This window comes from Fundulus heteroclitus, chromosome 7 (genome assembly GCF_011125445.2).
Source record: "Fundulus heteroclitus isolate FHET01 chromosome 7, MU-UCD_Fhet_4.1, whole genome shotgun sequence".
NCBI classification, from domain to species: Eukaryota; Metazoa; Chordata; class Actinopteri; order Cyprinodontiformes; family Fundulidae; genus Fundulus; species Fundulus heteroclitus.
The window spans coordinates 11,587,726-11,724,044 of record NC_046367.1 but is presented as its reverse complement, the minus strand read 5'-3'; the positions used below and the strand labels follow the sequence as shown (position 1 = coordinate 11,724,044).

The following is a 136,319-nucleotide window of genomic DNA, read 5'->3' as shown; positions in this document are numbered from 1 at the left end:
GCCTAAGCCTATAGCAGCATATTTATAGAGGTGGCTCAGGGTAACATCAGCCACTCTAACTATAAGCTTTGTCAAAACAGAAAGTTTTAAGATTATTCTTAAAAGTAGACAGGGTGTCTGCCTCACGGACCAAAACTGTGAGTTGATTCCACAGGAGAGGAGCCTGATAGCTAAAGGATCTGCCTCCCATTCTACTTTTAGGGACTCTAGGAACCACCAGTAGACCTGCAGTCTGAGAGCGAAGTGCTCTGTTAGGAATATATGGGGTAATCAGAGCTCTGATATATGATGGAGCTTGATTATTAAGGGCTTTATACGTTAGAAGAATAATTTTAAATTCTATTCTTTATTTAACAGGAAGCCAGTGAAGGGAAGCTAAAATAGGAGAAATATGATCCCTCTTGTTGATTTTCATCAGAACTTATGCTGCAGCATTTTGGATCAGCTGAAGACTTTGAACTGCATTTTGTGGACTTCCTGATAGTAAAGAATTACAATAGTCCAGCCTTGAAGTAACAAATGCATGGACTAGTTTTTCAGCGTCACCCCTGGACAGAATGTTTCTAATTTTGGCGATATTCCTGAGGTGAAAAAAGGAAACTCTGGAAACCTGTTTAATATGGGATTTAAATGACATGTCTTTGTAATATTCTGAGTTCTGTTCTGGTTTATGTTAGTTTTAGTTTTCCTTCTCTCACCTGTCTTTTATTATCTGGCTGTTTTTGAGTTCTGTCTTGTCTGGATTCTTGTTTACTGTTTTAGTTATGTCTTCAGAAGCTTCTTAGTTTAGGTGTGAATTTTTGATCTGTTCTTGTTTTGAGCCTCAGCACTGATGTCTGGTCTAATTACTTACTCTGCACACCTGCCTAACTCCACCCCTGCTGCAATCACCTCTCACCGGCTTCACCTGATTCCACCTCCATATAAACTGCTGAGACCAGACATCAGTGCCAGGTTGTCTTGTTGAGTGTAGGTGAGTCTCCTCCTGCAAATTTTCTGTATGTTGGTTTTGCTTTTTGACCCCCTGTTTCTCCTGAAACCTGTGCCATTCAGTCCTGCCTGTTCCTGCCTTGTCTGCCCTGCTCGCCTGTCTATTTTTATACCGTCTTTTGGTTCGACGGTCTCTTTTGGATTTTTTCCTGTTTGTTTTATGATTTTGTTATTAAAGAGCCTTTCCTTTGAACAAACCTCTGCTGGTCTGGCTGAATTCTGGGTCCGCTGTCTCTGTTCATTACAGTCTTGGTCGAAAATAACACCAAGATTTTTTATTTTATTACCAGAGGCCAAGTTAATGCCATCCAGAATAAGTTATTGATTAAGAAGTTTATTTATTTTTTGTGCCTCGTAAAAAGAAGAAATCAGTCAAGAAAAGCAAAGCTAGAAGGAGGAAGGAATTAAAATCAATCATGGCTCTTTTACATCAGAAATCATCAGAATGCACGCTTGCAGAATTCGACTTATTCTCAGTCCCCATGACTCAACTATATATTGAAGATAAGGTCTACACTGAAATATTACCCGTGTCAGCTATTACAGACACCGGTCCGATCAAGTTATTTATTCCCAGAGATGGAGAAAAATACCTGGATTTTAACGACACCTTACTGCATGTCCGTCTAAAGATCACCAACGCAGATGGAAGCAACCTGGAAAATGATGCAGCCGTTAGACTCATAAATTACCCGCTGAATACAATGTTCAGTCAATGCAACGTTATTCTGGGAGACAGGTTGAAACTTTGCTTAACTATTCAGAAGACACGTTAAAGAGTCAATTTAGCAAATGTCTCTTTTAAAAAGACACAGTGGGAGCTATTGACTCGATTGTTATGACCCATGGTCCAAATTCCGGGATGAAAGAGAGAGCCTCTTTCACCGCTAATTCGAGAGAGTTACACCTGATTGGCCCGCTTCACGCAGATATTTTCTTCTGCGAAAGACTCCTCTTGAATTCTGTCGACATGAGGGTTAAACTAACCAGAGCCAGCGACACATTCTCTCTCATGGGACCTGATGATTCAACCTTCTGAGTGAAAATTCAGGGGGCTTCTCTTTTTGTGAAAAAAGTTTCAGTCTCCCCGGCTATCCGACTTGGGCATGCCTCAGCATTAATAAAAGGAAATGCCCTCTATACTCTTTTTTATATATTTTATTTAATTTTCTCTTTTAGGACACAACAAATTTACAAGCAACATATTGTAAGGCAGTTTAAGCTGTTATGAGCATAAAAGAATGTTTTTGTATTTTGTTTGATTTCTCCGAGCCTAGTGTTAAGTCAGTAAATGCAGCACAGTCATCTAGATAACCTGAGGTTATCGCGAGAGTGTTGTTATCTTTTGTTAAGTTGTAAAGGCACTCAATGCTCGCTGTATGGACACTGCTAAAACGCTGTCTGTGCCAGAGCGAGAGGCCAAAACAACGCAGTGTATCGACCGCCAGCTGTGTCTGTAACTCACCTGTTGCCGGAGCAAGTAAAGTTCAGTTAAAGAAGATTCCTTGTCGTGTTCTTCATCAGAACATCCACGTACCTCCATGCCACCGCAAGGTAAAACACGACAATATTAACTAACTTAACATTGTAGACATGTGCTTACATTCACTCACGCACTCACCATTCAAACCTGCATTTGTTCTAAGAAAGAAAAAATATACAAAACTCTTTAGATTAAGACAGAGAAAAATAACAATACAGTTTAAAAGTAGAAACTGTAGTCAAGACATCCATCCAAGACACTCATTAATAAGCTCCGCTTTCAGTCTCTATGATCCTCATATATGGCTCCCAGAGGTTCTCAAAGTCTTGCTGTTTACATTTGGCGATGTATGTTAGTTTTTCCAGTCCGAGCGAATTTGCAATTTCTTTTTATCCAGAGTCCCAGGGAAGGGGGTTCCATACTCCTCCAGCTTAATGCAATAGCCCTTTTGGCTTGAAGAAGTCCGTAATCTATCAATTTAGTTTTAGTCTGTGATTGTTTAAATTCCACTGGGTATATTCCTAGAACACAGTTTTTAACCTCCAATGGGACTTTAACCTTAAACAATTCAGATAGGCATCTAATAACATCCGCCCTCTATCCTCTTTCGCGCATGAATGTGAAAACATATTCTATCCCTGAAAATTCCAGGATATGTACTCAGGAAAATCTGTTTTTGGCAACCATGCCGAAATATGTTGTTTTAGGTAATTTAGGTAGTTTAGGTAATTTTGGAAATGGAATCAAAAAGGCAGGTGTTGGTTGATTTTTATTAAAACATGAATAACCACGAGCTTGAGAGTCTGATGCATCACCTGTTGGGGGACTTATTTTACAGCGTTTGGGCATCCAATCAGCTCTCACTACTCAAACGCACGTACAGGGGACCTGCCTATATTATCGTCAACACTCATCCCTCTCACATGCCAGGAGAACACTGGCTAGCTTTGAGTTTGGACGAGAATGATCAAGCTTTTTTTCGACTCTTACGAATTCAGTGCATATTTAGAATTTTATCCATCAAGCATAGTGACATTTTTGAAAGATAGATCCTCGAAAATATTGTATCATAATCATCAACTTCAAAACACTCTATCCATCGTGTGCGGTCACCATTGTGTTTATTATTTGTGTCATAAAGCCTGCTGGCTATCGATGCATGAAATATTGGCTACCTATGACGATGATGTTTATAAAAATGATGTCATGGTATTTGATTATGTGAAAAAATATCTGCAATGTTGCACTGCAACAGCAGGTGAGACAAGAGGGACCAAAAGCCAGGGCAAAAACCACAGAGCCAATGGACCCAATGTTGCTGAAGGCAGGAGGGTGACAGAGGAAGAAGGTCCACTGGTGGAGAACGAGTCCCCACGTGAGCATGAAGACCCAGTCCTCACCACACCAGACAGAATAGAGCCAATCACAGAGACCAAAAAACCGGCCAGAAGGAAAAAGATCAAGTGGCCAAACTCTAGTGAAGCAGAGGCATGGTGTGCACTGGACACAGACCTGATCAAGACCCTACAGGAGTCACTGCAAGGAAGGGCAGAGGCCAAGCTGAATCGTATGGGGGACATCATATACCAGACCTGCAAGGACAGGTTTGGAGAGATCGTTTCCAGACAGAGGTCCATCCAAAGAGAGAAGGGAAGGGAATCCTCCAGCTGGTACAAAAGCGTCGCCAACTCCGGAAAAGCTGGAGAAAGGCCACTCTTGCGGAGAAAGAAGGGCTGAAAGCCTTATGGGAAGAGGTCATGCTTCGCAGAGCTGAACGCATCCGAAAACGCAACAAGCGGAAACAGAAAGAGCGAGCCAGCTTCTTCAAGGATCCCTTCAAGCATGCCAGTCTGCTGCTGGAGGAAAAGAAGACTGGCAAGCTCGAAGCTATCAGGGAACAATTGGAACAGCATGTCATAAAGCAGTACAGCGATCAACAAAGGATTGTCCCCTTAGGAACACCAGGATACGTACCGCGGCCTGCACAACCAACTGCTGAGTTTAACACCATGCCTCCCAAGCTCAGTGAGGTTAGGCAAGTTGTGAAAAAGGCGAGGTCTTCTTCTGCACCAGGCCCCAATGGAGTCCCCTACAAGCTCTATAAGAACTGCCCTAAGGTACTAGAGTTGCTATTGTACCTAATGAGAACTGTCTGGAAAAAACAACTCATTCCAGCCGAGTGGCAAAGAGCGGTAGCGGTTTTCATTCCCAAGGAAACAAACTCCAAGGATATTAGGCAGTTCCGTTACATCGCCCTTCTAAATGTAGAGGGAAAGATCTTTTTCTCAGTACTAGCCAGTAGGATGACGACCTACCTGCTCCAGAACAAATACATCAACACCAACTGCCAGGGGTGCCAGGGTTCCCAGGATGTGTGGAGCACTCCACAATGATCTGGGACCAGATCCAGAGGGCTAAGCAGGACCAGACTGACCTGCACGTCATCTGGCTTGACCTGGCAAATGCATATGGATCTGTCCCACACCAGCTGATCATCTACACCATGGAGTTCTTCCACATGCCCACTTGCAGTAGAAGCATGGTAGAAAGCTACTTTAACAACCTGCAGATGTGCTTCTCTGCCCTGGACTTCACAACTGGATGGTAGCGGCTTGAAGTCGGAATAGCGATGGGGTGTGCCATTTCGCCTACACTGTTTGTAGCAGTAATCCTCATCGGTGCAAGGCAAATGGCAGGAGGAATAAAACTGCCAACTGGCCAGAGGCTTCCCACGCTAAGGAGCTACATGGACGACGTTACCACTCTTCTTCAGACAGCACCATGCACAGCAAGACTGTTGAGGAGGATTGATGAGCTGATGTCGTGGGCAAGGATGAAACTAAAGGCCTCCAACTCCCATGGCCTGTCACTCAGGAGAGGAGTCCGGAACGACAACACCACCTTCGTCGTCGGGGGAGAAAAGATCACACTCCCTGCAGAGCAGCCCATCAAAAGCCTTGGAATGCAGTACACTGGCGAGCTTTCTGACAAGCAAATGGGGAAAACCGTTATGAAGCAGCTCTCTGATGGCCTGAAGAGAATTGACCAAAGCTAACTCCCGGGCAAATACAAGGTCTGGTGTTACCAATTTACACTCTACCAGAGGCTGCTGTGGCCCCTGAAAATGAGTGAGATCCCCTCATCAACCGTGAGTAGGATGGATGGGAAAGCCAATTCATTCATCTGAAAGTGGTTGGGGCTGCCATGGTGCCTCTCTGAAGCCGGCCTATTTGGGAGGAACATGCTCCAGCTACCTCTAAGATCGCTACAGCTGGGCTGCAGGCAAGAAAAGACCAGGTTGGTGCTCGAGCTTTGGGAGTCCGCAGATGAGTCGGTTAGGAATGCTAATGCCAGGGTCCTGACTGCACACTGCAATGCTCCCAACGCAAGCCTCCAGCACATCTTGTCAAGCTGCAAAGCGGCCCTCTCACAGGGCCGATATTGATGGCGCCATGACCAGGTTTTGAGAAAGGTAGCCAAAGTGCTGGAGGAGCGCAGACAGGGTAGCAGAACACCGCCGCCGGCAGAGGACCCCACCATCTTTGTCGCGGAAGGAGGAATCAGAAGCTTCAAGCAAAGAGAAACAACAAGGCCCTTCACTGCTGGCCAGGAGTGGAGCATGAAGGTTGACCTGGTCAGGAAGCTTCAGTTTCCCACAGAAATTACCACCACATCTCTCCAACCAGACATTGTGGCGTGGTCCGTAAAGGCAAGAGCGGTAGCCTTCATTGAGCTCACGGTGCCAATGGAGGAAGGGATCGAAGCTGCCTTTGAGCGAATAAAGGCCAAGTACTCAGAGCTGGCTGCTGAGTGCCGGGAGGCAGGTTGGAAGACTACCATCTACCTAGTGGAGGTCGGATGCCGAGGCTTCATGGGGTTGTCGACCATACGCCTCCTGAAAGACATGGGAGTCACGGGAGGTAGGCTGAGAAAGACAACAAAGGAACTGGCTGAGGAGGCGGAGAAAGGGAGCTTTTGGCTCTGGCTGCGGAGGAAGGACAGAACCTGGGGGAATTACACCTAACTCCCAGACAACAGTTGCAGGGAATAACATCTTTCAGCTGCAGGGGGTGACAGGGAGACGTCCATGTCACTGCCCCGCCACCAGGAGACGTTCCAGGATTAAATGGGCGAAACGTTGGTGAATGGTGGTTCCTGGCTGACGACCCTGCAGCTGACCCATGGGCACCGGAGGAGGTGCGACAGGCAGCAATGCCAAGCAGGATTTAACATCTTCCTGTATTATCCGGAGGTTGAGAATTTCAACCATCCAGGGTTTTTTTACTGTTTTGCTTCCTCAAAGTCTTATCCTGGGAAATTAGGTGACAACGCAATTTTCCCTTTTCGTTTTACGCAAGGTTTATCTCCGTTCTTCTCCTCCTCCAATACACCTGTTTCTGTCAAGCGTCTGTATTGCTCCCGGGCTTGGGGTTGCAGACTGATGAAACCGGGATATTTAGCTCCTTCAAGGCAGTCAGGAAAGGGTTCCAACCTACAGGTTCTTGGGTCTGCGTCTCCCTTATAAACAGTAGGAGAAGATTTTTCAGCAAATCGAGCAGATGAGACCCTCCCATCACACGTTCCCAATAAACAAATTCACCTTTGGATGTCCAACTCCCGCCGCTTTCGGATAACTTTTTCAGTATGTATTTTGCGTTTTTGCAATCCCTGTTAGACAGGGCTTTTAGAACTTTGTTTGCGGTTTTGTCAAATTCAGCAGGAGAGGGTGTAGAACCCATAGAAGCAGAGTCTGCCTCACGTCTGCCTAACGTTTAACAAACACATTTCTTACATCTTATATCTGAAGTGTTGATAACAGCTTCTCCTTACCTACATCCTTTCAGACAACTAATTATTTCCCTAACAATATTGAGTTGTCAATAATGATTAAATGCACAGTAAATCTTAATACATAAGCAGCATGGAGGACCCAATACTGTACTTTGAGTAAGATTGATGACACCAAGACTGAATTGTTACATGAGTGGTTGTCCATTTCATCATTCAAATAAGAACATATTAATATACTAATATACTTGCCCTGCGACAGACTGGCGACCTGTCCAGGGTGTACCCTGCCTCTCACCCAGTGAGTGCTGGAGATAGGCACCAGCAACCCCCGTGACCCCATGAGAGATTAAGCGGGTCAGAAAATGGATGGATGGATGGATGGATGGATGGATAGACTAATACACTAATTAGTATGCTAATATACTACGACTAAGAGTACGACTATTGAAAAACAGCAGATTAAACTTTAAAATATGTAAACGTATTTTTTTGGTGTACCAAATTACCCTCGTAATGATGAAATGTGTTGCGGGCTAAGCCCCTGATGATGAGAATGTCTACCTCCGCCCCTGCTTTGGACAGTGTGGAAACCTTTGTACAATAAAACCAATGTAAATAGTGTTCCTCTGTTTTATTTGTCTTTATCCTATTTTTAGAAGTAGACATAGTGAAATAAATAGCACTATTATTATGTGGAACCCTAATTATGCTATTATAACTAAGCAAAAGTCTAAACAAAAATAGCAGTTGTTTAGGCAGCATCTAGTGTTGTTATACTGTATATCATGTAAAAGAAATAACACCTGCTATTTATACCTGAACTGCCTCAAAAGGTTGCCTGAAAATGAAAGCAATAATAGCAGAGAAATATTAGTAAAAGGGAAAACCTTACCTTTTCTTTTTTAGACAGCTGTGGCTAATAATTTTTAAAAGCCCACAGTCTTTGTTTTTCCTTCTTTCCAGCAGTCTTCAGAACTCCTGCCCAACAGAGATTGAGTTTTATAAAAGAGAATAGGTTTTTGTTGTTTAATGTAATAAACTTCAGAATTAAATGCTATTTTGAGATGCTAACGTTGCTTACTTACATTTCTCAAGTTCCACAAATCAAAACACTCTCTCCTGCTTCTGTACAGAACTGTACTCAGCAGATTTCACCTATTTTAGTGCATATAATATTTCGTTTTTTAACTGGGACTAGTTTGGTAGCCTGGTATTAATCGTAGTAACCGAAGAATCCAAGTACGAATGAAACCTAAATTATGCGCTCCAAGCACATATGCACGTGCATGCACTCGAAAACAGCCAATCAGGAAGATTGAAGGAGTAACTTAAGGCAGACCAACCAACGAGAGTGGAGTTGAACAGCACACAGCACGGTCACGTGCGCTGCTGATATAAAGGGACAGGACAGCCAACGCAGGCAGTGAGCCGGATTGGCAGCAGAAATCAGGTGTTTTGCACCTGACCCATTTAGAGAGAAACCATCTCTGTTGAACAAATGTCTCCTCTCCAAAAATATGTTAAAGTTGTCTATAAAGGTTACAGGTGTTTGTTTTCACGATTTTTCAGCCATTTGTTTAGCATCAGAATTCTTGAAAAAAGTTCATCTCCACAATTAGTGGGAACAGTGGGCTGCTGAGAAACACCTTTATATTAAGGCCATCAACTAAATTTAGCAGACAAATGTAATCCTCTTTCAGTACTTCTGATTTTCTTATCCAGACGGCGTCATTCAAGGCTTCAGCTTTTACTATGAGTTTCTCCAAGGTCAGGCATTATTTCATGTCTGATACATTAGACACAAGACCATTATTCAAAGAGTTATAAATCAACACCTCTGGTCTTTTCTTGTTACAGAAGTGTTTAATAGCTCTTACTGATCCATTGCACAATGTTAGGGTTTTTGGCGCTGTGGCTTGTGTTGGATTTATTAATCCTTCACCATTTTATATAGTTATAGTCTTGTTGCTCTCTGCTTGTGGACATGTTTGGGTGGAGATTAAAGGTGCTCATTTGACCCTTGGGGGGAGGAAGTAACTCATGACTGCTGCATCCACAAAGGAGCATCATGTGCCAGCCAGAACCGGTTTTATTGATTATGAGTAGAAGACAGTGGAAAGGAAGCTCAGATAAGGAGTTGATTGTCTCTCATCTCAAATGCAATGTCTTGTAACAATGCAATGTCTTGTGACAATCTAACTACATCCTGCTTGCATGAAATACCTTTGGAATAGAACAGAGACTCCTCGGTGTCCTCTTAGATTTCTAACAGCTCTCTCTACTTTTTTCAAAAAGCTTTTGAAACTTATACTTTGTCTGTTTGGTCTTTCTCTTTAATGGTTAGGAGATTAAAATAAACTTATCAGCTTGGTGCCGTGACCCGTATCCCAACATATCCGATCGCTGATGGAGGGAGGGCGACGCACTGAAAACTACCGGTAGTCAGAGTCCAAGTGACCTGTCCCAAAGACCCAGGAGGTAACTTCCTCGCCAGGCCAGCGTTTTAGGTCAACTCCCTCTGAAAACAACGGATTGACGGGATCTGGACAAACTCAGAAGACCAGCAGACCAAGTGGGAGTAAAGTTTCTTAAAGGCTTTAAGTCCCTAAGTGTTGAAGAGCTCATATAAATTTTAAGAAATCGAATAAGAGTCCCTAAGGAATGTATAAGGGGTGAAGAAAATAGAAAAAGAGGGTCATAGTCCCTAAAAATTAAAAGAACAAGGTTAGAGTCCCTAATAAAACGTAGAGCGCTAAAAGAAAAAAATGGCACTTTACAAAGCAAACAAAATGATTCCAAAGGTGATGAAAAATGTATGTGTCAAATAGATCCGCAAGTAACTTAAAATACTTACAAAAATGGAAAGAAAAATATAAATAGATGGTATGTTGAAAGTAGATCAACGGAAAAATTTAGTATGTAGGTTGGAAACAAGTGCTAGTACTAACACAGGAAACAAAAAGCAAGAGAAAATTAAAGAATGGGAGATTGCAAGATGTTGGTTAACTCAGTCACAAAATAGAAGAGAAGGGATAGCAAAGAATAAACTACAAATGAGTAACATAATGTTCATCAAACCATGGTCCAAAGGCTTCCCCTCCTAAGAGCTGTAGTCCAGCTCAAAGTGGTGAGTAGTGTCTGTTCTGCATGTCATGGCTCAAAGATCTAAACTCTTAATAGCTGTTTTGCTTTGCTTTATATTTTAGTGAGGTTGTTGACATACCTTTGATTGTTGTTATGATCCTCCTAGGTCTCATGTTGGAACAGAGTGAATATGTTTTGTAACGTAATTCCAACATTTCCAGCAGGTTTACTCCTAACATTTGTTGTGAGAACAGCCCGTTGTCTCACTTTTCTTGGGACACTTCTCTGTAATATCTGCCAGTTTTCTTTGTCTAGGTGTGGGGTTCCTTGATCTTTTGGTCTCGTGCCCAGAGTGGTCCAGGGAGGGCTGCCGTTGGGTTTGTTCGCTGAGTCGCTGGGCTTGTAATCACAGTTCAGAATCAAAGGCAGGGTAGTTTCATTTCCATATGCACTGTTTACATCAAAATTTACTTGAGTCAGCGAATTTTCAGCTCCTTAACAACTATTTTCTGTAGAAGCGTGTCAAAGTTCTCTGTGGTGAAGGCAGGCATCTTTTGCTGATTAGCTGGAATCGGTCGGTTCTTCTCCATATCCATTTCATGTTGAATTCTTTCTATTACCATGTTTTTTTTCTGAGAAGTCTCTGCACTATCTGAACTCCTCTGGGGTGTAAAGAGGCATCTTGTGTGGATTAGCTGAAAACTAAAATGGTCCACGCCGGAAGAAAATAACTATATCCAACTTTCTGTAGTTTTGGCTAAGAAATATAAAAGTAGATAAAAAATTAAAGGCAAGAAAATCCAAGCAAGCAGGGAACAGAGGAGAAAGTGTCTGAGCGGGCAGAGAGGCAGAGGCAAAAAGGTTTTTCTCCTCAACAGTTGCATAAATTGTGATTTGCACAAACTAGTCCTTGTCAGGCCTTTACATTCCTACCTTAATAATAATAATAATAATAATAATAATAAATGTCATGGTTTGTGGAGTTGAACCCAAATTCAGCCACACACAGAGCCACATTAAGAGTCTTTATTGAAAGGTTTGAATAGTGGAATGCAGAACCAGGAGACTGTACCAGGCTGCAGCAGAGGAGTTGTGGAGATGGCTGGAGCTGGATAGTGGAGCTGAACGGCAGAGCTGAGGCTGGCAGACGAAGGGGGCAGAGGCTTCGCAGGTGCAGGGAGCAGGCAGGCAGACGAGAGACAAAGGTAAGGACTTGGTGAGGTCACTGTCAGGGAACAACTGCAGACGATCTGGCGGGGAAGGACTGGCTGAGATGAGCCTTTATAGAGAGGTTGGCAGGTGGAATGAGTTCAGGGGTCCGTTCTTCGTATGTTGCTTAAAACATCCGAGATTAAATGAAACATCCAATATGATTTCATCGTGTTAACCATAATTCGGCTAATTGGGTTCTTCGAACACACCTGTTGTTTATGATTAGTATGGCTGGAGTAAGTTATCTGAGGTAACTGCTCAATCATGCGTTGCTTTAAACGGGGAAATGTATCGATAGTAGAAACAATGATCAGCAACGCTGCTATTGGCTGTTCAGCATGGCCAAAGAACGCGCACAGTTTTTCTCCCAAGCAGAACAAGAGCTTTTAATGGAAGGTTATGCCGGAATTTGAGTCATTAATTAAAGTGACAGTGGATTTACACAGTGGTCACAAAAAGGTCTAACAAGTTACTGGAATATTACAAGCAATACTGAATTAAAGAGTTTTAAACAACTTCAAGATAACTATAACCTGGAAAAATGTGATTTCTTTAGATACCTTAAGCTAAGATACCGTTACAATAAAAATATATATTTTTTTGGAGCAGGATGAGACAGGTATACTTAAAATCTTATTAGATTCCAGCAACTGAAGACCTCCCAAAAAAATTAAAAAAACTATATCCAAACCATACTCATGTCTACAAACAGAGAGAAAATGTAATACATATCAAGCTAAAATAACAATAACTGATGATGTTTGGTTATGTATTTGTAATTCTGTGATCCACACGTTAGGTTCTGACCTATGGAGGGAATTTTTCTGGACATGTATGGTGCGTTTTTTTGGTTATACCTTACATTAAAAGTAAACATTGTAATGACACTGAGAAGGCAAAATGTTGGAGGAACTGTGGGAATGTGTCTGCAGGACATTTTCATGTCTTCTGGGAATGCACTAAGATTGCACCCTACTGGTCAGGAGTGATAAAAGATTCGTCGGAACTTGACACCAACTGTATAAGTAATGTAATAACTTTTTTCCTTGTTTTAATTATTAATCAACTGCTCCTGTCAATCCAGTTGCTCTTTGGAGGGGGGTCCAATTGTTCAATGTATGTATGTGTATTTCTAAGACTACTAAAATGACAAAAATAAAGTATTAAAAAGAAAAATGATAGGGAACACCTCAAAGTCTGCTAAAGCCTGGAGAGAGGGCTGCGAAAAGTAGCAGACAAATTAAATGCGTAAATACTGTCCATGGTAGACGTTTCTATCACTTTCTACAGTATGTATTTTTGCATTTTAATAACTTCATATTTACTTTGTTCTTTTATGTCAGAGCCTCCACGGGACCCACTAGAACATGGGGACAAGTAAAAATGAAGTACAAGAATATTCTACAAAATGGTAGCCTTTAATTATTATACTGTATTTTAAAAAGGCACTTTTTCCTCTTTTTAAAAAAACACTGTGAAATTATGTTTGTCTGTTTAAACAGCCACCAAGAAAAATCTCTCTACAATTACACTGTTGCGCTACACTAAAGGATCCTGTCTGTCTCGCAATACGCGATTAATTAAAAAAGCTCTGCAAATTATTCTTGACTTTCCGCAACAGGTTGCTGTCATAAAAACGGACAAGACATGGCTACGGCAGACTTCCCATCTCCTCCGATTTTAAAGCCGCGATCTAATCCTGTTTACATGACATAAGCCTGCTCGCAAGCAGACTTATGTCATAGCAACATGTTGTCATGACAACATAGCAACATGTTGTCATAGCAACTTGCACACATGTTGCTATGACAGCAAGTCCAGGATGACTTTTGAAGAACCAAACGACCCAAGATCATGCCAAATCGTCAACAATCAAATCTAGCTAACTGAGATAGCGACGTACGAAGAACAGGCCCCAGGTGTACTGAAGCAGAGACAAATCTAAAACATGTAGGATAGTAGGTATTGAGGACTGGAATTAAAAACCACAGTCCTAGGGGAAAACACCCCGAGACTCCATAAAGGCTGGGTAATCAGAACTACTGTTCAGTATATAATGGCAGACAACGTTTAGAATCTTACCTTTTGCTGCTTGAGGCTACATAGAGTTTCCCCTTTTGCTTACTGTTAGATATATACCTGCTGTCTATTTGGCCTAAGGGAATATCAATTATCCATCGTCTATACCTGCTTATCCATTCAGGGTCATGGAGAAGCTGGTCATTATTGGGCAAAAGATGGGGTACACCCTAGCCAGGTAGCCAGTCCACTACAGGGCAACACACAGTACCAACAACCATGCACAGGACTAAACATGCTAAGAGCAATTTGGAGTGACTAATTTATCTACCAGTCATGTTTTTTTGTGGGAGGGAGCTATAGTTCCCACACAAAACCCACACATGCACAGAACATGCAAATTCCTTGCAGAAAGACGCCTGGCTGGGATTTGAATCCAGGACCTTCTTGGTGCAAGGGAATAGTGCTACCAACTGTATCAAATGTGCAGCTAAGGACATTCCTCAGTGTCAAATTTAGACCTGAGGGTCTATTTCTCTCACTCTGCGTTCTCCTACTGTTCTCCAATATGCATTGGTTGTTGTCATTTCAGCTTTTAACTTTTTGTTCGATGTCATTTTTTTCATAGTAGGTACACCTGGTCTGGCGTTCTGTTAGCTGTGACATCATCCAGGGAAGACAGATCGCCCGCTATTACCATATAATGTAGAAAAGATTCCTGGATCAATGTGTGCTTCTGTGCTCTTATTGTGTCTCTGCTCTGTCTTCTCTAACCCCCAGTCAGTCAAGGCAGATGACCGTTCACACTGAGCCTGGTTCTACTGGAGGTTTTTCCTTCCCGTCAGTGGCGGCTGGCCCATAGGGGTCGCTCGGGCGCTACCCTCCCTAGATGTGTAGGGGAAAAGTCAAAATATATATAGATTTTAAAAGTATTAACCAATCGTATACTGTTGCTAGGGAAAATTTATAAATATTTGGCCAATCAGCATCGCCAGAATGAATGGCTTTGGGGCTCCTGGACTCTTTGCCCCTGCTACACAGTGATAGGTGTATAGACCATTTCACGTGTGACGTCACAAGCTACATCCGCGCTACATCCGGGTCACAGTGGTAAGCAAAAACAGTACTGTTTTCGCTTGCCACCTGTGACAAAATGGGTAAATAAGAGCGTACTTTTAGTTTATTTTTGGAATCTAAACAATGCCTACGACTTGTTGTGCTTCCGGTTGCACACAGAGGTATTCCAAGTCGTCGGATGTACGTTTCTTTCATTTACCAAAGGACGAAGAAAGAAATGAATAATTTCAATGAAAAGGATGCAGGCAGACAATCACAATCGACTGTGGGAGCCATCATACCATGACAGAATTTGCAGTCTACACTTCATCTCCGGTAAATACAACTTAATTTTACACTAGTCATTGTTCTACTTAAATCATTATATAAATAAAAAATTAGGATATATATACTTAAGTCAAGACGTAAACGTGCCTTTTGTAATAATATACGTACATTTATACAATGTATGCAAACCCTCTGGCATGAGTCTGTGAAAAGGATTAATAAAACAAAAACACCAAAATAAAACTTTTGAACAATGTTTTTTTTATTAATTAAATGCTTATTGTGGAATCGTAGTAATTTTCCGACTTTTAATTTAAATGCATGTACTGGGTTAGGCAGGAAAATCTATTGGCCAGCCCCACCAAGATTTTTTTTCACCAGCCGCCACTGCTTCCCTTTGAAGGGGAATTTTCCTTTCCACTGTCGCTTCATGCTTGCTCAGTATGAGGGATTAATGCAAAGCCTTGGACAATGCAGACGACTGTCCCTGTGGCTCTACGCTCCTTCAGGAGGAGTGAATGCTGCTTGTCAAGACTTGATGCAATCTACTGGGTTTCCTTTGACAGGAAATGTTTTGACCAATCTGTAAAATCTGATCAAGAGCAGCGCGCTTGCCGTCAGAGAAGGTTGCAAGTACCCGGCTCAATCCCCGGCCCCGGCACTCTGGGTCCCTGAGCAAGACCCTTAACCCCAGGCGCCGCACATGGCAGCCCACTGCTCCCCAAGGGTGATGGGTTGAAAGCAGAAAACAAATTTCGTTGTAATGTATGTTTCAATGTATGTTTCAATGACAATAAAGATGATATTACTATTACTATAATACACCATAAAACCTTAGTACATACCTTTTTATTGTTTACCCCAGGCCAGGAACCAGACATATATTTAAATAAAGGACTTCTATTACTCCGGCTTCCTCCCACAGTCCAAAAACATGACTGTTAGGTTAATTAGCTTCTCTAAATTGTCCCTAGGTGTGAGTGTGTGCATGAATGGTCGTTTGTCCTGTTTGTCTCTGTGTTGCCCTGCGACAGACTGGCGACCTGTCAGGGTGTACCCTGCCTCTCGCCCAGTGAACGCTGAAGATAGGCACCAGCAACCCCCGCGACCCCATGAGGGATTAAGCGGGTCAGAACATGGATGGATGGATGGACTTCTATTTTAAAGCTGAAGACGTTTTGCTTTCAATCCAGGAAGCTTTCTCAAAATATCTGGAGTAGTGTGGAGTTCCAAGTTTAATAGAACCTGCTGGTGAGGCCTTGTTAGAGTTTAGATTTGCATGTAGATTCACCTGAAAATGATCACCCCTCACGATGGAGAGGCGTTAGGCTCATTGTTTGCCTGGGTCACAGGAGGAATGTTGTGGTCACATGCCTGGAGGTGTGAATTGGGGAGAAACTTAACAGTAATCAAATCTATAGTTGTGGTGTAATTTTTTGAAAGTTGAAACCTGAGCCCACCTTCTATGTTTATGGTTTAAGTATATGAACTTAATAAAATAAATAAATGCTCATCCAGGGGACCTTGTCAGGTCCTCCTTTATGCTCCCTTTGTTTTCCAGTTCTGTATTCATCAGTCTTGCCTTTAGGTTTTGTTTATTTATTCTCAATAAATTGTCATTATTCATTTTACCATGCGGCTCCTTAGCTCTTGGATGCACTTTGGTCCATCTCCAAAACACAACTCCATGAAAAACATGCATTGCCTTGCCTTGTTGGCTTTGTCTCCAATTTACAATTATACCCTCACCAAGGAAAATACTCCCAGAGCCAAAAAAAGTGTATGGAAAATACCCACTGGCTTCAGCTTTTGCAATGTACACCAACTTGATTGTGGAGTTTTCTGTTTCTTCCTCTGCATGCACGGATGTTCCAGCTGGGAAGCCGAGGGAGAAATATTGCATGTTTTAGACAAAACAACCCCACACTGATTGTCTTCATACACATGCAATTTAGTCTGAAAAACATCAATTTTACAGTCAGCTAGTGCAAATCAGAAGGGCCTATATGGGAAGTATTTTGTTTGATTTCTGTCTCGGGAGAAAATGGCTTTCTGTGCATACAGTGTTTAGAAAGTCCAGAACTTGCCACAGGTTTGATAGTAGTTATTTATTCTTAATGTTTTTAAAATCAGACAATAACATTTAAGCTTTTGAAAAAAACCTGAAATTTCCTAGCAAGCTAGAGTGTACCCTGAATTTGGCCTGTTTTATTTATTTATTTATGTTTGTTTTTTTGTTTTGTCACTTAAAGATACACAATTATGTATGTTTTTGTGCACAAAGAATTCACAGATGACTCCTGACTTTACATTCACAATCTAAAATCCACATCTAATTTATTTAGGAATCACGGACATGTAACTTTTTTTTAATCTGCCTCATCTTGGTTGGTATGCTTTAATGCAGTTTACTTTTTTGAGTTAGAATTATTTACATTTTGCAGTGCAACACGTGTTACCTTAAGAACATAAACAGAACACAAGGCCTCAAGAGGTGCAATCCTTGTAGGATAAAGCGAACCTATAAAAACCTTTGTTCAAACTTGGATTATACAGTTTGTAAATTGTGTGGGAACACACAAATCTATACTTTTTAACAATTCACCTTAATGAATGGACATTGGGGAGCATTTATGGATGAGGTAAATGTTACCTATTTAACGTTGGATGGTTATGTAGAAATGAACAAATACAGGTATTTGTATTTTACTATTATCCTGATAGTGTATATTCTAATAATATGCAGTAATGCCACTATTGTGTATCTTATCTGGATTCACAAAAACCTCCATGAGCCGATGTACATCTTCATTGCAGCTTTGTTATTCAACTGTGTTCTTTACAGCACAACTGTTTATCCAAAGCTTCTGATTGACTTTTTATCTGAAAAACAGATCATAAAATATTCATCCTGCATTTTTCAGTTATTTTTGTTTTATTCTGTAGGTGGTACAGAATTCTTATTGATAGCAACCATGGCCTTTGATAGATATGTGTCAATATGTAAACCTCTGAGGTATCCAATTATTATGAGAAAAACTACTGTGAAACTTCTTCTGGTTGTAGCTTGGTTTTTACCTGCTTGTTACATTGGAGGAGAAGCAATACTGATCGCTGAAGCTAAAATATGTAACTTAAATCTGAATGGCATATTCTGTAACAATGCAATTTTTACTCTTCAATGTGTGAGATCCACACCACTTACAATATTTGGCATTGTTACATTAATAAATGTTGGACTAGTTCCTATGCTCTTCACTGTATTTACATATGCAAATATATTAGTAATTTCTTATAAAAGCTCAAAAACATTTAGAAAAAAGGCTGCTGAGACCTGTGTGCCACATCTGCTGGTTTTAATCAGCTTCTCCTATTTGTCTACATATGATGTAGTTATAGCTAGAATACAATCAGATTTACCAAAAACTGCACGCTTTATAATGACTTTGCAAATATTTCTGTATCATCCTTTATTCAATCCATTTATATATGGATTAAAAATGAAGGAAATTTCTAAACACTTAAAAAGAATGTTCTCAATGAAAAAACTAGGTTAAGTTGAGTATCTTTATTTATTTATTTTATTTCCAAGCCTAATTTTAGGAATGACTATTGTTTGGGAACTATACACAGATCCATCTATCATTTTGAGCAGGTTATGAATATTTAACATTGTGAATGAGATTGTGTTTGTGTTGCAGCTTTTTTCATTGCTGCTAATTGCTTCCTTTTCATCTCTACTTTTCTTTTCATCAAGATTGTGTTTCATCTAATATCTGTGTTTTAAGCTTTTAAAATTGGGTATGCATGTTGGTCTTTTTCCCACCATATGGAGTCCAAACTTGCACTTTCATACAATGTGCTACAGGTGTTCCAAATGTAAAATGATGTGAAGGAAGACTTTTCAGACATCAGATGAAGGTTTAGGGTATTCACTGAATGTGTTTTATATATATATATATATATATATATATATATATATATAAATAAAACTATAATTGCTCTCTCTACCCAATGTTATAAATCGCTGTAAATATATTCATTGTAGATTTTTTGTTTGTTTTTGTTTATTTTCTAAATCAAAGCATCTTCAAATAGCAATATATGTGAAGGGTTGTAGTATTTTATTACACGGCTTAGGTAAAACACAAATCTATTTATCAGCAACAATTAATGTCACTTCTGAAATTGTTATCACATTTTGTAAGAACTTATTACTATAAACAGAGGTTTACAGAATAACTTTGAATAAACTTTCAAGCTGTGGACAAACTACACAACATTCAAAGATTTTCAAAAAGCAAGGAGTTCACTCCAATAGACTTCTTTTTATTTCATGGCTGAAAGGCTAAGGATCACACAACTAAGCCTACTCAGGGATCACACACTACAGGATTTTTCAAACCCACTAAAGACAGTTCAGCTCATTAAACTCTCAGAATCTATCATGAAGACAACAGTTTGAAGGAACAAACATCAGTGGGTAGTGGTAATAGAAAATATTCTCAGAATTTTGACAGGTTTCTTTGACACTCTCTAAAGAGAAGAAATTTAAAATATATTATGCCTAACTCACAAGTGAATGCAATTTTCATAGTGTTGATACTATTCTTTGTAATACTCATATTGAGAGTTTGGAACATGTATTTGAGGTTTGTAATATCAATGTTGGCTGTGATTTAAAAATGTTATTTCTATCTTAAAAGACAACAGTGTAATATTTGAGCTAGATCACACAAATATTACGGATGCATAATGAATAGATCTATTCTATGTGTAAAATATTTAATTCAGAAATCCAATTCTTCTGAGTCAAAAAGTCAAATCAATTATCTAATGGCTTGATTCTCAGCAGAGGGCAATTATTGTTACAGCTTTGGGAAATAAGGTTTTTCTAAGAATCTGTGTATGGTTCGGTTTTTGGTTTTTGCGTTTCAAAATAAAATTGGAAAAAGAAAATAACTGGTTTTACTTCTTTCCGTTTTTAAAACCTATACATAAAAACAGAATTTTAAAAATAATCCTAACCCTTATTTTCATTAGCTGTCCAGATCAAAATATAGGGCTGTTCTTTGTACCAACACCACAAATTTGAAGAAAAGTGGCTGGAAGACACTGGCATTCAGCATTTAGGAAAAACTGGCTTGTTATGGAAATATATGATTAGTTGTTGTATTAATCAGGTATTTTTTATGAAAATAATAAGAGTTACCTTTTAATTCCTAAACTGTGTCTTGGAGTTTACAGAAGGTTTTTTTTTTTTTTTGCTGACCCACTTGAAAACAGTAGATCTGTTCAAGCAGAGGCCAGGCACAAAGTCAGGATGTTTAATGGTTGTTAATGTTATCTTGGTTAAACTCCTAAAACCAGTCCTGAGCTAAAAATTCCGATGTTTTTGTAGCTAGCAGGCAAGAACAGATTTCCTTTGTTTTTGGGGAGATGGGCACCTGGAGACTGTGCGGGGTTCCCCCCTCCCTTGACATTTTGTAGGGGCTGGTCAGTCTATTAAAGATGTGTTGGGTAGCGTTAAGCAGACAAATCGCTTGCAGCACCGTGGGGTAGGATGTCGGGTAAACATACAAAATCAGATGTTATGAAGCTTGTAAGTGTTTTTGTCTCCAATTGGAAGCAATTCCAATTGTAATAAATATGCATATTTTAAATGTTTGTCTCTGATAATTTGTTTCTCCTTTTCTACCAAATCTCCGAACCGGGGAGAGTTGGGCCTTCAATGAATGAGATAGAAAGCAGCAACAGGCCGAGTTTGTCAGATGGTGCCTGGTGACCTGGATTTGGTAGTAAGTGGAGGAACCGTTTGAATTTGGGCACGAAGGAGTAATCATCTGCAGCACCACATGGTCGACCCGAAAAAAGGTAAGGAGATTTTGATTATCTTATTGGCTGAAAATTAGACGTAGGCTAAATCAAGTGGTGCTGTGGATGAAAAACTCTCTTCTCAAAACAATAGATTAAACAAAGCAACTAGTATGAGAGGGTTGAATGGAATTTATGTTGAAACCAAGGAATGATTGAATGGGATCTATGTTTAAGTCTATGTCAAAAACTTAAAATAAGATAAAAACTATAAAAGATAAATAAAGAATGATAAAAAAGACAAAATATAAATAAAGACAAAAAAAACTTCTGAGGTTTGGTCACCTCAACTCGGGGCTGACAAGTGCCGGTGACTTTAGGGCTGGGGTTTAACGCTACCCGTGAGATGTGAGACTCTCAAAACGAAGCAGGAGATAGAGATTGATGTTTGTTCTCAGATTTGGCCATCTCAACTGCGGGCCGACAGGAAGCCAGTGTAAAGTAGGGCCAGGGTAATGCGTTTCCCCTGAATTTGGGACTTTCTAAAGAAGCAGGGTATAGGTACTGTCGAGATACCTTAACATCCTTAAAGTTGAGACTAAGACAGCCAAGACGCTTAAAGGATTAGGCTGTGAAGAAAAGAGATTTAAAAGGGATCCCAGAGAAACAATTTGGGTTGTTTCTAAGGGATTAATGCAAAGCCTTGGACAATGCAGACGACTGTCCCTGTGGCTCTACGCTCCTTCAGGAGGAGTGAATGCTGCTTGTCAAGACTTGATGCAATCTACTGGGTTTCCTTTGACAGGAAATGTTTTGACCAATCTGTAAAATCTGATCAAATCTGTATAATTTGATTGAATTTGATTTTGGAAAGTGCCTTGAGATGACATTTTTCTAGAATTGGGACTGTATAAATAAAGTTTAATTGAAATTTGACCAGTAAGCACTATGAATAATCAACTAATCGTAAAGGCCTAGCGGCTGACACCAATTTATCCTACTCTTCAAATTTAACATACGCTAGGTGGGCATTAATCCCAATCAAGCTTACTAGAGGCTTACAAAAGGCTACTCTAAGGCCTATACTATTGGGAAAAAAGGATACATGAAAAATTAGGCTCTATTAGATCAGAGCCATTATTGCCAAAACAGCAGTATGGAGACCACTGTGCCTGTTTGGTTTAGGAGAGACAGCTAATCCCTGAATTGCCAGACTGTCTCAAAATCCACTCTAATATCCTTTTGAGACAGTCTCCTTTGGATACCTGCGGTGTGACTCCTATAGTTGTGGTGTAATTTTTTGAAAGTTGAAACCTGAGCCCACCTCCTCTGTTTATGGTTGCATTTTCTCGCTTTACAAGTATATGAACTTATTAAAAGAAATAAATGCTCACACTGCATGAAAAGTGTGATTTTCGTCACTATGCGGCACTGTAGATTGCCGTGGAAGTTCAGGTTAACGGCTGTTCGTGGTAATTTGCAGGCAACACCGAAAACTGCCATGAATTGTCAGAAATTGACGAGGGCCTTGCTTCGCAGTTGTCCCCCCATGACCCCCCTCCTCCTAATTCTAGGGGAGGCTTTAACATGTAAATGAAAATGCTGTGAGCTATACAAATGCAAATCGGGGTTGCAGGGGGAGTTTACCCCACGTCTCCCGTTCAACTCCCCTTCAACTCTTGGACGTGATCCACAACTTCCAGTCAGTCCGTAGACTGACGAGAAGAAACTGCTGATTGCTATCAGTGGACGGACTTATATGAGTCAGTCGCGATTGAAGCAATGCCAAGAGCGTGGAAATGTTCAAGTCAGAAGTTTTGGTTGGGTCATTTATGATAAAGTAAATGAAATGGGGTTTAATGAACTAAAAATAAGTCCCACTGTACCTATCCCAGATACTCCACCATGGGTTTTTAGGGAAGTGGCCACTGATTTGGGATTATTAGAAGAAAAACAAAATAATGACATGGACAAATACAGGGTGCAGAGTTATTTAATGGAGAGGTATAGTGAGGATTTAACTATATATACAGATCTATCTAAAATAACTGATAAAAGAATGGGTGTTGCTTATGTCATTCCAAAATTAAACATTAAAGTTGGAAAAAGAATCAGTGATGATTTAGCAGTTTACACAGCGGAATTGATTGCTGTGTGGCTAGCTTTGCTTTGGGTGGCCAAGGAAGGCAGTAATTGCTTCAGATTCCAGCTCAGCTTTAATCAGTATTAAAACATTTCAGTCAAAATCAAGGCAAGAGATTGTGTATGATATACTGCAAGCTGCAAATAGTCTAATAAAGTCAGGAATTAATATAACTCTGGTATGGGTACCAGCTCATATTGGAGTAATAGGAAATGAGTTAGCAGATAAAAGTGCTAAGTAAGCAGCTAGACATTCTAATATAGATGTTGAAGTGAACTACAGCAAAGCAGAAATTAAAAGTATGGTCAAAAACATAGTCAAGGGAAAATCATGGCAAACATTATGGGACGGTGGGCAGACTGGAAGACAGTTCTGTAATATTCAGAATAAAGTGGGAAAGAGCGAAAATACAAACAGAAGCATGGAGGAGGAGGATGTATTTTCTAGAATGAGGTATGAACACACACGTCTAAATAAAACTTTGTTAATAATGAAGAAGCATGCTGATGGCAACTGAATTCTGTGGTAGTCCAGAGATTATAGGGCATGTTATTGTACACTGTAATAAATATCAGGAAGAAAGACAAAGACTAGTCTTATAATTACAAGGAGAACAGATGAGGCTAAACTTAGAAGAAATTCTGCAAAGAAACACAGGGGAAATGAGTTTAAACTATGTAATTGGCTTCCTGAGGAATACAGGACTAATTAAAAATAATTTAATATGATCTTTTTGTTTGTTTTGTTTAGATTGGTTTGTTTCGTTATGTTTGTTTGTTTGTTAGTTTTATTTGTTTGCAACCTATTAGGAAAGGTTAGACTCCAGTACCACACCCCAGTCCAGTTGGTGGCGGTAATGCACCATTAAAGTTAGTTGCCAATCGCCATAAAAACCGAAAGAAGAAGAAGAAGAAGTGGACTGTCTCGTCAGCTTAATCAACATAATGCCGATATGAATGAGCCGTCGACATCATGGAAAGGTCTAAGGGTAGTCCTTCTGTGTCTGCGCCAGCTGTCTGTCTTAAAAGTATGTTTATGTCTTGTCTAACAATTTTGTCTCGGTAATATGGGATCCATGGTTTGAGAGAAGGAGAGATTGGTTGGGCCCTTCGGCTCTGCATAGTGTGAGTGTATGCGTGTGTATATCTGGGTGTGTGTGTGTCTTCATGAGGGTGTGAATTTCTCCACGTGCGTGGGCCTCAAGATAAGAGCATTGACTGTGGAGCAGATTTAATTTTGTTAAGTGAAAAGTGATGGGTAAAAATATGGGTAAAAAACTAAAGGGGAATTTGGAAATCATTGGAAAAAAGGTTGATGCAATTATGACGTTTGTTGAAGTGCAGGAGAACTTTCAATGCAGTAAAGCATTTGAGGTATTGGCTGCAAGCTGATTGGGTGAGTTGCATTGGAGAGAGACCACGTCCTGCATTTTGGTGAGTTTTGGAGAAAAATTTTATTTTGAACTGTAGCCTAAAAGTTAGAAAGAGGTTAGACGTTTGGTAAAGTTGTTGAAAATTTGGGAGAACATTAAACATCTGTTTGAGGCATTATAAATTGGGAAAAAACAAAAAAGGGAAGATGCCTTATGTTAGAGTTGTGATGAATGGCCTCTTTGTCCTGGAGGGAAAACCAACACGGACACGGGGCTGCCTCTGTCCCCTTGTCTTTATTGTCACACATCACATGAGGTCAGGAGGATTTAATCACAGTCTTGAGTTTACAACATGGGGGTAAACAAAGAAGGGAGCAAGTTTCATTGTGGGTGATGATCAAATCACCAGTTTCAAGCGCAGTTGCATGAAGGAGACATTCCTTATCTGGGGAAACCATTTTATCTAAGGTTAGGGACAATGGTACCTTCCTGAGGGCAAACTCTTAAAACAAACCAAGTGCCTGTAGCTTGATAAAATAACATGATGACATTTCTATTTTTCTTGCACCTTCTGTTAGAGTGTAATCTTAACTAGCGTTATCTATTGCAAAATAGCATTTTAAAATGCCTAATGAATGTATATACTTTCAGACATAAAATATAATTTGCGATTAAATAGTGATTAAAAGGTTTTCATTGTTTGATAGCCCTAGTTATAATACATAAATAAATAGGTATAATTCGTCAGACTTAAATCTAGCTGATTATCAGAGAGCAGGCAATAGCACATTATAAGCTCATTGCAGGGTTAGAAAAACACGAATAAGCAAAACTAAAAAAGTTAAAAGTTAAACTCAGTTTTGAAGTCATCCTCAAATGAAGCAGCTAAAATTGAGGAATCTATGACAAATATTACAGATCGGCAGCAACTAGTAGATACAGGAAATATTACGGGATCATCGCAGGACGGTCCCCAAATAATTAATTATATGTAATCTCATTTTCATAGTCCCACAAAATGCAGATGCCCTTGTTACACAGTAATTTAGAGGCCGAGGAATCTTTTTTCTTTGTTCATTTGGTAATGTGCAAATTCTGGTGAATAAACTTTTCAACATCAGTTGCTGGTGATTGTTCGTGGCCGGCAGAATTTGACTTAAAAATGTACTAAACAAAGGCACATAACTGATTTTAGAGCTGTTTTAAAATGTACCTTTGGTGTTTTTTATACTTACTTCCTTGATAGATGTAGTTATACAGCATTTTCTTTATACACTTTAGCAGAAGGTTCCTGAGTTTGACTGGGACTCTCGATATCTTCTGAAAAAGTCAGTAGGATGGATCAAACACACAGGTGTGGATCCTAAAAAATCAGTCCAATTTAGGGGAATTATTTAGAGTAATAGTGTTACAAAAAAAAGCGTGTCCTCTTCAATATCTCAGCTGATGACTTTAAATCTTGATACGCTCGCTGAGACAATATTTGATACACCATTTGCCTGTGACTCAAAGGAAGGGTGAAACACAACGCTTGAGTTTGTTAATTACTAAAAGTTGGTAAAACTACAGTTATTGGAAAACAACATAGGAAGGGAGTGAGAGGAAGCAGCTGATTCCATCGAGAACTGTCTCTATTTTAATTTAAGGTGGGGGAGCTCCCTCCCCCCTGTTTTTCTTTTTCTATCTTTATTTTGTTACAGGTCTGTTCGTTCTGGAGTATGGACACGGATGACATAAGGCGCAGATCGGTGCCGATTTGGGGTTGGAAGAATAAAACTGAGCATTTACAGCCGATATGTGTGTCCATGGGGCACCCTTCACATCTGGGACAGTTGCTTACGCTGGACACAGGGCCAGGGACTGTTTCACATCACTAATTCCTGGCATGAAGTCCCAATACCACCTCACCTCCAGAAGGTCAGTGCCCCATCTAAGGGATAACGCTCCCATGAACAATGTTTCCTCACCCTGGAACAATGGCCAACGCCTATGAACAGCACAGATCCTAAGCTGTCAAGGGAAAATGACTGTCTGCATACACTGGAGTTGCATGCCTCATCCAGTTTCTGAGTCGTGGACCAGAACTTTGTCACCGAGGTGCGTCGACAGCGAATCACTGCAACACGTGGGGGACGAAATGTGGAGTTCCACACATGGAAGCTGTGAGTGCGACGTCTAAACTCCAATCTCTTTTCTGCCTGATCTGCTGAAAATGTCAGTCCGAGTCCATCTCAAGGACCACAGACTGATAACAGACTTCTTTAAGGTAATTCAGACTGTTATTTCTACCAATATACTTCTGACCAAATTTAATGGAATGTGATTTCTCATATTTTTTCTGTGTCTCCAACTCTTGAGCTTCTAGGCAAATGGATTGGTGCAGGTAATAACTTCTTGAGGCAGCCGATTCAGCAGATACCAGCAGTACAGGTTTGCGGTTTTGAAAAATATACTGCTGTCTCTTAAATTTTTTTACTATGTACCCGATATGTTCCTTTTAAACATGAGTTTTAATTCTATTATGTCCAAGACCGTATGGCTCATAATTAACAGCAGCTGCTGTATTTTACCATATCTTCTATGGGCAGACAATCCACAGGGGCGGGAATACTTTCACGTGCTACACTTCTACTTCGGTTTCTGCGAGTTCTGGTTAACAACTGCATGTCATAAATTTCTGCAAGGGGGTTGCAACGTCCTGAGGGGACAGGTTTATTACATGGGCCTCTCGGTAAGCACAGATGTGTCCTGCTTGGGACATTCTGTTTTTAAACAACATAGGTTAAACAGATCTGTTAGGTTATTTCTTAATAGCTCACAAGTATTGAGATTTTTCTATTTTACAATATAACTGTTGCCTGCTAAAACATATCAGATTTTCACCAGAATTTGCCATTACCAGGTGTTTTGTTCAGGTAAAACCCAATATTTTATCAGTATGTAAGTACCTTCGAACATTCAGCATTCTCATACCATCAACTTGCTGTGAGCAAATTAGTTTACAATCATCATTTCAATGCGTACACTGATCTTACGCAACTTTTGAAGGACTTCTTGCAGATTTGTGGTATTGTGAAATTGCATTGTTTTGATCTGAATCCAGGATATAGGGCAGTGTTTTTCATACTTCAATTCAGATAATTATTTGCAGTTAATTGATTCCCTGTGATGGATAATGCTATTCTTTGTTAATGTTTTGTAACAAAATTAATTTTGTTCCAAGCAGAGGGATATGACATAAACATTTATATGATAACACTGTATCTTAAAGTTATATAGATCTTAAACTTTATATCAACCCTTGGCACAAGTAATTTTGAGGAAGGGTTCTTGTGCAGGACCCCACGGAGGTATGTAACTGCGTTGTAAATCAGATAACGGTTGTTTAAACAAAAAGAACCCCCCCTCCCCCCCCCCACAAAAGACCTTACCCGTGGCTCTCTGGAATGTTGGTTTAAGTGACTCCCAAAACAGCCTAGGACCGTAAATTACATTCAAGGTGTCGGAAAAGCCTGCTGCTCTGCTGGAGGAAGATGCTAGAGACAGATTCTATGAGGGGGTTCTTGGAAAAAGGCTTAAACAGTTTAAGTAGGACAATAAAGCGAATGTTAAATTAAACAGAAAAACTATATAAACTACAAAAAACTGGATAAAACAGAGATAAACAGAGGGTAACTTAATGCATATTTAGTTTAGTTTAAATCATTGGTGTGTCAGGTAGGTTAGTTAAGGATTCAAAGCCACATATATCTGCTGCAGTAAACTGGATCAGGATTTGTAACAACTGGATAAAACGATAGGTGAACAAAATGGGGGTTTGCTTTTTCTCTCAGATTAAAAGTAGGATTTTTTTGCAGCATAGACATCTGAGTATGGAGTAAAGGGTACAGAAGTACATAGTGTGGTGACGTGCTGAAAGGTTTTGTGTGGAGTGGTGTGATGGATGGTAATCTTTAATTTTTAATCCAGAGAACATTCTGACATTCTTACAGGATAACAGTGTTATGGAAATATAATCACTTACATATAATAATGTAGTTTAAAGTAATACAGATGTTAACTTTAACCCAGTAACCTGAATAGATAGGATGTATGTAGAACAAAGGTTGGATTCACACTTCACTGGGCATGTGTCAGGCACAGGATGCAACAAGAAGGTATGACAGTCTTGTGAGCAGATAACTCTTTTAAAAAGTGCATGTCACAAGGTTTTACGATTGTTCCAGTTAACCCCAGGAACCGAGCTAAGAGAAGACATTAAATTTAACGGTCAAAGGTCAGGCAGCAGACTCACTGTCTCAAGGAAACTTAGACAAAAGGTTGATCCAACACGAACGGGCCCCACGAGTCTCGTTAACAGACAGGGGGATCTTCACCAGAGATTAACGTATTTGTGTGGTCGTTGCATTTTCTTACAGGACAGCGTAAGGACGGAGAAAGTGAAATTGCGATAAAATGTCTCATTAACTATTACATTTATAAAATAGGTTTCCCATAGGCTGGAGATGGAACAATGGACAGGTGGTAAGGCTTTATGGGGAGAATTCTAAACACAATTGGCTAAAATTCACAGACTAAATTGAAAATGGGGTGAAAAAGCTATGAAGTGTGTTTCTTGTGGGAGTGTTCAGTTAATTTCATTACAGGATATGATTCCATATGACTGAAAGGAGCTTTTCAGGACCAAAGTCAACCTCCGGAATTACAGGTAGCAAACGACATTTGATATCTAAAAGATTGTCGTGTAAGTTTCAGGTTGTATTGGAGACATAAAATTAGGGGAGTCCGGGAATGTGAAGGGAGTCCACCAACCCCCGACCTCGAAGGATGCGTGATAAGGTCATCAACAGACAGATGTGGTGGGCCAGAGGTCAGGGGCCCATCTGATTCCAGAGCCGTGTGTACCAGCAGCAGAGGGTCAAAGGGAACAACACAAGCCAGCCTTCGGGTCAGACTGGCTGAGTGGAAAGGTTTTCAACTGCCACCCACCCGTGCCATCCGGCAACGGGGCAGCTCGATGCGCCGAGCCGCTCACGGAGAGCCAGCTGAATTTTTATTTTGTTTCTGTTTTTTATTTTTAATAAAATGATTCACATACTGCTGTATGGAGATCGCGGTTGGAACACTAACTCTTGAACCCATCTTCCTTAAGGGCGAGCAAAAGACATCTCTGAGACGCAAGACATTATGACAACAATTGAATGCATTGTGTAAAAAAAAGAAAAAAAAAGAAAAAAGAAGTTTGTAATCACTGCATATGTCTTATAAGTTCCATATTCATAAGGTGTTCAATATTAGTATCATTAGAATCTTGGTTTTGCATTGCATGAAAATCTGTTTTTTATTCTGTGGTTTGATCTGAATTTAGTGCTTTCACGGGTTATCCTAATTTCTAAAAAGACATTTTGTTAATCTAGGTTAGGACTCTTAAAGTCATATTTAGATCATATAATAGTTTCTGGTAGTTGCACACTTATCTTAACCTTGCAACTCTCGGATAAAGGTGCTTACTTTTCTCAATTCTAGTAGGTTAGAGATTCAGATAGGTTTAGTAGCTTTTTAGCTTATACTTGGGTTACTTTACATTTAAGGGGTACATTTGAACTTAATTTGATTTTATAAGTCGCCAACAGAGGGCACAGTAGGTTACAATATTACATCTTATCATTAACATTTTGTCTAAGGGTTTCAAGACATAACCTTAGTTTAGCCTAGTTATTGGTTTGATCTAGTTATGATCAAAACAGAGGGAGTTGTTAAGAATTAAAAATATATCTTAGTAGGGGTGTCTCCCTTCTCTGTTGCTGGGTAGAATAACAGGGCGGTTTTATTGCCCCGAGGGGGTGGTCAGAAGGAGAGGGGGTCAGTCATCCTTCCTCTGAGCCATGCAGGAGGAGTTAAAGTTGATAAAAGGAATGTTTCTGCAAAACTTAATTCAGACAGACTTATCCACCGCGCGAGAAAACATCTTGTAATGGTATGTACTCTGTCTCCATATTTAATTTCTATGAATTAAATATGTATTTAAACTGTTCTATCTCTGATCAATGTTTCCTCATTTATTGTCAAATCTTAAACCAGGGTAAAAATGGGCCTTTAGTAGCGAAGCAGGATTAGGCCAATACTACAGAATTAACACTGTCCATAGAGGACAAGTTGGCGGCTCTGCAGTCGAACAAATGTGCAGTAGACACTAATTCGAAGAAGAGAAGACGAGTGCACAATCCCAAGCGTGCGGTAAGAATATGTTCGGTGACTGCTAGCTAAGCTAAAAGTAGCCTAGCCTAAAGCCAAAGCTAAGAGTAGCCTAGTAGCCTTGCAAAAGACTTGTTTTTACTGTTTCTCCTTCCTTGTTTAATGTTACTGTGACTTGCGTTTGATTTTTATTCATACCACTCTCATTTAATTGTTTTCCAGCCGCCTGTAAGACCTATTATGAGATGGTGCGCAGGAGCATATACCCAGCCAGAAAACTCATTTCGGGCGGAAGCTGCGAAAAGTTCAGCTCGGAGTCGAGCGAGAACAACGAGGGTAAGAGTTTATTTGGTGACTATTTTTCAGGTGCATTGATAGTGTTGTGTCCATACGCAGTGCATCCCATCGCACAGTACTGATTCATTGTTTTTTTACAGCTGCTAGAATCGAGACAGAGTGTGCTAGCGGATCACGAGGTGGAACTCTGGAAGTCCGCCACCGTAGACCTCATGTCTGACGAAGAAGATGGGGTTGTTGGCGTGGTCTCTGGATGGATTGTACGGCCGCCGTCATTTCGTAGGCCGGATCTCTCTGAACTCTGTGTGAAGCTGCAGTCCCGGTTAAAGGCGACGCCGAAGTACAGAGCCACGCACAGTAGGCGTCTGCACAACGGACCTGCCTCGGAAAGAATGCCGCCAGTTACCTACAACCCCGAGGAGGCAAACGGACAGTTCACGGAGTTGTAGTTTTTGGATACCCATGTGTGGGCAGATCCTTGCGTTGTATATAGTTGTGTTTGTTTTAATAAAGCTCTTTCTTTGCATAAACATCTTCCTGGCAAATGTTAATTTCCTCTATAAATTCATTCATGTCCTTGATGGTAGCCTAATAATAATGTAGTAGCCTACATAGGATTACATGAATATACAGCATAATATGAATATATATATATATATATATATATATATATATATATATATATATATATATATATATATATATATATATATATAAATAATTTATTCGGGATCTGCCAACCAATCAGGAGTGATTTTACTTGTTTGAAAGTAGGGGTTTCATCCAATACTGAGTAAGGTTATTCAAGCCAGGCCTGGCCAGCCGCGCAGTTTCGCTGCATTCATATGCTAATTAGGGCCATTAGTACAGCTGAAAGCTCTCCATATACGTCATTGTCCGGTTCTGACAATTTGTGGCACTGACAAACGGCGACAAGCGCGGGTTGCAAATTGTCGTCAACTGTCGAAATGAGGGAGGGACGAGAATCTCACTTTTCATGCAGTGTCATCCAGGGGACCTTGTCAGGTCCTTCTTTATGCTCCCTTTGTTTTCCAGTTCTGTCTTCATCAGTCTTGTTTTGTTTATTTATTCTCAATAAATTGTCATTATTCATTTTACCATGCGGGTCCCAAGCTCTTGGCTGCACTTTGGTCCATCTCCAAAACACAACTTCATGAAAAACATGCATTGCTTTGCCTTGTTGCCTTTGTCTCCAATTTACAATTATACCCTCACCAAGGAAAATACTCCCAAAGCCAAAAAAAATTTATGGAAAATACCCACTGGCTAAAATTGTTTAGAAAGTGGTTAGAAAGTCCAGAACTTGCCACAGGTTTGATAGTAGTTTTTTATTCTTAATGTTTTTAAAATCAGACAATAAGATTTAGGCTTTTGATTGTAAATTAGTTCATAGTATAAACAAAAACCTGAAATTTCCTAGCAAGCTAAAGTGTACCCTGAATTTGGCCTGTTTATTTATTTATTTTTTTATGTCTTTTTTTTGTTTTGTCACTTAAAGATACGCAATTATGTATGTTTTTTGTGCACAAAGAATTCACAGATGACTCCTGACTTTACATTCACAATCTAAAATCCACATCTAATTTATTTAGGAATCACGGACATGTAACTTTTTTTTAATCTGCCTCATCTTGGTTGGTATGCTTTAATGCAGGTAACTTTGTTAGAATTATTTACATTTTGCAGTGCAACACGTGTTACCTTAAGAACATAAACAGAACACAAGGCCTCAAGAGGTGCAATCCTTGTAGGATAAAGCGAACCTACAAAAACCTTTGTTCAAACTTGGATTATACAGTTTGTAAATTGTGTGGGAACACACAAATCTATACTTTTTAACAATTCACCTTAATGAATGGACATTGGGGAGCATTTATGGATGAGGTAAATGTTACCTATTTAACATTGGATGGTTATGTAGAAATGAACAAATACAGGTATTTGTATTTTACTATTATCCTGATAGTGTATATTCTAATAATCTGCAGTAATGCCACTATTGTGTATCTTATCTGGATTCACAAAAACCTCCATGAGCCGATGTACATCTTCATTGCAGCTTTGTTATTCAACTGTGTTCTTTACAGCACAACTGTTTATCCAAAGCTTCTGATTGACTTTTTATCTGAAAAACAGATCATAAAATATTCATCCTGCATTTTTCAGTTATTTTTGTTTTATTCTGTAGGTGGTACAGAATTCTTATTGTTAGCAACCATGGCCTTTGATAGATATGTGTCAATATGTAAACCTCTGAGGTATCCAATTATTATGAGAAAAACTACTGTGAAACTTCTTCTGGTTGTAGCTTGGTTTTTACCTGCTTGTTACATTGGAGCAGAAGCAATACTGGTTGCTGAAGCTAAAATATGTAACTTAAACCTGAATGGCATATTCTGTAACAATGCAATTTTGACTCTTCAATGTGTGAGATCCACACCACTTACAATATTTGGCATTGTTACATTAATAAATGTTGGACTAGTTCCTATGCTCTTCACTGTATTTACATATGCAAATATATTAGTAATTTCTTATAAAAGCTCAAAAACATTTAGAAAAAAGGCTGCTGAGACCTGTGTGCCACATCTGCTGGTTTTAATCAGCTTCTCCTATTTGTCTACATATGATGTAGTTATAGCTAGAATACAATCAGATTTACCAAAAACTGCACGCTTTATAATGACTTTGCAAATATTTCTGTATCATCCTTTATTCAATCCATTTATATATGGATTAAAAATGAAGGAAATTTCTAAACACTTAAAAAGAATGTTTTCAATGAAAAAACTAGGTTAAGTTGTGTATCTTTATTTATTCATTTTTATTTCCAAGGCTAATTTTAGGAATGACTATTATTTGGGAACTATACACTAATCCATCTATCATTTTAAGTACGTTTTGAATATTTAACATTGTGAATGAGATTGTGTTACTGTTGCAGCTTTTTTCATTGCTGCTAATTGCTTCCTTTTCATCTCTACTTTTCTTTTCATCAAGATTGTGTTTCATCTAATATCTGTGTTCTAAGCTTTTAAAATTGGGTATGCGTGTTGGTCTTTTTCCCACCATATGGAGTCCAAACTTGCACTTTCATACAATGTGCTACAGGAGTCCCAAATGTAAAACGATGTGAAGCAAGACTTTTCAGACATCCGATGAAGGTTTAGGATTTTCACTGAATGTGTTATTTAAATAAAACAAAAATATAATTGCTCTCTCTACCCAATGTTATAAATCGCTGTATATATATTCATTGTAGATTTTTTGTTTGTTTTTGTTTATTTTCAAAATCATTAATGTTAGAAAGCATCTTCAAATAGCAATATATGTGAATGGTTGTAGTATTTTATTACACAGCTTAGGTAAAACACAAATCTATTTATCAGCAACAATGTCACTTCTGAAATTGTTATTACATTTTGCAAGACCTTATTACTATAAACAGAGGTTTACAGAATAACTTTGAATAAACCTTCAAGCTGTGGACAAACTACACAACATTCTAAGTTGTCAGAGATTTCCAAAAGGCGAGGAGTTCACTCCAATAGACTTATTTTTATTTCATGGCTGAAAGACTAAGGATCACATAACTAAGCCTGATTAGGGATCACACACTACAGGATTTTTCAAACCCACTAAAGAAAGTTCCGCTCATCAAACTCTCAGAATCTATCATGAAGAGAGCAGTTTGAAGGAACAAACATCAGTGGGTCGTGGTAATAGAAAATATTCTCAGAATTTTGACAGGTTTCTTTGACACTCTCTAAAGAGAAGAAATTTAAAATATATTATGCCTAACTCACAAGTGAATGCAATTTTCATAGTGTTGATACTATTCTTTGTAATACTCATATTGAGAGTTTAGAACATGTGTTTGAGGTTTGTAACATCAATGTTGGCTGTGATTTAAAAATGTTTTTTCTATCTTAAAAGACAGCAGTGTAATATTTGGGCTAGATCACACAAATATTAAGGATGCATAATGAATAGATCTATTCTATGTGTAAAATATTTTATTCAGAAATGTAAATTTGTAAAATCAAATCCAATTCTCCTGAGTCAAAAAGTCAGATCATTTATCTAATGGCTTGATTCTCAGCAGAGGGCAATTATTGTTACAGCTTTGGGAAATAAGGTTTTTCTAAGAATCTGTGTATGGTTAATTTTTTGGTTTTTGCGTTTCAAAATAAAATTGCAAAAAGAAAATAACTGGTTTTACTTCTTTCCGTTTTTAAAACCTATACATAAAAACAGAATTTTAAAAATAATCCTAACCCTTATTTTCATTAGCTGTCCAGATCAAAATATAGGGCTTTTCTTTGTACCAATACCACAAATTCGAAGAAAAGTGGCTGGAAGACACTGGCATTCAGCAGTTAGAAAAAACTGGCGATGGCTGTGCTCGACACGTATTCGACATTGATCAATGAACTTTTTGAGAATGGAAAACCCCACTCTGAAATAAACAATGCTTTTCGCAGTTATGGAGCTTGTTATGGAAATATATGATTAGTTGTTGTATTAATCAGGTATTTTTTATGAAAATAATAAGAGTTACCTAATTCCTAAACTGTGTCTTGGAGTTTACAGAAGGTGTTTTTTTTTTTTTTTGCTGACCCACTTGAAAATAGTAGATCTGTTCAAGCAGAGGCCAGGCACAAAGTCAGGATGTTTAATGGTTGTTAATGTTATCTTGGTTAAACTCCTAAAACCAGACCTGAGCTAAAAAATACGATATTTTTGTAGCTGGCCTGGTGACCTGGATTTGGTAGTAAGTGGAGGAACCGTTTGAATTTGGGCACGAAGGAGTAATCATCTGCAGCACCACATGGTCAACCCGAAAAAAGGTAAGGAGATTTTGATTCTCTTATTGGCTGAAAATTAGACGTAGGCTAAATCAAGTGGTGCTGTGGATGAAAAACTCTCTTCTCAAAACAATAGAGATTAAACAAAGCAACTAGTATGAGAGGGTTGAATGGAATTTATGTTGAAACCAAGGAATGATTGAATGGGATCTATGTTTAAGTCTATGTCAAAAACTTAAAAGGCTGAGGTTTGGCCACCTCAACTCGGGGCTGACTACTGCCGGTGACTTTAGGGCTGGGGTTTAACGCTACCCTTGAGATTTGAGACTCTCAAAAAGAAGCAGGAGATAGAGGTCGATATTTGTTCTCAGGTTTGGCCATCTCAACTCCGAGCCGATGGGAAGCCAGTGTAAAGTAGGGCCAGGGTTTTGCGTTTCCCCTGAATTTGGGACTTTCTAAAGAAGCAGGGTATAGGTACTGTTGGGATACAGTAACATCCTTAATGTAGAGACTAAGACTGCCAAGACGCTTAAAAGATTAGGCTGTGAAGAAAAGAGATTTAAAAGGGATCCCAGAGAAACAATTTGGGTTGTTTCTCAGCTCCAGAACAGGGTTCTGGAAGCACTACGGTTAGATCAGAAGGTATTAAAAAGACGGTTCCGTCAAATGGAAGGGTCGCAGATGACTCTCCTTGCACGCAAGCTGTCTGTCTTATATGCTGTTTGTCATGTCTTGTCCAACGTATTGTCTTGGTTAAAATGGGATCCATTCTGGTTGCAGGAGTGAAGGAGAGCCTGCTTTGAGTCCACGGCGCTTAAGAGTATGTGGGTGTGTGGGTGAGAATATGGGATGTATTGTGGAAAGTTACTGTGTGGAGTTGATTTTATTTTTGAGGATTAAGTAAGAAAGTGTTCATCGGGGCGGGAGCATTTGATCAGGATATTGGTCAAAATGAAGGGGACCGTGTGCCCTGGAACTCAGAACAGGTCGATGTATTAATGGCTTTTGTTGAAACGTAGGAGAAGTTGGACAGAGGAACGCGGTCTGAGAGGAAACAAAATTCGGTCGAGGCAGTTACATTGGAGGAAAAACAGATGGAGCACGGTGAGCCGTTGGGTACATTTTTAGTAAAACACTATGTTAAAAGTAAGAGAGAGGTTAGAAGTTGGGAAAAGTTGTATGTTATTTGGCAGAGAATTAAACATTTGTTTGAGACGACAGAAAAAGAAAAAACAGAACATTCCCCGCACCGCAGGACAGATCTCCAACCCCACACATCTTAAACACGCCCCCTTCCAGACTATATCCAGTCCTGGACCTGTTGGGCAGAGAGTTAAGAGTTCCTAGATACACCCCCAGAAACAACGCATTTCTAGACGACACCCACAAACCAAATGCATCATCTATTACTCCTCCCACAGCCCCAACCTCGTTGATGCCAGGCAGGGATTGGTCTCTGGCAGTTGATACGTCCCGCCCACTGCTAAGTGTTCACCCCGCCCCTCAGATGACCAAAGCTGATGCTGAGGACCACATGGTGAAGTATTGAGGGGAAGAAGAAGATTTTTCGCTTTTAAAAAGATTCTGGGATCATGATGAGGATTTGAAGGAAATATATTAGGATCCAATAGATGGCAGTATTGCAACAACAATAGATGCAAGCTGCCATTAAAACCTAAAGAATAAGAAGACGACCACATGACTGTAAGAAAAGGAGAATAATGAGTCAAAGGCAGGAACCAGGAACGTGTCAGAATCGTGCGCTGCTTACCATTAGTTGAAGAGACCTAACCGGGGAAGAGTAAGTGCCGAGGGAACTAGTGTGCCTACTCCAGTAGGTGGGTGGTGGCTGGAGTGCGGCAGATGGAGCTGGCGAGAGATCCGAGACAACCTCAGCAGGCAGGAGAGACAGACGGTTTGACCAGAGAACAGGAAGCTTGAGGGTGCCAGTGGAATCCGAGAGGGGAAACCTCAAGCCCGACTTGGTAACGCCAAGGGAGTATGAGGGGGAACGCCAGAGCAAAATCTGAGCAGAGAACTCCACTGGTACACAATCCTCTTCGGCTCTGGCATCTTCCGTCTGTCTGTGCACTGCTTAAGAAGCCAGAGGAATCTACCTCTGATGATTATATATATATATATATATATATATATATATATATATATATCTATATATATATATATATTATCATCAGTCTTTGTGAGCCCGAGGCCTCCGTGGGTGCTACTTTGCCTCAGCCCGAGGCCTCCGTGGGTGCTGCTCTGCCTCAGCCCGAGGCCTCCGTGGGTGCTGCTCTGCCTCAGCCCGAGGCCTCCGTGGGTGATGCTCTGCCTCAGCCCGAGGCCTCCGTGGGTGATGCTCTGCATCTGCTCCTTCACGGAGCAGATGCAGTTTTGGAGGGACTAAGTCACAAAGACTGGGACGTGTCGATCTGAATCTCTCTACCTAATATTAGAAAAATCACATTTTTTTTAATTTTTTTTTATAGGTTTATTGTGATTCCTGCAGGGAGAATTTCAATTTATATGGACACTACAATGGGAGAGTAAAGGAAGAACAAGAAGAGAAAAAAAAGAGAAGAGGTGAAAGAAAGAAGAGATAAAAGGGAGAGAATGATAAAACGTTCTCCGTCTGCTCCATCACCTGGAAAGAGAGATGCAAAAAGAACAGCACAACCAACAGACATAAAGCAACAGATACAGTGGAGTAACACCTAGATGCCATTGCTAAATCATATGTACTATTATTTAAGCTGAAATGTATAAAGTAAAACCTGAAAAAAGAAAGTGAAAGAAAATAAATAAATTACAGGTTTCTGTATATAAGTGAACACTTAATACCTGGAACCCTGCACCTGTGGGAGTTTGTGAGAGTGCACTAGTTTAGGTGAAAATGATCCAGAAGGAAATAGCTCGATAGCGGTTGTGGAGAACCAAAGGCCCGCCTTCCCCGAGCACAGAGGCAAGGGTCAGGGGACCCATAGCCCCGGACTCCCAACGGGGCCCCCAAAGCAGGGCGCCTAGGAGGTGCCGACACAGTATATCTGCAACCGCCCCCCCCCCCCCCAAGGAAAGAGGAGAGACGACCCCAAGGAAATCCCCCAGCCATCGCAATGCCGACGCCCCCAAGAGCCGCGGGGACGAGCCCGTGGTAGTCCCGCTGAAGTGGTCCTTCAGCGGGGCTAGCTGCCGGCTAAAGAAAAAAAAAATCACATTTTAATCAAAAATATAAACAATATCTTTTCATCTTGTGAAAAGTTATCTCTCGAGCCCTGACGTAGATAGTCCCTTGATTTAAACAAAAAATAGCCGCACAGTGCTGAGGCATCATTAGTGTGTTCAGCTTGAATCAGCAGGATTGGGTAGCAAGTCGACCGCCCCAAGATGGCGGCCGTAATTCCTGCACAGCGACAGTCAATGCGAAGTCTACCCTTATATTATGTCTATGATGAGGACCCCTCTAGGGGCAGTTCAGATTTTTGTATGTTCAGATATAATACACTAGACAGCAGACATAAAGCAGGTTGATCAAAGGAAAGTAGGAATTAGCCTACTAACAACTTCTGCTAATTGTAGGTCTAGGAACCACCAGTCAGCAGAACCAAAAGTTAAAGTTAAAATGGAGTTTAAGGGTGTTTGGCGAAAAGAACCCTGCTGATTTGACAGATTTTATCAGGATACATCTAGTCATAGATCAGTTTTGGAGTTATCCTCAGATGGAGTACATTGTAAAAAGCAATACCCTCAATTAGCTATCATGACATATTTCCTTAATTTACTTACGCTTAACATTTTCAGTTCTAAAATTTCAACTTCATTTCATGAGTTACTGCCATTTCAACTGAAGTTTGTAAGCCAGTTTAATAACATGTAAATCTGGACATGTTAACATAACTTAACATTTTGAGTTTTAAAATACAAACCGGATCTCTTACAGACTTATCACTACCACGGGTGTGGAAGCAATATTATTGCGAGGTACAAATAGTACTGAAATTCGGTTTAGATTTGATAAGGGATTAAAAATTATGATACGATTTTAGTCCCCCTTGAGGAGGTGATTCCCTCACTTGCAGTTATTATCAACTGAAGAAGCTAACCACCTAAGGACGTGAAAAGTGAACTGGCGGATGGATACTTTTTGTCAGCAGGTTAAGGACTTTAGCTAACTGGCATTGTGGCATTGGCTTTTTTGACAGAGGAACGAGAGAAAAGGGAGTGAAACAAGGTAAATTTAATTTAACAAAAATTTCTTAAATAAATGTTTGTCTGTAGCATTTTTACAGTAGGTTTTCTCTTGGGTATGTAGTATTTTCTTAACTATTTATAATTATATAAATCCTAGCTCAATTGATGGCAACTTATTACAAGAAAGCTAAAATGCAGTCATATCTTCTTCTGAAATTACTGTTTTAAAATAGAAGAATTTTTTTCATCTATAGGCCGCTTGTCTAGATACAAGTGGCCGAAATGAGTTTTCTCTGTAGTAATATAGTTATAATAATATCATCTTTATTGTCATTGAAACATACATTGAAACATACATTACAAGGAAATTTGTTCTCTGCTTTTAACCCATCACCCTAGGGGAGCAGCGGGCTGCCATGTGAGGCGCCCGGGGAGCAATCGGGGGTTAAGGGTCTTACTTGGGGACCCAGAGTGCAGGCGCTGGGGATCGAACCGGGTACTTGCATCCTTCTCTGAGTGCAAGCGCGCTGCTCTAACCACAAGGCCAACACTCCCTCAATTTCTTTGCATTTAACCCATCCCCATTGGGGAGCAGTGAGCTGCCACTTTAGGGCGTCCGGGGAGCAATTGGGGGTTGAGGGTCTTGCTCAGGGACCCAGAGTGCAGGCAGTTGGGATCGAACCGGGTACTTGCATCCTTCTCAGAGCGCAAGCGCTCTGCTCTAACCGGTAGACTGGGCTCTCCCTTAGAGATAGGGTGAGGAGCTCAGTCATCCGGGGAGGACTCAGAGTAGAGCCGCTGCTCCTCCACGTCGAGAGGAGCCAGTTGAGGTGGCTCGGGCATCTGGTTAGGATGCCTCTGGGACGCCTCCCTGGTGAGTTGTTCTGGGCACGTCCCACCAGGAGGAGGCCCAGGACACGCTGGAGGGACTATGTCTCTCGGCTGGCCTGGGAACGCCTTGGGATTCCTCCTGAGGAGCTGGCCCAAGTGGCTGGGGAGAGGGACGTCTGGGCCTCCCTACTGAAGCTGCTACCCCCGTGACCTGACCCTGGATAAGCAGAAGAAAACGGACCGACCGACCGACCGACGGACTTTTTGTCAGCCACTGGTGGATATGGTTATACCAGTAAGCAGTCATTTAGAATACGTACTATGTTTACACTCCTTTTTTCCCAATCTGAACTACTTTTAATGTTTGTCATGCTTGCAGTTAATGACAAATGCTTTTGTATCATATTCTAAAAGTTTATGATCTGTGTTTTTAAGGTGCTGGTGGTCCAGTTGTTAAAGACTACTATGGATGAAGTGGAGCTGTAAGTTTTGTAATTTTGCCTCCCACAATGAAAGAACAATAGTAAGTCATTACAAAGACACTCATGGACGTGGAAGACGGCGTTGGACATGCATTTACCCAAATTGTCTAACTGTGCTCCAATCTTATGTAGATTTTGCAAAACATATCAAGGAACTTAAAAAAGGACCATATCCAGTTGCTAAACTACGCTGTAAACTCTGTACTTTTTCAGCACAAATGGACTACTGTTAGTAGTCCATTTGTGGAGTGCTTTTTCAGGTCTAGCGTAATCTCAACTTTACTGCACATCAGAGTCAATATCATATTTATGCTACTACGTTTGTTGATTTTAATCCTGACCTTGTTGTAAAATGTCACAGTCAAACCTTTGTAAATGATGTGGAGGAACACTTGGATGATTTAGTGTCATCAGATATATTATTGCCTCATTCTGAAATTCAGCCTGTGCATAATTCTATTCAGTGGCGGATTGCATCCCTTTTACTTCGCCTGCAAGCAGCCCTTCATGTGTCTAAGTCAACAATTCAAGAAATTGTTGATGACTTGTGTGATGTGGGTAAATATGCTAGACAAATAACTAGGCAGACGATTGAAAATATTTTGAAGGAGCTGTTATGGGAGTTTTGGGTGGAATACTAAACACTAGTAACTGAGTTCCCATCTTTACTAAATGACGAGACGGTGGTAATAACGTTCCAGCACTTTTATTGAGAAACAGAGCAGAGATTCACATAGATGGAAAGTAATCACACCCCACGGTTCCGCTGCAGTCTCTGTCTGCCCTGTCTCTGCCTGCCTCGCTTTTCGGGCTTCCCCTAATACTGCACCGTGGCCTTCCCATGAGACAAAACAAAGACAGTCTATCGTAAACAATCAGTATCCCTCAGCAGCTGCAGCATTTGGCCTTGCAATCAGAAAACAGTGGATCTTATACACAGACATCAGGTCTCCAGGCCTCCTCTGTCCGAGTGGTGTGAGGCCATAGTGACTTCAGAATAATAATTCTTATAACATTCCTCTCTTTTTTTTTTTTTTCTGATGATGGCATCGTCAGCATCAAGACAAAACAAGATGACCCATCACTTGAAAATGTGAACAAAGCACAGAGGAACCATTTCTGTAAACTCGTAAAGTGGGACCCAAAGGGTTCCCGTGTTGGAACCGGGTAGTGCTGGAACTTTTAGTACTGATCAACATGAATGCTTCATAGAGCTCTAACACACAAGATCAAAGGTTTAGCTTTTGTCTACAATTTAGGGTTCATCTATTTAAGTAAGGCCTGTTTAAGGTACCTATGCGCACATTATTTTAAAATCACATTAGACTATGGTAAGCTAAACCTGTTCAGTAACCAAGGTCGAATCCGTCTACTCTGACCCACCCTGAATACCCTCCTACTCCTTTCTCCACTCACTCCTACGATGGACAATAATCCACCACTCCAAATTTACAACACCAGGAGCAAAGGCAGGAGAGGTTCAGTGTGGGCAGGGGAACCCCAGAAAAAGCTACCCCTAGGGGGCAGTAAAAACTGGCAAGGCCCCCCTCCCAGGGAGATCTGCTCTCGGCCAATCTGAGCCTGAAAACCCTGTATTGAATCTATGTGTTATCATTACCAGCTAATATTAAAGGATCTTTAGAGCCAATCCGATCCTGGTTCTTCCTATATCAAATCAAAAGGTGCATAAACCATAGATCCTTGTGTGTCTGAAGCAAACAGTTTCCATTTTTTACCATAAAACCATATTGATCAACATGATGTAACATTAAAGTGTAGATGTCTTAACACAAAAAAATCAAACATGCGAGTCAGTGGAACAGAGCAGTTAAACAAACAGCAACACAATTGAGAAGAGTCTGAAACGTCAAGAACGCAAAGTTAAGAAAACATTCAGGCCTTTCAGGCACAAGGCAGAAAATAATCTAATCGCGCTTAGGGTCTCTTCAGGCAACTCCTCCCGTTGAATAATAAGGAATCAGAGTTCTCTGGCTTCTTCATCCTCAGTCCTCTTCTTGGTTCCTCCTCTCAGGCTGGATGATTGAGCTGGATGGTAATAAGTGTTCAGTTCTGGATGGGCACTGAGCATTTTATTTTGCATTTCTCTCTAATAAAACACTTTGTGAAGATGGTCTGCAGACACGAGTCCTTGTTTCCACTGGAGAACAGAAACAAGGTGTAATTAGTGTTCTTATCAAAACCCCTTTCATGTGTCATTTAATAAAACATCCTCCAAGCACTTTCACATTCAAGATATTTCTGTCCACAATTATTTAGCTTTCAGAATTCTGCAATTTAATTATTAGTTAAAAAGAGTAATCTTTAAGTACAAATGTATCTGCAGTAAATTCATAGTAATTCTTAACAGAATGCTTTTAATGTGTGTCTTAACTGTTGTTGTCTGACAGTTGAAGTTCTCTGCAACATAATTTCATCAACATATTCGTTTCATGACATTTCCCGTTTTATTTTGAAAACCCAACTTTTAGCCAGTAACCTTTTCTTTGCATTTTATTGATGCCTGCCAGAGTAGCAGAAATCAGTTTACTCTAAGATGTTTATTAAATGAAATGCTATTTAAAAGTTCAGATTACTCTACCTATATAGTGAAAACTAATTAATTCATTTACTTATTTAACTGTTGATATAATACCCACTTTATTAGGTTGCTCTATGATTCCCATCAAGTTACTTCTTTAAAAGTTTTCACCTTTACATAATCCTAATGTGTTTCGTAATGTGTGTTTTGCTTTAATTGTGTACAACAAAATCTGAAGTGAAATGCAAGAAGTCGTGTCTGCAGAACTCATCTGTGTTTGCTGTCGAAGGTTGTCCGATGCCTCAGTCATAGTCCTTCAATGTCCTTTTTCTGTCCAATGTCTAAATTCAGCAGCCCAACATTCTCCTTCTCATCAAGAGTCCATCCTCCAGTCCTCACGCCTGCAAACAGAATGAATTCTGCCAGCATTTTTTGCCAAAGAAAATGCTCCATAGGTTGAAAAGAAATTACAGCAAAACTGTCACAAACATTTTAACTACAGTGTTCCCTCTAACATGACAAACATAAAAGAAACAAAATGATAGAAAAAAAGAAATCAAACTTTGTCTCTGACAAAATAAAACTCAAAACTGGATCAGGCTGAAGTTAATGACATCACCTTTAGTCCTTGTCCCAAGGATCAGCCCCCATGGCACTGCGGCACTGTTTCTGCATTCTCTCGCATCTGAGAATGTCTAAAATGAGACTAAATCTCTATGTTAGCACATTCCTATCATATTGACCAGGTTTCTTTGCAAATAAAAAGAAGCAGAAAGATAGAGCTGTTAATAGCAGAAAGCAACAAACATCTTTAAGACACCACCTTTCCTGCTGGAAGATCTGGCATAACTTGGTTAAAACTAAGTATAATTTAGTGGCCAAATCTGATTATGACTCCTTACCGCACTGCTAGCACTGTCTTCTGAGAAATTAACAGCATCTTTAACTGAAGCAATACAGTGTGCAAATTCACTCAGTTTATTTTCAAGAGAGGCGTCTTTAGGCACAGCATTTAAAAGGCAGACAAAGCTTTACTGTCATTCAACCTGTTGAATATGTTTTAAATAGACACAGTAGGTTTCATACTGTTGTTTATGTCCCAATTCTAACAGTAATTTCTGAACTTCTCAAAAGAAATGAGGTACTGCATGAGTAAAGGGTTAACAGGTCAGGTGAACACTTAGGGCAGTTCAAATCATGTCTGGATGGTGAGTGCTTTAAAAATAATCAAATTCTCTTACATGAAGATGTTAGTTTATGCATAAATTTGTACATTGACGATTTCAAAATTTGTAATTCTTCAGGGGCATCTAGAAAAAAACACAAAGTCTGCGGGGTCTATTGGGTTCTTTCCAATTTATCAAGAAAATATAAGTCGTCATTGTCATCAGTATATCTAGCTTTACTGTGTAAGACTGAACATGTAAAGATTTATGGTTATAATAGTGTTTTGGAGCCATTGATAAAGGACATTCAGTACCTAGAAACAGTTGGTGCGTTTGTTAAGGAACTTGGCTGTAATATAAAAGGGACCATTTTATTTGTGGCTGCAGACCACTTGGCTGCACACTCCTTAGGTGGATTCCAAGAGTCCTTAAATGTGGACAAATTTTGTCGGTTTTGCCTGTGTAACCGTGAAGTAATACAGACTTGTGATGTTAGGAGTGGTAAGTTTGTTTTACGAACACCAGCGTTGTATGATGTAGCTGTAAATTTGTTGAAGCAGAGTGAACTTTTGTCTGTTGATGGTGGGAAACGAGAAGACCCTCTTAACACATTGACAGGTTTTCATGCATGCCAAGGTTTTCCACCGGATTTTTTTTCACATGATGTGCTGGAAGGCATTGTACCCATAGAGCTAAGTCTGTACCTTGCAGATTTTATTTCCAAGAACTATTTCACATTGGATGAACATTTCAATTGTTTACATAAATTGCTGCTGCATCTTTATCCTGAAACTTGCTGCAATTAACACTGATTTTTTTTAAGCTGTATGCCAACGAAATTTCGTTCTGTACGCACTTTGTGCATACAAAATGACAATAAAGTTGTCTAAGTCGAAGTCTAAATTTATGCAACGTTTCATGCGCCTCTGTGTTTAAAGAGCTGTTTATAAACCATTTTTGTAATAAATGTGATCTCAACCGTACTCTGTTCTTGCAGATCCCTCCCCCCAATAAATCTATAATGTTAAATGCTCTTAAATAAACAGATTTAAAACTTAAAACCTTTCATTGTTAGACTACAGAGCTTATTGTGGATACTTTTCACCACAACTGTGGTTAGACATGATCTCTAATCTAATTAGCTTTGTTACTACAATTTGTGAAAATAAATGTTTAAAAACATTTGAGTTCTAAGTGCATTCAGTGTTGTCTTTTGGGAAATTGGTGAACTTGCCATTATTAATTAACATAAGGGATAATATCTAAAAATATTAGTCTATTTAATTTGTAATTTTAAGTTCAATTGCTGCCTTAAAAACATGAGTTAATGTAACTTGAAAAGGGATTTTATTTTGAATTGTGAGTTATTTTAACATAAAAAAGTGATTTAAGAGAATATGTAATTGCATATTCCTTTGAAAAGAGAAAGCAAGTTTTCTCAAACAGATAAGGCAGTGTTGTGAGTTGTTCTTACTTGCGGTACTAAGTTTAAACAGCAATTGATCATTAATTGAAAAATTGGTATAACTGAATTATTTGAGTTAAAAGAATATATTGTTAGAAGTTCACTTGACAATAGAATCTGAGTTTTTGTGAATGGGTAATGTAATATAGTTAGTGATTTCAACTCAGAGTATCAAGTAGAAACAATAAATTATCAACTGGGAAACTTTTCAAAGTTGCCCTTTCTTAGTTGAATGAAAGCTTTTCTTAAAGTTGAGATAACTCGTGTTTTTAAGACAGCAACTGAACTTAAAATTGTAAGTTAAACCACCCTGATTATTATTACAGTGTAGCTGATGCTGAAGAATTTATGACAAACGTTACTGGTTTGAATCGTTTTATTAGCGAAGTTAAATTTGCAAAGTGACAGAAATTAGCAGGAACAGAACATATGAGGAGAAATTTAAAGGAGAGATACCAAACTATGCATTCTATGTAAACACATTCTTAAAGTCCCACTAGAGCCCAGATGACCTTATTACAGTATATTTTAAGGGCAGAAAAATATGTTCCTTATTCATTTGGTGATGTACAATCCCTGGTGGAGAAACTGCCCAGCAATGTTGCTGGTGGTAGATTGTGGCTGGCTGAATCGAATAATTTGACCAAAGACACAAAACTGGCCCTGGGTGATTTTAGAGAAATTTTAGGATGTTGTGTACCCGATTCTGCTGTAGATGATGAAAATTATGCTCGAACCTTCCTCATGCCACATGACACTTCATTATCTTCAGTAATTTCTTACTTGGAAAATGCAGTTAGAGAGTGTTTTCCCTTATCCACCCCTGCAGCGGTTCCTAAGTTTGACTGGGACCCACAACCGCATCCGAAGGAATACATAACTAAGGTAGCAGAAAAAGGGACCAAACACATAGCTGTGAATCCTAAAGGAAGACAGGTCCAATCTGGGTGAATTATTTAGAGAAGTAGTTTTAAAAGGTGTACCCTCTTCAGTATTTCGGTTGATGAAACTAAATCCTGATATGCCTGGTTGTGAATATGCTCGCTGGGGAAACCATTTGGTATACTATTTGCATGTAGCTCATGATGGGAAGAGGAAGAGGAAGCAAGAAAAAGAGGAATTACAAGATCAGTTAATTAAATTGTGATTACTGGAAGCAAAGCAGACAGTGAGAAAGAAAAACAAAAAAATTAACATGTGATGGTACCAGCAGTTGGATCTTTGGGAGCTGCAACCCCGAAGGTGTCACCTCAGTTTAATTTACTCCAAGGAGGAGGCTGGCCTCCACAAGGTCAGTACCCCAGCAAGGGGATAACTCTTCCTATGGACAATATTGACACACCCCCTGAGGATGACCCGAGCAGCATGAGCACTGCAGATCCCATGCTGCAAGCGAAAGTGGAAATGACTGTATAAACTTTTAGTGGACACTGGAGCCACATATTCCATTATTTCCAGACAACCATCAGCCTCTGGGTTGTGGACCAAGACAGTGTCACTGAGGTGCTTCTCAGGGAAGGAACAGCGTCTGCCGTTGCAGCCCATGGGGGAAGAGTTTGGTGACATCTATTGGGGACTGTTAACAGAGCCTGCTACAACTGGTGTTCTCTCAGTGTTTCAGCTATGGAAGCCCTGAGTGCAAAGTCTGAGCTCCTACTCGTCCCCACCTGACCCGCCACACGTCACTCTGTTCTATGGCAGGAACCACACAGGCTGGTATCAAGAATCCTTAGCAGTAGAACTTGGTAAAACACAGACAGTCACTTCTAGGAATATACAGTATATGTGGCACCTGAGGGTGTGGCAGCTGCAGTGATGCTACTGCTGAACAACTATGATGGTCAATGATGTTAGATGAAACGTTTCCTCATATTTCTCTTTCTCTCCATGTTGAGCACCAAGCAAAGGAATTAGGGGGCATGGTAAAACGTCCCTTCAGGCCACTGATTGGGCTCCTACCAGCGTTGCAGGTTTGCTGTTTTCAGAATATACTAATACCCATCACTTCTTTATGATGTAACTGATAAGTTTCTTTTTCAACATGAGCTTTTGCTTTGTAACCATGGCCGGGTGCGTACTGATCGTCATGAAGCAGCAGAGGTGTTGGCTACTCTTCCATCACAACTATGAGCAGACAGTCCACTGACGTGGGATTAATTTAATGTGCTCCTGTTAAATTTAAGGTCACTATTGACTCTCTTCTCTGGGTGAACCAGTAACCACATTAATCTTAAGCAGAGGAAGTGAGTGCTGATACCATTGCAGGCCCCCTTGCAGCTGGAGTTTAACAACCCTCTGCCTCAGCCTGGAACATGTCACAGTTATGGTTGTGTTTAGGTTTTGGACTTATTAGGACTTTTTCTGTTTACTCTGTCACGATTTATGTTTCTGTCAGGTTTAAACACCTAAAACATTCATTACAGTTGCATATCTCCTACCCATTCTAAAACACATCCCTGTCGCTCCTTACTTTTATTTTCTAAGGAGTGTAGGGGAGGCATACAGCAATGTGACCTTCGAGATAATACAAAGCAGTTTCCCACAGTTACGCTATGCGTATGCAGACCAGATGACTGAGTGCAGTTCACAACATGTTTTTTCTGCTTTATGTAGACCTTCTGTACACATAAGGGAGAAAATTAATACACATATACGGTAAAATAAAATGGTAACCACTGGTCTAAGTGTTCCAGTAAATATATAATAAAAACACTAAACACAAACACAGTAATACAGTTTCTGTCTTAGTTTTAGTTTCTGTTACAGTTTGGTTTTTGATTTGATTTTGTTTTGTACTGTGCTCTATCTACTCAGTTCATCATTCAGTAGTCAGCCAGTTCACTTCATCTCTCAGTCACTACCTAGCAGTGTTGTATAAAGTACTGAAATCTCGGAGTCAGGTAAAAGTATAGTTACTTCTCCAAAATATGACTTTGGTAAAAGTCCAAGTCACTGACTGAAATGTTACTTTAGTAAAAGTCTTAAAGTATCTGAAATGTCTTGTACTTAAGTATGAAAATTACTGTAAAAATAGATGTACTCAAGTAATATAATGAAAAGTAAAAGTAAAAAGTAAAACAAAGCAAATGCAGTTTGAATTACATTTTTTAGATTTTGGTAAACTTTGAAAGTCAAAATCACTTAAAATAATATACACAACCAAGTGTTGGAGAAATTTAGACCAAGTTTAGACAGAAAACACAACCTTTTTGTAAGCTTTCAGTTTTCCTTCTTCAAATAAGGTCAGTGATATATACTTTAAAATTGTACACAACCAAGTGCAGGCAAAGGGGGAGTATACTAAGAACATGGTTAAGTGATAAACCAGGCTTAGTGAACCTACAGCAAGTGGTAAACCTGCTAATAAATACACCTGCATGCCGGCCAGCTGACAGCTTTGCTAGGGCGTGGGACAACAGTCTTTTTGGGCCCCCCCCCTCTACAAATGCTGCCACCAAACACACACACACACACACACACACACACACACACACACACACACACACACACACCAAAGAAAGTCAACTTAACTGTATGCTTCATGCCCTGGAAATCTCTGCATTTTATATTTTCAACCCAGCTATTGAATTTAGTGCACTAGTTGATCTTTTCTTCATAAAAGAACAGCAAGCATTGCAGCCAAAATATGGCCTTTTTTGACCTGCTGTATATTAGCCAGTCCCTAACAATTTTTCCTTTCCATTGCAGGAGGTAGAATATGTGAAATACTTTGGGAATTCTCTGGCCTCTGAATCTGCTGGCAGTTCATTTTCCATTGCTGAGAAAGGCTTTGTTTTTGCCATAAATGCACAACATTCATTCGATCAAATCAGTCAATTTTTTGGCCGTAACGCAGGATCACCGAAATTAACGCTGTGATCCGTCTCTGAGCCACGACGCTCAGACTATCCGATTGGGCAGTAAGCCCCTCCACCTGCACTCTGTCTCCTTCTCAAACACATGCTGCTCCTTAGACCTGTTCCTCACTCCTACTCAGCAGTTTTCCCCTATTTTGTGCCGATGAGCACAACCAATGAGAGTGGAGTTAAGGGGGGTGCTTACCTTGTCAAACAAAGGCCAGGCACATTAGTGATTGGCTGCGTGGAGTGCCAGGCCCCGCCCCCTCTGGCGTATAGCAGCGTTGAAATGACACTGTGAGAAAGCCGAGCACTTCAAACGGAGGCGCTCCGGGCGAACCTGTGCATCTACGCAGTCTGGCAGAGCCGAACCGACACGCAGGAATACAAATTTTTCAGGGGTGCTGAGCTAAGATTTAGGGGTGCTTGAGCACGCCTCTGGTGGTGACGTACAAGCCCAGCCAAGTCCCGACTCTGTCGCAGTCAATCAGTAGGTGGGGTCAAAACACTTGCGTGCGTGCGTGCGTGCGTGCGTCTCTCTCTCTCTCTCTCTCTCTCTTCTTTTTTTGTAACGAGTAACTAAACAAAACATTCAAAATGTATCGGAGTAAAAGTATGCAATTCCACTTGTGAAAGCAATATCTGTCGAGCTCTATTTGGCATTGAGACATCATTTCCTATTGCCTCATTGCTAGACAGGACACTGGGGGAAAAAAAGTATGCAATTAAGTTCGGAAATATAGTAAAGTAAAAGTTATCAAAAAAAAATTTACTCCAGAAAAGTATAAAGTACTCCAAAATATACTTAAGTACAGTAGTGAAGTATTTTTACTTTGTTACTGTACAAAACTGCTCCCTAGTCTGCCTGCATGTCACTCTCCTGCCACTAGTCTAACACCAGTAAGATCTGTTCACTTTTCAGTCATCATCCAATCAGATTCAGTTACTTTCCTGATTAGTTCCATCTGCAATTAGTGTTTCACTCCGGACACCTGTTTATCCTTCTATTTATACCTGCCTCATTGACTCACTTACTGCCAAATCGTCATTTCATGCCATCTCATGACATCCATCTTGTGGTCACTCGTGTCCTGCTGCCGTGTTTTTTGTTCTGTCTTTATGCTCCACCAGCTTGGACTCTAAGCCTGTAACATCTGTATCTCCTGGTTGGTTTTTGTCTTTCTTACATTAAACACCTTTTTTCGTAACTCTGTCCGGCTGAACTTCGGGTTCACCAGCACCTTCCAGTACAGAACGATCTGGCCTCCTTGAACCCGACGCCGACACACAGTTTGCGATCCGAACTTAGGCTGCCTAACTGTCCTCCCGGCGTCGGTCCCAAACGCCACCTCCCCAGCAGTGACGGTTCTCCTAAGCCGCCCTGCCGCCAAAAACTCCGATGCCCGACCGCCGATCCAGTTCTGTCCAGCTGTGGGTAATCCGGTCAGTGACTCCTCTATACAGCTGGTCCAGGCAGCGGATTCGGCATCCCAGTGTTCCAACTCAACATGTCAATGCTGTCAAAGCGAAGTCTCCACTTCTCCAGCTACAAATTCCTCCTCATCATCCGCTCCAGTTGGTTCCGCTCCTTTGTCAGTCTCCGGCGAACCATTCAGCATTCCTTCCACCGATTCCTCTGACCTCACTTTCGAGAAGGTGGAGGAGGGCTTTAGGTCATTTGTGCCCCTAATCAAGAAGCTCAGAGAGGACCTGCTTCACTATTATCCTCCTGTTTTAGAGGAAGGAATAAAGAAGCTGGAGGAGAAGTACAGAACCGCATTGAAAAATGATTACCATCATCCAGCTTATTCAGCGATTCTGAAATCACCCACCAGAGGTCAGTCTTCCCTCTCCCACCAAACCTTCGAGCCAGCCAATGCCAATATCCACACTTCAGTACCCGTCCACACCAGTAAGAACTCTTCTGTGCCAGACCACGAAGAAGTGGACACTCTGGACTCTGCCCAGCCGCTGGCTGCCGAAGGCCTGCTTTGTCTCCGGTCGTTCTCCGGCAACAGCTTTGAAAAATCACCAACTGCCAGTTTCTGTGGTTAGCTTCTTTGATTTTGAAGTTGATTTCAAAGAAAGCAGACCGTACTTAGCTTGTTTCCAGCCTGTGCACATGTTGGTAGATCTCCAAACTCCATTGGGCCCATGGTCGCTTCGTCTCTCCTGTGTATTTTTTCAAGATGGCACTGCGCGGACGGCTGCCCGTCGCCTCGGCTGCGTTTTTTGTTTCTCTGCTTTCTCTTCTTTGTGGTGTTTTTTGGAGTGTTTTGATATTGGTGAGTGCCGTGTCTGGCACTCCAGGATTGTGTGCACCGAAGAGGCATACTTTTGGGACTCTAGTGCTGTGTGTTTTGCTACTTTTGACACTCTTTGAAGCGGTGAGGGGAGACCCCTTTGTCCGCGGCTCCGACCCCATTGTTTGCACGTGGGCTCAGCTACTCGGACTGCGGGACTCTGTGCGCTGCGGCCCTACTCGTCGACATGCTTGGTAACCTGTGGTGCCTGCTGAGGTATGGAGGAAACGAGGAGGCTGCAGGGGCGGCGGGACGGAGCGGAGGAGGAGTTGTCTGCCATCGGTTCACGCGGGTGGTGTGGGATCTCTCCCCCCCAGGACCGAGAAGCAGGCGGCGCTGGCCCGTTTCCAGGGGAGGTGCAGGGACGTTGGTGTTGTGTGCTTCACGGAAACGTGGCTGGGTGGGGCTGTGGCGGTCTCGGCGATCTCACGGGACGGCTTTGAACTCATCCGCGCAGACGGAACTTTGGCAGAGAGCAGAAAAAAGAGTGGAGGTGGGCTGGTGGTGTTTGTGAATGAGAGGTGGTGTAACGCAGCGCATGCGCACGTGAAGCAGAAGATATGCTGCTCGGACGTTGAAATCCTGGCAGGGAGTTTGAGACCTTACTACTTGCCGCGACAGTTTGGCCACGTGATCTTGCTCTGTGCTTATATACCTCCCCCACCCCTCTGATGACGCCGCGGCTGCGTGTGAGCGGATTCATGGCGCGGTAAACAAACTGCCGACAGAGCACCCCCACGCCCTCCTACTGATCACAGGGGACTTCAACCACGCCCCCCTGTAGACACTGTAGACAAATCTACAATGTTATCCTTCCTATACGTGTCTCGTATTATTTGTGCTGTTGTGCAAGAGGTTTTTTTGATATCTCAAACTGTATCCTGTTATAGGATAAAGTTTGAGGTTTTTTTGTGGCCTCTATCTTTTCACAGAGTAATGGCAGCGCCCCGTGGTCACCGCGTGGTGACCTTGGCAGCAAGGCCTCAGTAAATCGTCTCCCCCTGAAATGTTTGTGATGTTTGTTTGTTCATGTTATGGCGATTGTACTTAAACAACAATTTCCTACTGGGTTTATTAAAGTATGTCTGATTCTTATTCTGATTCTGTAGACCCTCCTTGCTAGAGTGGTTAGCGGAAAAGAGAAATGGGCCAGGGAAGCTAGGCTTTATTGGATTTCAGTAGGCACTCTTGACTCCTTATCAGGTCTTCCTTTATGCTCCCTTTGTTTTCCAGATCTGTCTTCAGCAGTCTTGCCTTTAAGTTTTGTTTATTTATTCTCAAAAAATAAATTATTTAATTTAATTATTAATTTCACCATGCAGCTCCCAAGCTCTTGGCTGCACTTCAGTCTATCTCCAACACACAACTCCATGAAAAACATGCAATACCTTGCCTCGTTGGCTTTGTCTCAAATTTACAATTATACCCTCATCAAAGAAAATACCCCCAGAGCCAAAAAGAAGTGTATAGAAAATTCCCACTGGCTAAAATTCTAATTATGAGTTGATCAAATCATTAATTCAAATTTAGGACCCAAATTATTCGAAAAGCTGGAGTTTTAGATTTTGCAATGTGCACCAACTTGATTGTTTGTGGAGTTTTCTGTTTCTTCCTCTGCATGCACAAATGTTCCAGCTGGGAAGCTAAGGGAGAAATATTGCAGGTTTTAGACAACACAACACCATATTGATTATCTTCATGCACATGTAATTTCAACTGAAAAACATGAATTTTACAGTCAGCTTGTACAAATCAGAAGGGCCTATATAGCAAGTATTTTGATTGATTTCTGACTCGGAGAAAATGGCTTTCTGCGCATACAGTGTTTAGAAAGTCCAGAACTTGCCACAGGTTTGACTGTAGTTTTTTACTAATAATGTTTTTAAAATCAGACAATAACTTTTAAGCTTTTGATTGTAAATTAGTTCATAGTATAAACAAAAACCTGAAATTTTCTAGCAAGCAAGAGTGTACCCTGATCTTGGCCTGTTTTATTTATTTATTTATTTATTTGTTTTGTCACTTAAAGATACACAATTATGTATGTTTTTTGTGCACAAAGAATTCACAGATGACTCCTGACATTCACAATCTAAAATCCACATCTAATTTATTTAGAAATCACAGACATGTAACTTTTTTAATCTGCCTCATCTTGGTTGGTATGCTTTAATGCAGTTAACTTTGTGAGTTAGAATTATTTACATTTTGCAGTGCAACACATGTTACCATAAGAACATAAACAGCACACAAGGCCTCAAGAGGTACAATCCTTGTTGGAGAAAGTGAACCTATAAAACCTTTGTGCAAACTTGGATTATACAGTTTGTAAATTGTGTGGGAGCATACAGATCTATACTTTTTATCAATTCACTTAACTGAATGAACATCTGGGAGCATTTATGGATGAGGTAAATGTTACCTATATAACGTTGGATGGTTATGTAGAAATGAACAAATACAAGTATTTGTATTTTACTGTTATCTTGATAGTGTATATTCTAATAATCTGCAGTAATGCCACTATTGTGTATCTTATCTGGATTCACAAAAACCTCCATGAGCCGATGTACATCTTCATTGCAGCTTTGTTATTCAACTGTGTTCTTTACAGCACAACTGTTTATCCAAAGCTTCTGATTGACTTTGTATCTGAAAAACAGATCATACAATATTCATCCTGCATTTTTCAGTTATTTTTGTTTTATTCTGCAATTGGTACAGAATTCTTATTGTTAGCAACCATGGCCTTTGATAGATATGTGTCAATATGTAAACCTCTGAGGTATCCAATTATTATGAGAAAAACTACTGTGAAACTTCTTCTGGTTGTAGCTTGGTTTTTACCTGCTTGTCACATTGGAGGAGAAGCAATACTGATCGCTGAAGCTAAAATATGTAACTTAAATCTGAATGGCATATTCTGTAACAATGCAATTTTCACTCTTCAATGTGTGAGATCTACAACACTTACAATATTTGGCATTTTTACATTAATAAATATTAGCATACTTCCTATGCTCTTCACGGTTTTTACATATGCAAATATATTAGTCGTTTCTTATAAAAGCTCAAAAACATTTAGAAAAAAGGCTGCTGAGACCTGTGTGCCACATCTGCTGGTTTTAATCAGCTTCTCCTATTTGTGTACATATGAAGTAGTTATAGCTAGAATAGAATCAGGTTTACCAAAAACAACACGCTTTATAATGACTTTGCAATTATTTCTGTATCCTCCTTTATTTAATCCATTTATATATGGATTAAAAATGAAGGAAATTTTTAAACACTTAAAAAGAATGTTCTCAATTAAAAAACTGGGTTGAATTGTGTATCATTTATTTTTGTTTCAAAGAGTATATTTTGAATATTTTGAATGAGATTGTGTTAGTGTTTTTTCATTGCTTTTTTCATTTTTTCATTGCTGCTAATTGCTTCCTCTCCTTTTCTTTTGATCAAGATTGTGTTTCATCTACTATCTGTGTTTTAAGCTTTTAAAATAGGGTATGCATGTTGGTCTGTTTCTCACCAGATGGAGTCAAAACTTGCACTTTCATACAATGTGCTATAGGTGTCCTAAATGTAAAATGATGTGAAGGAAGACTTTTCAGACATCAGATGAAGGTTTAGGATTTTCACTGAATGTGTTATATAAATACAAAACTATAATTGCTCTCTCTGCCCAATGTTATAAATCACTGTAAATATATTCATCGTAGATTTGTTTTTTTGTTTATTTTCATTAATGTTACAAAGCATCTTTAAATTGCATTATATGTGAAGGGCTGTGGTATTTTATTACACGGCTTAGGTAAAACACAAATCTATTTATCAGCAAGAATTAATGTTAGTTCTAAAATTTTTATCACAATTCTTAACACCTTATTACTTTAAATAGAGGTTTACAGGATACTTTTGCATAAACCGTCAAGCTGTGGACAAACTACACAACATTCAAAGTTGTCAGAGATTTTCAAAAGGCTAGGAGTTCACTCCTATAGACTTATTTTTGTTTCATGGCTGAAAGACTAAGGATCACACAACTAAGCCTGCTCAGGGATCACACACTACAGGATTTTTCAAACCCACTAAAGACAGCTCAGCTCATTAAACTCTCAGAATCTATCATGAAGGCAAAAGTTTGAAGGAACAAAGACATCAGTGGGTGGTGGTAATAGAAAATATTCTCAGATTTTTTTTACAGGTTTCTTTGATACTCTCTAAAGAGATGCAATTTAAAATATATTATGCCTAACCCACAAGTGAATATAGATTTCATAGTGTTGACAGTATTCATGTAATACTCATATTGAGAGTTTGGAACATGCATTTGAGGTTTGTAATATCAATGTTGGCTGTGATTTAAAATCTTAAAAGACAATAATGTAATATTTGGGCTAGATCACACAAACATTAAGGATGCATAATGAATAGATCTATTCAATGTTTAAAATATTTTATTCAGAAATGTAAATTTGTAAAATCAAATCCAATTCTCCTGAGGCAAAAAGTCAGATCAATCAGCTAATGGTTTATTAATTCTCAGCAGAGGGCAACTACTGTTACAGCTTTGGGAAATAAGCTTTTCCTAAGAATCTGTGTATGGTTTGTTCTTTGGTTTTTGCATTTCAAAATAAAATTGCAAAAAGAAAATAACTGTTGTTTTTTTGGTCTTTTAAAATCTATACAAGAAACAGAATATCAAAAATAACCCTAACCCTTATTTCTATTAGCTATCCATATCAAAATATAGGGTGGTTCTTTGTACCAACACCACAAATAATGAAGAAGAGAGGCTGGAAGACACTGGCATTCAGCAAGTAGGAAAAACTGGCAATGGCTGTGCTGAGAGTGGAAAACCCCACTCTGAAATAAAGAATGCTTTGCACAGTTATGGAGCTCCACATTATTCAGTTATGACTTTCAGAAGGTTTGCACGGAGCACAACCTACGAAGACGAAATCATGTGTTGGATGCTGATTTAGAAATTACTATAATTTTGTCAGTTTACCAGGTATGTATCAGGGCCAGAATTCCTAAACGTTGAATCTTAGATCAGGTGTGTGTGTGTGTGTGTGTGTGTGTGTGTGTGTGTGTGTGTGTGTGTGTGTGTGTGTGTGTGTGTGTGTGTGACAGACAGGTCCATCTTATGAACGAAAATTTATGATGGGATTTCTGTCATCTATCGGTGAACATGCTGGACAAACAAGTGGGTGGGGTCTTACGAGAGGTGCACCAGCCTCATCACAATTTGAAACAACATGTGAGTTGCATTTGTAGTTTTATACTGAAGTCTATTAAATCAATCACTGCAGCTCATAAAGGATTTTTAAAATTATCTATCTTCTTTACAGGGTGCTCATAATCTAAACCCTATCCCAGGCCATAAACTACACAAGGCCGTTGATGGATACAATTCCAAAATTGTAGTGCACACTCCAGTGCCTGTAAAAAAAAAAAAAACAATCTCATTATTTATGACGAAGTATACAGGCGAGTAACATACTTACCTGATTATTTTCTGATGTTGATGTCAAATATTATTATTATCAGCAACTTTATAGTTTAAATCTACGTTTTGCTGTGTATAATGTGAAGTAAGATGTGACATTACATGCGGCACATCAACATGCTGACAAGCATGCTGACAGGTTTTTCTTGCATTACAGATCAGCAGTTGCTACTTATAGAATGTGGGATCAAGTGAGGGTAGACCATGGAAAGGAGTTTTACTTAAGCCTGTACATGCAAGAAATCCTTTCTGAATATTAGGCCACCTTAAGTTTAGTCTACATCAGGGGTGTCAAACATACGGCCCGCGGGCCAGTTCCGGCCAGCCGAACAATTTAGTCCGGCCCGGTGGCTAAATGCATTATCATTATTCCACAAAAAAAAAAAAAAAAAAAAGTATCCTGTCTGGCAATGTGGCAATAAGAATTGTTGTATTAGTGCCAAAAAAAGAGCTCATCAGATTTGACTTTCACAAGTCGAGCAGTACAGCTTTTGCCATAGTGCTCCGCTTGATTTATGAATGTGAATGTTTTATCATGAATCATGCGTGGAATATCTCAAATGATATGGACACTAAATGGGAAAGTAGGAGAGGAAAGGAAGAACAAGAAGAAAAGGGGAAAGGTGAAAGAAAGAGGAGATAAAAGGAAGAGAATGATAAAACAATTATTAAAAAAACATGTACTTCGTTTAATTGAAAATCTGTAGTTCCAATATTGTTTGGTGTGTGTTAATCAGTAGGTGGAAGCACTGAGCTACAGATGTGGAAAATTGATTTTAAATCATTTCTTAATTTTTATCTGCTTGATGTATTTTGTCATGCAGGACATTTTAAGTTCCAAAAAATGTGAATAAATGTTTATTAACATTGTACAATCACTGTGATCAGTTCTTATGCATAATGCACAAGTAAATGTTTAACTGAGTAAAAGTATTGTTGAAATTGCACATAAATTGCACATACGTACACACTGAGGTTATTCATAATATATTGTGTAAAAGTGAAATTAATTTAATATAAAAAAAATCAACAACAAGTCCACTTTTATTAGTTCTATTTAATCTTGCAATGAGTTTACTCGTGTGGCCCTCTTGAGATCAGATTAAGCTGTATGCGGCCCCTCAACCAAAATGAGTTTGACACCCCTGGTCTACATCTTCCAGTATACACTAATGTTTATGTTAAACAGCAGAAAATGTGTGTTTTATAATCATATTCTAGGTTTACTGTATATTGTTATATTATTTAAAATCTTTGTTGCTCATAATCAAGCATTAGTATACAAGTTGATTGTCTTGCATTCCTTCTGAGGACTACACTGGTGACTAATGTAAACTGAGGAATTTTTAGCCGTAGCTCCTAAATTGCTTCTACTACTGTTTGTAATGATCGGAGCAGGAGACCCAGAATACAACCAGACCAGCAGAGGTTCAGTGTAGAATCTTCTTTTATGAACAAAAAGTGAAACAGGGAAAAAACCAAAAAGAACCGTCAACCCAAAAGACGGCACAGAAACAGACGGACTCACGAGGCAGGCCAGGCAGGAACAGACAGAACAGCACAGGTTTCTGGAGACAAGGTGGTCGAAATACAAAAAAAGCAAAACATAACAGAACTTGCAGGAGGAGACTCACCTACACTCAACAAGACGACCTGGCACTGATGTCTGGTCTCAACTGTTTATATGGAGGAGGAAGCAGGTGAAACCGGTCAGAGATGATTGCAACAGGGGTGGAGTAAGGCAGGTGTGCAGAGTGGGTAATTAGACCAGACATCAGTGCAGAGGATCAAAACAAGAAATAAACCAGAAACCAAAGCTAAAAAGCTGACAGGACAAGTGGACAGAAACTACAGCAAACTTACTAAGAAACAAAATCACTCTAAAGTAAAAACCTAAAACAGAAAATAAAGCTAAGACTAAAACAGATGTCAAAGCAGGATAAACTAACAGTAAATAAAAACCCAGACAGGACAAAAACTCAAAGCAAGCAGAGAACCTAAAGCAGGAGAGTAAAATGACTCAAAAATAAAACCAGAACAGAAACCAAAATATTACACTGTTGGGATTAATGTTTATACTTCATTACCCGATTTATCTTGTAATAATGTAAGCTTCAGATATAATCCTACTACTCACATGATAGCTTAATCATGTCTGTGCGAAGAAACAGAAGACACTCAATTCACGAGAACGCGAGTACGGACTCGCGTTCTCGTCAAGTCCGGTCTTGGCGAGAACACAAGAAGATCGGACTTGACAAGAACGCGAGCACGCAGCACGTATGGTGTATTGGAACAGAAGCGTACTTGTGACGTCATGAGACACACAGTTCTTTAGCATTTCTTTAACATTCAAAACTATTTATATATTACACCACAATAAATCTTATTGAACATTTTTTTTAAACATTTTTAATTTCTAAAAAGTATCTTGCCGCGGTGCATTCTGGGCAAGCTGTCACTCTGAAGAAGAACAAGTCTGCTCTGAAGAAGAACAAGTCTGCTCTGATGCATGCTCGATAAAGAGGGCGGGCGAGAACAACATCCGGGGAATTCGGCGCGTTCTCGGTTTGGCGTTCTCGGGTATTGGAACAGTGCTCGGTCTGAGGCTGATGACGTGTCACGAGCACACGAGACCGCTCAAGAACGCATATTGAGAAACGGCCTGTTTCTTCCCTTCCTGAAACAAGAAGACTCAGTTACAAGATTATGTGCTGACTGGATGTGATTGCTCAGCTATGTATCTTTGTTGACAACTGAGGCTGTAACTATCTGTTTCCCCACCCCTCAGTACAGCCTCAGTCCTGTAACTAGGGAAACGCCCCAAACTTAATAAAATCGAGGAGAACGCTGAGACCGGCAGAGAGGGTTGGAGATTGTAACTGTACGATCTCTTCCTACTCTCCTCGAGAATGAAACCAAACTAATTGTCTTTGTTTCTTTCTTTCCCTGTGTAGTATGATGTTCTAGGTGCTTAGACCTGACAACTACCTATATGTCCACCAGAAGCTATGGTTATTTTAAAATTCATTTATTTTACTTTGGCTTTTAATTCTGGGGAGCTGGAGCATTAGGCCAGCAATGTTTTTATTGTTTTCTGAATGTATTGCTTTATATTATCCTGTAATTTTGTTTTTATTGCTTTTACTATTCTATTGATTGTTTTACTTGTAAAGCACTTTGGAGTGTGTAATAGTGCTAAGCAAATAAACAGTAAATGTTAATCAGCTGCACTAGTAACCCCTTGAAGTTTGCAATATGTCACTTAGCAATTTATATAAGGTATTGGTTGCTTATATGCTAACCTATATTGTGTTGCCTTGTACTTCTTAAATTTGTAATGACAAAATTACCAATAACATTCTCAATGTTTTCCAGAATCTCCGGGTGGAGCAAATATGTCCAGAGGTGAACAACCGTGTTAAATACCCACTGAAGGGAGCTTTGGTTCGCCTGGTAGACCAAGAGACCCAATCAGCTGGTATTTGGTGGAGGTGCTGCCTCCTACCATTTGCCATTATTGCAGCTCATCTGTAGCAGGATTTAGGATCTTCTCTGCGAAGTCAATTTTTGGTGTGGATCTGTTTCAGAGCAAAGAGGACAAAGCCTGGCAGAGGTGATATTGGGGACTGTTTACCCCGATCTCTCTGTCATTTTTTGACAATGTTGTCAACCATAATTACAATGTTTTCAATTAGGCCCTTTACTGCCTTATCAATGTAACAGTGAGACATGTATGAGGTGTTAAGACTGGATGACAAAATAAAAGAACATTTACACATTTCAAATGATGTGGTGATTGGAAATTGTTTCGAAATATTTTTTCTGAACTGCAAGACAACTTGTCCCCAAATCTCAAACAAATAATACTGCAATGAAAAATAAGATAAGATAAGATAAGATAGGCTTTATTGATCTCATATTGGAGAAATTCACATGTCACATCAGCTCAGTAATCATAGGAAGAAGGTGTCAAGTAGGACGATGTGCATCATATATATACAGTGTGTCCTCGTTATACCATGGATCAAAAGGAGTAGGTAAGAAAAATAAAATAATAAAATACGAAAAGAAATATGGCAGAGGATGTCTTATGTACATTCACGGTGACTTATACGCGTGTGTATTGACATATTTTCGGGTGTAGCAGCAAAAGTCACTTCTTTCAGGATTATTGCACAGTGTGTTAAATAGAATTGCACATTTGTTATTGCATGTTGGTTCTTAAAGTTACAGTTATGTGTATTAAATAGAATTGCACATTCGTTATTGCATGTTGGTTATTACAGTTGCAGTTATAGTTACAGTTGTGGTTACAGTTATAATTACAGTTATTGTTACAGTTATTTTGCAGCATTGTATAATCTGATGGCAGCAGGAATGAATGACCTTTAGATTGTCGGCCGAGGGAGCCAGTTTGGAAAACATTTGTTTTGGGCCAGCCGACTTTTTTTCTGTATGCGTTAAAGTCTCACTGGTGCTTCTCAATGCATCACATATCTACCTGACATAGTTCTGGCAGCCTTGACATGGGCCGAAAAAACTGCCAACATTTTCAGAATTCCCCTCCCTCCCCCCTCCTCCAATTAATGTTCTACATATATGTGTGTTATGAGACCTGTACAACAAAGATGTACAACAAAATTGAGTCCAAGGATGTCACAAGATAGCAGGTTTGGGAAATCCTCCATGCTCCCCAGTGACGCCCCCATTCCCAAGGTCCTACATGTATGGCAGCATGATGGAGCTGGCAGAGGGAGGTATCTGGTGATGGGGATGAATAATTGGGGCGATACATGCCCTCCAGGAGACCAGCACCCCACTGACTCTAATAGGCACCCCTGTTCTCCAAAAAGAACAGGAGTGCCCACCCTCTCCGGGTGCATTCCATAAAGTGCCACCCGGAGAGGGTGGCACCGCTAGCCACACCACCATAGTCTCCGGGGCCAGAGATAAGCGGCAATGCCTGAGACCAATACCCCCCCCCCCCCTCCATTCCCACCTGCCCCAGAGAGAACCATCACGGAGAGCCGCCATGAGCCAGGACTGAGACAAGGAGCCGGACACGGAGCCCTCTAAACTACCCCCCCACACACACATACACCGAGAAAATGTTAATTAAGCTCCTGCACCACATACGTCAATAGACATCCAGGCTGGGTTCACCCCTCCCATTCCCCCACTAGCAGAATGCACTCCTTGAAGGGGAGAGCATCTGCCATGAGATGCTAATGTCCATATCCCCCTCCAGCTTGACAGGGCCCAAGAACGGCCAGCACACTAGAGGCCCTGGGTAGGGCCAGACACCCGGGCACGTACTGGCTGAAACTCCCAGCAACATATTGCTCTGAACCCAAGCCGCCAAGGCCCCACCAGGACACCCAACCAAAGGCGACCCAACCTTGTCATGATTTGGGTTTTGTTTTGATTTGGGTTTTGTTTTGGTTTTTGTTTGTTATTTGCTTTATTTTGATCCGTTCACATCTGTCACCAGCCAGTTCAGTTCTCAGTCTCCTGCCAGTTATCAGCCAACTCACCTCTCAGTCACTACCCAGTCTGTCTGCATGTAACTCCCCTCTCACCAGTCACCATCCAATCAGCTTTGGTTTACTTTCAGTCACCACCCTTTCTCTGATTGTTTAAACCTGTCACTGGTATTTAGCACTCTGCTCTGTTCACCTGTTCACCTCCTTATTTAAACCTGTCTCAGTTCCCTCCACTTTGCCAGATCAGTGCAAGCCTTTCGGTGAGTCTTATCCAGCATTCTGTTTTCTGATAGCCCTGTTGATTTCGACCCAATTTGCCCCTGATATCTGAGCCAGGCAACATGTCAACATGTCCTGTATCCAAGCATATAACGGAAAATTGAGTGGAAGGATGAAGTGTGGTGGGAAAAAGGGCTCCAGCAGCAGGGTAACCACTTCACAAGGAGTAGACTGAGCCTGGAGTCAGTACATCAAGGGCAACCACACACAGATGAACACTAGACATGGGCTATAAATGTTGGATTTGTCGTGTCAAGCCACTCCTGAGCCAGAGACGACATCAGAAGGTTGTAATCTGGGCCAAGGAGAAAAGGAAATGAAATGTTACTCAATGATCCAAAGTCCAGTTTTCAGATGAAAGTAAATTCTGCATTTCATTTGGAAATCAAGGTCCCAGAGTCTGAAGGAATTGAGTTTCAGTGTGAGGTTTCTACAATCAGTGATGATTTAGGGTGCCATGCCATCTGATGGTGTATGTTTGCTGTGTTTAATGAAGTCCACAGTCAATGCAGCCCTCTACCAGGAAATTCTAGAGCACTTCATTCCTACTGCAGACAAGCTGTATGGAGATGCTGATTTGATTTTCCAGCAGGGCTTGACAGCTGCCCACACTGTCAAAGGTACTGAAAGCTGGTTCAATGACCTTGGTGTTCCTGTTCTTGATTGGCCAGTAAACTCCCCCTGTGGTGTTAATCTAATGGTAATGTAATATGTAACAACTACAAATGGCCACACATAGCAGTACCATAAAAGGGCTGACAGCTGTGTGGAATGGAGAACTGCTTGTGTTTATGATGGCCGTCCTCTTTCGTAACCAAGCTGGAATAAAGAAGCATATAAGATGACCCAGGTGACTCACACATCATTCTTGTGAATAACATGACAAGGTGTCAGGAGTGGTGAGTCATCCTGAGGGTATGGGGTAAATTTGGATCGGCTGCAATCGATGGAGGACAAGGTTGGTTGTGGGACTGCAAGATAAAAGGCTATCCAAACACCTGCTGCTGGACCCTGACTTGACACTGGAAATAGCTATAACCATGGCAAGACAAAGTGAAGAGGTGAAACAGCAGCAATTTTCTCTGTGTGAATCTGTTGACAGCATTCAAAAACTGTTTTAACCATGCCAGTGCTTTTCAAGCCAAATTACATTATAAAGGAAAGAGTTCTCAGTGCTATAAATGTGCCAGCCTTCCATCCCATTCCAAATAAGATTGTCCAGCTTATGGGGAGTGACGAGGCAGCCTCTCAATCTTCCTGTCTCATTCACTAAGGCCCGCCTCACCTGGTTCGTATATTTGGCAGTGAAGAAAGAAAACAATTATCAGAGACAAAACACTTGGAATATACATATATTTATTACAATTGGAATTCCAAGTGGAGACACACACTTACAACTTTATCCTAAAGCCCCGTCTATTAAAGCACAGAGTCCACTATTCCGTGTTGGCTGCATGTGCGTGTCTGAAGAACCGCCCAAGGGCACATCTATTCATAGCCCGGCCCCTCACTGTGTACGTGACTGAATGACGTCGGGGGCTACATATGCACTCATTCCTATCTGTGCTTGTGCAAAACAGATCTGCATTCCAGTGTCAACTAAGGCGCTGGGTTCTCGATACATTTTGCTAGGTGTTTCTAGGAGTCTACCAAGATAAACATTAAAAAACAATAAAAAAGCTTTTTAACCATAAACCTTCTTGAAGGTTACCCACCATAAAACCTCATGTGACTCTTACTTGCCTGGTATCCCACAAGAAGGTTGGGTGAATTTATAGCCTTGAGTGACTCTGCAGACTCCATCCTATGTGAACTCCAGGCCCCAAAGTTTTAACAATAGTAATTAGAACCAAATATACATGATTAATACAAAAACTGACTAAACATTTCCATAACAGGAGAAATGTAATTTATGTGGGAAAAGGGGACACTTTAAGTGAGTGTTTGAAACTCTTAAAACAGTGCAAGAAGTGGAAAAAGATGAGATTGCCATGTTTTTGGCCAGCGTTTCAAATGAAGGGAAGCCTTGGAAGGTTGATGTTGAAATAAACAATAAAATCATCTGTTTCAAGATTGACACTGGGTCTGATGCCAGGAGCCTGGCCAGCCATATTGAATTACATGGAGCGTAAATCAGTCTGGGAAGGCTCCATTCCCTCCCTCCCAAAACAGACCAGACCAATCACAATGCGGGAAGTGGGACACTGAACACTGACAAATGTGACCTGTCAAAGTGTGACGTTTTTGGTGCACATTATTTCAGGTAGTGGAGTCAGACCTGACCTAAATAAGGCCGAGGCTGTAAGAAAAATGTGACCTGAGAAGCTTTTTGATATGGTTAACCAGCTGGGCAAGTTTATTCCACAGTTGGCAGAGAGAGATAAACCTACTCTCTAAGTAAAACTATTGGATATGGGAGATTGATCAGGCCAGAGTGTTCCAGGACTTAAAAGAAATGCTCTGTAAAAACCAGCTCCAAATATGAACCCGCCATCAGCTCGGAGCTTGCGCTCCGGAAAATTTATGTTGGTAGACGAGCCCGCTTCCGGTCCGCAGGGAGGGGATCCAGGTGGGCCCGCCTCCGGTCTGCATGGAGGGGATCCAGAAGGTTCCGCCTCCGGCCTGCGAGGAGGGGATCCAGGTGGATCCACATCCAGTCTGCATCTCAGGGCCTCGACGAGACACCAAGCATAAGTGGGTCTTCAAGACACCAAACATCAGGGGCCTCCAAAAAGAGTAAAAAACAAAGCAACTGGACTTGTTTTCCGTAGTTTGAAGACGTTTCTGTAACGTTCTGTTGTGGTTTTGGTTTAGAATTATTTCTGTTTCTTGTGTTAGAGTTATGCTTAGCCTGTTTTTGTTATCTGGCCTTTGTTGTTAGTTTATTTCAGCCCTTGCCTGTTTAGCCTTATTTCTTACCTTAAGTTTTTGTTTATCAGTCTGTTGCTCCCTTTATTATTTCCACCTGTTTTGGTTAATTAGTCCCGCCCTGCTCTTCTGTTCCGTTCTTCTATTTAAGCCCGCTTTAGTTTTCGGTTTGTTGCCAGGACGTCTCGTGTTATCCTCATGTCCAAGTTCCCCGGTAAGAGTACTTTTCCCTTGACTGTTTTTGTTTAGCCTGCCTGTCCGTTTGCCCGTTTAACTTTCGGCTCGTCTGCTTTGGGAGTTTGCCTTGTTGTGTTGCCTGAAGCCAGTTCTTTTTTCCCCTGGACCTTTTTGTTAATAAACCCTTTTTTAAGCTTCAGCTCTGTGTCCGGCTGACATTTGGGTTCTCCATATACAAACCATTACAGTTTCGCTTCCTATCCGGGAAGCTTTCTCAATTCAAAAAGTCGGTAGTACTGTGGAGCATCAAGCTTTATACTACTGCCCAACAAAGGCCTTGTAATGGCTTAGATAACATGCAAATTCAACAGAAACAGGTCCACCACCTTAGTAATGGGCAGTCGTTAAAGTCATTAAGCCAGCAGATCGAACTGAAACTGGTCCACTCCTCTGTAATGAGGAGTCGTTAGGGTTGTTATTGGCCTGGCTTGCAGGAACGATGTTTTGATCACCCGAATGAGGGTGAGAGTTGAGGTGATGATTGGCCGGAATTAATCCTATAGCTGTATTATAAGTTTTTGAGGGTTGGAACCTAAGGCCCCCTCCTCTGTTTAAGGTTGTTTTTTTCCTCTTAACATAGATGGCTTCCTTCACACCCCTTTCAAACCATCTGTCTTCTTTGTCCAAAATGTGAACACTTTGGTCCTGAAAAGAGTGTCCTTTGTCCTTAAGGTGTAGGTGGACAGCAGAGTCTTGTCCTGAGGAAGGAGGCCTGCCGGACATCCTGCCACTCCGGGGCCTGCCCCCGTGATGTCCACTTGACAGTCCGCCACGTCAAGTCCTGCATTTGGGACGTCCGTCTGACTTTGTCACGTTGGGGTCGTCCTCCAGGACGCCCCCAGAGCCTTAGTTCACCCTGTCTGTTTTTTTTTTTTTTGGTGTAAATTTTTGTTTAGACATTGTTGGACTCCGTCCTTGACCTGCTCATGAATCTCAATGAAGTGGTGTGTTTCCCCATTATGATTCTGTCAAAACACTCATCCAGGTAGCTCTCAAGGCTGGTGAAGGTCTCCTCGTCCAGTATGAAACAGTTGTTGATATTTAAACGTTACAGTGTTTCACTTTAAATTATTGGCTTGTCCTTAACTGGGTAGATCGGATTGTTATTATGAGTATACTGCCATTTATACTTACGCACAGCTCTCGCGAGATCTCAGCCGGTCATTTCTCTCTCCACTATTGATTTTGAGAGGTTTTTGATTCATGAAAAGACCTTGAACTTGTGTTTTTCTGAATTATATGCTTTTTCGTGCTTAGGCTGGAACATGATTATCACACTAACCCTAGGTAATAAGTTAAAAAGCAATGCTATATAACAGCATAGTGAATAACTGTAAACATGTGTAGAAAGGCCTGTAAAGAGTTTAAAGGAATTTTGTACATTTATTTCAATCGTGAATTATTTTGTACATCTTGCCCTATACTATTTGTTGTGAATACGTAATGCTATCAAGTAAATCTGACGTACCAGAGGCCTCCAGAGGTGAGCTCATTGGAGGGGAATGCCATCCAATAAAACAACAACTTTCCAGTGACTCAAACCATTGGGTTTGTAAACTGTGTAGAGAGTAATATGTACATAGTTTAAACACAGGAAAAAGAGTGTTACACTGTTTTCTTGAACATTCATGGATGATTATTTGAATGGTACATACATAACTCTGAGCGGGTATGTTGAAATGGAAAAATACAGATATTTGTATTTCACTGTTATGTTTTCAGTGTATATCTTAATAATCTGTAGTAATGCTACTATTGTGTACCTGATCTGGATCCACAAAAACCTCCATGAGCCGATGTACATCTTCATTGCAGCATTACTGTTTAACTGTGTTATTTACAGCACTACTTTTTACCCAAAGCTTTTGATTGACTGCCTCTCTAAAAAACAGGTCATAACATATTCAGGTTGTGTATTTCAAAATTTTGCATTTTATTCTGTAGGAGGTTCAGAATTCTTGCTGATAGCAGTCATGGCCTTCGACAGATACGTGTCAATATGTAAACCTCTCAGATACCAAACTATCATGAGAAAAACTACAGTGAAATATCTCCTGGTGTTTGCTTGGGCAATCCCTCCATGTCATCTTGCTGTGCAAGCAGTACTGAATGCGAAAGCTAAGATATGTAACCATAATTTGAAAGGAATATTTTGCAATAATACTATTTACACAGTTCACTGTGTGAGATCAAGAGCAGCAACTATAATTGGGCTTGCTATTTTATTAGATGTTGCAGTGCTTCCAATGCTCTTTACAGTTTTCACATATACAAAGATATTTGTAATGGCTTATCAGAGCTGTAAAACATTTAAGAGAAAGGCTGCTGAGACTTGCTTACCACAATTGTTGGTTTTAATTAGCTTTTCTTATTTGTGTGTATATGACATAGCCATAGCTCGAGTGGAGTCTGATTTTCCAAAAACTGCACGCTTTATAATGACACTGCAGTTGTTTCTCTATCATCCTTTACTTAATCCTTTCATATACGGGCTCAAAATGAAAGAAATTTCTAAACATCTGAAGAGGCTGTTTAGTTTAGGCAAAGTCTAACTTGGAGCTGTGCTTTTATTCATTTACGGTCCACTCAAAATTGAATCTGCATTAGTGTTGTTCTTGCTGCATCTTCACATAATCAACTATTTTGCTATTTTCTTCATTATGGTTGTATAATGGAACATATTGTACAGAAGTCTCAAAATACTGGACAGCCCTGTTTGTGTTTGTTGCAATTACAGTATGACTTGTTTCTAAAAATGTTATATTTAGTGATTTATTTATTTGTTATCATGTTCTGGAAACTTTGACTTCTTGTTCTGACAGTTACAGGACTGTTTCTAAACATCACTTTTTCAGGACGGTTAGCCGAGCTTTACGGTGACAGAGTAGAAGTGAACAATTGGATGTTCCTGATAAATCTGTATGCATGCATTTAAACATGTTGGCTCCCAAATAGGGCTGGGAATTGATTTGATTCAGATTCTCAAGAATTGGAAGTGATTCTTTTTGATTAAATTTGATTCGATCCAATCTCAAATTGGATTGCTGGTATTAAACAATTTTTTCTGCTGAATTTCATAACTGTGTAGTTATGAAACATACTGATACTAGTATTATATTAACATTTAACTGCAAATTAATAAAGTAATGGTGGCTAATGGCGGCTGTAAGGACCAAACCCTCTTCCTGAATGTTGAGCTAATATTTTCACAAACATGGTGTGGGGCAGAATACCCAAGCAGGTCCAGGGTAGAAAACCGAGGACACCAGAGATATCTACAGCAATATATCTATTCAGTTCAATTAAAAAGTACTTTATTAATCTAAAAGGGAAAATACATTTGGACACTAACCTTTCCTTTAATAACCTGGTGCATTATTAAAAATTCACCTCCCGGACTGGAGTGTGAAGGCTCCTGTGATGTATGTTGCGTACATGCCTCCGACCACTAGGTGAAGCTCGGCGCTTGGTTTTGTTTTTGTCCTGCTGAGGTCGCAGAGCAGCTCCAGGAGATGATAATCTGTTATGCAATGTTCAGAAGGCTGAAGCAACATTAATATTAAAGTTACAACTTTTTAATAAAATCTGGAGAGAAGGTGTAGTTACAAATAAATGGAAAATGGCAACAATTCTCCCATTTAATAAGCCAGGGAAAGTCTCACCAGACCCATACAATTACAGACCAATAGCATTAACATCATACTTGTGAAAATGGATTGAGAAAATCTTAGTAAATAGATTGGGGTTTATATTAGAGCAGAGGCAGCTATTCAGCAGCTATCAATGTGGATTCAGAACAGCTAGGTCAACAATGGATGCACTGGTGAGAATTAGTAATGATATAGGACCAAAGGACCAAAAGTGAGAGAATTGATAATAGCAGTATTCCTTGACACAGAAAAAGCGTACAACTCAATATGGATGGAAGGTTTACTGATAAAGTTGGAAAATATGGGAATAGGTGGAAGAATGTACAATTGGATAGCAATTTTCTTTACAGATAGGAAAATAAGAGTTAATGTTGGGGATGAATATTCAAGAGGTTTTAAAGTAGAAAACGACTCTCCACAAGGGAGTGTAATAAGTCACGTACTATTTAACATTATGATTATTGATATATTTTTAAATCTAGATGAATGCATTAAATCAGCCCTATATGCAGATGATGGAGCCATATGAATGAGGGTAGGGAATGTCTCGCATATTGTAGGTAATATAATAGAATAGAATTCAATTTTACTGTCATAGCACTGTCACAAGTACAAGCAACGAAATGTGGTTTCTCTGCTTTTAACCCATCCCCTAGGGGAGCAGTGGGCTGCCACTGTGCGGCGCCCTGGAAGCATTCTGGGGTTAAGGGTCTTGCTCAGGGACCCAGTGTGCAGGCACTGGGCATCGAACCGGGTACTCTGACTGCAAGCACGCTGCTCTAACCACTAAGCCAGCACTCCCCATAAAGAGAGCAGTTAATAAAATAGAAAAATGGTCATATGACTGGGGATTCAAATTATCAGTAGGGAAATCCTGATATATGAATTTTACTAATAAAGGTAATATTAATATAGGAAAAATAAAACTATATGAACTTTTAAAAGAGTAGCAGAATTGAAATATTTAGGATTATGGCTAGATAGTTTGTATACATGGAAAACGCATATTCAGCAGTTACAAAAAGCAAGAAAGTAATAAACCTCATAAAAGAAGGTACATTACTGAAAAAAAAATCAACAATTTCCCCCTGGGATTATTAAAGTATGTCTGATTCTGATTAAAAGCCGTGGCTGGGAATGATTGGGGGGCTGATAAACAGACACTACTCTAATACTAATATTTACAGGGCTCTTATGAGATCAGTATAGCCATTTACCACATGGATGTATGGTATATGGAGCAGCAGCAGTGAAATCAACAATACGCTTAGCAGATAAATTGCAATACAGGGCATAACGAGTAGCTAATGGAGCAACTAAGACTACCCCCGTCAACACTGTTTTAGTAGAGTCTGGAGAGACTCCTTTAGAAATGAGATATGTAAAAATATCACTTTCTTACTGGATCAGATTATCCGCCATGGCTGTTTCCAGCAATAAAAGTTGGCAGGAAAGTAGAAAAGAGAATGGAAACATAATGAAGTTGGGGTTAGAACTAGCTTAACTTATATATTAGACAACTGTATTATAGGTATTTAAAATTTTAAACAGATGGTTCAAAAAATTCAAAAGAAATGTGGGAATAGGGATATACATTCCAGAGTTTAATATACGTATCTGTAAAAAATTAACGGACCTTCTGTTTGTATACACATCAGAAATGGTTGCAATAATTATTCGTTTACAGTGGGTGGAGGAGGTTAGATTGGACAGGGTGATGATATGCACAGATTCAAAAGCAGTAATAGAAAGTATTCAATCAAAAGGAAATTATAGGAAAGACCTTGTCTTAGAAATTCATCAGAGTTTTTTCAGGTTATTTAGATGTGGAATAGACATTCAGTTCTGTTGGGTACCAGCACATGAAGGGGTGAAAGGAAATTAAACAGCAGATATGCTAGCTAAAAAGGCTTCGGGAAATGATACAATGGTTCAGATTCCATTTGGGAAAGGGGAAGGTACATCAGTAATGAAAAAGAAAGAAACAGAAATATGACAAAAAGATATGGGATGAAGATGAGAAAGGAAGAAGATTATATAGAGTTCAAGAATCTAATAATTATAAATTATGGAGAAAGAAGCAGAAGGGAAGAGGTCATTTTGACTAGACTAAGAATTGGTCATACCTACTTGAATGAGTTTTTGTTTACTAGGGAAAAGGAATAATGATATATGTGAGGGTTGTGGAGTAAAAGGAAATGTGGATCAGGTTTTGGGTGAATTGCTATAAATATGCAACTGAAAGAGAGAGGATGAGCAAAGTAATTAGGGAAACAGGGAGATAATTGAGCATTGAAGGAATAGTAGGGACAGATGGTGATAGGGAGGAAATTAGGGTAATTAATAAAGCATTTTTTTTATTTTTACATAATACAAAATAAAAAAATAGAATATAGTAGGTGGAACCTACAAAGCTACACACTCTTGTACAGTAGGTGGCAGTATGCACCTGTAAGTTGTTTGCAATCCGCCAAATAAATGAAAAGAAGAGAAGGTCTCAGAGCAGAAGAAGAACTACAAAACAGGCTAATATGGTTGTTAAGCTAAAGTGGGCTCTCGGTGTGCTTTACTGATATAAACACAATATTACAGCTCCCACATACATGGGCGTGCTGTGCGCATACTGTGAGCAGCGCGGACTCTCTCCGGATGCAATGGTTACTGCTGGTGAACCTGATATTCAGCCGCAACCAGAGTTAAGTATTTCTAAAAGGTTTATTGAGAGGATGAATAATGGCAGGTGAGGCAGGCAAGCAGAAACAGACTTGGCAGATGAGCTACGGCAGGAAGTGCTGGCAGGCAGGGATGAGCAGAGGACCGGGGAGCCACCAGAACAGGCAGAGCGAGCGGCTGGAACTCCCGGAGAAATGGACAGAACAGCAGCATGCAGACACAGGCAACCTTTAACAGAAGAGTCCAACTGGCTGAGCACACAGGATCTAGTAGAGACAGAGCACATCAAACTGGATGAGGCGAGAAGAGACGTTATGGCTGGGATGATTTGGCTGAGGCAGGTATATGCAAGCAGGTGAACAAGTGACCAGAGTTTATTGTAATTACTTGCAGCAAGTGGATCTGATTAACAGCAAGGATTTGGCATGAAGGAGATTGAGCTGATTGAATAGTGGCAGAGAGGTGAAGGCTGATCAGAAAAGTCTAAAGGAAAATAGACAAAAACCTAAATCATGACTTCAGACCTTTTACCTTCTTTGTCAAGCTTAGCTGTTGCCTACATTTCTTGGGACAAATTCCTACAATTCCCACAATTTTTCCCAGCCGGGGAAGGGATAGTGAAATGTTTGATTAGCTAGTTAAGCATGTTGAGCCGTTCTGTTTTCGAGCTGGCACCCACCACACAATTGTCAGTGCGCACACAGTGAGGGACTGTGACGATACATGTCCTTGCGACCACCTGCTTGGAGCAGCTCAGTGTTTCAAGCTTGGTGTCACATACAGTTTAATGTGAAGACGTCTTGCCGCCGAGCAAGAGGGGCGGAGCCAGGCTTTTTATTTGGGGGGGAGGGAGTTATTATCCCCCCTCCAAAAGAGTGTGCAGATAGACAGATAACTGGGTTTAAGAACTGACAAGGGTTATCTAACCATATCCAATTAGGAAAACGCTCAACCTCTCTATCACAAGTACCCAGTGTGTGATTTGCAAAAAAAACATGGGGGGGGGGGGGGGGTTATTTCAAATGTTTTATTAATGAACAAAAGTTGTATTAATAATGGTTAGCTAGCAGGTGCTCTTTCAGGTAGCTAGCTAGATCCAGTTAGTTAGACTATTGATTTTAAACATGCGCCGTCTACTGTCGGGACACAGGAGTGGGTATTAGTTTAACTGCTTTGAGCACAAAATGTAATAATACGCTTTAAAAACAAACAAAAAATTAAATGTACAAATGTGAAGGACACAAAACATGTAATATAAATAAAATCTTTTGGCAGCCCCTTGCCAAAAAATGCATCCCTTGCAGTTTTACAGAAACATACACTTGTAGCTGATTTTACATTTTCTACATGTTTACATGTGTGTTCTGAGCTACCAGTGTAAATTGCATGTGTTTGGGAATTTTTTTTAGATTAAAAACATAGGGGGATGCATTTTTTGGCAAGGGGCAGCCAAAAAAAAAAAAAAAAACATCCCCTGCTGTTTTACTTAAATATGCACTTGTAGCTAATTTAACATTTTCTACATGTTTACACATGTGTTCTGAGCTACCACTGTGAATTCCATGTGTGTGTAATGTTAAAAACAAGGGGGATGCATTTGTTTGGCAGCCCCTTGCCTAAAAACGCATCCCCTGCTATCTCAGAGGAGTTGACCCTTGTATGACTGTTTTCCTGTATATTCATCTGTAGTTAAAGGATAAAGGTCCGCAAATGCAGTGCAATTGTCGCTGTATGATCTGAAGCTCCATTTGGAGCTTTTAAACAGGCTTTTGAAAAACTTTGATTATTTGCTGCTGTAATATTATAGATTTTTCAGAATAAAAAGCTAGCAGATCTGCATAATCAAAACATAACAGAAATACAATTATAGAGCATTCAGTATTATTAGAAAGCCCACACTGTGTCTGGATAAATAGATTATTGTGTGAGTTAAGTTATATTCCGTTTTATGCCTCTTTCCTTGTAAGTTTGAAATGTCCCATGCTCCTTAATGCACCATAGCTTTCTGACGCTCGCGAATGCTTCACAGTTTACACTGGTCTATGAACGCTGTGCTGTGTAGATGCATGTTTGATCTTCCGTTTAAGACAAAGCTTTGCAGTTTCAAAACTCACGTGGGCTCTAGCGGTTTATTGTTGTATGTGAATGACAAGAGACCACAACAAATAAATCAGCCATACGTCGGATAAAAACTTTGGATTTAATGTTGTTTATAACACCCTTAATTTTGTAAATCAATCTGCCAAATAACAACTGTTTTTCCCCACAAGAGGTATATTAAAATGTTTTGATATCATTAATTTAAGAACAAGTAACTGTGTTGGTCACTCGCGGACAAAGCGGAGATAAAGATACCCTGCTTCTCCGCAGAACGGAAGTTGCATGACGTCACCGTGAAAAGGGTCTATTTAGTTGTACAGAGTGAGGCGCGCTCCCGCGACAGGGGATGCATAACTCGACAGGGACGCACTTTTCGGCATAACACCTGGACATCGTTTAACTTCTGACCCTTCTTCTTCTTCAAAAAAAAAATAAAAAATGCGTCATGCTAAATTAGCCAAGCTAGAGCGTTACTCTTTCAGTTTTAAATAAAACATAACAGTGAATCATGGAGAGATCCCTGGTTGGTCGCTGTGTTTACCAATATATATTGATCGATAGACGTATATCAATGATAGGAAAAAAGGGTCAATAAAAAGTTCAATAAAATAACAGTTTTCTTTCCTTTTGCATTCTAGCCACGTAGGTTAATATTACAGTCATCACATCTTCCCAACCAATCACAAACACAGACCCAGGAACACTCCATCACCAAGCTCCGCCCCCTTCAGAGAGGACGTGTTCTTTTTTTTCTTTTTTAAAAACTCGCAAACTAGAGGTAAGCATTACCGCCACCATCTGGTTGGAGTGTGGTTCTTAGACCTTCTTAGGATCTTAGCTCTTCCTAATATTGCTCTCTTCTGGACTGAGATTTCTGATGTTTCTCCAGGTCTCGTTGGAGCTACTTCTCCAGAGTAGGGGGTTACTGCTCCGAGTGCTCCGATGACCATAGGCACTGATGTTGTCTTCACCTTCCAGGCTCTTTCTGGTTCTTCCCTGAGCCCTTGGTATTTCTCTAGTTTCTTGTGTTCTTTTTTCCTGATGTTTTCATCACTGGATGGCCTTAGTGATCACAACAGTTGTCCTCTGCTGTTTATCAATGATCACCATGTCCGGTTGGTTAGATATAACCATTTTGTCTGCTTGTATCTGGAAGTCCCACAGGACCTTGTCTCTATCACCACCACCTTGGGAGGTGACTCTCATTTTGACCTGGGGGTCTCCAGTTGGTACTCTGAACAGATGTTTTATCTATACTATACCAGCCACTTGGTTATAGTGTTCCATGTATTCCTTCCCTGTTAGTATCTTACATCTTGCTGTGAGATGCTGGATGGTTTCTGGGGCCTCTTTGCATAGTCTGCACCTGGGATCTTGCCTGGTTTGGTAGATCTGGGCCTCTATTGCTCTGGTGCTCAAGGCCTGCTCCTGTGCTGACATGATCAGGGCTTCAGTGCTGTCCCTCAGTCCAGCCCTCTCTAGCCATTGGTAGGATTTGGTCACATGAGACACTTCCGGTATCTGTCGGTGGTACATCCTATGCAGGGTTATTTCTTACCATGATGATTTCTTCAGTTCCTTCACTTCCAGCTTCATTGTCTGAGAGATTCACTGAGCACTTCATCCCTTGGTGCCATCTTCCTGGTATATTCTTGGAGCTTGGATATGTCATCTTCAATGGTGGCTTTGATGCTCACTAGGCCTCTTACTCCTTCTTTGCACTTAGTGTATAGCCTGTGGATACTGAATTTGGGGTCGAACCCACCATGCATGGTGAGTAGCTTTCATGTTTTAACATAATTGGTCTGGATTTCCTCCTTGGGCCAATTTATTACCCCAGCAGGGTATCTGATTACTGGCAATGCATAGCTTTTGATTGCCCGGACCTTGTTCTTGCCATTGAGCTGACTGCTCAGAACTTGCCTTACTCATTGCACATATTTGGCTGTTGTTGCTCTTCTTGTGGCCTTTTCGTGGTTGCCATTTGCTTGTGGTATTACAAGGTACTTATAGCTATCTTCGACATCTGATATTCTCCCTTCTGAGACGGCAATCACCTTTGTGTGGATTACCTTCCCTCTCTTTGTGCGGATTACATCCGTCCAGCCCAAATGACATTCTGATTTCCCTGTTGTAGATCCTGGTGGTGTGGATCAGTGAGTCAATGTCTCGCTAACTCTTAGCGTACAGCTTGATGTCATACTTGTACAGAAGGTAGCTGATAGTGGCCCCATTTCTGAGTCGGTATCCATAGCCAGACTTATTATTTGGCTGAGGGGGCTCAGGCCTATACAGAACAGCATAGGGGACAGAACATCTCCTTGGTATATTCCACATTTGGTGGAGATTTCTGCAATTGGCTTGAAGTTGAACTCAAAGGTGGTTTTCCATAGCCTCGTGGAGTTTGCAATGAAGGCTCTCAGAGTCCTGTTGACCTTATACAGCTTTGGTTATTCCAGGATCCATGTGTGTTGCATTGAATCATAAGCTTTCTTGTAATCAATCCAGGCAGTGCACAGGTTTGTATGTCTGCTTTTGCAGTCTAGGGTGTCTGTTCTGTCAACCAGCAGCTGGTGTTTGGCTCCTACGGTGTTTCTACCTATGCCTTTCTGGGCTTCTGTCATGTGTTGGTCCATGTGCCCATTATGATGCCTGACAGGCGCTTCCATGTTGGAGAGGCAGGTTATTGGCTAGTTGACGTCATCCACTTCTGGAGGTCTTTCATTATTAGGACTGTTAAACCCTCTGTCAGCCATTCGGGGTGGGTCCCATTCGTCAGCAGTTGGATCATTTGTGCTGCTAGGTGTTCATGGAGAGAAGTCAGCTTCTTCAGTCAGCAGGCATGGCTCATCTCCAGGCCTGGTGCAGTCCAGTTTTTCATACCTGAGAGTCGTTGTTGGCTGTTTGCCATTGTGATGCTCACTGGACTTTGTTCGGGGAGATTATTATGTTCTGCTCTTCAATCTGTTAGCCACCGTGCAGGCATGCAAAACAGTTTTAATAAGTTATGGTTTAAATGGTTTAAGTAATGACATAGTGAGAAGCGAATTATGATTTATTGATATGTATTGCATGTAAAAACCTGTAATTATTCTGGTCATCAACTCACAATCTCTGTTAAATTATATTTAATCAGCATCAACCTGTCCAGGGACTACAGGTGGAAATTAGCATTTTTTTTATGTCACCTAGTACTGTGCATCTTTCATTTGCGAGGATCAATGAAATGTTGTACATTGTCTCTGTGTAAAATAAAACAGGTCATCATCACCATCATCATACTTCTTGGCCTAAATTTTCAACACAATTTACAGGGAAGCCCAAAATCAAATGTACGGGCAGATTAAGATCTTTACAGAAAAAAGAGGAATAACTCAATCAGCAATCACACTGACGAATAATTGGTTTTGCCATTGTTTTCATTTTTTATGATTTAATGGACAAAATTTTATTAAGCACTTTTCTAGTCATAGTGACCACTCAAAGTGCCTCACACTAGAGCTACATTCACCCAATCACATTAACATTGCTTCACCAATAAGTAGACCGGTAGCCAACTTTGGGTTAAGTACTTTGGGCACATAGACATGTGACAGGAGTTAGAATAAAACCCACAACTCCTTCCACTAGTCCTCCATACATTTTTACACTGGCCCTTCTTTAAATTCCTTTAAAATCATTGCAGGTTTCTATTGAATACGGGTTAATTTTTGCTGATTCTGCATGTGCCACACTTAGTTCTGTTATTGAGGATTTGGGTGCAAGTGGGTAGCACTGTTCCAATGCAGCAAGAATGTCCTGGGTTTGAGTCCTACCCTTGCCCTGGGTCTTTCTGCTTAGAGTTTGCATGTTCTCCTTGTGCAGGTGTGGGTTCTCTCCGAGTACTTCGGCTTCCTCCCACAGTCCAAAAACATGACTGTTGGGTTAATTGGCCCCCCTAAATTCTCCTTAGGTGTGACTGTGTGCATGAATGGTTGTTTGTCCTGTCTGTCTCTGTGTTGCCCTGCGACCTGTCAAGGTAGTACCACGCCTCTCGCCCATTGACAGCTGGAGATAGGCACCAGCACCCCTTGCAACCCCATCAGGGATAAAGCTTGTCAGAAAATTGATGGATGGATGGATAAACTCTATCCTTTTTTATAGAGAATTACAATGATTGACTTTAACTTAATGATGCACACAATGAATTTGATTAAAACGCCATCTGATGCTGAATTGTTTACATCAAATATGACCTTTTGTAATTGTAACACATTATTGTAAATTATTGTTATAAATGTGTTTGAGTCAACATCAATCATATTAGTTCATAAATGACTGATGTTGATGTTGTTGGAAAAATTACATGATGCTATGCTGGTGTGAAATATACACTTCATTGTAGTAGGTCCCCAGCGTTCAGTTTCCAGGAGGGGTGAAGGGATAAAAAGACAAACTCATTAGTTTTAACCCGGGTACTTAGGAGAACAAACACCTATATCTCCTGTGGACTGAAGCTTTTCATTTAATGAACAGTTAGAGTACTTAAAAGAAATACACATTTATGGATGAGTTAAATGTTACCCACATAACTCTGACTGGATATGTGGAGATGAATAAATACAGATATCTATATTTTTCTGTTATGTTTACAGTATATGTTTTGGTAATTTGCAGTAATGCTACTATTGTGTATCTCATCTGGATTCATAAAAACCTCCATGAGCCAATGTACATTTTTATTGCAGCTTTGTTATGTAACTGTCTTGTTTACAGCACAACTGTTTACCCAAAGCTTTTGATAGACTTTTTATCTGAAAAACCGATCATCCCATTATCAGCTTGTCTTTTACAGTTTTTCATGTTTTATTCTGTTGGTGGCACAGAGTTCTGGCTGTTAGCAGCCATGGCCTTTGACAGATATGTGTCAATATGTAAACCACTGAAATATTCAACTATCATGAGAAAAACTACTGTTAAAGTCCTTCTGATTCTAGCTTGGGTTGTACCAGCTTGTCACATTGCACCTGAAGCAATACTCAGTGCTAAAACTAAAATATGTAACTTAAATTTGAATGGAATATTTTGCAATAATGCAATTTTCACACTTCAATGTACAAAATCAAGATCACTTGCTGTTTTAGGGGTTGTTGCTTTATTAGATCTTGTCATACTCCCAATGCTTTTTACAGTTTTTACATATACAAAGATATTTATATTATCGTATCAAAGTTGTAAGTCCTTTAGGAGAAAGGCTGCTGAGACTTGTGCACCCCACCTGATAATTTTAATCAGCTTCTCCTATTTGGCTGCATATGATGTAACTATAGCTCGAATGGAGTCTGATTTTCCAAAAACTGCACGCTTAATAATGACGCTGCAAATATTTCTGTATCATCCTTTGTTTAATCCATTTATATATGGACTCAAAATGAAAGAAATTTCTAAACATCTTAAAAAGCTATGTTTAACAAGAGTGTAATTGTAAACGTGTTTCATTTATGTAACAATTCAGTTTTACTGGCTTGAAGTTCAGGTAAATTTTCCTTGTCTTACCCAGATTTGCCAGGAAAAGATATGTATTTCTAGAAATTCTTTATATGTTATGGGTGTCAACATAATCTGATACTGATACTCAGAATTTGAACAATAGTGTGCTTAGTGGCGAACATGGTGATATAAGCATTTATATATTTTTTTCTGTGAAAGTGTTTAACAAATTGATATTTAAAGTCATTCAGAGGATTGAAATAATAAGGGATAGGGAATACATTTTTCTTTTGTAATAACAGTGGAGAGCTCAAATGTAAAAGTTTAGTGAGGGAGTTTATAACCTGGATTGTATTTGTTGGAAGGTTGGTTATTTTACAAGGTTGGTACATATCTGTCTGTTACAGTTCTAAGACGGTTCTAGCTGCAGCCAACAGAATGAGATGAGCAGAGAGCAAAAACATAGATGTACAGGATCAATCAGTGAGAGTCTATAATGTTGTAATGACAATGACAACACCTGTAAAGACTACCAAAATCAGTGTTTTTCGGTTGTTGTCTTGCAACCCTTTACTCGTTATGTCTTTGGTTTTTCTTTTGAAAATAAAATATTAAAGGCGCATAGCCACGCTATTTGACTCTATTTATACGTCAGCAGTTCACTATGGTTGCAAACAAAGTTTTTATGAAAAATTATCACATCCTGCTGGCATAGTAGCTGTTATTTTTGGCGTTTTAAGCTTTGCTTTTTCTCAATTTTTTTACTAAATAAAGTCGTTAGTGTTTATTTTTAATGACAGAGGAAGTACATGTGCAGCGGGGGAAAAACAAGGAAACGGCTAATGGCTATTAGCATCTCCCTGCAAAACAATGTAGAATTGTCCAAGATCCAGTGGTGGAAAAAAATACAAATAAATTCTGATTCCAAGAAGGAAAAGACTGGAATGTTGGTGGGAATACAGCATGAACGTTGGTGTTCATTGAAGCAGATGCTATACCTGCCGAGGCTCAGATGTGACCGCAGAGTTCATTGACGTGAGTAAATGTTCTGATGTGAGGCTCTTAAAGTTGCTTTAGATGGGTGTATTTAATTAACAATGGTGGTTCTTTGATCACGGCAAGCTGCCGCTTTACTGCGAGGCTTTGCAGAGGGTCAGGCTCTGTCCGGCATTATTTATTACTCTTTTATTTACTAAGCAAACCAACTCTATGATAGTTCTGCAATACTGCCCGTAGATGACGCCATGTGGTCATCACGCCCAGTGCTGGAGCTATTTTTATTCACAAAAAGGACATCAAAGCATTAATAGAATGGAGGCTTGGTGTGTATAACTTTATTTTATCATGATCAAATGGGTTTTGGTCTTTTTTTATAAGCAGATAACATGACTATATACCTTTAGAAGAACTCACCACAACCTGAGATAGAGCTTACATATCCTGTAAGAATTTACTGAGCCATAGCACCAGTGCTAAGATTTGTTCTACTGTTATATATTTTTATCGGCATAAAATTCACTTATTTGTAGAAGAAAATGGGTCTGTAACCCAACCATCGCTTTAATTTAAGACGCAATAGCTTTAAATTCCATTTTCTTCAGTTGTTTTCTGAGAATTATCTCAAAAATATTAATCTTTTTTTTTGAACATTTGACTTGCACATCAAAATCCCCAGGACTTAGATTAGTGTCAGGGTCCTGGGGATCCTGCAATTTTGGTTTATGTGTTCTCACTTTGTCAGTCTCTTAGATTCAGTTCCTGTCTTAGTGAGTTTCTATAATTTTAGTAGTTCTGTTAGATCCTTATTTTCCCAGCCTGCTTGTCCCCAGTTTCGTTTAGTTGTCATTCTTTCATATTTGTTCATTCATCTATTCCTGTCAGAGCCTGCTTCCCTCCTGTTTCTATCAGATCATTGTCCTCTCTCTCCTTCTCTCCTCTACACTTTCCACCTGTGCTTAATTGCTCCACCTGCTGTCCTCTGTGTTTTCCTCTGTATAGTCAGCCAGCTAAGCAACACTCAGTGTCAGGTCATCTGTCATGCTACCCTATTCTGGTCAACTTCTTGCTGTGTTTCTGATTCCATGTTTCACATTGTATTGCTTTTATGGAGTTTTCTCTTTTTTAAGTAGTATAGACTTGGGTAATCTGTCACAACACTTTGAAATTAACATGTATGGTTAATTTTAAAACCTGTCCATTTAATTTGTACTAAACCAAAGTCTTCCCACAGTGGTCGGGTAACCAATATCTTTTTCTACTCTATTGATATCCATTCGTAAAGGAAATGTACATGTCTTTCTATTGTTACAATTAACAGCGTTTTTTGTTGAGGCCTTGTTTCCTGTCAATCACTGAGGTACAAAAGTTATCCTTCAACTGCAGACTAGATTACCAAATCAGCTTTTCAGTCTATGTTCCATTTTGTTTTGGCTGGATGATGACAGCAATAAAATAAAGCCATCCAGTTGCTCAAAGTTGAAGTGGTCTTTTCTTGGTAAAAACAAATAATACTTCATTTATATACCAAGACAGATATCACAAAGTACTGTGCTGAAAAAAACCTAAAGGAGTCTTCACCTAGAAATTGAACCTTTTTATGTTATGTTACTTGTTTTATTCTAGTTATTTCCATTCCTGTGCTTACTCAAATAGCCCAAAGTAGTTGCACAATAAACCAGCTGGGTCAGAACTTTACTAATATCAGCGGGTAAACTACAAACAGCTCGGTCAGGATACCATTACTATCGGATCATTGCGACACAGTAACTTGTCCGTGTGCAACATACATATAAAATAGTTCCTATTGTTACATTACTGTTGGGCCTCAGTTAAAACCTTCCAGAAAATCAGCAGTGTAAAAGTGATTTTTTTTTGTGTGGACTCTGTGTACAAACCATAAAAACCCACAAAAGTGCCTTTTCTACCAAGCAGGATTTTGGTGCTCTTCCTAGATAAGGTGACCAGATTTCTGAAATCAAATCTGGGGACATTTCTAGCTCGTACATAAAAAATGAAGATGAAATTAGGAAATGGGGACAGTAATGGTCTCATTTATTTTTTACATATTTATTAATATTTAAACAACAAAAATCAAGTGTAAGAGCCAGGAATGTGCCTCTCCACACTTTTAGTACATTCAAGATGAATAAAATAAATAAATAGATAGTGTTATTAATAGAAAACTAGAACTGTGTCTTTGGGTTGGGGGACAGTGGTGGTGGGTTAGGGTTAAACATTTATTCTATACCTGTGGCTGTCTGTGGAGACAGAGTTCCCCCACGTTTTCAAAAAAGTGCAACAAATACTCATTCTGTTCACATCTACATACCTATGAGAAATAGGTTTTTCTGCGTTAACATAAAAAAGAAGTAGTGGTCAAGCCCGCAGATAAAGGTTGATATATCTTTCTTACTGTAACCTGGCCGCATCAGGGGCCTGTGCATCTCAAAGAAGCAGATTAATGTCTCCAACTAATGACCTATAAGCACAGCTCCACTACTTCCTGAACCTTAGCAGCTCCTTTGTTTCCTGTCTTTTATTACAGGACAAGCTGATTGATCCAGGTGTGTCTGGCTGGTTACTGAGGTCAGACACATCTGGATTAATCAGTCTGTCCAGTAATGAAAGGCAGGAAACAAAGGAGCTGCTGAAGTTCAGGAAGTAGTGGAGATGTGCATACAGCCCGTTTGGGATGAGAAAATGGGTTGTGGTGATGTGAGGTGAAAAGGTGTTAAACATGTTCAAAAAAGCACAGACCTGGAAATCTCCTTGACATGAATGCAAGTGATTGTGTGTGTAGTGCAGCATGAGCATGTATAAACTTACAGAAAGTGTGTATAACTACCTTATGTGTCTGTGTATGGTAGTAGTTGATGTGCAAGTATATTGTTTGCTCGTAAAAGGTGAGTTAACTCTGGTCAGTGAGTCAGCTAACATAAGATCATCTCTGGTTTCTTCAAGGCCTTCTGTGTCTGAAGAGCCATCAGCCACGGTATCCAGATGTCGGGATACAATAAGAGAAGAGGATATATTATGTGCAGAACAGACATTTTTAAAACACAAAAAAATACAACTAATCTGCCTCTTGATTCTGCCACAGCTAGGGAAGTGCAGTGAAACTCATGTTCAGTGCAGAGACTCAGAAAGAGGTTATATCCTCGGACATTGGGCTTCTCAACTCAAACCTGAGCCACTCTGTTTTACTCAATAGGTTAGTTTGTCACTAAAATCATGTCAATACTTTATCACTTGAACTTTATTAATACTCTAAGTAAATTTTTCTCCCTTCTTGTCAACCGTTCTTTCCATCAGTGTTCCTATTTTCCTCCACCCTCATTTAATCTCCTTTCTGTCTTCTTATCTTCTTCCTCTCTCCTCTTGTATCAATCTTACATTATTCTAAAACAGAGACATTATATAATTCAAATCACTTCCAAAAACAGAATGTACAACATGAAAATTATTATTATTTTTTACTATCTCATCTGATTTAACACTAGAAATGCTAATTACCACAATATTTGGAGCTACAAGCAAAAACAACATAAATGAATTATGAATTAAACAGGTGGTTATCTCTTCCTCCATCATCATTCCTCCATCATTCTCAGATCATGCAGATCTTATCTCATTCAGTTACTGACTCCTATTTGTTTATAAAGAACTTTCATATATCCAAACTGAGCAGTAAAAAAGCACACTAAGCCTGGAAGTCTATAACCTGACCCTAGCCAAATGAATTTCGCTCCGCCTAGCTCCACTCATCCATCTGGAATTGATCCATAGGAATGGCGTTCAGAAGGCTGGGTCTTATCAAAAATCCTTGCATATGATTGGATAAGCCACTTGTCTGTCATCTTTATCGACATGCTATTTCAACCAATCACACAGAAGCTAACCCGTGACGCTGATGAGAGTGACGCAGGAAAAAACAAAACAGAATAGCCGACATCTTGGATATAGCAACAGTGGAATCAGCGTAATGTCGGTAAATTATTAATGTCGTCTGTGCCATGAAAATGTGCGGATAAAAGGCAACCTTGTGCACAGCAGACTTATTTTCAACAAAGAAGCCAACCAAAAAAGTATGGACGAATGATAATCAGCAGGGACACGATAACGATGGGGTGCTGCACTAGTCCCATTTCCTTAACTACCAGAGGAGCCATTTGTTAGATCAAGCTCTTGCCAAATCCAGTCGGGAGAAGTGTGAAAACATCGTTTCCACCAACAAAAGCGTTCAGAGACGTTCTCTGATGTTCTTTTAATGAAACAATATTAGGTAGATTGGACAACACGGAAGAAATAGCATCAATGTTTGCTTCCTTGATGCGAGCCGCCAATGTTGTCTGAATCAAAACAGTTTCACCGTTGCGTCTTCACTACGTCACATCTATGAAACTCCAGCCCTGCGTCCTGATTGTCTGGACAATAAAATTGGTTGAAGAAATCACTCTTTATGGAAGAGGTCCGGGATGGATGTGAGTGAAGCTAGGCAGAGCTAAGCGGAACGAAATTCATCTGGCTCGCCAGGTTAGGAAGTCTATGCTCATAAATCACAACCATAAATCAGCAACACAACTTGTAATAACTCTACTTATAATAACTATCTGAAATTGTAATGATCAGAGGTAGGGGACCCAGAATTCCACCAGACTAGCAGAGGTTCAGATGAGGTTCTTTATTAACAAAAATCAAAAACAGGGAAAAAGCCAAAAAATACAGTCAAACCAAAAGATGGCAGAAAAACAAACAGTCCAGCAGGGCAGGTAAAAATATGAACAGACAGGCAGAACAGGATGGCTCAGGTTTCTGGAGATAACAGGGTCAAAAATCCAAAAGCAAAACATACAATGAATGTTGCAGGAGAAGACTCACCCGTAAACTCAACAAGACAACCTGGCACTGATGTCTGGTCCCTACAGCTTATAAGGAGGTGGAGGCAGGTGAAACCGGTGAGAGGTGATTGCAGCAGGGGAGGAGTTAGGCAGGTGTGCAGAGTAAGTAATTAGACCAGACATCAGTGCCAAGGCCCACAACAATAACAGAGCAGAAACCAAACCTAAAAAGCTGACAGGACAGAAACTACACCAGACTTGCTAAGAACAAAACCACCCTGAAGTACAAACCTAAAATAAAAGATAAAGCTAAGACTAAAACTGATGACAAAACAGGATAAACTAACAGTAAACAAGAACCTAGACAAGACAAAACTCAAAGCAACCAGAGAACCTAAAGCAGGAGAGCAAAATAACTTAAACATAAAACCAGAACAGAAACCAGAATATTACAGAAATATAAACTAAAGGTCACCAATCAGTTCTAAAACATCTTTAGACAAACCCTTGTTGATCCCTGGAGAACCACTGTACCAGATTAGCGCCTCACAAGGAGTTTTCAATCATTCTGTAACATTTTATCTGAGTGTCTTTACTCATGTGAGCAGCAACTCGTGGTCTTGTCTTACTTTTTATTGATTATTGATAGGACGAGGGGCTGATCTTGAGTCACCCGCTGCAGGGCTGAGTTTAGCATGCCGGGGACTCGACTACGATTCGGAGCAGCCTGCTCTGGCTGCGTTTCGGCTAGCTCAACGCCAAATGCCCGCTGCTGAAATTACCAACGTTTACTCTGAGTACTGCTTTCCCTTGGATGCTAAAAGTGAACCGAACTCAAACAGAGGCACCGACAGGTTTGGCAGAGAAATAACAGGGAAAGTTAAATGGGCTATTTAGAAGGTTACCTAATGCGTTTTCACACGTGGAGCTTACAGGGTTGCTCCCGCTAGGTTTTTCCAACCATGCCATTGCTGATGTAATTCTAGTGTGTTTTTATGGTTATAACAAACGTTAACTCCACAAGGATTTTATACATTAAAGGGATGTTGATGTTTGTGTTATCCGGTCCACTCATTATGACTAAAATAGAGCCGAAGCTTTTTAAAATTAGTGCCGAATGTCCGTAGCCTTTCAACTCTTGTCCTGATATCAGCTCTTAAGATGATATTCACCGGACAATACCCAACAGACAGAGAGTTACTTATAAGACTCAGACTTACTTTAATGATTTCAGGGGGGAAATTACACACATTGTTAAATATATATATATATATATATATATATATTTACAACATTCCCCACAAGGTAATACCATATCACACTAGTCATATCACTTTACCTTGGGAATCCCAGTGAAGAGATGGTGACATGTGCAAGAACAGTGCAGAGAATGCATAAAAGACAGTTACAGAGGGGGGGGGGGGGGTGTTAGGACAACTGAGGGAGGCGTTGTAGAGATCGATAGCCACAGGCTGAAATGATTTCCTGTGGCGCTCGGTGGTGCATCTGGGTAAAAGGAACCTTCTGCTAAAGAGCTCATCTGCTGGGTCAGTGTGTCATGGAGAGGGTGTGAGACATTGTCTAAGATGGACTGTAGCCTGGACAGCATCCTCATCTCTGCCACTGCCATCAGAGTGTCCAGCTCCTCCCCCATAACATCCCCCGCCCACCTGATCACTTTGTTCAGTCTGTTGTTGTCGGTAGCCCACAGCCCGCTGCCCCAGGATGTGACAGCGAAGAAGAGCGTGCCGGCAACAACAGACTCATAAAACATCCTCAACAGCGTCCCACAGATGTTAAAGGACCTCAGCCTCCTCAGGAAGAAGAGTCGGCTTTGGCCCTTTTTGTAGACCGCCTCGGTGTTCCTGGTCCAGTCCAGCTTGTTGTTAAAGTACACTCCAAGGTACTTATGTGACGATTAATGTGGAGATGAACCCAGAGTTCAGCCAGACACGGTAGTAATCATTTTGCAGTGTTTATTGAAGGGAAGGTGAGGGAATTAGACAGGCAAACAGACAGGATCTAGGCTGATGGTGATACAGACATCAAAAGGCTGGGCAGACTCAAAAAACAAAGAACAGGCCAGACAAGACAGAATGCAGGAGGGCTCTTACCAATGAAATGATTGTGAAGTCCTGGCAACAAACAGAGAACTAAAAGAGGTTTACATAGGCGGACAGACACAGTAGCAGGGAGGGACTAATTAACCAAAACCAGGTGGAAATAATTAAGGGAGCAAACAGGACAAGTCTAAAAATAAAAATAAGCCTAAACAGAACAAACTAAAGACAGAAGAACAGGCTAAGACTAAAAGTGATAACAACAACAAGGTAAACCAAAACATTACACCAACAAAACGAGGATCCAGACAAGACAGAACTCAAAACAGCAAGATAATCAAAGACAGGAGAGAGGAGAAAAACAAAAACTAATAACATAAACCAGAACTATAATCGGAATATTACAAGTTATACTCCTCCACAGTGTCTACAGGGACCCCCTGGATGGAAACAAGAGTCACAGGTGTTTTTGTCCTCCTCAGATCCACTATTAGCTCCTTAGTTTTTGTCACGTTGAGCTGCAGATGGTTCAGCTCAGTCCAAGTGACAAAGTTGCTCACCAATGACCTATACTCACTCTCATCACCCTCTTCAATGCAGTCAACTATTGCTGAGTCGTCAGAAAACTTCTGAAGGTGACAGGACTTAGTACAGTAGTTGAAGTCTGAGGTGAAGAGGGTGAAGAGGAAGGGAGAGAGGACAGTCCCCTGAGGGGCTCCAGTGTTGCTGACCACCATATCAGACACACAGTTCTGCAGGCGTACATACTGTGGTCTGCCCGTCAGGTAATCCAGGACACGATGGGTGCCTCCACCTGCATCACCGTCATCTTCTCACCCAGTAGAGCCCAACAGATGGTGTTGAAGGCACTGGAGAAATCAAAGAAGATTCTCACAGTGCTCGCCGGCTTGTCCAGATGAGTGTAGACTCTGTTCAACAGGAAGATGATGCTGTCCTCAACTCCCAGGCGGGGCTGGTAGGCGAACTGTAGTGGATCAGTGAAGGGCCTGACCATGGGCCTTAGCTTCTCCAGGACTAGCCTCTCAAGGGTCTTCATGATGTGGGACATCAGTGCTACCGGTCTGTAGTCCTGAGGGATGCTGGGATGCGCCGTCTTTGGCACTGGAACGATGCAGGACAACTTCCACAGCACAGGGACTTTCTGGAGGTGCATGCTCAGGCTGAAGACAAAGCTAAGTACACCACACAACATTAGGTTATTTATTAAACATTAAATGACCTTAAACAGTGCGTAATTGCACAACATGAGAAAACAAAAAAGATTCTACCCAATGACATAATTTATATTTCTTAAACTCTATTTCAGAGAACATATAATAATTTGAACAAGAACTAGCTCATGTTGAAACTCTGTTCCTAGTTCTTAATGTTTATTTGGTGAACTATGAGCATGAATCTAATTGTTTTCAACATAGCATGTACTGAATTTAGAACTAGTTCTTGCTGAAAGTGAACTGCCACAACAATGGCAGTAGCCTGCTGCTCGCTAGAAGTCAGGGGTTATGCTTTGCAAATTGTTTTCAGTTCAATTAAATTTTATTTACATAGCACCAATTCATGAAACATGTCATTTCAAGGCACTTTCCAAAGTCAACTTCAATCAGATTATACAGATTGGTCAAAAGAATTTCCTATCTAAGGGAACACAGTTGATTACATCAAAGTCCCGACAAGCAGCATTCACTCCTGGAGAAGCTACAGGGAGAGTCGTCTGCATTGTCCATGACTTTGCAGCAATCCCTCATACTGACCAAGCATGAAGCGACAGTGGAAAGAAAAACTCCCCTTTAACGGAAAGGAAAAACCTCCAGCAGAACCAGTCTCAGTATGAACGGTCATCTGCCTCTACCGACTGTGGGTTAGAGAAGACAGAGCATAGACACAACAAGAGAGACAAAAAGCGCAGAAGCACACATTGATCCAGTAATCTGTTCTACATTAGATGGTAATAGCAGGTGATCTGTCTTTCCTGGATGATGTCACAGCTAACAGAACGCCAGACCAGGTGTACCTACTATGAAGAAAAAAGAGAGAGAACAAAAAGTTAAAAGCTGAAATGACAATAGTCATTTCAATGCAATGCAATGCAAAACTGGAGAGCAGTAGAAATCAGTAGAGTGAGAAAAATAGACCCTGATGTCCTCCAGTAGCCTAAACCTATAGCAGCATAACTATAGGGATAGCTCAGGGTAACCTAAGCTATTCTAACTATAAGATTTGTCGAAAAGGAAAGTTTTAGGCCTAGTCCTAAAAGTAGACAGGGTGTCTGCCTCATGGACCAAATCTGGGAGTTGGTTCCACAGGAGAGGAGCCTGATAGCTAAAGGATCTGCCTCCCATTCTACTTAGAGACTCTAGGAACCATCAGCAGACCTGCAGTCTGAGAGCGAAGTGCTCTGTTAGGAACATACGGGGTAATCAGAGCTCTGATATATGATAGAGCTTGATTATTAAGGGCTTTATACGTTAGAAGGAGAATTTTAAATCATATTCCTGATTTAACAGGAAGCCAATGAAGGGAAGCTGAAATAGGAGAAATATGATCCCGCTTGTTGATTTTCATCAGAACTCTTGCTGCAGCATTTTGGATCAGCTAAAGACTTAAAACTGCATTTTGTGTACTTCCTAATAGTAAAGAACTACAATAGTCCAGCCTCGAAGTAACAAATGCATGGACTAGTTTTTCAGCATCACCCCTGGACAGAATATTTTTAATTTTGGTAATATTCCGGAGGTGATACAAGGACACTCTGGAAACCTGTTTAATATGGGATTTAAATGACATGTCTTGGTCAAAAATAACACCAAGAATTTTTACTGTATTAACAGAGGCCAAGTTAATGCCATCCAGATTAAGTGATTGATTAAGAAGTTTATTTTTTGAGGACTCTGGTCCAAAGATTACAACTTCTGTCTTGTCAGAATTTAAATGCAGGAAAGTCATCCTGCTTTTAATGTCATCAAGACATGCCCGTAGTCGAAGTTCTGCTTTTCTTAAAGCCAGGAGAAGAAAGCTGTTTTTGAAGTAAGGTAGCTTTTTTTTTTAGCTTAGTACATTTCTGTTATGTTGTGGTCTGCTTGCTGTCACCATTGGGAATGAGAACTGTCTAAAATTTTTTGCCACCCTCATTTTACTGTAAAATACAGTATTTCATATTGAACATCTGAAAGGCTGGAAATGTTACTGTTTTGCATAAGACAGTAACCAGTGAGGCCTTCAGAGATTAGATCCTTGGAGGGAAAAGCAATCTAATAAAAAAACTCCCACAAACTCACACTACACTGTATATTACATGTACAACGGTGCCAGTTATACATGTAGTCATTGTGTTTATTGACTGAATTTTAGGAGCTTGTTAAAGTACAGTCATGGATGGTAAGATAAACGTTACCTTCATAACTCTGTCTGGGTATGTAGATCTGAGCAAATACAGATACTTTTACTTTTCTGTTATATTTACAATGTACATTTTAATAGTCTGCAGTAATGCTACAATTTTGTATCTTATCTGGATTCACAAAAACCTCCATGAGCCAATGTACATTTTTATTGCAGGTTTATTGTTTAACTGTCTTCTTTACAGCACCAGTATTTACCCAAAGCTTTTGGTTGACTTTTTATCTGAAAAACCCATCATATCATATTCAGCTTGCCTTTTACAGTTTTTCATCTTTTATTCTGTGGGTGGTTCAGAATTTTTACTCTTAGCAGCCATGGCCTTTGACAGATATGTGGCAGTATGTAAACCACTGAAGTACCGAAATATCATGACAAAAAATAATGTTAATATTTTCCTACTAGTAGCTTGGGTTTTCCCTGCTTGTCATCTTGCTGTGCTGGCGATACTGAGTGCTAAAGCTAAAATATGCAATTTTCATTTGGAAGGAATATTTTGTAACAATACAATGTACACACTTCACTGTGTGAGATCGAGAGCACTTACAATTTTTGGGGTCATTGCTTTATTAAATACGGCAATTCTTCCTACGCTCTTCACAGCTTTTACATATACAAAAATATTTATAACATCTTATCGAAGTTGTAAAGAATTCAGGAAAACAACTGCCCAGACCTGCATACCCCACCTGTTGGTTTTGACCAGCTACTTCTGTGTGATGACATATGATGTAATCATTGCTAGAGTGGAGTCAGATTTCCCTAAAACTGCACGTTTTATTATGACAATACAAACATTTCTGTATCATCCTTTGATTAATCCCTTCATGTATGGGTTTAAGATGAAAGAAATTAATAAACATCTAAGGAAGTTGCTCTGTTCAGCCAAAGCATGACTGACTGCAATTATTTTGTTAATTTTCAGAAATTATTTTGTTACCCTAAATATTAATTTGAATGTTCTTATAAAAATTCTCACACCACATTTATTTTCTCAACAAACTGACTATAAATTCAAAATCATTTCAACCGTGCAGATTTTCATGACAGTTTCCAGCTAGCCTTGCATTCATGTTTTCAGATTGTGTAATAAAGCCAAAGTATGTAGATAGAACCCACACTTTGTCACATCCTTGAATGTGCTAAAGTGTGAAATTACTTAGATATTATTTAGTTGTTTTATTATTCCCCATTTATGGAGTAATATATATGTATGGGCCAATTGAATGAAATAATTGTATATAGGGAAAAGGTCTTCTTGAAGCTTCTGTCTTTGCACAACGTTAGCTTTGCTGGGAGCCAAAAGCCTAAAAGGAAGGTGTTTTTCAGGATATAGTAGTCTTTCAATCTGGACACCTGTCTATTTCAATTCCTGTAAAAATTGTTTACTACCTGTACAAAACCGAGTATGTGTGTCTATCATACTCACTGACTTCATCCAAATATATAAGTAACACTGCATTCCAAGTTTGGGATTTTCTGAATTCTGCTGTCTGAGTCTGTTTGATAATGTTCTTTCAATTGTTTTATTAAATCACTTGCTGCCTTGTGTTAATTCTGTCTTTTTAAAAATTGTTTGTGATTAGTGGATCAAAAGAAAAAAAAAACATTTGAAAAGTACAAGATGCACAATACACTTTGAATGAATCTCTTAATTATTGTCCAAAATACCAAATATCTGCAACTTTTTAAAGTTTTTTTTTCTATATATCTTCACAGTTGCTTGAAGCCGTTCTTAGAAATGGACAATAATGTTTAAAAATGTGAAGCTTGGATATAGCTGTATGAAAAAGTGTTTGTTCCCTTGATAGGTTTGGTGACAACTTTTACATAGGGTTATATATTGTCTTGCTCTAAAAAAATCAGAATTTGAAAACTAGCTGTTTTGACATTCGATAATCTGAGGTATTTATGTCCGAAGAAAAAAAATCAGAAGAAATCTTCGACTGTTTTTGCCAACCTTGGTGGTAACAAGCAGGCCAGCTGACAGCTTTGTTAGGGCCTGGGACAACGCAGTCTTTTTGGGCCCCCCCTCTACACCTGCCGCCACCACACACACACACACACACACACACACACACACACACACACACACACCAAAAAAAGTCAACTTAACTGTATACTTCATGCACTGGATATCTGTGTATTTTATACTGGTTGTTTTCAACCCATCTAAATTTAGTCCACTGCTTGATCTTTTCTTCATAAGAGAACAGCAAGCACGGCAGCCAAATATGGCCTTTTTTGAACTGCTGTATATTAGCCAGTCCCTAAGCTTGATGTATCATGAAACTGTCGACCTTTCGGGTTTTGTGATTTATATTTTATTATTACAATTAAATAATAATAATAATAATTAATAATAATAATAAATGTTATGTTCATAGTGTTTTTTTCCTAATCCACCTTATAAATTTCAATTCTTGTGTAATTTTCTCTGTGTTGTGTGCACCTGCCTGTTGCTTTAATCCTATAATCTCCCCATCGTGGGATAAATAAAGGATTAGCTAATGTTATCTTATCTTAAATAACACTTTTTAATAGGATATATGCACAGCGGTTGTTTGTGAGAGAGAGCTGAGTGGGCGGGCTAGGCTGAGCCTGCGTGCTGATTGGCTGGCGCCGCTGAGCCATGTACTAGAGGGGAGGGGGAGCAGCGATGTGCCGTGACACAGAGGGCTGTGCACGCGCTGACTGACACATTTTAATGGACAGTCAGAGTGTCAGTTTCCATGCCAGACCAGAAATATGTTTGTCTCAGGGGATGAGGCTGGCCAACCCGAAATTCAGCCATGCGCTCCTCATTGGGATCCCTGAGAAAAGCCTTCAGAAGCTGCAGTACATACAAAACAGCGCTGCACGGATCCCTATGAGGGTGGACAAACATGACCACATCATGTGGTCCCCCCATACTCAAATCACTTCACTGGCTTCCTGTCCCACTCAGAATTGAGTACAAGGTCTCCCTCCTTACCCAACAGTGCATCCATGGTGATGCCCCATCATACCTCAAGGAACTTCTCACCCCACAGACCTCAACACACACCCTCTGATCTACCTCGACATATCTGCTGAACCCACCAAGGACAAAGCTCCGTACAATGGGAGATGGGGCTTTCTGCTCAGCTGCTTCCAGGCTGTGGAATGCTCTCCCTGACCACCTGAGGACCCCACAGACTGTGGACGCTTTTAAACGTGGCCTTAAAACCCACCTTTTTAGGAGAGCTTTTAATTGAACTCTTCCCCCTTTTACTTATTGTCTTTGTAACAAACGAAACTGAACAGGTGGATTCAATATTCAGGCCAACAAGCAGAATGTAGGTGTTAAAGACGTTTTATTGCTCTGTCGTGTGTCGAGTAATGGAGGGGGCGTTTCCGTAAAGCGCGTATCGAAGCTTGCTTCATTTAGGGGAGGAGCCGAAAACGATGACGGCCGAAGCCTCGCTGCCCGGCTGTACCACGTGACTGCTTCGGGAAGTGGCTCAGATTTTGCCAGATGACCCGTTCATTCAGAACCAGTCATGGCTGCACGCTGGATCATAAAACAGTTCTGCTGACCAGATGCAGTTTAAAACGCCACTTGGTCTGTTTTTAAGTTTCGTTTTTATTAATTCTGCATTTTTTAACTACATGCACCATATTTCTGTGCCTTAGCGTTGCTACTCCCCCCCCTCCCCCCCCCCCCTTTCCCTCGGAGCAGGTGCTTTTATCACCGTTCACCATTCAAAACATGAATCACTACGTTTAAGGTCCTCACATCGGTAGCAAAGTGTGCCAGTTAAAGTCAATAGGAGAGTTACTAGCTGTGTTTCATGCTCTTTTGTTTTTAACAACATAGAATCAGTGGCGCTTCGGTGGGCTGCTGCCTCGCGCTTTAATTCAGGTGCGCACTTTTAAGGGTCATTTTAAAGAACTTGTAACATCAGGGGCTTCATCTCAGATCTGTCAGTACCCCTGTTCCCTTTATAGGAGCCCTTTACAGTATTTAGTTATGCATTTTCCCCGCTGGAACAAAACTCACCATGGGCTCGTAAATGATCTGCCGGAGAAGTGAAGACCGAGGCAGAACTATATAGTGGAGTGCACAGCTGAAACGGAGTGAAACTAATTACAAGAAGGCAGGTGGAACTAATCAGGGCAGGGGAGCTGACAGATTGCTGAGGGGAGACCAAACAGAGCTGATAAAGTGACAAGTGGAAAACAGGTAACCTAAACAGAACAACACGTCTAAATCAAAGCTAAACAAGAAAGAACCCAAAAGCAGAAACTTAACTAATAAATCTGATAACATAAAACAAGACAAAACCCAAATCGTGACAGTCTTTGTTTATTTTATCTTTTTTTACTTTTTTATTTTTCATGCTCTCCATGTGTTTTTATTTAGCACTTACCTGGTTTATTATGTAGCACTTTGTGATTTATATAAATATAAAATGCATTACAAATCCAATGTATTATTATTATTATTATTATTATTATTATTATTATTATTATTATTATTAGTAGTAGTAGTAGTAGTAGTAGTAGTAGTATTAAAAGTCTCAAAGATCATTACTTTTTGTGGTCAAGGGTCTTGCTCAGGGACCCAGAGTGACAGACTGAGTTTCGAACTGCCAACCTTTGCTGGCTCTCCAAGACGCAAATGCCCAGCTCCCTAACCACAAGGACACCACTCCCACATAAGAGTGTGTATATGTGTGTATATGTATATATTTTATGTATGGACATTAGTTAAACATATACATAAATTTATATATTGTATGTTATATTGTGTGAATACTGTGGTTTGCATCTTACTGGCATTAAGAATTTTCAAATAATTCAACAGTAATATTTTAGACTTAGACAACTTTATTTGTCATTTTGTAAGCAGAAAGTGCGTACGGAACAAATATAATACAATCCCTGCATTATATATCTTGAAATTAAACATTTACAATGATATTGTGCATCAGAAGTAGTGCACTGTGTGGTACAAAAGACGGAACAGTGTGGCGGGCCTTCAGAGATTACTCCCTTCGGAGGGGAGGGGGAGGCTCTTATACAAAAAGATTTCAACAGACTTGGACAACATTTTTGTAAATTTTGCTGATCATAATACACCAGGTTCAACTTCAGGTAATGGGTAATGACACGTATTGAGACTGGGTATTGGTAAAACTGTATCATATGTCACATGACCTGAATTTGTTTCTTGATCGTATAAAGAATTATAACAGGTTGTAAAAGTACGTTTATGGATGACCAGAGAAACATTACCTACATAACCCTGTCTGGGTATGTAGAGCTGAACAAATACAGATATGCTTATTTCTTTGTTATATTTACAGTGTACATTTTAATAATCTGCAGTAATGCTACTATTTTGTATCTTATCTGGATTCACAAAAGCCTCCATGAACCGATGTACATCTTCATAGCAGCCTTGTTATTCAATGGTCTTCTTTACAGCACCAGTATTTACCCAAAGCTTTTGATTGACTTTATATCTGAAAAACCCATCATATCATATTCAGCTTGCCTGCTACAGTTTTTTGTGTTTTACTCTGTTGGTTTTTCTGAATTTTTACTGTTAGCAGCCATGGCCTTTGACAGATATGTGGCAATATGTAAACCTCTGAGTTACCAAAATATCATGAGAAAAAGAACTGTGAATGTTTTCCTTATTCTAGCGTGGCTCGTACCTGTAGTTTATCTTGAAATACAAACAATATTAAGTTCTAAAGCTAAGTTATGTTCATATAATTTGCATGGAATATTTTGTAACAATACTATTTATGCACTTCAATGTGTGAGATCAAGAACAATTACTGTAGTTGGGCTTGTTGCTTTACTAAATGTTGTAATATTTCCTATGGTCTTCACAGTTTTTACATATGGAAACATATTCATAATGTCTTATCAAAGTCCTAAACCATTCAGAAAAACAACTGCCCAGACCTGCATACCCCACCTGTTGGTTTTGACAGGCTACTTTTGTTTGATGACATATGATGTAATTATAGCTCGAGTGGAGTCGGACTTCCCAAAAATTGCACGCTTTATAATGACAATACAAACATTTCTGTATCATCCTTTGTTTAATCCAATCATATATGGTTTTAAAATGAAAGAAATTAATAAACATTTGAGGAGGCTGTTCAGCTCAGTCAAAACATGCACGCAATAATTTAATAATTTTTTTTTACATTTAATTTCATTGCCCTGAAATCATTGTACTGTATCCCAATGTCATATTCACAATGTAATTATCATAACTTATGTTCCGTGAGATCCCATTTAAACCAGGTTTATTGTCTCAATAAATAATAAAAATGTACAATAATTTACAATTGTTTCAGTGCTTAGTGTAATGAAAACATTATGATTTCAGAGTTAAACCAGTATAACAAATGTAAAAGGCTTTAATTTAGAGGCAGACATATTTATTTTTTACCCACTAAGCCTGGTCAGCATTACCATTATTCATCTCCACAGGAAGGACCCTGTTGCCAGTCCATCAGGTGACATCACACAAATAAGTCTTTGTTGCCGCACTCTAAGGAAGAATTTCAATATTCAATCAAGCCAAAAGGCATGCGCCTGGATTTTTGGAGGAATTCATTCACCGAAGTACCTGTAACCTTGGACATGCTTACCATGTGGTCAAAGCCAGGTTCCATTCAGTTTTTTATATAGACTTAATTTGACTGCATTCTGTTAGTTTAGGGACCAAAGCTTATTGCATTTCTTCGTGTTGCTTTACTAAATGTTGTAATATTTCCTATGGTTTTCACAGTTTTTACATATGCAAACATATTCATAATGTCTTTTCGAAGTCCTAAACCATTCAGAAAAACAACTGCCCAGACCTGCATACCCCACCTGTTGGTTTTGACAGGCTACTTTTGTTTGATGACGTATGATGTAATTATAGCTCGAGTGGAGTCAGACTTCCCAAAAATTGCACGCTTTATAATGACAATACAAACATTTGTATATCATCCTTTGTTTAATCCAATCATTTATGGTTTTAAAATGAAAGAAATTAATAAACATTTGAGGAGGCTGTTCAGCTCAGTCAAAACATGCACACAATAATTTAGTAAATTTTTTTACATTTAATTTCATTGCCCTGAAATCATTGTACTGTATCCCAATTTCATATTCACAATGTAATTATCACAACTTATGTTCCATGAGATCCCATTTAAACCAGGTTTATTGTCTCAATACATTTCCTGTAAATAACAAAAATGTACAATAATTTACAATAATTGTTTCATTGCTTAGTGTAACGAAAACATTATGATTTCAGGGTTAAACCAGTATAACACATGTAAAAGGCTTTAATTTACAGCCAGACATATTTTTATTTTACCCACTAAGCCTGGCCAGCATTACCATTATTCATCTCCACAGGAAGGACCCTGTTGTCAGTCCATCAGGTGACATCACACAAATAACAACTCTTTGTTCCCGCACTCTAAGGAACAATTTCAATATTCAATCAAGCCAAAAGGCATGCGCCTGGATTTTTGGAGGAATTCATTCACTGAAGTACCTGTAACCTTGGACATGCTTACCATGTGGTCAAAGCCAGGTTCCATTCAGTTTTTTATATAGACTTATAAGTTAGTTTAGGGACCAAAGCTTATTGCATTTCTTCGTGTTCTATGTGTGACCAGGCTAGAATAACTGTTTATGTTTGAAGTGACTTTGATAAGTAACAAATGCCCATGAATTCCATGTTTTCTATTAAATTTATTGCATGTCAATTGTTCCTTTTGTATACAACAAAATTCTTGTTTTATAATTTTAGGATCAAAAAAACCTGAAGGAGCAGCTTTTCTGCTCTCAGGTCATGACTCTTGCTTTCCAAATCCACAGAGCTGCTTGTAGGTGTGTGTGTGTGTGTGTGTGTGTGTGTATACACCTCACCTTCTATGATGCCAGGGATGTCTATTTTTTGTTTTGTGGCCCAAAGCCCCAACTTCAATATAGGCAAAAAATAGATATATTTAAAAAAAATTTTATCTTATCATAATAGGGTCTGTCTTAATTAATCAGTCAGGAAAAATCTTGTTTAGGCTTCATGTTCAAATGTTCTTAAATGCTTACGCTTCAGTGTTTTATTGTGCATGCATGGCTTGTTTATATTTTTCATGATTTGAAGAGGACAACAGCACGGGCATATTTCTCTGTACCTATAGTAAAAATATTGTTATGTAAAGCTATAGTTTGTAATCCTGTTCAGAAAACAGGATGTATGAGCCTATAGAATGAAATAATTGTATTGTGAATTATTTAGATTTCCAGAGAAAAGGTCTGAAAGGAAGGTGTTTTTCAGGGGATAGTCCTTCAATCTGGACACTTTTCTATTTCAATTCCTGTAAAAATTGTTTACTACCTGTACAAAACAGAGTATGTGTGCCTATTATACTCACTGACTTCATCCAATTGTATAAGTAACACAGCATTCCATGTTTGGGATTTTCTAAATCTGCTGTCTGAGTCTGTTTTATAATGTTCTTTCAATTGTTTCATTAAATCGCTTGCTGTCTTGTGTTAATTCTGTCTTTTTAAAAATTGTTTGTGATTAGTGGATCAAAAGAAAGAAACTTTGAGATGTTCAGGATCACAATACACTTTAAATTAATCTCCTAATTATTGTCCAGAATACCAAATATCTGTTAAAATATCTAAAAAATGTTTTTTTTTCTATACGTCTTCAGAGTTGCTTGAAGCTGTTCTTAGAAATGCACAGTAATGTTTAAAAATGTGAAGCTTAGCAAGCTGCATGAAAAAGTGTTTGTTCCCTTGATAGTCTGGTGACAACTTTTACATAGGGTTATATGTGTTCTTGCACTAATAAAAAAATCATAATTTGAAAACTAGCTGTTTTAACATTTGATAATCTGAGGTATTTACATCTGAAAAAGGAAAATCAGAAGAAATCTTTAACTGTTTTTGCCAACATTGGCGGTAACAAGTATCAATTTACATTTGCAATAACTGTTACTGAGTCTTCTGCATCACTGTAGACCAGAGATCCCCAACCTTTTTGAAACTGGGAGCTACTTCATCCGTACTGTGTCATACAAAGGGCTACCTGGACTGACCTTTGAACTACAAGAGTCCAAGCTCACCTTAACTTTATGTAATATAAATGTGTTTTTAATACTTTTGTCATTTTTAAATCTATGTAAATACAAGTATAATTAAAACGGAAGAGAAAATGAATAAAATAGCATTTTGAAATGCAGCTCACTGGAGGGTTTTGCTATTTCTTGAACAGGTTTGTGGGCACCATATATGGTCCTTGGGGGGTACCTTGTGCCCGTGGGCCCCATGTTAGTGGCCCCTGCTGTAGAGGAATTCTAGCCCGCACTTCTCTGCTTGATTGTCTCTGAATTTAATTCAAGACTTGACTTTGGCCTTTTACACACGTAATCAGGTCTTTATAAAATTGAATATCTCCCTCACATCGTTTTTAAAAATATCTTACACAGAGGATTGTTTTTAGAAAAGCTTTCATCCAAACAAACCAGTACAAATTCACCACTGAGCATTATTTTAAAAATGCCAGATTCACATGGGGTAGTGTACTGCAAAGCTAAAATCTGTCAGGCAGTCAGAATCCTTCAAAAATAATGCCAATGTTCAACAGCATTGTGCCTCCATATCAAGAGGCAGAGTTGGGGTAAAACAGCTGACCTCTCCTTTGCACCTCAGTGTAATCGAGCAGCTGGGCTTGTAAAAACAAATAAGCAAAGCGTGTCTGAACCAGCTATAATGTTTATAACATTCCACATATGCTTTTACTTTGAAGTTTCCATAATGAAGTGAAGACAGGAAATACAGTGCGGTTTCCGGGGTAACGTCAATTGGAAATAAACAACGGGAGCCATAGATTAGCAGTAAATTTATCCAGCACGTTTGATATTGATTAGACACATTGTAAACGGTCAATCACAACACAAATCTGCACCTCTCTGGTAGCGTCCATTTTTTACTCCATATTGCAGCCAAGTCAGTGCTGCATCATTTGTCTCAGACCATGATGCTCTGGATCCTAAAACTCTGTCTTGTAATTAACTCAATCAAGCTAAAAAAAATTTGTTTTTAGAAATCTATACTTTGGCCGGCGTTTTCAGAATTATTCATATTTTGAGATGTAAAACGAAGTTTACGTGGGGATGAATGGCCTAAATGCATAAAAATGTATCAGTTTTCCCAGATATCTGGCTATGTATGGACTAAACTTTTGACAAGGCCGCTCCAAAATCTTCACGTTGCGTTTATTTCTTTGAGCCATTCAGAAGTTGGCTTTCTGGTGTGCTTCATATCAATGTCATAGTGCATAACCGAAGTATAAGCTAGCACACACTTCTTGACCCTTCCCACTGTAAGCATCTGGCAGAATTTCAGGCCAGCAATAACTAAAAAGCAAGCTGCATGTGTTGATGAACTATCTATTAGTTAAACACTCAAAGGAAAAAGGAGGGGGAAGGAAAGGAAACAGCAAGACTTATAAATGCAGCACAAAAGCTCAAATCTCACTGCTGGATTATCCCAGAAAATACCACTTGATATATGTGGTATGTTGCCTTTAGTCTGAAGAGGACTGAATTGGTGATCTGCACTTGTGTCACACAGCATGACTCCAGACCAGTGATCCATGCACAGTGTGAAACTTAAGGTCAGAAACTGACTGGACGCACTCCTTTCAAATGTTCTTGTTGAGACGAGCAGAATTTATGGTTCCATCAAAGGCTTCAAGTTATTCAGATCCTGAAGCAGCAATGCAACTCCAGAACATCACACTACCCAACATGTTTGACTGTCAGTATGATGCTTTTTATCCGAAATGCTGCATCATTTTTATGCCTTATGTAATAAGAATATTTGCCTAAAAGTCTAAAACGTCATTAATTTTTTGTGGTCAAGGATCTTGCTCAGGGACCCAGAGTTTCGAACTGCCAACTTTTGCAGGCTCTCCAAGACGCAAATGCCCAGCTCCCTAACCACAAGGACAGCACTCCCACATAAGATTGTGTATATTTCAATCTGAAAAACTCACAGAGAAAGAAATGGCAATTAGAAGGATTTTATTGATACAATATTTTAAGTCTTTGGCGCTCAGACCTCGGCAGGAACATTAATGCTGAATTATACTTTAATATGCATAAGTAGATGTATGAGAACAGGGATGTTCCCCCCAGGTCTGAAACTGGTGGTGGAGTGGATATAGAAGAAGTTTGTTCAGTCCATATGGTGATCTGTTTAAGATAGATGTCCAACTTGATAAACACAGGTTTGCATGAACTGTCCATGATGAGCAAGCTTGAAGCGACTGTGGAGAGGAAAAACTCCCCTTTGGGAAGAAACCTCTGGCAGAACCGGGCCCAACATGGTGGTCTTCTGCCGGACCAATAACAGGCGATAGGGAGTGATGAAGACTGAAGGGAGAAAACACTCTGATGGGTTGAGGATGGAGGAACATCTTGGAAGCTAGATGAACTCAGCTATGATGGTGGAGAAGGGGTTGGGGGTGGGTTGAATCGGACATCTGATTCGAAATCCAACATGCAATCCATTTGCGCTTGCTGGTTAGCAGGCTGAGACGTGGATTTGAAGTTGCTTTTAAGATGAGCGTGGGATGCTGATTGGCTTCATGGAAGTGCGGTTCGTAGCTGATTGGCTCACATCAGAGGCGTATCGGACTCTGATTGAATGGAGGCAGGCGATGAGTTTCTTCAATTAAATTTGCGCCTTCAGCTTCATTTAAATCTGAAAAACTCACAGAGAAAGAAACGGCAATTAGAAGGATTTTATTGATACAATATTTTAAGTCTTTGGTGCTCAGACCTCGGCAGGAACATTAATGCTGAATTATACTTTAATATGCATAAGTAGATGTATGAGAACAGGGATGTTCCCCCCAAAAATGCCGAGGTCAGAGCGCCTGGCTCATAAGGCAGTGTGACGGGATAGTGATTTGAATGGGAGATGATTAGGTGAATGAAATGAACGAAATGAACAAGGAGAAGTGAGCAGAGATGCTTTCTTGCGGAAGATGTCTTGCGTATGCTTCTTGCGGAAGATGTGAGCAGAGATGCTTTCTTGCGGAAGATGTCTTGCTTATGTTTTCTTGCGGAAGATGTGAGCATGAATGCTTTTCTTGCGGAAGATGTCTTGCGTATGCTTTCTTGCGGAAGATGTCTTGCGTATGCTTTCTTGCGGAAGATGTGAGCATAGATGCTTTTCTTGCGGAAGATATCTTGCGTATGCTTTCTTGCGGATGATGTCTTGCGTATGCTTTCTTGCAGAAGATGTCTTGCGTACGCTTTCTTGCAGAAGATGTCTTGCGTACGCTTTCTTGCGGAAGATGTCTTGCGTACGCTTTCTTGCGGAAGATGTCTTGCGTACGCTTTCTTGCGGAAGATGTCTTGCGTACGCTTTCTTGCGGAAGATGTCTTGCGGAAGATGTCTTGCGTATGCTTCTTGCGGAAGATGTCTTGATTATGCTTTCTTGCGGAAGATGTCTTGCAGATGATGCACATAGAGAAATGAGTAATCATGACAAGATGCGACACAGGTGACATGATGCATAACAGGATGCATAACAGAATGCTTGACGCAGGCATGAAAGAACACATGACAAGACGCAGGCCCAGATACTACGAGACGCACGAGAGAGTGCATTGCAGGATACATAAAGAATGCATGAAAGGATACATAACAGAATGAGTGACGGGATAACTGTCAATATGAGTTGCGATATGAATGAAAGTATACATATGATTAATGATGATATGAAAGAAGCATGAAAGATCAACTATATGATAGGAGAGTTACGAACTGTGATGATTATGAATGATAAACTCAATTTGAAAGAGTGAAACATGAAGGGTCTGACGAAACATGTGAAAAGTTTCAATCCACCACCAGTATTTGCAGTTAGATTACCTTAAAGCCGAGAGGCATTGGGCAGCTAAAATGAATGGAAGCTCAGAACGATGTGTGAGGCATGATGATGATGACCGAGCCCATTGTTTGAGTGATCAGGAACCTGTGAAACAATTATAAAGAACCCCCCCCCCCCCCCAAAACCTACGGATGACAGAATCCGTAAATTTTTAAACACATCCACGACAGAAAGGTATTATAGAATATATTCCGATCAGGCGAGAAGCAGACCAGACGGTCAAAACGGCAGCTCTCAACCAGAGTATCCTGTTCAAGAAGAAAAGAACAAATTTAGCGAACTCTAGCTGCCTGGAAATAAAGCATGACTCTGGCAATGATGCATTTGTGAGATTGAGGTGACCAAGCAAGGAGGGCAGCTGACAGTTGAAAATAACTGATATGGGACGAGACTGATATCTTGTGAATTCGAGAGCTTAACTGCAGGCAGGAACCATGCTGGAACCAAGTTGAGATCAATACCTAGAACTCGATTTGCAGGCTGACAGGTTTAATTTAAAAAGGACAAACTGAGAATAGTGAAAGGAAGATCTAGGAGAGGAAGTGACCACAAGATGAATGAATGAAGAGGATGAAGATGGTAACATGACTGAACATTGTGCTAATTCAGGCACCACAGAGAAAGCGTGCTCCAGACGGGCAGAGAAGAATGAAAAGGAGAAGCAGCGTAGCTTAATGAGAGGGCCGTTTGCCGCGAAGGCCTACCAAACAGGGCCGTTGCCGCGAAGGCCTACCAAAACAGGGCCGTTGCCGCGAAGGCCTACCAAAACAGGGCCGTTGCCGCGAAGGCCTACCAAAACAGGGCCGTTGCCGCGAAGGCCTACCAAAACAGGGCCGTTGCCGCGAAGGCCTACCAAAACAGGGCCGTTGCCGCGAAGGCCTACCAAAACAGGGCCGTTGCCGCGAAGGCCTACCAAAACAGGGCCATTTGCCGCGAAGGCCTACCAAAACAGGGCCGTTTGCCACGAAGGCCTACCAAAACAGGGCCGTTTGCCGCGAAGGCCTACAAAACAGGGCCGTTTGTCGCGAAGGCCTACAAAACAGTGATGTGGAATGGGAGATGAAGGTGAGGTGAATGGTGAGGTGAGGTGTGGGGAACGGTGAGATGGATGGTGAGATGAGGTGAAATGAATAGTGAGGTGCTCGGCCGGTGCTCGGGGTTGCTGCATGGCTGATGCATGGGGCTGATGCATGGGGCTGATGCATGGGGCTGATGCATGGGGACATGAAAGAATGAATGCTCATGACATGAAGGACACGAAACAGGCACATACAGAGTACATGAGGAGTAGGAGACGGGCACATGGCAGGGCACATGGCGGGCACATCGCCGGGCACATGGCAGAGCACATGGCAGGGCACATGGCAGGGGTATGAGACAGGTACGAGCGGGGTATGAGACAGGGCACGAGACAAGGCACACAACGTAGCACGTGGCAGTGCACGATGAAAGTAGGTGAAGAGAATTTGACAGAATACTTTATGAATGCCTGGCCAGAGCAGCAGAGCTCGTGAAGGGCACAACAATTGGTATAAATCGCTGGATTTAAAATGCACTTCTGAAATAAAATGGGTTAAGTAACAACTCAACCCTACTGTCCGGTTAAACTGAACGTGAATGACATTGAAGATACTTAATGCGGAAGGATTGCCAATAGTAAGTCTTTGAATGACGAAATCAGAGATTTAAAATGCTGAGACATTTGCTAATACAGCCTGCAGGTTGATGATAAAGGGGAGACGAGAAGAACGTTGCCATATCAAAGATAGTAAGAGAACACAGGAATGGGAAAAACCAAAGAGGAAAATGGTAAGGTTAACATTTCAACTTACAAACTTAATTAACACTTAAAATCAAGCATACTATGGACAAGAAATTACTGTAGAAAATATGAACAATGAGTTGAATTAGAATGACATAATTATGAAATAAGAGAAGATTAATGGAGTCCATCACGAACCATACTGCAACCAGTAGGTGGCAGTAATGCTACTACAAGCCTGTAGCCAACCGCCAAAACCAGAAGAAGAAGAAAACGAAAACAAACAGAATGGATGGGATACTTCTGCCTAACAGACGGACAGTTCAGGAGCATGATGAGCGAAATGCATGTAATAAGAATGAAAACATGAGTGGATACATGTTACCTTGAGCTGCTAGGAGCGGGCATGAGAGGAGATCAGACTGAAAGTTGCGCAGGACGATAGCCGCTCTCGGCTACGAAGCAGAGCGGGACCGGAGCTGAGTCAGAGTTGTGACGGCGTCTACGTCGCTTGTGAAAAGCGGGGATTTGCAAGTTCATAGCGCCAGGAATCGGAGCTGATGAAAACAGAGGTTGGGAGACGGAATGAGACGCCACAGCGGAAGAATGCCAGCTAAGAGAGCGAATCCAGGTCAGTGCTGGTTAAGATATGCTGGAGCGAATACAGAGATTGCAGAGGATGGATGCGCGGCTAGATGGCGTTCCTAAGAGCAGCAGGATTTGAGGATGAGTTGTTATCGTCTTGAATCGGACATCTGATTCGAAATCCAACATGCAATCCGTTTGCGCTTGCTGGTTAGCAAGCTGAGACGTGGATTTGAAGTTGCTTTTAAGATGAGCGTGGGATGCTGATTGGCTTCATGGAGGTGCGGTTCGTAGCTGATTGGCTCACATCAGAGGCGTATCGGACTCTGATTGAATGGAGGCAGGCGATGAGTTTCTTCAATTGAACTTGCGCCTTCAGCTTCATTTTATGTGAATATTTTATGCATGGACATTAATCAAACATATACATAAATTTATATATTGTATGTTATATTGTATGAATACTGTGGTTTCTGTCGTACTGCATTAAGAATTTACAATTAATGTAACAGTAATATAATACATTCCCTACATTATTTTTCTTAAAATTAAATATTTACAATGATATTGTGCATCAGAAGTAGTGCACTGTGGTACAAAAGACGGAACAGTGTGGCGGGCCTTCAGAGATTACTCCCTTCGGAGGGGAGGGGGAGGGGGAGGCTCTTATACAAAAAGATTTCAACAGACTTGGACAACATTTTTGTAAATTTTGCTGATCATAATACACCAGGTTCAACTTCAGTTAATGGGTAATGACATGTATTGAGACTGGGTATTGGTGAAACTGTATCATATGTTACATGACCTGAATTTGTTTCTTGATCGTATAAAGAATTATAACAGGTTGTAAAAGTACGTTTATGGATGACCAGAGAAACATTACCTACATAACCCTGTCTGGGTATGTAGAGCTGAACAAATACAGATATGCTTATTTCTCTTTTATATTTACAGTGTACATTTTAATAATCTGCAGTAATGCTACTATTTTGTATCTTATCTGGATTCACAAAAGCCTCCATGAACCGATGTACATCTTCATAGCAGCCTTGTTATTTAATGGTCTTCTTTACAGCACCAGTATTTACCCAAAGCTTTTGATTGACTTTATATCTGAAAAACCCATTATATCATATTCAGCTTGCCTGCTACAGTTTTTCATCTTTTATTCTGTGGGTGGTTCAGAATTTTTACTCTTAGCAGCCATGGCCTTTGACAGATATGTGGCAATATGTAAACCTCTGAGATACCGAAATATCATGAGAAAAAGAACTGTGAATGTTTTCCTTATTCTAGCGTGGCTCGTACCTGTAGTTTATCTTGAAATACAAACAATACTAAGTTCTAAAGCTAAGTTATGTTCGTATAATTTGCAAGGAATATTTTGTAACAATACTATTTACGCACTTCAATGTGTGAGATCAAGAACAATTACTGTAGTTGGGCTTGTTGCTTTACTAAATGTTGTAATATTTCCTATGGTTTTCACAGTTTTTACATATGCAAACATATTCATAATGTCTTTTCGAAGTCCTAAACCATTCAGAAAAACAACTGCCCAGACCTGCATACCCCACCTGTTGGTTTTGACAGGCTACTTTTGTTTGATGACGTATGATGTAATTATAGCTCGAGTGGAGTCAGACTTCCCAAAAATTGCACGCTTTATAATGACAATACAAACATTTGTATATCATCCTTTGTTTAATCCAATCATTTATGGTTTTAAAATGAAAGAAATTAATAAACATTTGAGGAGGCTGTTCAGCTCAGTCAAAACATGCACACAATAATTTAGTAAATTTTTTTACATTTAATTTCATTGCCCTGAAATCATTGTACTGTATCCCAATTTCATATTCACAATGTAATTATCACAACTTATGTTCCATGAGATCCCATTTAAACCAGGTTTATTGTCTCAATACATTTCCTGTAAATAACAAAAATGTACAATAATTTACAATAATTGTTTCATTGCTTAGTGTAACGAAAACATTATGATTTCAGGGTTAAACCAGTATAACACATGTAAAAGGCTTTAATTTACAGCCAGACATATTTTTATTTTACCCACTAAGCCTGGCCAGCATTACCATTATTCATCTCCACAGGAAGGACCCTGTTGTCAGTCCATCAGGTGACATCACACAAATAACAACTCTTTGTTCCCGCACTCTAAGGAACAATTTCAATATTCAATCAAGCCAAAAGGCATGCGCCTGGATTTTTGGAGGAATTCATTCACTGAAGTACCTGTAACCTTGGACATGCTTACCATGTGGTCAAAGCCAGGTTCCATTCAGTTTTTTATATAGACTTATAAGTTAGTTTAGGGACCAAAGCTTATTGCATTTCTTCGTGTTCTATGTGTGACCAGGCTAGAATAACTGTTTATGTTTGAAGTGACTTTGATAAGTAACAAATGCCCATGAATTCCATGTTTTCTATTAAATTTATTGCATGTCAATTGTTCCTTTTGTATACAACAAAATTCTTGTTTTATAATTTTAGGATCAAAAAAAACCTGAAGGAGCAGCTTTTCTGCTCTCAGGTCATGACTCTTGCTTTCCAAATCCACAGAGCTGCTTGTAGGTGTGTGTGTGTGTGTGTGTGTGTGTGTATACACCTCACCTTCTATGATGCCAGGGATGTCTATTTTTTGTTTTGTGGCCCAAAGCCCCAACTTCAATATAGGCAAAAAATAGATATATTTAAAAAAAATTTTATCTTATCATAATAGGGTCTGTCTTAATTAATCAGTCAGGAAAAATCTTGTTTAGGCTTCATGTTCAAATGTTCTTAAATGCTTACGCTTCAGTGTTTTATTGTGCATGCATGGCTTGTTTATATTTTTCATGATTTGAAGAGGACAACAGCACGGGCATATTTCTCTGTACCTATAGTAAAAATATTGTTATGTAAAGCTATAGTTTGTAATCCTGTTCAGAAAACAGGATGTATGAGCCTATAGAATGAAATAATTGTATTGTGAATTATTTAGATTTCCAGAGAAAAGGTCTGAAAGGAAGGTGTTTTTCAGGGGATAGTCCTTCAATCTGGACACTTTTCTATTTCAATTCCTGTAAAAATTGTTTACTACCTGTACAAAACAGAGTATGTGTGCCTATTATACTCACTGACTTCATCCAATTGTATAAGTAACACAGCATTCCATGTTTGGGATTTTCTAAATCTGCTGTCTGAGTCTGTTTTATAATGTTCTTTCAATTGTTTCATTAAATCGCTTGCTGTCTTGTGTTAATTCTGTCTTTTTAAAAATTGTTTTGATTAGTGGATCAAAAGAAAGAAACTTTGAGATGTTCAGGATCACAATACACTTTAAATTAATCTCTTAATTAATTCAATTCAATTCAATTCAATTTTATTTATATAGCGCCAAATCATGAAACATGTCATCTCAAGGCACTTTACAAAATCAAGTTCAATCATATTATACAGATTGGGTCAGATTTATACAGATTAGTCAAACATTTCCTATATAAGGAAACCAGTTGATTGCATCAAAGTCCCGACAAGCAGCATTCAATCCTGGGGAACCGTAGAGCCACAGGGAGAGTCGTCTGCATTGTACACGGCTTTGCTGCAATCCCTCATACTGAGCAAGCATGAAGCGACAGTGGGAAGAAAAACTCCCCATTAACGGGAAGGAAAACCTCCGGCAGAACCAGGCTCAGTATGAACGGTCATCTGCCTCAACAGACTGGGGGTTTGTTATGAGAGTTCTGAACAGATAACTGACTTCCCTGAGTTACTGAAGAAGGAGACGGTCGATCGGATACAGTTCCAGCACTTTTATTGAAAAACAGAGCAGAGATTCACATAGTTGGGAAGTAAATCGCACCCCACGGTCCCGCTGCAGTCTGCGTCTGCCCTGTCTCTGCCTGCCTCCCTTTTCGGGCTTCCCTTAATACTGCACCGTGGCCTTGGTTTGAGACATAACAAAGACAGTCCATCATAGACAATAATCATTCTACGCAGCATTCAGCCTTGCACTCAGCAAATCTTATACACAGCCATCAGGTCTCCAGGCCTCCCACGTCCGAGTGGTGTGAGGCCATGGTGACTTCAGAATAATAATTCTTATAACAAGGTTACAGAAGACAGAGCAGAGACACAACAAGAGAGACAAAAAAGCACAGAAGCACACATTGATCCAGTAATCTGTTCTACATTAGATGGTAGTAGCGGGTGATCTGTCTTTCCTGGATGATGCCACAGTTAACAGAATGCCAGACCAGGTGTACCTACTATGAAGATAAAAGAGAGAGAACAGAAAGTTAAAGCAGAAATGACAACACGTAATGCATAATTGAAGAACAGTAGAACTCTATAGAGTGAGAAAATTAGATCCTGATATCCTCCAGTAGCCTAAGCCTATAGCAGTAAAACTATAAAGGTAGCTCAGAGTAACATAAGCCACTCTAGTTTAAGTTTTGTCAAAAAGGAAAGTTTTAAGATTAGTCTTAAAAGTAGATAGGGTGTCTGCCTCATGGACCAAAACTGGTAGTTGGTTCCACAGGAGAGGAGCCTGATAGCTAAAGGATCTGCCTCCCATTCTACTTTTAGAGACTCTAGGAACCACCAGCAGACCTGCAGTCTGAGAGCGAAGTGCTCTGTTAGGAATATACGGGGTAATCAGAGCTCTGATATATGATGGAGCTTGATTATTAAGGGCTTTATACGTTAGAAGAAGAATTTTAAATTATATTCTTGATTTAACAGGAAGCCAATGAAGGGAAGCTAAAATTGGAGAAATATGATCCCGCTTGTTGATTTTCATCAGAACTCTTGCTGCAGCATTTTGGATCAGCTGAAGGCTTTGAACTGCATTTTGTGGATTTCCTGATAGTAAAGAATTACAATAGTCCAGCCTTGAAGTAACAAATGCATGGACCAGTTTTTCAGCATCACTCCTGGACAGAATGTTTCTAATTTTGGCCATATTCCGGAGGTGAAAAAAGGAAACTCTGGAAACCTGTTTAATATGGGATTTAAATGACATGTCTTGGTCAAAAATAACACCAAGATTTTTGACTTTATTACCAGAGGCCAAGGTAATGCCACCCAGATCAAGTGATTGGTTAAGAAGTTTATTTTTTTGAGGACTCTGGCCCAAAGATTACAACTTCGGTCTTGTCAGAATTTAGATGCAGGAAATTTAAAGTCATCCAGCTTTTGATGTCATCAAGACATGACTGCAGTCGAAGTAATTGATTGGATCCATCAGGATTTATGGATAAATATAGCTGAGTGTCATCAGCATAACAGTGGAAATTAATTCCATGCTGTCTGATAATTTTGCCGATCGGAAGCATATATAGAGAGAATTGGTCCAAGGACTGAACCCTGTGGTATTCCACAGGTGACCCTAGAGTTTGAGGAAGATTTATTATTAACATGAACAAACTGGAATCTGTCCGACAGATAAGATTTAAACCAGGCTAATGCTTTCCGCTTAATCCCGACAGTATGTTCAAGTCTTTGTAGGAGAATATTGTGATCAACTGTATCAAATGCAGCACTGAGATCTAACAGGACAAGTACAGACACAAGTCCATTATCTGAGGCCATGAGAATATCATTAGTGACCTTCACCAGAGCTGTTTCAGTGCTATGATGAGCTCTGAAGCCTGACTGAAACTCCTCAAGTAGGTCATTGCTTTGTAAATGTTCACAAACTTGATTAGCAACTACTTTCTCAAGAATTTTAGATAACAAAAGAAGATTAGATATAGGTCTGTAGTTTACTAACTCATCTTGATAAAGAGAAGGTTTCTTAAGTAAAGGTTTAATAACAGCTACTTTAAAAACCTGTGGTACATATCCGTTTACTAAGGATAGATTAATCATGTCTAAAATAGTGCCACTCATCAAAGGGAATATGTCCTTAAACAACTTGGTTGGGACTGGGTCTAACATACAGGTAGAAGGTTTAAATGAAGCTAAAATTTTAGATAGCTCAGAAAGCTCTACTGCTGAGAACCAAAGGCCCGCCTTCCCCGAGCACAGAGGCAGGAGTCAGGGGACCCATAACCCCGGACTCCCAAAGGGGTCCCTAAAGCAGGTCGCCCAGGAGGGGCCGACACAGGATATCTGCACCCCCCCCCCCCCAAGGAAGGAGCAGAGACGACCCCGAGGAAATCCCCCAGCCACCGCAATGCCGACGCCCTCAAGAGCCGCGGGGATGAGACCGTGGGCTCCGCCGGCAGCTAGCCCCGCTGAAGTGGTCCCGGCCAAGGGCAGGGGTGCCCCGCGACGGGGGCCCCCCGGGGGGCCAGGCCCCGCGAAGAGGCCGCCGGGAGTGGGCCAGCGCACGCCCGGGAACCCGCCCCAAACCCGAAGCCAACCAATGCGCCAGAGGGCCAAGAAGCCCGCCAACGAAGCGGAGGAGGGCAGGACGTGGTGGGATGGGCTCCGCAACTAGCGGAGACTTGAGATGTTCTTGGGAGAGGGAGCGGACCACACCCATACCTGGAAAAAATAAATAAAAAGGAAAACTCATTCACACCATCCCTCCCTTGTGCCCCACTCACAACACACAGATTTAAAAAAAAAGACGCTGTACACACATTCCCACATAACACTCGCTTCCAACACTGACCAGAGGGGGGGGGTCACCCCAAATCGAATATACGACTGCTTGTGCCCGACCCCCGGCCCCGGACCAGACACCGCCCGGACCGGGCCCCCCAAAGAGGGCGGGCCAACACGACCCGTACGAGCCACCCAGCCAGAGCCCCCCTCACCCCCTAAATACCTAATAAACCCCCTCCCTCCCCCATACATCCCTGCCCCCCGCCCCTCCTGGGGGGAGCGGAGGCGTCAGCCCCAGATCTGGCAAGCCGCTGACTACCCATTGCAGCCCCCCGCCAAGACCCCGGACACAGTGGCCTGCACCTCCTCCAGGCCCCAGACTCCTTGCCGCCATCAGAGAACGGGGGTGTGCAGAAGACCCCGATCCTCCCTACGCCTGCTCAGATGTTGTGTTGTTGCATGTTGTTCTCAAGTGCATTTAAAAACTGGGAGCGCCGAAGGGGATGCACGGCACAGCCCACCCCCCTTCCGGAAGGAAGCTGTTGCGGCGTGATGGAGTGATGGCGTGATGGAGCAGGCAGAGGGAGGAGTCCGGGGATGGGGAGCAAATGACTGGGAAGCTATCCCAGGGAGCCAGCTCCCCTACTGACTCCAATAGGCACCCCCGCTCCCCGAAAGCCCCACCCAGAGAAGGGGGCCTCGCCAGCGGCACCACCGTAGGCCGGGGGCCAGAGAGAGGCCGCAGGGCCCACCAGCCAACCACCCACCAGGACCAACACCTCAACCCCCCCCCCCCCAGCCCACCCACCAAGCCTACTAGCTTTACCCCCCCCCCCCAAAAAAAAAAAACTAACTAATAAATAATAATAATAATAAATAAATAAAGAGGGGGGGACCCTGGCCAGCCGGCCCGCACGAGCCATCCCAAACCCCACCCCCCAAGCGAAACCCGCACTGGAAGACGACATGGACCAGTACCGGGACAGGGGGCCGGACACAAGCCCACCAGAACGTCCATCCCCCTCCCCCCCCCCCCACACCCATAGATTTAATCCCTCCCCAACACTAACTTTCAAACAACTCACCATACATTCGACAGTAGACATCCAGGCTGGGTAGGTCCCTACTCCCCCTCCTTCCCCCTCCCCCCACTAGCAGAGTGCCTATCCAATGAAGGAGAAGAGCATCTGCCCAGAGATGTTAATGACCATGCCCCCCTACCAGCTCAACAGGCACCGAGGCCCCACAGGCGTCGGCCCACACCAAAAGCGGCACACCCCCGCGGAACCGGAACCCCCCCGCCCGAGGGCGGCGCGCCCCAGGGACCCCAGACCCCCAGACCCACCCCGGCCCCACCCAGCGGCAGCACAGCTACCAGGTCAGTAACCCACGTCCGTCACCACGCAGCTCCCAAAGAGCGCCGCAAGCGGCTGCTGTAGGCCACCCATAGGCCTCCCAAGTTCCTCCCAGATGGGGGCAACAGACCCCAGAGCCGGATCCACCAGGCGCCCCACTCCATGTGCCCCCAGGGCCCCAGGAACCCCTCCATCCAGCCACTGCGCCCTGCAGGAAGCTACCCACCGCCCCCTATTCCACTAAGTGATGGTGTTGATCAGAGGAGCCCAAAGAGACCAATCAGATGTGGAAGCAGATGCTGTCTCTAGATTAATATGATCCAACAAAAGGTCTCTATACTGATTGATACTGAGATTTTGTTTACTTTTCCAATTCATGAGGATAGTTTTCTTTGCGATACATAAAGCAGTGAAAACCATGTAAACTATTTCTTTTTTCAGAGGACTTTCCTCAAAATTACCGAGCAAGCAAACTGATGGGGAAGGTGTAATTTTACAGCTCAAGCACTTTGATAAGTTCTTACATATCTGTGTCCAGAACCTCTGGACTGGTGTGCATAACCATAACGCATGAAAATAATTATCAGGATGATTGCCTATGCAGTGTGGAAAGATATTAGATTGTGCCAACCCCATCTTGAATAATCTTTGTCCTGTGTAGTGTACTCTGTGAAGGATTTTGTATTGTATTAGTTGTAAGTTGGTGTTTCTAGTCAATTTGAAAGTTCTTAGACATATCTGAGCCCAGAAATTTGGTTCAAAGGTGCCTGATAAATCCTTTTCCCACTTCATTATAGGAAGAGATATCGAATCATCTATTTTAGTCAGTGTCCTGTATGATTTAGACAGTAGTTTGGGGGTAGCCTCGTGAGACCATCCTGATCTCGCGAGCTTTCAAGGTTTCACTCGCACATCAGTCTGGCCACTCTCCGTTAAAGAAAATTTGGAGCCGTTCACCAAACGAACGTCCAATCAGTGTTGGCTTTAAGGCGGGTTGAGGTGTGACGCAACGAGAAGATCGACAGTTCAGTCTAAAGAACATGGCGGCTTCAGCCGATGAAACTAGCGTTAGCGTGGCTATCGAGCAAGTTTTATCGGAATTACAGAGTATTTCTTTGCTGAGCTAACGAGCCTTTACCTGCAGCAGCAAGAGTAGCTTGGCTTGTGGTTGTGTTTTCGTCGTCGCCCTGTTACGAGCGACGACGAATCTGATTGGTTCATTTGGCCCGTCTATCACCAACATAGGCCAATCAGCTAACCAGTATTTTCGCCCCTTCCAAAAATTACTTCAACGGAAGGTTTCCAGATGGATATGCGGAGCAAATCTATCTGGCGGAGTCAGTAAGTTTGGGGGGGGGGGGTTAAATCTAGGAACTCTAATATATTAGTTGGGATTTGTAAACCACCATTAATATGCTTATATTTATTTTTAATTATAGATAGTAAAGAATATATAATAATTCCAAGAATATATTTGAGCTAATAAACGGCAGATCTGAAATCATGATATTATTGCACATTTCCTGTTCTATATCTAACCAAGGCTCATCTAAAAGACTATTTTTTATCCATTTAGAGATGTATTGTAGCCTATTTGCTAAGTAATAGTTATGGAAGTTAGGCAAATCTAATCCTCCCCTGTCTTTAGTCTTCTGTATTGTCTTTAAGCTAATACGTGGGGGTTTATCTTTCCAAAGAAATTTAGAAATGGCAGAGTCTAGAGATTTAAACCAGTCAGATGATGGTTTATTGGGGACCATTGAAAATAAACCAATATCAATTAATTCTAGGTAGGACCCTCATTTTTATTGAAGCTGCCCTACCCATAAGTGTGATTGGAAGCGATTTCCATCTTTCAAGGTCCTCTTCTATCCTGTTTAAAAGTGGGGCATGGTTAAGTTTAAGTAAATCCGTTAATTTAGTCGACACAGTAATACCTAAATATTTAATATTTCCTAATTGCATTTGTAAATCTAGGGAGTCTAGTGTAATGTTCTGTTGTGGTTTTGGTTATTTTCAGTTAGTCGACTTTTCTGTTTTAGGATTTATTTCCGTGTTGTGTTGTTTTGTATTGGATTTCCGGTATTAGTCTTTATTTCGACTAGTGTTTGTCCAGTCTTTGTCTTGCTTTTTACCTTAGGTTTATTAGTCTGTGTGCTCCGTTTATTATTTCCACCTGTGTTAGTTAATTAGTCCCGCCCTGCTCTTCTGTTCCGTTCATCTATTTAAGCTCGCTTTAGTTTTTGGTTTGTTGTCAGGACGTCTCGTGTTATCCCCATGTCCAAGTTCCCCGGTAAGAGTACTTCTCCTTGTCTGTTTTTGTTTAGCCTGCCTGTCCGTTTGCCCGTTTAACCTTCGGTTCGTCTGCTTTTGGAGTCTGCCTTGTTTTGTTGCCTGAAGCCACTTCTTTTGTCCCCCGAACCTTTTTGTTAATAAACCCCTTTTTCAAGCTACAGCTCTGTGTCCGGCTAACATTTGGGTTCTCCTTATACAATTCATTACATCTAGAGAGCAATTAATTGACAGTACCGTATATTTAGACCAGTTTAACGAGTAATCTGATACTTTAGAGAAAGATTCTAGTATTCTAATTACTTGTAAAAGAGAATTTGGTTCTCCACAACCACTATCAAGCTATTTCTGGATAATTTTCACCTAAACTAGTGCTCTCTCACATCTCCCACAGGTGCTGGGTCCCAGGTATTCAGTGTTCACTTATATACAGTAATCTTATAATTTATTTATTTATTTATGTTCTTTCACTTTCTTTTTCAAGTATCACATTACACATGTCAGCTTACATAATAATATATATGATTTAGCAGTGGCATCTAGGTGTTATTCGATTGTATTCTGTTGCTTTATGTCTGTTGGATGTGCTGTTCTTTTTGCATCTCTCTTTCCAGGTGACGGAGCAGACGGAGAAGGTTTTATCATTCTCTCCCTTTTATCTCCTTTTTCTTTCACCTCTACTCTTGTTTTTTTTCTTTTCTTTCTCTTTCACTTCTTGTTCTTCCTTTACTCTCCCATTGTAGTGTCCATATAATTTGATATTCTCCTTGCAGGAATCACAATAAAGCTATTTACAAGCATAAATCAAGTGGAGCACAATGGCGAAAGCTGTTCGCTCCACTTGTAAAAGCAAAATCTGTCGAGCTCTATCTGGCATTGAGACATCAATTCCTATTGCCACATTGCTAGACAGGACACTGGGGAAAAAAAAAAGAAAAAAAAAGCTCTACTGCTTCTAAACATTATTGTCCAGAACACCAAATATCTGTTTTAATAAATGTTTTTTTTCTATACGTCTTCACAGTTGCTTGAAGCTGTTCTTAGAAATTCACAATAATGTTTAAAAATGTGAAGCTTAGCAAGCTGTATGAAAAAGTGTTTGTTCCCTTGATAGGTTTGGTGACAACTTTTACATAGGGTTATATATGTTCTTGCACTAATAAAAAAAAATCATAATTTGAAAACTAGCCGTTTTAACATTTGATAATCTGAGGTATTTACATCTGAAAAAGGAAAATCAGAAGAAATCTTTAACTGTTTTTGCCAACATTGGCGGTAACAAGTATCAATTTACATTTGTAATAACTGTTACTGAGTCTTTTGCATCACTGTAGAGCAGAGATCACCAACATTTTTGAAACTGGGAGCTACTTCATCAGTACTGTGTCATACAAAGGGCTACCTCTACTGACCTTTGAACTACAAGAGTCCAAGCTCACCTTAACTTTATGTAATATAAATGTGTTTTTAATACTTTTGTCATTTTTAAATCTATGTAAATACAAGTATGATTAAAAAGGAAGAGCAACTGAATAAAATAGCATTTTTAAATGCAGCTCACTGGAGGGTTTTGCTATTTTTTGAACAGGTTTGTGGGCTCCACTTATGGTCCTTGGGGGGTACCTTGTGCCCGTGGGCCCCATGTTGGTGGCCCCTGCTGTAGAGGAATTCTAGCCCGCTCTTCTCTGCTTGATTGTCTCTCAATTTAATTCAAGACTTGACTTTGGCCTTTTACACAAGTAGCAGGGTCTTTATAAAAATGAATATCTCCCTCACATCGTTTTTAAAAATATCTTACGCAGAGGATTGTTTTTAGAAAAGCCTTCATCCAAACAAACCAGTACAAATTCACCACTGAGCATTATTTTAAAAATGCCAGATTCACAGGGGGCAGTCAACCTGACTCTAGCCAGATGTATTTCGCTCCACCTAGCTCCACTTACATCCATCTGGGACCTCTCCATAGGAATTGCCTTTTTTGAAGGCTGGGCCTTATCAAAAATTCTTGCATATGATTGGATAAGCCACTTGTCTGTCATCTTTATCGACGTGCTATTTCAACCACTCACACCAAAACTAACCCATGATGCTGTGAGAGCGACGCAGGAAAAAACAAAACGTTTTTTTTTTTTAAATGTGTTTGCTGCTCTAGTGGCATGCGTTTTATTGACAGTGAGCTGACAGGAAGAGGGGGATGACAGGCGGCAAAGCGCCGCGGGTCGGAGTCGATACCGGGCCGACCGCGTCGAGGACTAAAGGCATCTTAATATGGTTCGCGCTAACCGCTCCGCCACGGGTGCGCCTCCGCCACACGCGGACCCCGGAAAACAAAACTTGCCAAATCCGGTCGGGAGAAGGGCGAAAACATCGTTTCCACCAACAAAAGCCTTCAGAGCCGTTCTCTGATGTTCTTTTAATGAAACAATATTAGGTAGATTGGACAACAAGGAAGAAATAGCAGCATCAATGTTAACGCTTGCTTCCTCGATGCGAGCTGGCATTGCCTGAATCAGTCTCACGGTCGCTTCTCCACTACGTCACATCTATGAAACTCCAGCCCTGCGTCCTGATTGGCTGGACAATAAAATTGGTTGGAGAAATCATTCTCTATGGAAGATGTCCCAGATGGATGTGAGTGAAGCTAGGCGGAGCGATATCAATCTGGCTAGAGTCAGGTTAGGGGGCAGTGTACTGCAAAGCTAAAATCTGTCAGGCAGTCAGAATCCTTCAAAAATAATGCCAATGTTCAACAGCATTGTGCCTCCATATCAAGAGGCAGAGTTGGGGTAAAACAGCTGACCTCTCCTTTGCACCTCAGTGTAATCGAGCAGCTGGGCTTGTAAAAACAAATAAGTAAAGCGTGTCTGAAACAGCTATAATGTTTATAACATTCCACATATGCTTTTACTTTGAAGTTTCCATACCGAAGTGAAGACAGGAAATTCAGTGTGGTTTCCGGGGTAACGTTAGATGGAAATAAACAACGGGAGCCGTAGATTAGCAGTAAATTTGTCCAGCACGTTTGATATTGATTAGACACATATTGTAAACGGTCAATCACAACACCAATCTGCACCTCTCTGGTAGCGTCCATTTTTTACTCAATATTGCAGCCAAGTCAGTGTTGCATCATTTGTCTCAGACCATGATGCTCTGGATCCTAAAATTCTGTCTTGTAATTAACTCAATCAAGCTAAAAAAATGTGTTTTTAGAAATCTACACTTTGGCCGGAGTTTTCAGAATTATTCATATTTTGAGATGTAAAACGAAGTTTACGTGGGGATGAAAGGCCTAAATGCATAAAAATGTATCAGTTTTCCCAGATATCTGGCTATGTACGGACTAAACTTTTGACAAGGCCGCTCCAAAATCTTCACGTTGCGTTTATTTCTTTGAGCCATTCAGAAGTTGGCTTTCTGGTGTGCTTCATATCAATGTCATAGTGCATAACCGAAGTATAAGCTAGCACACACTTCTTGACCCTTCCCACTGTAAGCATCTGGCAGAATTTCAGGCCAGCAATAACTAAAAAGCAAGCTGCATGTGTTGATGAACTATCTATTAGTTAAACACTCAAAGGAAAAAGGAGGGGGAGGGAAAGGAAACAGCAAGACTTATAGATGCAGCACAAAAGCTCAAATCTCACTGCTGGATTATCCCAGAAAATACCACTTGATATATGTGGTATGTTGCCTTTAGTCTGAAGAGGACTGAATTGGTGATCTGCACTTGTGTCACACAGCATGACTCCAGACCAGTGATCCATGCACAGTGTGAAACTTAAGGTCAGAAACTGACTGGACGCACTCCTTTCAAATGTTCTTGTTGAGACGAGCAGAATTTATGGTTCCATCAAAGGCTTCAAGTTATTCAGATCCTGAAGCAGCAATGCAACTCCAGAACATCACACTACCCAACATGTTTGACTGTCAGTATGATGCTTTTTATCCGAAATGCTGCATCATTTTTATGCCTTATGTAATAAGAATATTTGCCTAAAAGTCTAAAACGTCATTAATTTTTTGTGGTCAAGGATCTTGCTCAGGGACCCAGAGTTTCGAACTGCCAACTTTTGCAGGCTCTCCAAGACGCAAATGCCCAGCTCCCTAACCACAAGGACACCACTCCCACATAAGATTGTGTATATTTTATGTGAATATTTTATGCATGGACATTAATCAAACATATACATAAATTTATATATTGTATGTTATATTGTATGAATACTGTGGTTTCTGTCGTACTGCATTAAGAATTTACAATTAATGTAACAGTAATATAATACATTCCCTACATTATTTTTCTTAAAATTAAATATTTACAATGATATTGTGCATCAGAAGTAGTGCACTGTGGTACAAAAGACGGAACAGTGTGGCGGGCCTTCAGAGATTACTCCCTTCGGAGGGGAGGGGGAGGGGGAGGCTCTTATACAAAAAGATTTCAACAGACTTGGACAACATTTTTGTAAATTTTGCTGATCATAATACACCAGGTTCAACTTCAGGTAATGGGTAATGACATGTATTGAGACTGGGTATTGGTGAAACTGTATCATATGTTACATGACCTGAATTTGTTTCTTGATCGTATAAAGAATTATAACAGGTTGTAAAAGTACGTTTATGGATGACCAGAGAAACATTACCTACATAACCCTGTCTGGGTATGTAGAGCTGAACAAATACAGATATGCTTATTTCTCTTTTATATTTACAGTGTACATTTTAATAATCTGCAGTAATGCTACTATTTTGTATCTTATCTGGATTCACAAAAGCCTCCATGAACCGATGTACATCTTCATAGCAGCCTTGTTATTTAATGGTCTTCTTTACAGCACCAGTATTTACCCAAAGCTTTTGATTGACTTTATATCTGAAAAACCCATCATATCATATTCAGCTTGCCTGCTACAGTTTTTTGTGTTTTATTCTGTCGGTCTTTCTGAATTTTTATTGTTAGCAGCCATGGCCTTTGACAGATATGTGGCAATATGTAAACCTCTGAGATACCGAAATATCATGAGAAAAAGAACTGTGAATGTTTTCCTTATTCTAGCGTGGCTCGTACCTGTAGTTTATCTTGAAATACAAACAATACTAAGTTCTAAAGCTAAATTATGTTCATGTAATTTGCAAGGAATATTTTGTAACAATACTATTTACGCACTTCAATGTGTGAGATCAAGAACAATTACTGTAGTTGGGCTTGTTGCTTTACTAAATGTTGTAATATTTCCTATGGTCTTCACAGTTTTTACATATGCAAACATATTCATAATGTCTTATCGAAGTCCTAAACCATTCAGAAAAACAACTGCCCAGACCTGCATACCCCACCTGTTGGTTTTGACAGGCTACTTTTGTTTGATGACTTATGATGTAATTATAGCTCGAGTGGAGTCGGACTTCCCAAAAATTGCACGCTTTATAATGACAGTACAAACATTTGTGTATCATCCTTTGTTTAATCCAATCATATATGGTTTTAAAATCAAAGAAATCAATAAACATTTGAAGAGGCTGTTCAACTCAGTCAAAACATGCACGCAATAATTTAGTAAATGTTTTTTACATTTAAATTCATTGCCCTGTAATCATTGTACCGTATCTCAATTTGATATTCACAATGTAATTATCATAACTTATGTTCCACGAGTTCCCATTTAAACCAGGTTTATTGTCTCAATACATTTCCTGTAAATAATAAAAATGTACAATAATCGTTTCAGTGCTTAGTGTAACGAAAACATTATGATTTTAGAGTTAAACCAGTATAAGACATGTAAATGGCTGTAATTTAAAGCCAGACATCTTTTTTTTTTACCCACTATGCCTGGCCAGCATCACCATTATTCATCTCCACAGGATGGACCCTGTTGCCAGTCCATCAGGTGACATCACACAAATAACAACTCTTTGTTCCCGCACTCTAAGGAAGAATTTCAATATCTTATTAGGCCAAAAGGCATGCGACTGGATTTTTGGAAGAATTAATTCACCAAAGTACCTGTAACCTTGGACATGCTTACCACGTGATCAAACTTCCACAAAAAAAATACATGCAGCCAGAAGGGAGGCACTGGTGTAATGACCGATGGAGGAGAGAGCCTGATTGCATGTGAACATATTTGGACTGTAAGAACCACACTGTGAGAAATAACAACATTAGAATAATATCAGTGGGGAAAAGGACGTAAGCCTTGGGGAGACTAATGCATGGGATGGCTGCATCAATTGTCAGCTGTGGTCGTTTTATAAATGCAGAGCAGCTGTGGACAAAGGCCTGGTGTCCTGCATATTTTAAATGTGTTCTTCTCCAACATGGTGAAGTCAAAAAGCTGATCTATCTCCTCAACCCTTTGTCACATTCTGCAGGATCCTACTTATCACCAACAGACTGGAATCAGATGTGTTTAAGCAGAGAAATAACTGAAATATGCAGGGCACTGGGTTTGAGCACCAGAAATAAAAGCACTAAAAACCAATATAGATCAAAAGTATAAAAGATAACAATCGAACAAAACTAATTTTAATTCACAGGTAAGGCAAGTTTATTTAAATAGCACTTTTCAGTAACAAGACAATACAAAGTGCTTTACATGTACAAAAAAACATTACAGACATACAAAGGAAAAACAAAGGAATAAGCTAAATAAATCCTTGACTAGACTTCTTTCATACATTAAAGGTATACTATGCAACCGGGGTTGATTTTCCAGCGAGGCTCCCCCCAGAGGGCGAAAGTAAAAGTGCACTGTCATAAAGATGCTCAGCTGTTCTGGTTTCTCCGTCAAGCCAGGCGCGGTTGTTTTGAGCTTAGCAGACAGGCGAACGCAACGAAAAGTTGAAAAAACGGCAGTACAAACAATGACTAACACAGTGAAAGTATGAACATCAGGGTTTCCCGCCGCAGCCGCCGCGGTAGCGTCTCGCCAACATTAAAAAAAAATAAAAAATAAAAAATAAAATAAAATAATAATAATAATAAAACTTGATATGCTTGCATGTTTATTTGAGGTTAACACGAGGTTCTTTGTTGCTTTCGCGCGTGCATATAGTGAATGGCAGGGCAAAAACACATGGAGTTCTCGCCTTAAAGCAAGACCGACTCTCGCGGTCTTGCACGAGATTTCTGAGCCTGTGTGTGCGGGCTGAGGGCTCCTGCAGACCACCAGGGCGGCCGAGAAAACCTTTGTTCGACCTGAAATGACTAATTTAATCATCCAAAACGGTATGGAACACATTAATTAACTGAAAAATGTTGCATAGTATGCCTTTAACAAACAAACAAACAGACTTAATTGTTTCAATCAATAAGAAGAAATATGCTAAGTATATTCTTGGGGATTTCTGATCTAAAGTAATTTTGTCCAACCTTTCCAAAGCTACAAATATAATAACTTCTTTTGTTTCATTGTTTCACTGGACCGAGCTTCATTACTAAAAATTCAAAGCGTGAACTGTCCCACATAGCACTTGCAACCATTAGTCATTGAAAGTGATGGAACATTATCAGGCTGTCCAGTAGAACTCTGTTTTAGGTCACAGATGTCACAGAGCGTCTTGTTTACATAACATCCAAGAGAAATTAAGATTGCAGGAGAGCCAGTTTGGATAGCAGCATTTGGTTCGGGCAGGCAGACTCTTGTTTTTCTGTCTGCCTTAAAGTCTCACTGGTACCTCTCAATGGTGATTACAAAACAGCCAAAATTGTGGTCATTCTGCCAGGGTCCAGCTTCCAGCTTTCTCCAAGATCGTTCCCATCCTGCCAGCAAGTTCAGAAACCACATTTGGCCTGCAATTCTGCTTACACAGCATTTCTGTCTGAGTGCTCGTAGCGAAAATATCCCTCACATAGTTCAGGCAGCCTTGACATGGGCCGAAACAGCTGCCGACGTTTTCAGAATTTTTCAATACTACAGGTAACCACCAGCTCCAAAAAACAGAAATCCTGTTATCGTACATCCAATTTTGAACATGTTTTCAACATCCTCAACAAACAAAATGGACAGACACATGATTCTCCTCCCACTGTGTGTCCAGCTGCACATGTCCCGTTGGGCACAAGGTTTCCCTTCGACCAGTCTTATCGTTGAGAAAATTTTATCAATTGTGTTGAGAGTCCAGCTGACCAGATGCATAAGATCCAAAAAGATTGATAGAATCAGGCAGGAGAGAAAAGAAAAGCGATGGTGTTACTGTTTCACCGTGCCGTGACTACGGTGAAGCACCCTCGGTGGACCCAGTTCGTTTTACCCAGTCAGGCGACTCCCACTTACTTTTTACCTTGAATGTAGGACGCATAAAACAGACAAGTATGCTTTTAGTTATATTTTATCTAAGTAAAGACAGAGAAATAGTTACAGTCACACCAGCGCTGATGGGCCCCTGATTGGCAGGAGGCCTCGAGTGCTCATTACACAAACATTATAAAGGGATCTCGGGACACACCCATACAAGGGCGGTACACATCCAAACTGTGACATCAGCAGGGAAGCTGCGTCACCTCCAGGGTGGTATCTGATAGATATGTGCCAATCTTTTGGGTCAGTGCCATCTAAGTGTGCCATGCAGTTCTGGGATAAACAGCTCGTTCCACTTGACCTTGTTGATATCCTAACAGTCCCCCTGATGATGTGTCATTATGGCACATCACCAAAGATGATCAACCAGTGGAACGACAGCTCTCAGTCTGTCCCTCTCCCAGAACAGTCGGTCATTCCGTCCAGTCCAAGCAATCCAATCACGTCAGCTTCCGGCTTCCAGAGTCCATCCATCTGTGATCTCCATGGCAGTCGATAGTGCGGTTCAGTCTCTGGGGTCACACAGTCTCTGCTGGTGTGACTGAAAAGCACTTTGTAAAAACAGTCCAGTTGTCCGTTAGCCCCCCCTGTTGGTGTGCCCCAAAGGCACATCACAACGAAAACAGTTCCAAGAAAAGGGCCGGACAAACCACAATGGAAACATCTTAGCATCAATCAGCATGAATACTTCATAATTTTTTACTCAAGCCCACAGTCCAAGCATTTTAACTACAATTTAGGGTTCAACTATTCAAGCTAGGCCTGTTTTAGGTTCCTATGCGCACATTATTTTAAGTTTACTTTAGACTATATAAGCTAAAGGTGTACCTTAATCAAGGCCAAATTCGTCTACTCTACCCCCACCCCAAGAAACCTCCTACTTGGTCCTCCCCTCTCCATTCCTATGGACAATCATCCAACACCTTCAGTCCTCACAAATCCAAGAGTACCAGTAGGGGGCATCAGAGGGCAGGCTGAGTCTTCATCACAAAAAACCATCTCTAAGAAATGGCAAAAAAGTGATGGAGCCCAGTCTAGGGGAATCCCACTCTGGGCCAATCTGAGCGAGAAGACACCCTGTATTGAATCTAGAAATTAGCCTTACCGAGTAACTTATGGATCTGTGGCACTGTTTCTGTATTCTCTCGCATCTGAGAATGTCTAAAATGAGACTAAATCTCTATGTTAGCACATCCCTATCATATTGACCAGGTTTCTTTGCAAAGAAAAAGAAGCAGAAAGATAGAGCTGTTAATAGCAGAAAGCAACAAACAATTTTAAGACACCACCTTTCCTGCCGGAAGATCTCCTCATTTTTTTTCACACCACTCCTCAAATTGTTTTAAATGGTTTTCAGCATCTCTGTGTGGAAAGCTTGCCATTATGCTCCCTTTTCCTGTCTCCAGCAGTGTTCCTAAAGAACACCCCTGGAGCTCATTTTCTGCCTGATTCTCAGCCATTCCAGCACTCACACGTCTTGGCCAACCTGCTGGGACAGCGTCCTGACCCCGGTCCAATGAGAGCTTATTTTTTATCTCTCAGACACCAAAACTTATTATGTTCCTATATGCCTTATTATTGTGTTTTTACACGGCAATTTCAATGAGCCAGTGTACTCAGGATGAGAAGGCCGTTACCCTTCACTTCACTTCCACGGCTCAATGACAATAACGTGTCTCACACACACACACACACACACACACACTCACACTCACACTCTCTGGCCAATCTTTTAGTTAACTCTGTACGTACCTTCGGTCTTGCTGGTTGTGTGTGCGTCCAGCTCACGGGTATATCTCGGCATTGCTGTCTCTACGACAGGTTCTCGGCTTCTCAAACTAGATATCTTGAACTCACTGGCTGATTTTCTATATTTGTCTGTAATCGGGGTTTTAACAGAGCCACCCTCCGTCAAACCTCCGCATTCATACTATTCTGTATTTGCCAGGTCTTGTTCTCAATCTCATACGCGCTCGTTTTTCGAAAAGGCAGCTTTTATATTTCCGTGAAGACGAAAGATTTTATGTTAGTCCCCGCGGAAGATAAGGGGCTCTAAACCCACGTTTTCTAGGCTACACGATGTTTTAGAAGCCACGCGTAATGGCGTGTCTGTCAGAATGGCCGCTTTTATGCTAGACACAGAGGAAGACGTATTTTCCTCTGTGCCTAACAAGGGACCTCTAAACCCAATATTCTCAAGGTTCACAATATTTTCAGAAGTTTGGCCAAAACTTCCCGGACTTTCACCTCTGTGACCGCACGCAAATCCCAAATCCTTATCGATTATCGACACGTTTGCAAACAATTATCCTCAAACCTTTTAGGTAACTGCGTACAATTCCAAACTATTTACACTGGTGGTATCTGATAGATATGTGCCAATCTTTTGGGTCAGTGCCATCTAAGTGTGCCATGCAGTTCTGGGATAAACAGCTCGTTCCACTTGACCTTGTTGATATCCTAACAATGGCCTACACAGAGAAGCAGTGTTAAGATATCAACTGGGTCTAGTGGAACAAACTGCTTAACCCCAAACAGCCTGCCACACTTAGACAGCACCGGACACAAGGAGATGACTCAAATCTACCAGATAGTGTCCCGGAGGTGCCACTGTTTCTCTACTGATGACACAGTTTGGAAGCGTACAGCCCTTGTATGGGTGTGTACCTAGATCCCTATATAATGTTTGTGTGATGAGCAATCGGGGCTTCATGCCGATCAAGTACCCATCAGCGCTGATGTGTCTGTAACTGTTTCTCTGTCTTTAGTAGATAAAATATAACTTGAAGTATACTTTTCTTTTTCATGCGTCTTACATCCAAAGTAATAAGAAGGTGGAGGTCACCTAAAGGGTAAAACGGGCTGGGTCCACTGAGGGTGTTTCAATGGCAACAGGGTGCGGTAGCTCTTAACAAACTGGTGTTTCTGCCCCGGACCCAAAAGGCAACATACCACATTCCGTTTTTTCCGGCCAGGACGTCATTCCGGAAGAAAAATTCACATCTTCCGGAATGACGGCCGTACAGAAGGTAAGGAGATTCCATTTTAAATATCTCCAGTGTCTTTTGCTTCCTGGAAGGGATGGATCTGGAAAAGGGTTTTAGAGCCCCTTATTGTGTGGAAGTGAACATCAAACTCTTCGCGGAATAAAAAAAGCTTACATTTTCGGAAAAACATGCGCGTCGAGCCGCCTTAAGGTTTGAAGGCCTGTAGTCATCCTAAATGATTCTGAAAAGGAGCCAGCCGGATAGGGTTTTTGGTTTTAATGGCCACCATAGTTTCTCTTAAAGAAACTTAAAAGCAGCTAACCCACACACAGGGAAGATACATGAAAGAAGGTACGTACAAACAGAGTTTCTTAGAGCTTGGCCACAAAGGGTGTGTATGTGTGTGAATGTGTGACATTTTATAAACAGTGACCTGGTGGAAGTGACAAGCAAAGGGGCACGTATAACCTAAAAGTACACCAGCTCATTGTAAACTAAAGTGTGAATCACCATAATATATATAGGAACATAATAAGTTTTTGTGTCTGAGAGATAAAAAAAATAAGCTCTCATTGGACCGGGTTCCAGGTGCTGTACCGGCCGGTTGGCCAAAATGTGTGAGTGCTGGAATGGCTGAGAATCCAGTAGTAAATGAGCTCCAGGGGTGCTCCTTAAGAGCACTGCTGGAGACAGGACAGGGGAGCACAGTGGCAAGCTTTCCACACAAAGAAGCTGAACATAATCTAAAACAGTTTGATAAGTGGTGCGAAAAAATGAGGGGTGACGGGGTTTTCGGTGATACAGACAGCCCACCACCAGAAGCTCTGATGCGTACTCACTAATTAGAAATGTTAAAATATAGACTAGGCAGAGCACAGGTAAAATCGGCTGGTGCTGGCAAGTTTGCTTTGGACGAATGCCAAGAAGAGGAAATCAAAATAACAGACTCGATAAAACTAACCAAACTTTATTTCGGCATCTACTTCTCAGGCTTCGACAAACAACAAGAGAGTGAAAGTCTGCAGGGGGTGAGTGAATCATCATCTTTCAAAAAAGAGGGTAAGTACACTCCTCCTCCCTTCATCCCGGACATGTCTGTTTCTGGTGCAGCCGCTGTTATGCAAAACAATCTGTGTGGTGATATTAGAGAACTGTTATCCAAGGCCTAGAGTGTAGTGACTTCATCAGACCCCTCTGTGCAGATGCCTGTTATGGAATTATGTGGGGGACTGATAAGCTGTGACATAAGACCGATACATGGAGAAAATAGGTTAGATAAATACAAACAAGACCAGCAACGGGATGCTATAGAACAAGTGGTAAGACATGCTCTTAAAACTACAGAATCAGATGACACAGATGTTATGAAAACCGATGACACGTGCTACAAGATACGCGATTACAGGGCAGAAAAGGGCGATAAGGCGACACCGGACTGGACAGGATTTGGACAGGATTTGAAAGAAATAGAGAGGAAATGTTAAGAATTGCAGCTACAGCTTGAAAAACATCAAAGGGACCTGGAAAGAACAAGGGAAAAATTCCAACAAACACAGGACATAGATGCAGGGTTAAAGGAGGGCGGGCAGCACCGGAAGTACTTTCAGATCATGGAGCTACAGCACAGCAAGAATATGATATGTCACCTGTCGTGTTTGTTGACAGTGCTGCCAATTTAGCACAATCTGGGGCTAGTAAGGGTGCCGGGTACAATATATATCATCAAAACATGTTAAAACAGGAAAAGAAGGCCTACTCCCAGCGTCCAGACGCAGCAGGCCCCATATATAATCTGTGTGCTGACGAAGCTGATCCTTCTCTACCTGCAGCAAAACAAAGTGTGCAACTGCCATTGTTTCAGACTCGCGGTGCTACAGGACAGGTGCATGCAGTTGCTTACAACCCTCTATCAGGTGCTGACGGTGTTCAGCTGAGGAACATGCTCCCTGATCCAAGAGAAGGGGCGCACCTTTGGTTCAAAGTATTTTTGAAGATTTTGAGCAGGCATGTATTGGACTGACTTATCAGCATACCTGGAACCACATGAGGTACATGCGGTTGAAGTTTCTGCTAGAACTGATGAACTAGGAGCAGCTGCTCCTTTGGCTCCGGTGGCACGGCCACTTTGGAGTACACTTAGGACGTTTTATCCAGTGAGGACGGATTCTAGTCTTTCTAAATGACACTAAACGTTATGTAGGGGAGACAGCTTCAGCATATGTGGACAGAATGTTGAAAGTATAGGAAGAGCAGACAGGCTCTTGCCCGTTATCAGGCACGCTGCGTGAACTGTTTAAACAGCCGATTATAAATGGCCATACAGAGGATGTTAAGGAAGGCATGGACAGAATGGTTGCGAGTTATGATATGCCTTGCCTGACCAATCAGAGGCCCCCAAAATTGGCAAGAGTACGTTGCTCCCCTGTGCTGGGCATGTGGTTGGCCAGGGCATTTTGAAAGACACTGCCATGATCGTCGTTAGGGTTTGACTAACCCCCCCTCCCCATCTGTGGTAACAGAGGGGCATTGAATAACAAATAAAAATATGTATTTTGGCAGCCGATACATTTTAAACATGAACAACTATTCGGTGTAAAATAGAACGAAAACAAAGGCCTGCGTGTGTTTGTTTGTCTGAATGTCATCGTTTGTACGTAACTGTATGTATGTATGTATGTATGTATGTATGTATGTATGTATGTATGTATGTATGTATGTATGTATGTATCGTATGTAACTAAACATTCGTTTGTGTGAAGTAATTCAGTTCAAATTATAAATATCATGGTTTCAAAAATGTTAATTTCTTTTGGTAGACAGCAGCTCCAAATTCAAATGCATTTTTAAGCATGAAATATGTTAACTAAAAGCTAAAGGAGGAAAAGAGAGACTTCAATAACAAAGTTTTTTCACACATTAAATGTTCGGCCAAAATTACATTAAAACACAGAGCTATTAACATGGCTTAAACGAAAAATATCTCAGGGTTGTTAGAAATGATTGGAACTGGGATAAAGGTTTTTGTTTTTTTCGTTTGGAACTTAATTATGGAATACAGTTAACCAGAAGTGTTGGTTACCTCACAGCTAATTATGAGAAATATTCCTTAGTTATCCACATATGATTGAAATTTGAGAAAAATAAAGTTCACAAATTCTGAAGCCAATGAGTCTCAAGCTTCCAGGCTATAACCTTTTGTCATTTGATTTGTCAACACTTTAATGAGATCCTCAGAGGAGGGACAAAGTCAGATAAATACTAAATCACATACTCTAACTTGTGCCTTTCAGGGTGCCCTCCCAAACACATCTCTTTATGTAAATTGTTTTTACAAGACACTATTTTCTTTTTACTTTAAATTGAGTTATGGATCCAGTGACTGATGAGCTGAATGCTACATATATAACCTTTGGTGGGCACGTAGAGCTGCACAAATATAGGTTTCTCTATTTTACGATCATGTTTATTGTATATGTTCTAATAATCTGCAGTAACTCAACCATCTTTATTCTCATCTGGGTTCAGAAAAGGCTCCATAAGCCTATGTACATTTTTATCGCAGCTTTGCTTTTCAATTCACTTCTTTTCAGTACTCTCATCTACCCAAAACTTTTGGTAGACTTTTTATCCGAGAAGCAGATCACATCTTTATCTTTATGCAGTTTGCAGAGTTTTACCTATTACTCTCTATGTGGAGCTGAGTTCTTACTTCTGTCAGCCATGGCTTACGACAGGTATGTGTCAATATGTAAACCGCTACAGTATGACATTATTATGGGAAACAGAAATGTGATTATTTTGCTGATTTTAGCTTGGCTTTTACCTGCCTGCCAGCTTGTGCCCTCGCTTTTTATCAGTAAGAATTACAAAGTGTGTCATTTAACTTTGAATGGGATTTTCTGTAATAACGCAAGTTCCCAAGTTTTTTGTATGGATTCAAGAGCTTCATATGTTGTATATGGTGTGTTTATTGTACTTAACACAATATTTCTACCCATGCTTTTCATATTTTTTACTTACACCAAAATACTGATAATATCCTACAGAAGCTCTGTGAATATGAGGAAAAAAGCTGCAAAGACCTGTTCCCCTCACCTGCTGGTTCTGATCAGCTTCTCTTGCTTGTGTTCATATGATATTGTTATAGCCCGACTGCAAATTGACCTAGACAAGACTGCACGTTTCATAATGACTTTACAGGTGGTTCTGTATCACCCACTCTTCAATCCAATAATATATGGTTTAAAGGTGGAACAAATCCGCACACACTTGAGAAAGATTTTTTTCTCATCAAAAACACAAAGTTAATGTCTGTTGAAAAATTTCCTCTGTGTTTGAAAGGCAAGATGTACATTAAATGTTTAAACCGTCTAAGATTTGTCATGTTTAACATTGCTTTACACTTGCCATGTAGTTTAAAACTTAATACTTTTCTTTAGATTAACCTTTCTGTAACTACATTGATTGTTGTGAGTTTGTAGACATAATACTGGATAATATAAAGATATATTCAGTGGTAATAATATATTGTTTAATAACATAATTTGATTGAATAAATACTGTACGTGTGTACACATATGTTACCTGTACCGATCACAATAGCTGCAAAAAATGAGGATTTATTTTCCAATTTCATTAGTTTGTGATTTCTGCTCCAGTGAAGAAAAAATATTTCATTGCTTATTGGTTTGGAACTCTTTCATGCTCGAATCCATTTATTTTTTGTAGTCATGTTTAACTATTTGAAGATGTGGAAAATTCTGTTTAATATCAGTAATGTGTTTTGAATTCATGTTGAATCTTGTAAAGGAAGTTTTTCAGTGATGAAATGTTGCTTCAAGTGATCATGCAGATTAAGTCAAAACTATGAAATACATAAAAATAAAATAGGATATCAATAATCAGGACTGTTAAAATCTCTGTTACCTCCCATGATTTAATTGTAATAGCTAATATTTCATTGAAGCTGTTCTTTAGGGATCTGAGTACTCTTCCTATCTAAAGTTTTCTTAAGACTTAACTGGTTTTGCACTAAATTTAAGCCCACTCTTACCTAGTTATCAATTTGTTGCTCCTAAATCCGCTAGCATTCCTTAATTCTAAACATTGAAACCAATAAACAACAATATTATCAAGACCAGGTTTTAGCTTTTGAAAGAAGCACGTCACAAAGAATACAGGCAAATACATGTATTTGCCTTAAAATATCCATGATTAACTCAACTTTTTTTCAAATCATTAAAACTAATAGATAAATGTTTTGGAGAATCAATTCAACATATTTGGGGGTTCTGAAAAGAAACAGATTTCCTGCTTTCCTGAAGAATTAATGTGGCTGTTACACTCATGGGAGAACTGAAGGGGCTGCATAGTGGCAAAAATAATGGGACTGTTAAGAATGTGTTTCTTGGAGTGTGGACCCAAGTGCAAACAGGCAGGCAGAAACAGCACAGTGTTGAACAGTTTAATAATGATTGAAAAAATGCATACTTATTAAAGCAGACCTACAAAAAAACTGCATTGCAGCAAACAGGTATGGAAAAGAAATGGCTTGGCTTGTTTTGATATGACATGAAACTAAACAGCATAATTCAGCCAGGAGCAATGAGCCTATGAGGATGGGTCCTCTGTGGTGTAGTGGACTAGGCCCCCATCTTTGATACGGGAGACTCTTCGATGTAATCAGGACATCTCGTCATGATTAAGGTAACCAAGTACTTCATTCACACCAACCAATAGCTTCTAACGACTTCTAACGACCCAGTGATAGGTGGTAATAAATTTTCATCTGACTCAAGCTCAATCCAAATATCCTTATGAACCAGTTCACTGCTATTGTTTTCATCCGGGTTTTTGGAAGGCAGAAGGTGAGCACAGTGGCAGACGCAAACAGAGCAAACGACGTGTTCTCGACATTTTTCTTCTTTAGATAACGTATTACAAGATCGTTTTAAGAGTAAGTTGATGGTTGATGGTATCAGATTGCCAGATACCATCCAGATACCGTCCAGATACCGTCCCTTCAGGCTTTTGCCTGAAAGGACGGAGCGAGTCTGTGAATGCTGGCCAAACGATTTAGTCCTGCCCGGTGGCCAAATGCATTATTATTATTATTATTATTCAACGACTGTATCTCCTCGCTGCATCGACCGATCTGCACCAGATTTTTTGTGAGTCATGGGGGAGCCATGACTCAACGCATGCCCAACGCCCAATGCATTCGAGTGTATCGCCCGGTGGACGGGTGGGGAAAATGCGTGACAGCTTCTGCGGCGGCCGGCAGTGCGTGAACCCACACGGTGGCCTGAATGCTCCCTCCCATGGCTAATATTGTGATCAACTGTTTCAAATGCAGCACCAGGATGTAACAGGGGAAGTACAGGCACAAGTCTGAAGACATGAGAATATCATCAGCTACGGTGAGCCTTGGAGCCTGACTGAATAATAGGTCAGTACTTTGTAAGTGTTCACATAGTTGATTAGCAACTACTTTCTTAATAATTTTAGATAGGAAAAGAAGATTAGAATAGGTCTGTAATTTATTAAGTCATCTTGACCAAGAGAGGATTTCTTAAGTGAAGGTTTAATAACAGTTACTTTAAAAGTCTGTGGTAAATATCCATTTACCAAGGATAGAATAATCATGTCTAAAATAGGGGCATTGATCAAAGGGAATACTTCTTTATATAAATTGTTTGGGATCAGTGATGGGAATAACGGCGTTGAAATAAACGGTGTTACTAACGGCGTTACTAACGGCGTTACTTTTTTCAGTAACAAGTAATCTAACTAATTACTTTGTCACTATAACGCCGTTATCATTGCCGACACCTCGTTACTGCACGTTACTCAAGTCGCACAATGAACTTTTTTTTTCACATCATGATAGGAGTCGTGAGCATGTTGTCATGAGAGAAGGGAGGATGAGATAACCTCTCAGTAATGATGGGTCCGGCAACAGCGATGCGTCGGCGCATGAGTCAAGCTCGTAGAGTAAAACCTGTGTCGATGCGCGTATGCGCTACGTGACAGATACAGGAACTGTTTTGAACTGACTGACGCGCCAGACTGTTTCTGTTCCCTCTGAACTGTGCGCACAGCAAAGCTATGCTGCGCAGTAAATAAAATCCAAGCGGAAATGTAAACAAAATAATAATAAACCAAGTTTTTTTAACCATTTTGCAACTCTGGTGTGATGGTGCACCACGGCCCTGCTCTGTGAGCGCCAGGTGCTGATTGGAGCGCACCACTGATGGATGGCTTGGGCAGACGCCTTTATGGTTGGGCAGGTTGCACTGTGCGTCTTTGTTCTGAGCATCGTTTCAGAAAAAACGGCTGATCTACACTGAGTAGAAAGCTGCTACTCTGAGTAGTTCTTCCTCCCTTTGGCATACTCAGCATTTCCGATTTCAGAACAGATGATATCAGTCAGGTAACTAAACACAGCACCAGATCAACCATTGAACATGAGCATGAAAAAAAGCACGATCACTGGAACGCAAGTGA

General features: G+C 40.3%; 10 protein-coding genes across 10 annotated transcripts; all 10 read left to right on the top strand.

Moving 5' to 3' along the window:
- Positions 1-17,550: 17,550 nt before the first annotated feature.
- LOC118563693 (olfactory receptor 13C2-like) lies at positions 17,551-18,703 on the top strand. Its single transcript, XM_036138920.1, has one exon. It carries the CDS (start codon positions 17,557-17,559, stop codon positions 18,478-18,480), a length of 924 nt encoding a protein of 307 aa, XP_035994813.1. The 5' UTR covers positions 17,551-17,556; the 3' UTR covers positions 18,481-18,703.
- A 13,937-nt stretch (positions 18,704-32,640) lies between these two features.
- LOC118563813 lies at positions 32,641-53,076 on the top strand. Its single transcript, XM_036139739.1, has 4 exons — positions 32,641-33,559; positions 51,699-52,101; positions 52,546-52,620; positions 52,722-53,076. Exons 1-4 carry the CDS (start codon positions 32,641-32,643, stop codon positions 53,074-53,076), a joined length of 1,752 nt encoding a protein of 583 aa, XP_035995632.1.
- A 1,730-nt stretch (positions 53,077-54,806) lies between these two features.
- On the top strand, positions 54,807-55,779 carry LOC105940255 (olfactory receptor 6Y1-like). Its single transcript, XM_012882742.2, has one exon. It carries the CDS (start codon positions 54,807-54,809, stop codon positions 55,728-55,730), a length of 924 nt encoding a protein of 307 aa, XP_012738196.2. The 3' UTR covers positions 55,731-55,779.
- A 12,617-nt stretch (positions 55,780-68,396) lies between these two features.
- On the top strand, positions 68,397-69,338 carry LOC105940254 (olfactory receptor 13C2-like). The gene has a single exon (XM_012882741.3). The coding sequence runs from the start codon at positions 68,415-68,417 to the stop codon at positions 69,336-69,338; it is 924 nt and encodes a 307-aa protein (XP_012738195.2). The 5' UTR covers positions 68,397-68,414.
- A 10,414-nt stretch (positions 69,339-79,752) lies between these two features.
- LOC105940253 (olfactory receptor 13C2-like) lies at positions 79,753-80,670 on the top strand. Its single transcript, XM_012882740.2, has one exon. The coding sequence runs from the start codon at positions 79,753-79,755 to the stop codon at positions 80,668-80,670; it is 918 nt and encodes a 305-aa protein (XP_012738194.1).
- An 11,226-nt stretch (positions 80,671-91,896) lies between these two features.
- On the top strand, positions 91,897-93,021 carry LOC105940252 (olfactory receptor 11A1-like). The gene has a single exon (XM_012882739.2). It carries the CDS (start codon positions 91,965-91,967, stop codon positions 92,886-92,888), a length of 924 nt encoding a protein of 307 aa, XP_012738193.2. The 5' UTR covers positions 91,897-91,964; the 3' UTR covers positions 92,889-93,021.
- Positions 93,022-97,188: 4,167 nt separating this feature from the next.
- LOC118563812 (olfactory receptor 11A1-like) lies at positions 97,189-98,161 on the top strand. Its single transcript, XM_036139738.1, has one exon. It carries the CDS (start codon positions 97,229-97,231, stop codon positions 98,159-98,161), a length of 933 nt encoding a protein of 310 aa, XP_035995631.1. The 5' UTR covers positions 97,189-97,228.
- Positions 98,162-108,172: 10,011 nt separating this feature from the next.
- LOC105940251 (olfactory receptor 11A1-like) lies at positions 108,173-109,105 on the top strand. The gene has a single exon (XM_012882738.3). It carries the CDS (start codon positions 108,173-108,175, stop codon positions 109,103-109,105), a length of 933 nt encoding a protein of 310 aa, XP_012738192.2.
- A 13,011-nt stretch (positions 109,106-122,116) lies between these two features.
- LOC118563605 (olfactory receptor 11A1-like) lies at positions 122,117-123,177 on the top strand. Its single transcript, XM_036138687.1, has one exon. It carries the CDS (start codon positions 122,144-122,146, stop codon positions 123,074-123,076), a length of 933 nt encoding a protein of 310 aa, XP_035994580.1. The 5' UTR covers positions 122,117-122,143; the 3' UTR covers positions 123,077-123,177.
- An 8,959-nt stretch (positions 123,178-132,136) lies between these two features.
- Positions 132,137-135,207, top strand: LOC105940249 (olfactory receptor 2T27-like). The gene is made up of 2 exons (XM_036139737.1): positions 132,137-133,061; positions 135,169-135,207. The coding sequence occupies exons 1-2, from the start codon at positions 132,180-132,182 to the stop codon at positions 135,205-135,207; spliced, it is 921 nt and encodes a 306-aa protein (XP_035995630.1). The 5' UTR covers positions 132,137-132,179.
- The last annotated feature ends 1,112 nt before the right edge of the window (positions 135,208-136,319 follow it).

What these genes read in the sequence shown, in the direction of transcription:
- LOC118563693 (XM_036138920.1), top strand. Translation starts at nt 17,557, where the DNA reads ATGGATGAGGTAAATGTTACCTATTTAACGTTGGATGGTTATGTAGAA.
- LOC118563813 (XM_036139739.1), top strand. Translation starts at nt 32,641, where the DNA reads ATGGATGAGGTAAATGTTACCTATTTAACATTGGATGGTTATGTAGAA. An exon ending in GAAGGCCTGCTTTGTCTCCG is followed by an intron (nt 52,102 to 52,545) that starts GTCGTTCTCCGG and finishes ACGTGGGCTCAG; the next exon opens with CTACTCGGACTGCGGGACTC. An exon ending in AACCTGTGGTGCCTGCTGAG is followed by an intron (nt 52,621 to 52,721) that starts GTATGGAGGAAA and finishes TCTCCCCCCCAG; the next exon opens with GACCGAGAAGCAGGCGGCGC.
- LOC105940255 (XM_012882742.2), top strand. Translation starts at nt 54,807, where the DNA reads ATGGATGAGGTAAATGTTACCTATATAACGTTGGATGGTTATGTAGAA.
- LOC105940254 (XM_012882741.3), top strand. Translation starts at nt 68,415, where the DNA reads ATGGATGATTATTTGAATGGTACATACATAACTCTGAGCGGGTATGTT.
- LOC105940253 (XM_012882740.2), top strand. Translation starts at nt 79,753, where the DNA reads ATGGATGAGTTAAATGTTACCCACATAACTCTGACTGGATATGTGGAG.
- LOC105940252 (XM_012882739.2), top strand. Translation starts at nt 91,965, where the DNA reads ATGGATGGTAAGATAAACGTTACCTTCATAACTCTGTCTGGGTATGTA.
- LOC118563812 (XM_036139738.1), top strand. Translation starts at nt 97,229, where the DNA reads ATGGATGACCAGAGAAACATTACCTACATAACCCTGTCTGGGTATGTA.
- LOC105940251 (XM_012882738.3), top strand. Translation starts at nt 108,173, where the DNA reads ATGGATGACCAGAGAAACATTACCTACATAACCCTGTCTGGGTATGTA.
- LOC118563605 (XM_036138687.1), top strand. Translation starts at nt 122,144, where the DNA reads ATGGATGACCAGAGAAACATTACCTACATAACCCTGTCTGGGTATGTA.
- LOC105940249 (XM_036139737.1), top strand. Translation starts at nt 132,180, where the DNA reads ATGGATCCAGTGACTGATGAGCTGAATGCTACATATATAACCTTTGGT. An exon ending in CAATAATATATGGTTTAAAG is followed by an intron (nt 133,062 to 135,168) that starts GTGGAACAAATC and finishes TTTCAAATGCAG; the next exon opens with CACCAGGATGTAACAGGGGA.